The sequence below is a fragment of the Macaca thibetana genome, chromosome 10 (assembly GCF_024542745.1).
Source record: "Macaca thibetana thibetana isolate TM-01 chromosome 10, ASM2454274v1, whole genome shotgun sequence".
Taxonomy (NCBI): Eukaryota; Metazoa; Chordata; class Mammalia; order Primates; family Cercopithecidae; genus Macaca; species Macaca thibetana.
This window is the reverse complement of record NC_065587.1, coordinates 89,960,783-90,104,961: the sequence shown is the minus strand read 5'-3', so window position 1 is coordinate 90,104,961 and position 144,179 is coordinate 89,960,783. Positions and strand designations below refer to the sequence as shown.

The 144,179-nt window shown below is 38.7% G+C and overlaps 2 protein-coding genes across 4 annotated transcripts; one reads left to right on the top strand and one right to left on the bottom strand.

Moving 5' to 3' along the window:
* The first annotated feature begins 36,659 nt into the window (after positions 1-36,659).
* NKX2-4 (NK2 homeobox 4) lies at positions 36,660-39,091 on the top strand. The gene is made up of 2 exons (XM_050745441.1): positions 36,660-37,233; positions 37,651-39,091. Exons 1-2 carry the CDS (start codon positions 36,786-36,788, stop codon positions 38,271-38,273), a joined length of 1,071 nt encoding a protein of 356 aa, XP_050601398.1. The 5' UTR covers positions 36,660-36,785; the 3' UTR covers positions 38,274-39,091.
* A 5,307-nt stretch (positions 39,092-44,398) lies between these two features.
* On the bottom strand, positions 44,399-131,744 carry XRN2 (5'-3' exoribonuclease 2). Of its 3 annotated transcripts, none has more exons than XM_050745431.1 (30): positions 131,000-131,494; positions 108,671-108,798; positions 108,476-108,587; positions 106,401-106,512; positions 104,210-104,268; positions 104,044-104,133; positions 103,045-103,117; positions 102,859-102,909; positions 102,237-102,394; positions 101,012-101,086; positions 100,794-100,927; positions 100,630-100,687; positions 100,439-100,546; positions 95,551-95,595; positions 93,793-93,924; positions 90,317-90,435; positions 88,009-88,144; positions 86,339-86,446; positions 86,161-86,250; positions 85,116-85,188; positions 80,107-80,190; positions 78,818-78,915; positions 78,145-78,224; positions 77,022-77,078; positions 69,267-69,335; positions 69,052-69,183; positions 66,321-66,448; positions 52,158-52,221; positions 47,215-47,353; positions 44,399-44,956 (listed from the first exon to the last, which is right to left on the bottom strand). In XM_050745431.1, exons 1-30 carry the CDS (start codon positions 131,072-131,074, stop codon positions 44,891-44,893), a joined length of 2,853 nt encoding a protein of 950 aa, XP_050601388.1. In that variant the 5' UTR covers positions 131,075-131,494; the 3' UTR covers positions 44,399-44,890. The 3 variants fall into 3 exon arrangements, with proteins under 3 accessions (XP_050601388.1, XP_050601390.1, XP_050601389.1); XM_050745433.1 differs by having other exon boundaries at positions 130,316-131,169; XM_050745432.1 differs by lacking the exons at positions 106,401-106,512; positions 108,476-108,587; positions 108,671-108,798 and having other exon boundaries at positions 131,000-131,744.
* Positions 131,745-144,179: the final 12,435 nt, after the last annotated feature.

Sequence of the window (144,179 nt, the reverse complement as noted above, 5' to 3'; positions counted from 1 at the left end):
GTGGGAGGCTTAGAATACATTCACTTAGCACCACTCAGCTAGTTATTCCTGGCTGTAATGCCCCCAAGAAAAGGGAGATAAGAGGGTCTGTTGTAACACTGGGGTAGAGTGGGGAGGAGGGAGTGTTGCAAAGTGCTGAGGAACTCTGTAAACCCCCAAGCCTGGCATAATGTGCTCTGACATTGGCAAAGAGGTGATAAGGAGGACTACTCGCTTTATCAGGGAGAGAGGTAAATGACATCAAGAAAAGAGCAATAACTTGCCTTTTGTGAGTCATACAAGAGTGCTGGGACAGAGTACCTTCAGGGTCACACTCCACAAGCAGTCCATTGGAAGACAGGCCCAGGGCTTTAGCAAACAGGAAACACCACAATGTAGTGAAGGCAACCTGGTGCCACCCTCAGCAGTTGCAGGAATGTTCCTATCTGTAAGCCCAGCTCCAACTTTTTGGAATCTGGTACTGAACCATGTGCATGGTACAGAGTGGGAGGGAGCTTCAGTCTGTGAAGAGTGCCAGGGCAGAGATGAAAGTTTTCAAAGCCAAAGAAAGTTGCCGAATGGTACTTTGAGAATAAGAGCCACTGATGAATAGAACAGATGAGATCAGGGTTCCCAGGATGGATCAAGGTGAAAAACTTCCCCTCTCATTCCTTTCCCCCAACAGCCATGGCTATGCCCAGGAGTGACTAATTCAGAATTCCAGATCCTGGAGGTAAAGGGAGGAGCACAGTTTTTAGTGGTCGGTGCTCTATCTCTACTCCCGACACCACCACTGCCAATAGAGACAAAATCTACCTACAACTAAGTATAGGCTTGGAGAGAAAGAGTATCTTAGAAATAAATTATCTGGTGGACTACAGCTCTTGTCAAAGGAACCAAGGAAGTCTTGCTTTGGATGTAGGCAAGGAAAAAGTCAGGGTACCCCCAATCTTGATGCACAATTCAAACTCAGGGCAGGCAAGATGAAGTTAGACAAAAACAAAGACACTTTTACTAGGAGGTCAGAGAAAGAATCATCTCTACTTTCTCAGTAATGTTTTATTCTTGAATATTTTAAATATTCAAATGGATTTTCTGGAAGCCAGAAAGTAATTATGGGACCAGAGACAATTCGTGACAAGGATGGCATAAATGGTTTCATTGCGACATCTGAAATATTTTCACATGACAGGTTTAAACATGTTAACATTTTCATTTCATTACACTGGCAACATAATTAGTTTCAGGATATAAGTACTGAAGGTGTTGATCCAAATGTAATCTCTGTATTTTAGCTCTGAGATATAAATGTCAATGAATTACAGTTGTTTGAGGCATTTTAAAAAGTCAAAAATATAGAGAGAAATAGCTTTGCTTTGTACTTTTTTGGCATGTCACAGCTCTGGTAAGTAGTGAAATAGTGATGACTGTAAGTGTTAGGTCTTAACCAGACTAATCAATTTAAAACTTGTGAGGTTTATAGATATACCTATCAATGAAATAAAAGAGAGAGCTCAGAAATTTTTGGTGTACACGTATGTAGTCAATTGATTTTCAGCAAAGACAAAAAGGCAGTTCAACAAATGGTGCCCAAATAGTTGGACGTTCATTTGCAAACGAAGGAAGAAGAGAAAGAAAAGAAACTAGGTCAACACTTCCTCACACTTTACGCAAAAATTGTTTCAAAATGGGTCACAGACCTAAGAATAAAATCTAAAACTTTAAAACATCTAGAAAAAGAGTGAATTTGAGGAGTTAATGAAAATATTCTTTATTTTGACTATGGTGGTTGGTACATGACCCTACGCAGTTCAAAATTTATTGAACTGAATATTTTTAAAAGGTGAATTTTAATGTATATAAATTATGCATTAATTTAAAAATTTTCAATGGCCAGGCACAGTGGCTTGCGCCTGTAATCCCAACACTTTGGGAGGCCAAGGTGGGTGGATCACTTAACATTAGGAGCTCGAGACTAGCCTGGCCAACATGGTGAAACTCCATCTCTACTAAAAATACAAAAATTAGATGGGTGTGGTGGCACATGCCTGTTATCCCAGCTACTCGGGAGGCAGGAGATTTGCTTAAACCTAGGAGGCAGAAGTTGCAGCAAGCCGAGATCATGCCACTGCACTACAGCCTAGGCAACACAGTGAGACTCCATCTCAAAAATAAATAAAATAAAATAAAATAAAATATTTCAAAATTGTAACTGTTAAAAAACAGGGGATCAATTTAAATAAAGCCAATCAACTCTGCCACTAGCCATCAAATGTGACCTGGGCAAAACTTAAGTTTCGGGGCTCAGTTCTTTAGTATACTGAAGTCAATATAAGTAGCATCTGGAACATAGAAATATATTCACAAATATATCTTGGATTGATTAGAATAAGGAAAACACTGAATTATATATAATTTAGAAAATACGAATTACATAAAATTCAGAAATATTATTACCTCAAAATGCTATTTCTTAGCCCTTGAAAACAACTTTTAAAAGAGTCGGTGGCCGGGTGCGGTGGTTCACGCCTGTAATCCCAGCACTTTGGGAGGCCGAGGCGGGAGGCTCACTTGAGGTCAGGAGTTCAAGACCAGCCTGGCCAACATGGTGAAACCCATCTCTACTAAAAATACAAAAATTAGCCAGTGTGGTGACGGGCACCTGTAATCCCAGCTACTCAGGAGGCTGAGGCAGGAGAATCGCTTGAACCCGGGAGGCGGAGGTGGCAGTGAGACGAGATCGTGCCACTGCACTCCAGCCTGGCCAATAAGAGCAAGACTCCATCTCAAAAAAAAAAAAAAAAAAAAAAAAAGAGTTGGTGGTTTTTTTTTTTAACCTTTGGGAACATAAATATTTCTTCAAAATAAAACAGTAAGATGTAAAACAACCAATCAAGGCTTTTCCCTCTTTCATCATTAACAATAAAGCTTCTAGTGCAAAAAACAATACAAAGTTGCCATACATGCCCAAGCTCTGTATTTTCAAAAAGCTAGCTACACACAGCAGTTTCCCAGCAATGCCGATAAATTCCAGGACACCTTAGGCCTATCTCTTCCCTGAACGAAAGCTCCTGAAGGAGAAAGTTGGCTTATTGGGAGGCTGTGTACAGGCATATTCTCTCTCCTTGCCTGATAGGCACAGCTGTGAGCAATGTCCCTCTAGTCCTGCTATGCAGAAATGCATGCTTGGTGGCTGAGGTCTCTGAGGTCTTGTTGGGAGCATAGCTATGGGCTGGGCTGGTCGCATGTGTATAATCTGCTGTGAAGCTCTAAGCCCAACCTCACCTGCAAACCTGAAATGCAGCTCAGGACACCACATCAGCTTCCTCAAAGGCCATCACCATTATAAATGGGTAAGTGGATTTAAACTCTATTTAGACCAAAATTTGGTTGAGAAGTAGCCTTTTTCTCCTTTGGGAAATTTAAAAGACACCTTGCAATCTGGAGAGACAGGTGAATCCAGAGAGTTACAACCATCAACTGCTGATGTGGAACAGAAGTGCTAGAGTCTTAATCTGAAAGGAACACTTAATTGGTGAGTGATGAACTGCTGGAGGTTAAGGGTGTACTAGTTTGACAGTGAGAAACTCTTGGAGAATGCAGCCTTGCCGAGGGAGTGTGGCGCGGGGGTGACATACTTTCATGGGTTTTACCTCCAGGAACCCCACCAGGTTCTTGCAGTAAAAAGTCAGGAAAGAGTCCCTCTAAGGCTCTGTCAGGGGAATGGAAAAGTGACCACTGTGAAATACACCCAGAGCATTCCCCTAAAATACCCACTCTCAAGGGAGAAACACCTTACCAGAGACTTGCCCCATCTCGGGGGAAGAACAATTTTCCAACTCCAACCCCAGCTAGACTTCCCGACTCGCCAAAAGGTGCGGGAGGCAAGAAACACTTGTGAAGATCACAGCCAGGAACACAGATCCATGAAAAGACTGAGATTTCATCAATAGAATGAGAGTTCCATATTCATAAACATGACTTATAAGCAAGATCATTTAATTCTATAATCATAAAATCAAAAAATTAGAGAACTTTTAATCTTAACCATAAATTTAAGATTTCTATATTGTCATAAGATTATAGAACTCCCCCACATGTTAACACTAGACCAACAGGGCACCAGTATGACGGCAGTGGATTATAACTGAAAGAGCTGTAAGATTCAGACCTCGTTTAAGAAAGAAGCCCCAAAACAACAGGCAAGCACACTACAGAAATCTGAAACCTCTGGCAACTACAGCTATAGACATGAAACACAACCCAACTCCTAGCTAGATTAACATAAAAACCTCCCTTTAAGGCCTATTTACCTCAGTTCCTATTACTTGATATATATTCGTCTTTCAACAAGAAAATTACAAAGCACGTTAAAGGCAAGAAAAGGCTAGGCGTGGTGGCTCACACTTATAATCTCAGCACTTTGGGAGGCCAAGGCGGGTGGATCACCTAAGGTCAGGAGTTCGAGACCAGCCTGTCCAATATGGTGAAACCCCGTCTCTACTAAAAAATAAAAAAAATTAGCCGGGCGTGGTGGTGGGTGTCTGTAATCCCAGCGACTCAGGAGGCTGAGGCAGGAGAATCACTTGAACCTGGGAGGTGGAGGTTGCAGTGAGCCAAAATTGTGCCATTGCACTCCAGCCTGGGCAACAAGAGTGAAACTCCATCTCAAAAAAAGAAAACAAAGAAAAAAAAAAGGCAAGAAAAAGTCCAGTCTGAAGAGGCAAAGCAAATATAAGAACAAGACTTAGATATGGCACAGATATGGGGATTATCAGATAAGAAATTTTAAATAATTATGATTACATTAAGGGCTTTAATGGGAAACAACAGACAACATGCAAAACACACAGGTAATGAAAGCAGAAAGATGGAAACTAAGAAAGAATCAAAAGAAAATGCTATAAATCAAAACCACTCAGTGGGTTTGAAGAGATATTAATAGAAACTTCCCAAACTGAAATACAAGGAGAAAAAATAATGAAAAAACAAACAAACAACAACAACAAAAAAACACAGAGCATCCAAGAACTGTGGGACAAATTCAAAAGGCATAATATACACAAAGGGAACATTACAGGGAGAGAACCAAGCAGAAGGTAATAATGGCCATTTCAAAATTAATGAAAGGCCAGGCGCAGTGGCTCACGCCTGTAATCCCAGCACTATGGGAGGCTGAAGCAGGCAGATCACCTGAGGTCAGGAGTTCGAGACCAGCCTGGACAACATGGTGAAACCCTGTCTCTAGTAAAAATACAACAATTAGCCTGGCATGGTGGCAGGCACCTGTAATCCCAGCTACTCAGGAGGCTGAGGCAGGAGAATCACTTTAACCCAGGAGGCAGAGGTTGCAGTGAACTGAGATGATGCCACTACACTCCAGCCTAGGCAACAGAATGAGACTCTGTCTCAAAAAAAAAAAAATTAATTAATTAATGATAGACACCAAACTAAAGACCCACTAAGCTCAGAGAACACCAGCAGGATAAATATTTAAAAATGACACCTAGGCATATCATATTCAAACTGCGGAAAACCAAAGACAGAGAAAATCTTAAAAGAAACAGTGGGGAGGGGAGACACCTCACTATAGAGGAACAAGTACAAAAATTATAGTGAACTGTTTATCAGAAACCATGAAAACAAGAAGAGATTAGAGTCAAATAGTTAAATGATCAACATTGTGGTAAGTGCTATGAGTAAGAGATAACATTATCTATAGCCAAAGAGTTAAATAACTGGGAAAAGGAGGTTAACATGTAAAAAATAGATAATCTTAACAATCACTGCCACATTTAAAAAGTGAAAATGCCTCCCTTTAATCCCATCTATTCCTATTCCTTAGGGGTATCTCCTTGTAACTGTTTGGTGTAATTCCTTCCAAATATTTTTCTAAGAGGATAAAACTATAAGCATATATTTAAGATATACAATGGTTTCTTCCCTCCTCTTCCTCCAAAATGGGATCACATTGCATAATTTTACAACTTACCTTTTTTTCTCAACAAAGTATCAGAGATATTTTCATGGCTGTGAATGCAGCTGAATCCAGCTTGCCCTCACTGTTTTCAGTGACTATATAACTTTTTTCTATTGATGAAAATTTAGATAATTGATAATATTACAAATTACCTACTACTACAAATTAACTACTAGTTGGATAGTTTTTATGTATATCTTTGTCCAGGTATTTTTTCAGGATACTTTCCTAGAAATGGATTTGATAGATCAAACGGAAGTATATTTAATATTTTCAGACCAAAAAACTATATCACTTTAGGCTCTTATCAACCTGTGACCTTGTGATCCTATATTCTCCAACTCTGAATATAATGTACATCTTCATGGCTATTTTATGTGCCAGTACCTAATTCCACTGGGGAACAAGCATCTTTTCAGGTGGTTATTAGCCATTTGTGTTATTATTATTTTTTGTAAATTGTCCATTCTCTATTGGCTTGTTTGAAGACTCTTTTTTTAAAATGTTAAGAGATGGAGGTCTCACTATGTTGCCTAGGCTGGTCTTGAACTCTGTGGCTAAAGCAATCCCCTCACCTCAGCCTCCCGACTAGCTGGGACTACAGGCATGTGCCATTACATCCAGTTCTTGAAGTCACTTTTATAGTAGAAATATTAATCCTTCGTATATATGTTGCACACATTTCCCCATATATCTTTTAATCTTGCTTACGACATATTTGACTTCACAGAAATTTTGAATTTCTATAAAATCAAATCTGTAATGTTTTCCAGTAACAAGCCCATACCCTTCATTCTACATGTGTGGAAACTGTCAAGTCTCATGCCCAATTATGTATTCCAAACTAGTACTAGAGCTGGCGTCAGGATCCAGGTCTTTCCACATAATGTCTTCCAACAATGATAAAACAACAACAAAAAAGATAAATGAAATCATTTAATAGGAACTCTTAAGTTGGAGTCAGACATCAGTGGAGAGGGAGAGCAGAAGGGCTGGCCTAACTGGGAGAGTCTTTATGGAAGAGAGAAAAATTTAAACTGAACCTTGATATATGGATAGTGTGTGGATTGTTGGGAAGAGGACATGAAAAACACAGAGAGGCAGAGTGTGCTTGGCATATCTATGGGGTAAAAAATAGAACAGCCTGACTAGATCACAAGATGTAACCTGGAAGTAGGATGACTAGGAAATAGGCACCCACAGAGAGAGATTACTGGAACCATAAGAACACTGAATTTTCTGCATATAAAGCAGGAGAATGAAATCCCTCTGTAAAATATTGGCTATTCACTTCCCTTAACTCATGAGACTGCTACGATGGTAAAGTCTCCAGGATGCTGAAGAGAAGTGGCAAAGCCAACCGCACCCATCCTCTCCCTGCTGGCTATTCAGAAAAAGTAGAGAGAGGGAAGGATAGTAGCAGCAACCAGTCTGAAATTTACCAATCAAAAGCTTGAGATCTATTGCTGATCAGGATATGAAGGGCTCAGTTTTGAAATCAGTCATTATAAGGGGCAAAAATAGGAAGCGGAGTCAATCATAGGAATCATAGAATGAGCATGAAGCAGGCCCAGATGCTAAGGAAGTTTTCCAGAAAGCAAAGATGATCCTCAAAGGAATAAATCTTTCTACAGGTCCAGATCCACTGATACACTAATGTTACTTCTCAGCTATCTCCTTTGACATATTGGTAGCCAACCCTGGAGCCCACTGCTACCAGCACTGGTGACCCAACCCATCCTGGCAGTGACGCTGCCTCATGCCTGTGTGCAATCCACAGGGGCCCAAGAACTGGCCCACCTCGGGCCTGACACCTGGGACCAGCCTACCTGGGACCCACTGACTCCACATCAACAAATCTGCCCCCTCTAGCAGAAGGGATGCTGACCACCCACATGTGCCACTCAGGAGCCCAAAGCCCAGCCTATTCAATGTCCTCGTCCTCAGCAAACAAACAATCGCAGCTTCCACAAACAATCACAGCCTAAGCCACTGAGAAACTTGTGGATATTGCTGACATTGATTATAGCTGAAGAAATTATATGGAGACTACATTACTGCACTCAACCAGAAACAAAGCCAGAGTATCATACCCAACCAACACTATAGATATATCGACAGAAAAAGGTCTTTCCCTATGAAAGCTACTCCATAAAACTGGAAGAAGTGACTGCACATACATCAATATAGGGACAAAAGAAACATGATAAAGCAAGAAAACATGATATCACCAAAGGAACACAATACTTTCCCAAAATAGACCCCAAAGAAAAGGAAATATATGAAATACCTTTTAAAAATTCAAAATAATGCCTGGCCAAGATGGGGAAACACTGTCTGTACTAAAAATGCAAAAATTAGCTGGGTGTAGTGGCAGTCTCCTGTAATCCCAGCTTGGGAGGCTGAGGCAGGAGAATCACTTGAACCCAGCCAGCAGAGGTTACAGTGAGCCGAGATCATGCCACTACACTCCAGCTTGGGCAATAGAGTAAGACTCTATCTCAAAAAAAAAAAAGTTCAAAGTAATAATCTTAAGGAAACTCAGGAAGATAGAAGAGAACACAGAGAATACAAGGAAAGCAGGAAGATGATTCATGATCTAAGTGAGAAATTCAACAGAGATAGAAATCATTAAACAAAAAAAACAGAAATCTTAGAACTGAAAAATTCAATGAATGAAATAAAAATACAGTTGAGAGCTTCAACAACAGACTAGATCAAATAGAAGAAAGAAAAACAACAAAAAACAAAACAGAAAAGAATGAGGAGGACGTGAGGGTGATCTGGCAGTGACATCTGTCACCCCACTAATCACCAGGGCTGATTTGGTTAATCTGTCTGGCTAAGCAGGTGTCCTCTTCCTCCCTCAAGACTCCATGTGTGTCCCTCCCTTCATGCTTAGTTGAAGAGGATGAACTTCCCCAATAGAGGAGGACCATTCTTTAGCCAAGGGTATAAAAGCAGTTGTACTCCCCTACTAGAACCTCCAAACAAGCTCTCAAGGATGAAGAAAGCCTATGTAACACATGGGACACCATTAAGTGAACAAATAATCCAGGAAGAGAATATATAGGAAAGAGCATAGAAAACCTATTTAATGAAAGAGGCCAGGTGCAGTGGCTAACACCTGTAATCTCAGCAATTTGGGAGGCTGAGGCAGGAGGATCACATGAGCCCAGGAGTTCAAGACAAGCCTGAGCAACATTGGGAGACCCCATGATATGGTTTGGCTCTGTGTCCCCACCCAAATCTCATGTTGAATTGTGATCCCAAGTGCTGGAGAAGGTGTCTGGTGGGATGTGACTGGATCATGGGGGATGGATTCCCCCTTTCTGTTCTTATGATAGTGAGGTCTCAAAAGATCTGGTTGCTTAAAAGTGTGTAGCACTTCCACCTTCACTCTCTCTCTCTTCTGCTCCACCATGTGAAGATTATGCCTGCTTCCACTTCACCTTCCAACATGATTGTAAGTTTCCTGAGGCCTGCCCAGCCATGTCTCCTCTACAGCCTGTGGAACTGTGAGTTAATTAAACCTCTTTTCTCCATAAATTACCCAGCCTCAGGTATGTCTTTATAGCAGTGTGAGAATGAATTTATACAGAAAATTGATATCAGAGAAGTGGGGCATTGCTATAAAGATACTTGAAAATGTGGAAGCGACTTTGGAACTGGATTATGAGCAGAGATTGGAATCGTTTGGAGGGATCAGAAGAAGACAGGAAGATGGGGGAAGGTCTGGAACTTCCTAGAGACTTGTCAAATGGCTGTGACCAATATGCTGATAGTGATATGGACAGTGAAGTCCAGGCTGAGATGGTCTCAGATGGAGATGAGGAACTTATTGGGAAGTGGAGTAAAGGTCACTCTTGCTATGCTTTAGCAAACAGACTGGTGGCATTGTGCCCCTGCTCTAGAGATCTGTGGAACTTTAAACTTCAGAGAGATTTATATAGGGTATCTGGCAGAAGAAATTTCTAAGCAACAAAGCATTCAAGATGTGGCCTGGCTGCTTCTAAAAGCCTGCATTCATTTGCATAAACAAAGAAATAACCTGAAACTAGAACTTATATTTAAAAGGGAAGCACAGAATAAAAGTTTGAAAAATTGCAATCTGACCATGCAGTAGAAAAGAAAAAACCATTTTCTGGGGAGGAATTCAAGGCTGCAGAAATTTGCCTAAATAAAGAGGAGCCAAGGCAATGGGGAAAATGCCTCCAGGGCATTTCAAAGACCTTCACAGCAGCCCTTCCCATCACAGGCCTGGAGGTCTAGAAGGGAAAAATAGTTTTGTGGGCCAGGCCCAGGGCCCTGCTTCTCTGTATAGCCTTGAGACATGGCACTCTGTGTCCCAGCCACTCTAGCTCCAGTCATGGCTAAAAGGGGCCACCGTACAGCTCAGGCCATGCCTTCAGAATGTGCACGCCCCAAGACTTGGTGGCTTCCACGTGGTGTTGGGCCTGCAGCTGGGCAGAAGACAAGAGTTGAGGTTTGGGAGACTCTGACCAGATTTCAGAGGATGTATGGAAATGCCTGGATGTCCAGGCAGAAGTCAGCTGCAGACCTCTATTAGAGCAATGCCGAGGGGAGAACCTCTATTAGAGCAATGCAGAGGGGAAATGTGGGGTTGGAGCCTCCACACACAGTCCCCACTGGGACACTCCCTAGTGGAGCTGTGAAAAGAGGTTCACCGTCTTCTAAAGCCCAGAATGGCAGATCCACTGACAGCTTGCACCATGTGCATGGAGAAGCCACACACACTCAGCCCCAGCCTGTAAAAGCAGCCGTGGGGGCTGTACCCTGCAAATCAATAGGGAGAGCTGCCTGAGGCCTTGGGATCCTACCCCTTGCATCAGTGTGCTCTAGATGTGAGACATGGAGTCAAAGGAGATTATTTTGGAGCTTCTGGATTTAATGACTACTCTGCTGGGTTTCAGACTTGGATGGGGCCTGTAACCCTTTTGTTTTGGCCAATTTCTTCCTTTTGGAATGGAAGAATTTACCCAACACCTGTACCCCCACTGTATCTTGGAAGTAACTAATTTGTTTTTTATTTTATAGGCTTATAGGCAGACGGGACTTGCTTTGTCTCAGGTAAGACTTTGGACTTGGACTTTTGAGTTAATGCTGGAATTAGCTGAGACTTTGGGGGACTGTTGGAAAGGCACAATTGTGTTTTGAAATGTCAGAAGGACATTTGAGGTTTGGGAGGAGCCAGGAGGAAATGCAAGGTTTGGGAGAGGCCAGGGACAGAATGATAGGGTTTGGCTCTGTGTCCCTACCCAAATATCATGTTGAATTGCTTTGGAAGTGGGGTCAAGCATTGGAGGTGGGGCCCGGTAGGAGGTGACTGGATCATGGGGATGAATTTCCCCGTTGCTGTTCTCACGATAGTGAGTTCTCACATATGTGGTTTATTTAAAAATGTGTAGCACTTCCCCCTTCACTCTCTCTCTCTCTCCTGCTCCACCATGTAAAGATTGTGCCTGCCTCCCCTTCACCTTCTGCCATGATTGTAAGTTTCCTGAGGCCTCCTCAACCATGCCATCTGTACAACCTGTGGAACTGTGAGTCAATTAAACCTCTTTTCTTCATAAATTATCCAGTCTCAGGTATGTTTTTATACCAGTGTGAGAACGGACTAATACACCCCTACTCTATTAAAAATATTTTAAAAATTAGCCAGGCATGGTGGCATACATCTGTAGTCCCAGCTACTCAGGAGGCTGAAGCAGGAGGATCATTTGAGCCTGGGAGTTCAAGGCTTTAGAGTTGTAAACACACACTGTACTTCAGCAACAGAGAGTGAGAGAGAGAAGAAAAGAGAAAGGGAAGGGAAAAGAAAGGAAAAGGAGAGGAGGAGAAGGTAAGGAAGGGGAGAGAAGGGAAAGAAAGAGGAGGGTAAGGGGAGGAGAGGGGAAGGGGAGGGATGGGAAGGGCAGGGGAGGGGAGGGATGAAGAGGGGAGAGAGGGGGAGGGGGAAGGGGAAAGGAATGGGGAAGGGGAGAGGGAGGAAAGAAATGGAAAGAGTAAAGAAAACCTATTTAATGAAATAATACCTAAAAACTTCCCAAATCTTAGAAGTGATATAGACATCCAGATACAAAGAACTAAAATATCTCCAAATAAGAGTCAGCCTCCAAAAATCCTCTTTGAAGCACATTATAATTAAAACTGTCAAAAGTCTAAGTTGGGGTACAGGTGTAGTGACTCATATCTGTGATCCCAGTGCTTTTGGAGACTGAGGCAGGAGGATCACTTGAGGCCAGGAGTTCAAGGATAGCCTAGACAACATAGTGACATCCTGTCTCTACAAAAAATAAAAGTAAAAATTAGGCCAGGTGTGGTGGCTCACGCCTATAATCCCAGCACTTGGGGAGGCCAAGGCAGGCAGATTACTTGAGGCCAGGTTTGAAACCAGCCTGCCAAACATAGTGAAACCCTGTCTCTACTAAAAAAAATACAAAAAAGTAGCTGGGAGTGGTGGTGATGCCTGTAATCCCAGCTACTTGGGAGGTTGAGGAACAAGAATTGCTTGAACTCAGAAGGCAGAGGTTGCAGTGCACTGACATCATGCCACTGCACTCCAGTCTGAGCAACAGAGTGAGAGACTTTGTTGAGAAAGGAAGGAAAGGAAGGAGGGAAGGGAGGGAAGGGAGGGAAGGGAGGGAAGGAGGGAGGGAGGGAGGGAGGGAGGGAGGGAAGGAAATTAACCAGGGTGTGGTGGCATGTGCCTATAGTCCTCACTACTCAAGAGGCTAAGGTGGGAAGGTCCCTTGAGCCCAGGAGTTCAAAGCTGCAGTGAGCTATGATTATGCCACTGCACTCCAGCCTGAGCAACAGAGTGAGAGATTTTGTCGAGGAAGGAAAGAAAGGAAGGAGGGAAGGGAGGGAGGGAGGGAGGGAGGGAAGGAAATTAACCAGGGTGTGGTGGCATGTGCCTATAGTCCTCACTACTCAAGAGGCTGAGGTGGGAAGGTCCCTTGAGCCCAGGAGTTCAAAGCTGCAGTGAGCTATGATTATGCCATGCACTCCAGTCTGTGAGACAGACCTGTCCCTAAAAACTAAAAAATAAAAGTCAAGACAAAGAAAGAAAATTCTAAAAACAGTAAGAGAAAAGCACCAAGTCACATATAAGGGAATCTCCATCAGACCAAGAGCAGATTTCTCAGCAGAAACCTCACAGGCCAGGAGAGAATGAGATAAGCTATTCAATGTGCTGAAAGAAAAAAACCTGCTAGTCAAGAATATTACACCCAGCAAAGATATCCTTCATAAATGAAGGAAAATAAAGTATTTTCCAGACAAGCAAAAACTGAGGGAATTCATCATCACTATACTGGCCCTACAAGAAATAATTAAGGGGGTCCTACATCTAGAAGTGAAAGGAAGATATCTACCATCATGAAAACACACAAAAGTATAACAGTCGCTGGTAGTACAGATACACAAATGAGAAAGAGAAAGGAATCAAATGTTATCACTACAGAAAGCCACCAAACTGCAAAGATAAACTGCAAAGATAAACAATAAGATGTCTCATGCCTGTAAACCTAGCACTTTGGGAGGCCAGTGCAGAAGAATCACTTGAGTCCAGGAGTTGGAGATGAGCCTGGGTAACATAGTGAAACCTCATTTCCACACATATACACACACACACACACACACTAGCTGGGTGTGGTGGTATGTGTCTATGGTCCTAGCTACTCAGAAGGCTGTGGTGGGAGGATTTCTTGAGCCCAGGAGGTTGAGGCTGCAATGAGCCATGACTGTGTCACTGCACTCCAGCCTGGGCAATAGAGCAAGGCCCCATCTCCAAAACAGTAATAATAATAAACAGTAATCAGAGAAGAAGAAAGGAAAAAAGGATATTCAAAATGACAAGAAAAAGTCCTCATCTATTAATAACAACCATTTAAATCCCTCAATTAAAAGATATAGACTGAAAGAATAAAAAATAAGACCCAACTATATGCTGCCTACAAGTAACTCGCTTCACCTCTAAAATCACAAAAAGACAAAGTGAAAGAAATGAAAAAGACATTCCATGCAAATAGAAACCAAAAGCATGCAGGGATAGCTTTCTTTATATAAGACAAAATAGATTCTAAGTCAAACGTAAAAAGAGACAAGATAATTATATAGTGATAGAGATCAATTCAGCAAGAGGATATAACAATTTTAATATGTATGCACCCAATACCAGAGCACCCAGATATATAAAGCAAATATTATTGAGTTAAAGTGAGAGAGAGGCCCAAAAACAATGAAGTTAGGGGACTTCAGCACCCCACTTTAAGCACTGGACAAATAATCTAGACAGAAAATCAACAAAGAAACACCAGACTTAAATTACCCTATGGACTCAATGGACCTAACAGGCATTTACCAAAAATTTCATCTAGTAGCTGCAGAATACACATTAGTTTTTTTTAATTTTTTTATTATACTTTAAGTTCTGGGATACATGTGCAGAATATGCAGGTTACATAAGTATACATGTGCCATGGTGGTTTTCTGCACCCATCAACCTGTCATCTACATTAGGTATTTCTCCTAATGATATCCCTTCTCTTACCGCCACCCCCCAACAGGCCCCAGTGTGTGATGTTCCCCTCCCTGTGTCCATGTGTTCTCATTGTTCAACTCCCACTTATGAATGAGAATATCTGGTGTTTTGTTTTCTGTTCCTGTGTTAGTTTGCTGAGAATGATGGTTTCCAGCTTCATTCATGTCCCTGCAAAGGACATAAACTCGTCCCTTTTTATGGTTGCATAGTATTCCATGGTGTATATGTGCCACATTTTCTTTTCTTTTTCCCATCCAATTTTTTTTATTGTGGTAAAATATACATAACATAAAATTGACAATCATTTTAAGTATACAGTTCTGTGGCATTAACTGCATTCACATTGCTGTGTAAGCATCACCACCATCCATCTCCAGAACTTTTTTTCATCTTTTTATTTTATTTCATTTTTTATTATTATATTTTAAGTTCTAGGGTACATGTGCACAATGTGCAGGTTTGTTACATATGTATACATGTGCCATGTTGGTTTGCTGCACCCATTAACTCGTCATTTACATTAGGTATTTCTCCTAATGCTATCCCTCCTCCACCCCCCAACCCCATGACAGGCCCCAGTGTGTGATGTTCCCTTTCCTGTGTCAAAGTGTTCTCACTGTTCAATTCCCACCTATGAGTCAGAACATGCAGTGTTTTGTTTTCTGTCCTTGTGATAGTTTGCTCAGAATGATGGTTTCCAGCTTCATCCATGTGCCTACAAAGGACATGAACTCATCCTTTTTTATGGCTGCGTAGTATTCCATGGTGTATATGTGCCACATTTTCTTAATCCAGTCTATCATTGATGGACATTTGGGTTGGTTCCAAGTCTTTGCTATTATGAATACTGCCGCAATAAACATACATGTGTATGTGTCTTTATAGTAGCATGATTTATAATCCTTTGGGTATATACTCAGCAATGTGATTGCTGGGTGTTCCACATTTTCTTTATCCAGTCTATCACTGATGAGCATTTGGGTTGGTTCAAAGTCTTTGCTATTATGAATAGTGCTGCAATAAACATACATGTGCATGTGTCTTTATAGTAGAATGATTTCTAATCCTTTGGGTATATACCCTGTAATGGTATTGCTGGATAAAATGGTATTTCTGGTTCTAGGTCCTTGAGGAATGGCCACACTATCTTCCACAATGATTGAACTAATTTACACTCCCACCAACAGTGTAAAAGCATTCCTATTTTTCCACATCCTCTCCAATATCTGTTGTTTCCTGACTTTCTAATGATCGCCATTTTAACTAGCATGAGATGGTACCTCATTGTAGTTTTGATTTGCATTTCTCTAATGATCTGTGATGATGAGCTATTTTTCATGTTTGTTGGCTGCATAAATGTCTTCTTTTGAGAAGTGTCTGTTCATATCCTTCACCCACTTTTTGATGGAATTGTTTTTTTCTTGTAAATTTGTTTAAGTTTTTTGTAAATTCTGGATATTAGCCCTTTGTCAGATGGATAGATTGAAAAAACTTTCTCCCATTCTGTAGGTTGACTGTTCACTGATGATAGTCTCTTTTGCTGTGCAGAAGCTCTTTAATTAGATCCCATTTGTCAATTTTGGCTTTTGTTGCCACTGCTTTGGTGTTTTAGTCATGAAGTCTTTGTCCATGCCTATGTCCTGAATGGTATTGCCTAGGTTTTTTTAATAGGGTTTTTATGGATTTAGGTCTTAAGTCTTTATTCCATCTTGAGTTAATTTTTGTATAAGGTGTAAGGAAGGGGTCCAGTTTCAGTTTTCTGCATATGGCTAGCCAGTTTTCACATCACCATTTACTAAATAGGGAATCCTTTCCCCATTGCTAGTTTTTGTCAGGTTTGTCAAAGATCAGATGGTTATAGATGTCTGGTGTTATTTCTAAGGCCTCTGTTCTGTTCCATTGGTCTATATATCTGTTTTGGTACCAGAACTATGCTGTTTTCATTACTGTATCCTTGTAGTAGAGTTTGAAGTCAGGTAGGGTGATGCCTCCAGCTTTGTTTTTTGCTTAGAATTGTCTTGGCTATATGGATTCTTTTTTGGTTCCATATGAAATTTACAGTAGTTTTTTCTAATTCTGCGAAGAAAGCCAATTGTAGCTTGATGGGAATAGCATTAAATCTAAAAATTACTTTGGGTAGTATGGTTATTTTCACGACATAGATTCTTCCTATCCATGAGCATGGAATGTTTTTCCATTTGTTTGTGTCCTCTCTTATTTCCTTGAGCAGTGGTTTGAAGTTCTCCTTGAAGAGGTCCTTCACATCCCTTGTAAGTTGCATTCCTAGGTATTTTATTCTTTGTAGCAACTGTGAATGGGAGTTCACTCATGCTTTGGCTCTCTATTACTGGTGTATAAGAATGCTTGTGATTTTTGCACATTGATTTTGTATCCTGAGACTTTGCTGAAGTTGCTTATCAGCTTAAGGAGTTTTGGGGCTGAGATGATGTGGTTTTTCTAAATATACAATCATATCATCTGCAAATAGAGACAATTTGACTTCCTCTTTTCCTATCTGAATACCCTTTATTTCTTTCTCTTGCCTGACTGCCTTGGCCGGAACTTCCAATACTATGTTGAATAGGAGTGGTGAGAAAGGGCATCCTTGTCTTATGTGGGTTTTCAAAGGGAATGTATCCAGTTTTTTCCCATTCAGTACAATATTGGCTGTGGGTTTGTCATAAATAGTTCTTATTATTTCGAGATACGCCATCAATATCTACTTTATTATTTTTAGCAGGAATCGGTGTTGAATTTTATCAAAGGGATTTTCTGCATCTATTGAGATCATCATGTGATTTTTGTCATTGCTTCTGTTTATGTGATGGATTATGTTTATTGATTTGCATATGTTGAACCAGCCTTGCATCCCAGGGATGAAGCTGACTTGATCGCCATGGATAAGCTTTTTGATGTGATGCTGGATTTGGTTTGCCAGTATTTTATTGAGGATTTTTGCATCAATGTTCAGCAGGAAGATATTGGCCTGAAATTTTCTTTTATTGTTGTGTCTCTGCCAGGTTTTGGTATCAGGATAATGCTGGCCTCATAAAATGAGTTAGGGAGGAGTCCTTTTTTTCCTATTGTTTGCAATAGTTTCAGAAGGAATGGTACCAGCTTCTTGTACCTCTGGTAGAATTCGGCTGTGAATCTGTCTGGTCCTGGGCTTTTTTTGGTTGGTAGGCTATTAATTACTGCCTCAATTTCAGAACTTGTTATTGGTCTTTTCAGGGATTTGACTTTTTCCTGGTTTAGTCTTGGGAGGGTGTATATATCCAGAAACTTATTTCTTCTAGATTTCCTAATTTATTTGTGTAGAGATGCTTATAGTATTCTCTGATGGTGGCTTGTATTTCTGTGGGATCAGTGGTGATACCCCTTTATCATTTTTTATTGTATCTATTTGATTCTTCTGTTTTTCTTCTTTATTAGTCTGGCTAGCAGTCTATTTTGTGGATCTTTTCAAAAAAACAGCTCCTAGATTGATTTTTTAAACGGTTTTTTGTGTCTTTATCTCCTTCAGTTCTGTTCTGATCTTAGTTATTTCTTGTCTTCTGCTAGCTTTTTAATTTGTTTGCTCTTGCTTCTCTAGTTCTTTTAATTGTGATGTTAGGGTGTCAATTTTAGATCTTTCCCACTTTCTCCTGTGGGCATTTAGTGCTATAAATTTCCCCCTAAACACTCCTTTGGCTGTGTCCCAGATATTCTGGTACATTGTGTATTTGTTCTCATTGGTTTCAAATAACTTATTTATTTCTCCCTTAGTTTTGTCATTTACCCAGTAGTTACTCAGGAGCAGGTTGTTCAGTTTCCATGTAGCTGTGTGATATTGAGTGAGTTTCTTAATCCTGAGTTCTAATTTGATCGCAGTGTGGTCTGAGAGACTGTTTGTTATTATTTCTGTTCTTTTGCATATGCTGAGGAGTGTTTTTACTTCAATTTCAGAATAAGTGCTGTGTGGTGCTGAGAAGAATGTATAGTCCGTTGATTCGGAGTAGACAGTTCTGTAGATGTTGATTAGGTCCACTTGGTTCAGAGCTGCGTTTGAGTCCTGGATATTCTTGTTAATTTTCTGTCTCATTGATCTAATATTGACAGTTGGGTGTAAAGTCTCCCACTGTTAGAAGGAAAACTAACAAACAGAAAGCAGTAACATCAACAACAACAAAAAGGATGCCTATGAAAAAAATCCCATCTGAAGGTCACCAACATCAAAGATCAAAGGTAGATAAATCCATGAAGATGAGGAAAAATCAGTGCAAAAATGCTGAAAATTCCAAAAACTAGAATGCCTCTTCTCCTCCAAAGGTTCACAACTCCTTGCCAGTAAGGGAACAAAACTGGACAGAGAGTAAGTTTGACAAATTGACAGAAGTAGGTGTCAGAAGATGGGTAATAAACTCCTCTGAACTAAAGGAGCATGTTCTAACCCAATGCAAGGAAGCTAACAACCTTGATAAAAGGTTACAGGAACTGCTAAGTATAATAGCCAGTTTAGAGAAGAACATAAATGACCTGATGGAGCTGAAAAACACAGCACGAGAACTTCGTGAAGTATGCACAAGCTGTTCGTTAGTTTTCCTTCTAACAGGCCCCTCTTCTGCAGGTCTGCTGGAGTTTGCTGGAGGTCCACTCCAGACCCTGTTTGCCTGGGTATCACCAGCAAAGTCTGCAGAACAGCAAAGATTGCTGCCAGCTCCTTCCTCTGGAAGCTTCATCCCAGAAGGGTACCCACCAGATGCCAGTCAAAGCTCTCCTGTATGAGGTGTCTGTCGACCCCTGCTGGGCAGTGTCTCCTAGTCAGGAGGCATGGGGGTCAGGGACCCACTTAAGGAGGCAGTCTGTCCCTTAGCAGAGTTTGAGTGCTGTGCTGGGAGATCTGCTGCTCTCTTCAGAGCTGGCAGGCAGGGATGTTTAAGTCTGCTGAAGCTGCACCCATAGCCACCCCTTCCCACAGGTGCTCTGTCCCAGGGAGATGGGGGTTTTTATCTATAAGCCCCTGACTGGGGTTGCTGCCTTTCTTTCAGAGACGCCCTGCCCAGAGAGGAGGAATCTAGAGAAGCAGTCTGGCTACAGTGGCTTTGCTGGGCTGTGGTGGGTTCCACCCAGTTCAAACTTCCTGGTGACTTTGTTTACACTGTGAGGGGAAGAACCACCTACTCAAGCCTCCGTAGTGGCAGACACCCTTCCCCCCAACAACCTCGAGTGTCGCAGGTCAACTTCAGACTGCTGTGCTGGCAGCGAGAATTTCAAGCCAGTGGATCGTAGCTTGCTGGGCTCCATGTGGGTGGGATCCGCTAAGCAAGACCACTTGGCTCCCTGGCTTCAGCCCCCTTTTCCAGGGGAGTAAACGGTTCTGTCTCACTGGCATTCCAGGTGCCACTGTGATATGAAAAAAAAAAAAAAAAAAAAAAAAAAAAACAACTCCTGTAGCTAGCTTGGTGTCTGCCCAAATGGTGCCCAGTTTTGTGCTTGAAACCCAGGGCCCTGGTGGTGTAGGAACCTGAGGGAATCTCCTGGTCTGCGGGTTGTGACGACACCGGGGAAAAGTGTAGTATCTGGGCCGGATAGCACTGCCCCTCACAGCACAGTCCCTCATGGCTTCCCTTGGCTAGGGGAGGGAGTTCCCCGATCCCTTGTGCTTCCTAGGTGAGGTGACACCCTACCCTGCTTCTGCTCACCCTCTGGGGCTGTCTTAACCAGTCCCAATGAGATGAGCGGGTACCTCCATTGGAAATGCAGAAATCACCTGCCTTCTGCATTGGTCTTGCTGGGGCTGCAGACTGAAGCTTTTCCTATTTGGCCATCTTGCCAGCTGCAGAATACACGTTCTTCTTATCAGCACAGGGAACGTTCGCCAGGATAGACCACATATTAGGCCACAAAAAAACAAGTCTCAACAAATTTTCAAAAACTGAAATCATATTGAATATCTTCTCAGATCACAATGGAATAAAACAAGAAATCAATAGCAAGGAGAACTTTAGAAACTTTACAACTACATAGAAATTAATATGTTCTTGAATGACCAATGAGTCTGTGAAGAAACTAAGAAGGAAATCAAAAAATTTCTTGAAACAAATGAAAATAGAAACACAACATACCAAAACCTATGGAAAAACCTTAGCAAAAGCAGTGCTAAGAAAAAAGTTTATAGCAATAAACATCTACATCCAAAAATTAGAAATATTTCAAATAAACAACCTAATGATGTACCTTAAGAAAGCAGAAAAGCAGGCCAGGTGCAGTGGCTCAAGCCTGTAATCCCGGCACTTTGGGAGGCCAAGGTGGGCGGATCACGAGGTCAGGAGATCGAGACCATCCTGGCCAACATGGTGAAACTCCGTCTCTACCAAAAGTACAAAAAATTAGCCAGGCGTTGTGGCAGGCGCCTGTAGTCCCAGCTACTCCGGAGGCTGAAGCAGGAGAATGGTGTGAACCCAGGAGGCAGAGCTTGCAGTGAGCAGAGATCACACCATTGCACTCCAGCCTGGGCAACAGAGTGAGACTCCGTCTCAAAAAACATATATAAAATAAAATAAAAATAAAAAAGAAAGTAGAAAAGCAAGGGAAAACCAAAGCCAAAATTAATAAAAATAAAAACATAATAAAGATCAAGCAGCAGCCTGGGCAACATAGTGAGAATTCATCTCTACAAAATATCAAAATAAAAATAAATTAACCAGGCATAGTGGTATATATCTGTGGTCCAATGATCCCAAGCTACTCAGGAGGCTAAGGTGGGAGGATCACTTGAATCTAGGAGGTCAAGTCTACAATGAGTCATGATTGTGCCTCTGCACTGCAGCCCAGGTGACAGAACAAGACCCTGTCTAAAACAAAGGAGGGAGGACAAAAAAGATCAATGAAACAAAAAGATAAACAAAATCTATAAACCATTAGCTAGACTATGAAAAAAAGAGACACAACCCAAATAAAGAAAATCAGAAACAAAAAAAGATATATTACAACTGATACCACAGAAATAGAAAGATCAATAAAGACTACTAATAAGCAACTATACTCCAAAAACTGTAAAACCTAGAGGAAACAGATAAATTCATGTATACATATAACCTACCAAGAAGAAATAGAAAGCCTAAACAGACCAACAAAGACAAACCCACTGCCAGATGGCTTTACTGTTGAATTCTACCAAATGTACAAAGAACAACTACAACCAATTCTTCTGAAACTATTCCAAAAAACGAAGAGCAGGGAATTCTTCCTAATTCCTTCTATAATGCCAGCATTACCCTGATACTAAAGTGAGACAAGGGTACAACCAAAAAAGAAAACTACAGGCCAATATCCCTAATGAACATAGATGTAAAAGTCCTCAACAAAATACTAGCAAACCAAATCCAAAAGCACATCAAAAAGATAATACACTACAGTCAAGTAGGATTTATCTCAGGGATGCAAGGATGGCTCAATATATGCAAATCAATAAATGTGATACCCGTCACCAATAGAGTGGAGGACAAAACCTTATGATCAATAGATGCACAAAAAATATTTGATAAATTTTAACATTCTTTCATGATAAAACAAAACTCTCAACAAATTATGTATAGAAGGAACATACCTACACAATAAAAATCATATATGACAAACCCACAGCTAACATCAGACTGAACATGGAAAAGCTGAAAACTCTTCCTGTAAGAACTGGAACAAGACAAGGATGCCCACTTTCATCGCTCTTATTCAACACAGTACTGAACGTCCTAGACAAAGCAATTAGGCAAGAGAAAGATATAAAGGGCATCCAAATTGGAAAAGAGGAAGTCAAATTGGCCCTTTGCAGAGAACATGACCTTATAGATAGAAAAACCTAAAGACTCCACCAAAAAACTCTCAGAACTAGTAAATGAATTCAGTAAAGTTGCAAGATACAAAATCAACATATAAAAATCAGTAGAGTTTCTACACACCAATAATGAATTATCTGGGAAAAAAAATCAAGAAAGCAATCCCATTTACAATTGCTACCAAAAGGCCAGGCGTGGTGGCTCAAGCCTGTAATCCCAGCACTTTGGGAGGCCAAGACAGGCGGATCATGAGGTCAGGAGATTGAGACCATCCTGGCTAACATGGTGAAACACTGTCTCTACTAAAAAATACAAAAAACTAGCTGGGCGAGGTGGCAGGTGCCTGTAGTCCCAGCTACTCAGGAGGCTGAGGCAGGAGAATGGCATAAACCCGGGAGGCAGAGCTTGCAGTGAGCTGAGATCCAGCCACTGCACTCCAGCCTGGGCGACAGAGCGAGACTCCGTCTCAAAAAAAAAAAAAAAAAAAAAAAAAAAAAAAAAAAAAAATTGCTACCAAAAAATACTTGGGAAGAAATTTAATCAAGGAGGTGAAAGATCTCCACAATGAAAACTACAAAATACTAATGAAAGAATTTAAAGAGGACACAAAACATGGAAAGACCTCCCATGCCCACAGACTGGAAAAAATAATATTGTTAAAATGATCATACTATCCCAAGCAATCTACAGATTCAATGCAATCTCTATCAAAATATCAATGACATTCTTCACATAAATTTTTTAATCCTAAAATATGTGTGAAACCACAAAAGACAAGTAGCCAAATCACTTCTGAGCAAAAAGTACAAAGCTAGAGGCATTACATTACCTAACTTTAAAATATACTACAAAGCTGTAGTAACCAAAACAGCATGGTATTGGTATAAAAACAGACATATAGACCAATGGGACATAAAAGAGAAACCAGAAATAAACAATCATATTTACAGCCAACCGATTTTCAACAAAGGCATCAAGAATATAAATTGAGGAAAGGACACTCTCTTCACTAAATGGTGCTGGGAAAACTGGATATCCATATGCAGAGGAATAAAACTGGACTTTCATCTCTTACCATATACAAAAATCAACCCAAAATGAATTAAAAACTTAAATGTAAGACCCAAAAGTATAAAACTACTAGAAGAAAACACAGGGAAAATCCTCAGGATACTGGTCTAGGCAAAGATTTTATGGGTAAGGCTGTTATGGGGAAGCACAGGCAACAAAAAACAGAAATAGGCAAATGGTACCACCTCAAACTAAAAAGCTTCTGCACAGCAAAGGAAACAACAAAGTGAAGAGACAATCTGTAGAATGGGAGAAAACATTTGCAAACTATACATATGAAACAGGACTAATATATAAGGAACTCAATAGCAGAAAACCTAATAATCCAAATAAAAAGTTGGAAAAACAGAAAGGTAAATACCACATGTCCTCACTCATATAGGAGCTAAAAAGTTCTGCTCATAGAAGTAGAGAGAATTGTTGTTATTAGAGACTGAGAAAGGAAGGAGTAGGAAGATAATGGTTAACAGATACAAAATTACAGCTAGATAGGAGGAATAAGTCCTAGTGCTCTGCAGCAATGTAGGATGAATACGATCAACAATAATTTATAGTATATTTTCAAAAAGCTAGAAGATTTTGAATGTTCTCAACACAAAGAAATGATAATGTTTGAAGTGACAAATATGTTAATTATCCTGATTTGGTCATTGTACATTGTATTTGATCATTGCACATGTATTGAAATATCACTGTCTCATAAACAGGTCCAATTATGAGGTGTTACCTAAAAAGAAAAAGAAAAAAATATATACTTTTGGGACATAGAAAAAAGGAGAAAGGAATAAAAGAAATAATAAAGCAAATATTTTCTAAAATTGCTATGATAGGTGATTTTATCTATTACTTAAACCTATTTAATCTAACCTCACATTTTTACAGATGAGAAAACTTAGATTCAAAAGGGTTAAAATCTGCCACCAAATTTTACAGTTTGGTAGAATGTGATTCAACTGAAGTTCATCTACTTCTTTTTTTTTTTTTTTTTTTTTTTTTTTTTTTGGAGATAGAATCTCACTCTGTCACCCAGGCTGGAGTGCAACCTCCATCTCCCAGATTCAACCAATTCTCCTGCCTCAGCCTCCCAAGTAGCTGGGACTATAGGCAAGTGCCATCACACCCTCGCTAATTTTTGTATTTTTAGTGGAGATGGGGTTTCACCATGTTGGCCAGGCTGGTCTCGAACTCCTGACCTTATGTGATCTGCCCACCTCAGCCTCCCCAAGTGCTGGGATCAAAAGCATGAGCCACCACGCCCAGCCTGAAGTCCATCTAATTCTAAAGCATAATTGCTTTTTACTAAACCATGATCCTGTCAAGGAAAAGTAACAAGGTCGAAAACAGAAATATGTTAGAGTATAGGCTAAAATTTTCAGCTTGAATACTTCTATAATAGTGGTATTTCCGGATGTTATTTTCAGGGGACTTTCCCCTTACCGTTTATATATTTCTTGGTTAATTTTCTTTTTGGTTGTTTAAATGAGCAATAGTATTTTTTAAGTAGAAGAGTATTAAAGAAATATTAAAGTACTTAGTAAAACTGAATTTAGACTGGTAAAAACCTTTTAAATTATTATCAAGTGTCGGTGAGAGATGTAGGGAGAAAAATCATAACACTGCTAACTTGTAAACTAATGTGTAAACTAATAGTCTTTTTGGAGGGCACTTTGGCAACCTCTGCTGTGTAATAAATTTATCCTCTGACTGGCTGAACCAAGTGGCTCACACCTGTAATCCCAGCACTTTGGGAAGCTGAGGTGGGAGGACGGCTTGAGATCAGGAGCTCAAGACCAGCCTGGTCAACACAGCAAGATCCCCATCTCTACAAAAACTAAAAATATTAGCAGAGCATGGTGGCATGCACCTGCAGTATTGGCTACTCTGGAGGCTGAGTGAGGAGGATTCCTGTATCCCAAGGGTTCAAGGTTACAGTGAGCTATGATTGAGCCACTGCCCTCCAGCCTGGGCAACGGAGCAAGATCCTGTCTCTAAATACACAAACTAAAAACTTATCTTCTGATCCAATTTTAGTTCTAGAAATCTATCCTGCAGACATTTCTGTATCAGTACACAAAGATCTGTATGTTCACTGCAACACTGCTTATAATAGAAAGGAAGAAAAGAACTAAAGAACAAAAGAATGAAGAGAGAAAGACAAAGAAAGAACAAACCTCAACTCCTTAATGGGGAACTGGTTAAATAATTTACCATTAAACCCTATTATGGAATATAAATAATCATTAGAAAGAATGATGAAGATCAGCTGGGCACAGTGGCTTACACTTGTAATCCCAGCACTTTGGGAGGCTAAGGTGGGAGGATCACTTGAGTCTAGGAGTTCGAGACTAGCCTGGGCAACATAGGGAGACACTGTCTCTACAACAAAAAAAAATTTCTGTATTAGCCAGGTATGGTGGTGCACACCTGTAGTCCCAGCTACTTGGGAAGCTAAGGTGGGAGGATCACTTGAACCCAGGAGGTTGAGGCTGCAGTGAGTTGAGATCACACTAACGCACTCAGAGTGAGTAGACCTGGACAACAGAACAAGAGACACTATCTCACAAAAAAAACAAAAACTGTGAAGATGTGCACTGCTGTGAAAACATGTATTGGTACTGACAAATATATGTATAGGTACTGATGTGGAAACTGAAACAAAATACAGTTAAAGAAAGGAAATCACAGAATATATATATAACATTATATTAAAAAGGGTAAATATGTTATAGATATATAAATAAAACTAGCCATAGGATATATGTGGATGTGTATACAGATACACAGACATAAATAGAAAGAAAGATCTAGAAAAACAAAAAAATACCCTAATAGTGACTGCTTCTAGAAACAGGTGTGGGACTGGGTATATACCTAAGTAACTTTCTCTTTTACTCTTGCAGAGGTTGACGCACATTTTCTGTAAAGGGCCAGTAATTAAATATTTTAGGCTTGTGGGCTATACAGTCTCTTGCAATTACTCAGCTATGCTGCTGTGTAGCCAGAAAGCAGTCATAGACAAAGGAGTGCAAGTGTGTTCAATAAAACTTTATGAACACTGAATTTGAATTTCATAGGATTTTCACACATCATGAAATATTATTAGTCATCTAATTTTTTTCAACCATTAAAAAATGTAAAGACCACTCTTAACTCCTGGGCCATACAAAAACAGGTGCTGGGCCAGATTTGGCCTACAGGTCACAGTTTCCTGATCCCTACTCTAGAACAATGCTGCTCAATACAGAAGCCATGAGCAGCACACCGCTACTGAGCACTTGAATTGTGACTAGTTCAAACTGAGATGTGCAGTAAGTGTAAAATCACAAAGGCTTAGTACAAAAAAAAAAACCTCCTTAATGATTTTATGTTGAGTATGTAGTATGTGAAAATAATATTTTGGAAATACTGGCTTAAATAAAATTTTTATTTTTATTTTTAAAGTAGAGATGGGGGGTCTCACTATGTTGACCAGGCTGTTCTTAAACTGCTAGCCTCAAACAATCCTCCCATATCAGCCTCCCAAAGAGCTGGGGTTACAGGCATGAGCCACTGTGCCCAGCCTAAACATATTTCTATTTAATACCACCTATTTCTTTTTATTATGTTTAACACAGCTACTAGAAAATTTTAAACTATATTTGTGGCTCACATTGTATTTCTACTGGATAGCATTGCTCTATATATTTCCACATTATCTGATTTGTTTTACAACAAGCTTTTATTTATCACCTCAATAATTTTAATTAGGTTAATAATAATCAATGCCAGTGTTCTACAAATATTTGTCACTATACCCGAGAAACTATATTATTCAATTTTCTAAGAAAATTATTTCAAGCCAGGCATGGTGGCTTATGCCTATAATCCCAACACTTTGGGAGGCCAAGGTGATGAATTGCTTGAGCTCAGGAGTATGACCAGCCTGGGCAACATGGCAAAACCCTGTCTCTACAAAATATACAAAAATTAGCAGGGTGTGGTGGTGCCTGCCAGTAGTTCCAGCTACTCAAAGGCTGAGGTGGGAAGACTGCTTGAGCCTGGGAGGCACAGGTTCAGTAAGCCATGATCATGCCGCTGTATTCCAGCCTGGATGACACAGCAAGACCCTGTCTCAAAGAAAAGAAAAAAGCAAAAATGAAAATTACTTCATTCCTATAGTACCTAGAGGAAAGAAACATCTTCTATTACTGCTCCATTAACTCTACTCTAACTACTTGAAACATCCAAACCTTCAGCTGCCCTTATAAAGAAAATGTATACAAAACAAACACCCAATTAAAATAGTTATCAAAATCATCTGGCAATGTAAGAATAGTCTCATTAACAACAGCGACTCAAAAATACCACAAATCAGGCCAGGCACTGTGGCTTATGCCTGTAATCCCAGCACTCTGGGAGGCTGAGGTGGGTGGATCACTTCAGGTCAGGAGTTTAGACTGGCCTGGCCAACATGGTGAAACCCCATCTCTATTAAACATAAAAAAATTAGCAGGACGTGGTGGTGCCTGTAATCCCAGCTACCTGGGAGGCTGAGGCAGGAGAATCGCTTGAACCCAGGAGGTGGGGGTTGCAAGTGAGCCAAGATCACACCACTGCACTCCAGTCTGGACAACACAGCGAGACTCCATCTAAAAAACAAAAATAGCATAAATCATCATCTATTAACCTTATAGAGATGCAGGAAAGCAGCCATAAATAACTTTAAGATTTCTTTTTCAACCCTATTTAGAAGATTTTTACATTTGAACTGTCAACGTTGATGACACTTAAGTTCTCTTCTATTGTACCTATTAAATGAGATAAACACATAAAGCTCATGAAAGTAACCAGTATGTTAGTAAAAGATTAATAAATGTTAGTAATGTTTACAATTTTTGACTTATCTCCACCTTACAAATGGGATGTGTTCTGAAAAGTTCATTAGTAAGTCAACTGTTTAGAATTTGAAATGCATTTTCTTTTAGACATATATATATTCACATGGATATAAACATATAATTTCAAATAGTACACAAAAGTACATAAAGTAATACATATTATGTATACACGTCTTAGTCCATTTGCTATATAGGAATGCCTTAGTCTGTTGCTATAAAGGAATAACTGAGGCTGGGTAATTTATAAAGAAAAGAGGTTTATTTAGCTCACAGTTCCGTAGACTGTACAAGAAGCATCTGCTTCTGGTGAGGGCTTCAGAGTGCTTCAATTTACGATAGAAGGGGAAGGAGGGCAGGCATCTTACAGCAAGAGGAAGCAAGAGAGAGAAGAGGGTGGTGCCAGATTCTTTTAAACAATCAGATCTTGCAAGAACTAAAGGAAGCACTACCAGGAGGGCACCACACCCTTCACGAACAATGCTTCCCCATGATCCAAATATCTCCCACCAGGCCCCACCTCCAACACTGGGGATCAAATTTCTACATGAAATTTGGAGGGGTCAAGCATCCAAACTACATCAATATATAATTTTAAAATACTGCTCAACGTCAGGATATGAATGCCAGGAATAAGTTTATTCTCTCTAATATCAGAGGGGCTACTTCCCCAATTTTCTAAAGCACTAAGACAATCTTAAGCATATAATAATCACTAAATTCTTAGTTAATATAATTGTATGTGTTCATTCTAGATCTTTTTGCACTGGAGGATTTTTTTAGTATGAAAAGGAGAAAACATAGGTAGAATAATATAATAGTCTCTTATATTTAGAGCGCTTTATGGAAAGGAACTAAAGTTATAGTTTGGCATCAAAGAACTGATCTAGGACTGTTACCTGCAAATTATGGCACATATTTAGCTTCAGTATCAGAACTTTCTAATAACTAGGATATCAAATGATGTTATCATTTCTATGAAGTCATTTTTTAAAAGTATGAAGCATTCCTGAATCAGAAGGCTACAAACCTGAACCTTATTTTGTTCCTAAACCTTAGAGCCCTTAATTGAGATGATTTGATGTTGAAGTCTGAAGACTTTTTAGGAATGGCCACTACAACAAGTCAATATTTAAAAATAATTCCATCTGCTATAGAACTATTAACATGTTTATATTCAGTGCTCCCTCCATGAAGCCCCCATGACAATTTTTTTTTTTAGAGCTGAGTGTTAGGAAATGCCTCTTTCCTTGAGAAATGTTGAGTGTATGTGTGTGTGTATTGGGAGGTTGTTCTTCCTAAATGCAAGGAAAATATAACTGACTTTTTCAGCTGACCACGAGGAAGCTTACAGCCAAATGTGAGGCTCAACTGTAGGAATTCAGTAGGCTTTATAGCCCATTTAGTTGATGTTTTTTCAACTTATATCTTAACTTCCTACTCTTTTATAAGATCCTTATTTATGAGGTCTTGAGTCTTACTAAATGTTTAAAGCACACAAATATATTTATTTATAAACTGCCTCAGATTTTTTATGAATCAAAGCAGAGGAAGAATAAATGTTTACGTTTTTCTTTTTTTGCCGTACATATATCCTCTTGAGTCTCTAAGTCAAAATATCTATGTGAGAGAGATACATCTTGCTTGAACATGTGGAAATGGGACAATCCATATACAGGAAGATAAGGACAATTCGTGATTAGACTTTCTTGGGCATGAAACATGTTTGATCTTCATAAGTGTGTTTACCTATATCATTTATTACTTATAAAGTTAAATACAGTCACATGTGCATATTAAATATACAGAACATCCTCCAGTTTTCCTTTAACATTGGTACAGAAGCCCTGATTCGTTCATACACTATCCATGACCAAATAATCTCTTTCTGCCACATAAATTTTTTTTTCATGAGCAGAGCACTTAAACAATAATTGTACCTACTAAACCTGGGTTTTATGTAAAGATTATTTCAGAGGGCACTGGAAACCCCAGGTTTCTCTTCGATCCTCCAGTTCTTTAGAAAGCAATTTCTAACCCACCAGTTCTACCACCCTTTTAATCTCCATAAATTGTTGGTAAGAGCTGCATCAAGGCATTCTGCCATCAATTATTTTACAACGGTAGCTCAATCATATATGCACTATCACTGATTATCCTAAAGAAATACTGCACTTAAGAGAACCAACTCTAAATCATCATACATCTCATTCCAGCAGGTGTAGCTAAGAAATAAAAATAAAAACTAACTATATATACCTCAATATTTATAGAAAAATAAAATTTCATATAACTTTCCATTCAGATCTTTCAGAGTATTTTGTTTATATGTTTGTAATGGTGAACATATAAAGAATGTATTGAAACAATGGCCTTGTAAATTATTCTATTATCCAAATCCTAGAACAATAACTTATGCAAAACATTTAACCTTAATATACCCTTTACAGTTCAAGATTTAGTTCTTCATTAAAAAGTGAACTTTAACATATATAAATTTGATTTAAAATTTTTTTAATGTTATTAAAAAAACTTTCACTCATTGAAGTTTGCCATTTTTTATGGTTGAGTTAGTTTTTTTAAAAATTTATATTGGATACATAGCATATGCTTTTTGTTTTTGAAGACGTAATCTACTCCAAATGTTCTATTTTCCTTCTGTTAGATAATTATACATTTTTAAAGACATACTACATGCCAATGATAAGCTGGTTTCATTTAAGCTGGTTCCAATTTTCTCAAGCAATTCTTATTTCTCTGGCTTGGTATTTTGGGCCAAATTCCAATGACTGTGGTTTGTGACATTTTTGTGTAATTTCCATGATTTCTAAAAGTAAAAACACCATTTTTGAATCACCTTTTCAGTATTACCCCTACATAATTCCCTATACAGTGACAAGATCAAATTGCCTTTTACATTTAGTACTTCACTTTTAAAAACTTTATAATAAACCCTAGATTTACTAGAGTCAGATCCCACAATTTATTTCACAAACTGGATATTCTGGGGCAATAATCAGTAATTTTCAAGTCCATCTGACACATCTCTTGTGGTTTAAGACTCTCATTTTATTAGATTTTTTTGGGTTTTGGTTTTCTTGAGGAAATCTTATAAGGCAACTTTATTAAAAGTCAGGTTTTCCTTGTGGCACTCACTATCTGAATAAAGTAGCTTAATGAATTGTTTCACATTAAGCTTTTTAATGCAAATTATTAAGCAATAATTAAATTGCTTAAAATCTACCAAAATTTGCATTGATTTATGAGGTAAACATTTGCCTATTGCTTCCTTTTAAGAACAATTCTCAACCTACAATTCAGACAGATACACATAAATACAAGTATCTGTCAACTACTCCCTCAACATTAATAGTACACAGAAGAACAAAAGGGGACAAAATTAGGCAAAATTATTCTCTAATTACTATATTGTCATAGCTGTTCCTTCTAAAATGTACACAGGAAAACTTTTTATTAACAAATCCAACAACCTAATAATCAATTTACCAAAACATCAAATACTGGAGTTCTCCTTCAAGTAACTGATGGGGGCAACAAATAACCCAATTACTTAGCCCAGATGTTAAAAACTGACACCTTCCTTGATAATTACAAAGTAATTTGTAAATGTAAGATGACACACCTTTAATGAGACTTGTAGGAGAAAAAGAGTTTACATTAGTCACTAAATCTCAGATTTGAAAAATGTGACAGTATGTGAGAAGTTATAAAATAAAGTATTTTTAAAAGCTTTGTGTATTTACTCTAATTAGGTTGTGTTGGAAACATGGTAGAACACTTAGAAAAACTAACCCCTCACACGAAATAACCAACAGAAATGTAATTTTGCTTAAAATTCAAAGGACTCTTTTTTCCTATAAAAGAGTCATTTAATGACATTCCAAAACATCTAAAAAATGTTGTTCAATGGAAATACCACTATGTTCTAAAATATTTTAAACTTTCTATATGCACAAAATACACAATAAACTTGTAATTCAGAAATAAAAAATTGTATCTCAATATTGCCATTGTTTTTCCCATACATGTACTATTACTCTAAAAAATAATTTTTAACATAGAAAAATTTGAATTTGTGGCTCAAGCTCCTAAGTCTAGGGTGAGATAATTGGGACATACTGGATAATTTCCCTATTTTTACTCCCCTGTTATAGCCCAATGTTATTCTCTACTCTGACTGTAAAAACTGGTGTTACAGCTTGACCCTAGAAGGGGAGGTTTCTTGTTTTGTTTTGTTTTTTTCGTTAGGGGGATGGGAGGAGGAATCATTTCATTGGACCATATTACAATAATTTTGACAACAAAATGTCTTCATCACCTACTATTCATTCTCATACTGTACTAATGATTGTGTTAGCTTAAAATATGTTCATTGGTACCAATTATCATTGGTCAGAAAACAATTTTCAGTCTAAAATATCTGAATCTCAGGAAAAGGATCACAAGATTTTTTTGAGTAAACTTCCAGGAGTTTCTACTTTGTGAAGAAAATATGAAAGGATTACTGTGTTACATAGAAATAACAAAGCTTTATAAACACAAGTGTAAAATTACCATAAGACATTTAAAATAATTGAAATGAACACTATTGGAAAAAGGCTTATAGAGGGACTAAAAAGAAATGAGAACCAGATCTCAGAAACTGATGAATTTAGCAAAAAAAAATGTAAAATAATTCAAATAAACTTTGTGCTTCATCTCTACAGTAGTTTTATTTTCCTCTTTATAACCTCAAATTTTGCTGCAAAATACTAGTTTCCTTAAGATGTTTCTTTATTACCTTCCCAACTGCAAAGACAGTATTTTAAGGCTACTTCTACAACATAAAACTTTTATTAATCAAATTATTTCACAACTAGTTTAACTGCAAATGTAGCAAGTGTCTCAGTTCTAAAAGGCACTTACGTTTTTGGGTATCAAGCAGAAAGTTATATTTTCAGTTAGTCTTGATGAGGAAATACAAGACCCACTGGAAACCTATTCACCACCTAGAAAAACAGTATTTCCCTCTAAGTACTGGCTGGACCCCCACTTCAAAGTGGGTATGTCAGAAGTTTCTCAACTCCTCCCAAGTCCCTTTTGCTGAGCTTCTGTCTGCCAACAGCAAATCCAAACCGCAGAAGACTCTTTCTTCAGAATTTTTTTGCTAAACATTTTTGGCACTAAGGCTATCCAACACATCAGAGATTTTCAATAAATTCCACATTTTTGCTAGAAAGCCAGGGGAGTGTTTTATCTAGAAAAATCTTGTCTTTTTGTCTAGAAAAAATTTCTGTATCTGCCACAGCCTATCTTAGTCTGCTTTCAATGTTGTAATGTGTGAAACTATGAAAACCTAATCTATGAAAAAGGCAGGTACCAAATCACATAGAGCATGCTATCCTTTGTGTGTAAAATGGTAGTATGCTTCTAGATGGACAGGCTATTCCAAAAGAAACAGGTAACACCAAATACTCTGAGGAGAAGAACTGGGAGGCTTGAAGGATAGGAGAGTGAGAACCATTTCTTTTCACTGTATTCCCTTAGGTAGTATTTGCATTTTATTTTATTTTTTAATTGTATTATTTTGCTGGGTGCCAGCATTGCTTTTTAAGGAAAACAATGAGAAAACACTCCTGAGAAATAAATTTCCTGTGAAATGCAATTTAGTCAATAATATTTGAGAATATACTAAGTATAAATTTCCACACGTAATTTAGGTACACGATAATCTGATGAAATGAATACAAAGCTTCAATGGAATATCAATTGGGTTATATTGTATCTATATATAAATGTACATACACATCCTTCAGACTATATCAATTTTAAGAATCATCCACACACATCCAAATAGTGTTTCCGGCATGAAGATACGTAATTTCTAGAATGAGATACAAACAATTGACAGGGAGAAATGTCAAAAATTGTAGATTTTTCTTCCCCAGAACTGTTTACCTATAGTGATGGAATACTATTTGGCTTATCAAATTCCTAAGCAGTCAGAAAGTGACTTACTGCAGAGAACCTTCAGATGTGATAAAGTGCTTTTAATTTAAAGATGGAAGCATTCCAGATGTATATGCACTCATAACAGGACCCAATGCAGTTGAAAAACAAAGTAAGCAAAAATTGTAATACAACCACTTAATGTTAACTGGGATGTCAAAGTTCTACAAAGAAAATTACATGAGATGAAATGTATAGCCTGAAAACAGAGTAACTAACAATCATCTGGAAAAAATTAGAATTGTAAACACCTTTCAATTTGGACAACTAATCAATATGGAGATTATGATAATGAATTTTATTTTTGAAATACATTTGAACTTGAAAAATAAAATATAATGGTCTACAAATAACTTTTATATTCACAGATGTCATAACACAATTATTTTTTACTTACCCTGTTGTCTCTGAGAAACGTTTGAAATGACTTTCTATTTTATTTAAGCTAATACATACAAGTAAACAATACAATTTAAACTAAACTGGAAACGTAAAATCCAAACTGTAGTTTTCAGAAGGATCCCAGCAAGTGTTTAAATACATGCATAAATGCTTCTTTGTGTATCATTAGTTTGTTTGTTTTTTTAAGTAGGTAATTCCAGTGCAGGTGAGGATGAAGACATAGCCCAAGTGTTTCAAGTTCATAAAAGGCCTGTAAAAGTAGCATCATGTTAAAACTGTAGCAATATGAATCTTGCTAAGTCAATATTGATGTCTGTAAACAATTCTTGTAACCTTGCATTTTATTTTTACAGTATATTAAAACATTACTCTTAACATTCGTCTGTCACTTCGTTCCCATAGGTGACCTATGACTTTTTCCCCCCTAGAAAGGGCAGATTCTTTGCAAAACTATACTGAGATTAACAAAACAATAATTTAAATCATAAGAACAAAACCATGGAACACATTGCCACCAAAGGGCTAAAACCAAACAGAAAAAGGAATATGTAATACTGTTCTTGCCTTCAAAACATGTACTGTCAGGTTAAACTTAAATCGTTTCCACACACCCTTTTCTGGAAAAAAAAAAAAAAAAAAAAAAAACCGCGTAAAATATTGCTTAAGAAAGTACTCTCCGTGTTTTTCTTTCTCCTGCTCCAGTTTCCAGGAAAACTTACAAATTTTATCTTCATTTCCCCGTTATCATTATTATTGCTGCAAGATTGTTTTCAAAATTTAATCAATATGCTTTGCACTTCTTTTGTCTTATGCTTTGTCTTGTTCAGTATTTAGTAGAGAGTTCGTAATGTCTAAGTATTCAGATAAAACTGCAAGTCAAAGGATGACAAAGTTTTAAAAATCTGTTTATCTATGGTTTTGTATTTTTCCAAAGAAACTACAATTTTTACCTGATTTCTGCATCCATTTTCATACCGCTTGAACAGGTTATATTTTTCCAACAACAAAAAGGCCCATTGCGAACAACTAGAAATATTTGGAAGTTTTGATGTTTTGTCTTTTCTTTTTGATCATGATAGTGATGGGAGAATAAACTTAAGTCAGAGATATTTATTGAGAGAAAGAGAGAAAGAATACACACAAAGGGAAAGAAAGCAGTAAAAACAACTTTTCAAGTGTAAACTCAGTATGAAATATTTTAGGAAATAAAAATGTTCCCCCTCTTTCCCTTGTTCAATCTCCATCCCCACAGAGGAAAAACAGAATACTTACAAGTTAGTATCTGCGTATTTATCAGTGTATGTGTTTTCTCTCTTCTTTGGGCTTGGATACTTTGAGCTAATTTGGAAGTGCCCGTTTGGTTGCCCACAAAATGATGCTTAAGGGTCTAAAGACGCATAAATTACGGAGCCCTACAATGGCAAAGGACGGTCATTGTACCTCCTCTCTTTATGCGCTCTTACGGTGGGACCCAAGAGTCTTTTTTTTTTTTTTTTTTTTTTTTAACACTTTAGGTGATGGAGCGAATGAGGGACTGGTAACTGGAGAGGACGAAGCGAGCTCCCGCAACACCCTCCCCCCAAACTTAGCAGTATGTTCCCCACTCCGCAATTATACCAGACTTTGCATCGAAGTCGCTTTAGAAAACTGGGGTCTGGACGGGACCAGGCGAGGAGTCCTTCCTGTCTAGCCTCGACGCCAACCTCCGAGTTTCTATTTCTGGAGCTCGAGGGCTGGGGTAACGGCCGCAGATGGAGAGGCGAAGGATGGGAAGGTGATCTTTCCAAGAAACACCCAACTGCCGCTTTTACCTTTTTTGCCTCCATTATGGGGCGGGGGCTGGGGGGAGCGAGAGAAAAAGATGTCAATGACCATTGTTTGCTCGTTTGGGATGTTGCTCCGCCCCCCGAGTCTGTCGTAAACCTGGCGCCGGACTAAAATAAACCCCAGATCCCGCAGCCCGGGGGGCTCGCCGAGCCGCCGACTCCTCGTCACAGGCTCAGCTGCCGCAGCCGAGGTGGCGGCGACGAGCGGCCGCCGCGTCCTGCCGGCGCGCGCCCCGGGCCCCCTACCTGGTCGCCCGCCGAGCCATGTCGTTGAGCCCAAAGCACACGACGCCCTTCTCCGTGTCCGACATCCTGAGCCCCATCGAGGAGACCTACAAGAAGTTCGGCGGCGCCATGGACGGCGCGCCACCCGGCCTGGGGGCGCCCCTGGGGGCCGCGGCCGCCGCCGCCTACCGCGCGCCGCCACCCGGGCCCTCCTCGCAGGCGGCAACCGTGGCAGGCATGCAGCCCCCTCACGCCATGGCGGGTCACAACGCGGCGGCCGCGGCGGCGGCGGCAGCAGCGGCGGCGGCGGCGGCCGCCACCTACCACATGCCGCCTGGCGTCTCGCAGTTCCCGCACGGCGCCATGGGCGGCTACTGCAACGGCGGCCTGGGCAACATGGGCGAGCTGCCCGCCTACACGGACGGCATGCGGGGCGGCGCGGCCACCGGCTGGTACGGCGCCAACCCGGACCCACGCTACTCGTCAAGTGAGAGGGGCCAGGAGCGCGGGACTGCGGGCGGCTCAGGCGTTTCCCGCCACAGCCGGGGGGCGCGGGACGGGGTGCGCGCGGCTTAGGCGGTCCTGGGACCTAGCGGGCGCGCTGGGCGTTCTGGGACGCGGCCCGGGACGCGGGGGGTTTCCGCGGACTCTGGGCGCGCGGGGGGTCCTGGGACCCGACTGGTTACGCGCGCGGGGTCCTGGGACCTGTTGCGCGCGGTGCCCTGGGACCGGCCGAGGGAGCGCGGGGCGTGCTGGGGCCCGGGGCCGCGGCGCTCAGGGGGTCCTGGGATTCAGCGAGGGCCCGGCAGCGTCGCGGCCGCCGCGGCGAGAAGAGAGCGGCGGCTGGAGCGGCTCCCGGCGGGCCTGGAGCTCACCCGCCTTCCCCCTTGGGCCTCTTCCCCAGTCTCCAGGTTCATGGGGCCGTCGGCGGGCGTGAATGTGGCCGGCATGGGGTCGCTGACGGGCATCGCGGACGCCGCCAAGTCGCTGGCCCCGCTGCACGCGGCGGCGGCGGCGGCCGCTCCGCGAAGGAAGCGCCGCGTGCTCTTCTCGCAGGCGCAGGTCTACGAGCTGGAGCGGCGCTTCAAGCAGCAGAAGTACCTGTCGGCGCCCGAGCGCGAGCACCTGGCCAGCATGATCCACCTGACGCCCACGCAGGTCAAGATCTGGTTCCAGAACCACCGCTACAAAATGAAACGGCAGGCCAAGGACAAGGCGGCGCAGCAGCTGCAGCAGGAGGGTGGCCTGGGCCCGCCGCCGCCTCCGCCGCCGTCCCCGCGCCGCGTGGCTGTGCCCGTGCTGGTCAAGGACGGCAAGCCGTGCCAGAACGGTGCCAGCACGCCCACCCCTGGCCAGGCCGGTCCGCAGCCGCCGGCCCCGACGCCCGCGCCTGAGCTGGAGGAGCTGTCGCCCAGCCCACCCGCGCTGCACGGCCCAGGGGGCGGCCTGGCGGCCCTGGACCCGGCCGCCGGGGAGTACGGCGGTGGTGTCCTGGGCGCCAACCTGCTCTATGGCAGGACGTGGTGACAGCGAGGGCGCCCCGGGGCTAGGACCTGGTGCAGCCGAAGGGTCTGCAAGAAACTGCTAGAACGGATGGGGGAGGCATGCGAAAACTGACTCGCGCGTGTAAACGGCGATTCAAAACGAACCGATCTCAGAGAGGGGCAGGCTGTGAACCTCTTTGCTGGGGGCGGGGGACAGCGACAGCCCGGAAACCGAGTAGTGTAACATTATGCCACGAGGCTTTGAGGTGATTTTCTCGTCCTAGAAGTTCTTAAATGACGCGAAAAGATGGAGAAATTCACACGGCGTTCTTAACCACAGCTCTCAAAGTTGGAAACTTTGTTGGCGTTTGTAACTCTAAAAATCAACCCAGCTTTAACAATGAGTCCTTTCTGAAGTGGAATTTATCTTGGGAGATTAATTTTCGAAGGGCCCCATAAGTGCAATTTCATTAATGTTTGATTGAAAGTAAATTGAATTGTAGCTCAAGGTGGATCATACACATAGCAACATTATTGCAGAGGAATTATTGCCATTTAGGTAATAGAGCAATGGAATCAAAATAGAATACTGATTATATGGATTGATGGAGCTTTTTACATTTAATGCTGATTTCAAAATGTTTTGATGGTTATTTGGCAAATGAGTGTTTGTATGTTACCCTAAAAGAGGATTTTCCCCCCTAAGATGCAGCTCACCATAAGAAAGGAAGGTTGTATACTATTTGTATATGCAATCTGGTCTCCCAAAATCAACTGAGAAAATAAATAACCCTATCCTTCTGTAAACATGGTATTTACTCTTTTTGAGGTATTTTCTTGTCTGAATTTGAATACCTTGATAAAGTACTAGAACAAACAATTAAAATTTCTAGAATTTACATCAATTAATCTATATTCAAAGCATGACAAGAAGAAGAAAGGTGATGTATTGAATTGTAATCAAGATATAAGGAATGAGTAACTAAAATATTTATAATTTTCCCACCATATTTAGAACTTAGGAGTTGCACTGGTTTTGTTGGTGTTTTATTGTACAAATAATGTATTTACTCTTTAATATGTCGATTTATATTTCCTATGTTTCAAATGGATATTTAAATATAACTTAAAAGAAACTTAAGTTCTTTTTTCTAAAAGTCAAGTGGTCATTTCTTTTTCATTAAGTTTATACAGGACTTGATGCGTTTTTAAAATACTAGTTGTCATGATGTGACAACACAGCTCAGTTAACTCATAAATGACTGGTATTGGAGTAAAAATACTAAAAGCTGAAGAATGTGTGTTTATAAAATTAATGAAAATTAAAGAAATAACGTGGATAAAGCATGATTTGCAAATGATCAAAACAAATAGTTACCGGAGACCCCAAACCTCTTCTACATTTGAGATTTTAGAATTACAGCTTGGGGCTGAAACATTGTGTTTCACTTCATTGTTAGAACGTTTTTCTGAATGTGCAACATGAATTCATAAGAAGGTTTTTAGAAGTTAAACTTGCACTTTTTCTAGACTCTTTTGCATAGTAATTTTTTAAAACTCTAGTTTCTTTCACAGAGGGAGAAAACCACTAAAGAAGCAAGGAAATCACCCTTTATCAAGGGGTTGTAAAAGAATTTTTAGAAAATGAGATCTAATTTTTGAGACATTTTATGTAAGAACAAATAATTTGAGCAGACAGATTTGTATGAAAATGTTACAATACACCCACAGAAAATTCTCTCAACTTAGGGGTTTTTTGGCATATTAATGGAAATGACTTTAGAAATGTTAACTAAGCTAGCAAGACTATTATTGATGTGCCAGATTTCAGAATGTTTGTTTATATTAGTTTGATTTCCTCACAATAGTACCATAATTCTGAAATTTTACTTGTAGAAAACGTTCTAAAAGTCCACATGGTTGGCAGTGTTTTTTGTTACAGTCCAATACCTACAAAAACAGTAATAGCTTATAGTCCAAGGGCTCCGGGTAACATATTTAAAGAAAATAAGTCTTCATGGACAGTTTATTTCTGGAACAAAAAAATCCTTTAGACTGAAGGCATGCACTTTCTTTTAAAAATATGTCACATTAAGAAGAAACAACTTTTATATACAGTATTTTCTGAAAGTGTATTTTGTGTGGGCGTATCTTTTTCCTTTCAGCATTCCTTTAAGCAGTAAAAAACCCCAAGCCAGAAATAATTGCTGCAAAGGGCTTAACATTCTATACCCAGAGACTTACTGAGTGTATGTGTGCATATCCTGAAATTAGGGAAAGGTTTGATTCTTGCAGCTTAAAATAGAAATGTTTTTACCATAGAATCCCACCTTCTGATTAATGCAAAACAAGAGCTGTTTTCTTCTTTCTGCAATTAGTGCTTTGCAGATCTTTTATAAAAATACAAACGGCCGGACTAGGTGAAACTCATTAACTGAAGAGGAGGATAAGTGTCTCCACAACTAAGAGGGAGGACTGGCGCAGGGTCTGAGTGAAACAAAGGCCCCTCAAAGTTTGGCAGAGGCCACAGCAAACCTGTTTCAAAAATGCTTACTCAGCAGATGTGACCTTTTCCTAAATGTTTTTGGGTTTTACAAGAATCTGACTTACCTTTTCCAATTGAGGCACGGAAACCAAAAGCCAGAATCAAAGTTGCAGACAGGAACATAGGGATTGCAGGTACTTTTCTGTAATATGTGTTGGGATGTATATTGAAGTGCTGTGTGTGCGAGAGTGTGTGCAGTTTAGAAGGACACAAGAAGGGTGTTTTGTATATGGAAGGATGGGGGTGTAACCCAGTTGTCTTCTATTTAAGTCTTTGCCTAGAGCTAAAACTTAATGGTCAGAACAAGTAGTCAGTCAGACTTCTATCAACACAGATGTTGTGTTCAAACTCCATTCGGCTAGCGACTGTTTACTTTCAATTTAAAGCAAATCAGAGACTCAGTCCTGTTCACTAAATGCAAGCATCTTCCATAGACTTGCTTTGTTAACTGCATTGAATACTGATTATTTTAAAAGACTTTTTAGAATAAATTTGTGAGCCATAATTATATAAAGACCTATCAATTGGATTTTTAGATGTGAATTTGTGCCGAAGAGAACATAATGCATTATGTGGTGGCAACACAAATTTCAGACAGAGTTCAAAGCATGGATAATACTCCCTCACTGCTTACCATAACCCTAATGTGTGGATGAAACCCTGTATGTTAATTATTTGAGTACAGTTTTTTGAAACACTATTACTTGTTATCCTGCAACCCAGTGAGAGAAAAATGATACATTTTTAAACATATAAATACCCTTTCACTACTAGTGAGATTTGGTGAACATCTGGGGAAGTTTCAAAGAAGATACCTAGACTGGGGAACTGCATTCGCATCCCATCAGGAATTTGCGCTCTCCAGTAAGTATTGAGATAACTTTGTGATTTCAATATCACTTTTGTTTTTATTATTTTTAACTTTAGAGGTAATGGAAGTTTCTGGGAGAGGTGGGTTTGGTTTTGTTTTTGCTTTAGAATGTTTACCTGCAATTGAATGAAATGCCTTTCGTTTTTTGAAATTCCATGTAACCTTCAGTAATTGTTTTAGGTGACTTCTAAAAAAAAAGTTCACTAGGAACATTGCCTAAATTTAAGTTGTGCAAACTGTTTTGCAGTAGTGAACAGCTGTATTCCTATTTCATACACATCAATTAAAGCCTGTTCTCTTTTGGCCCTCATTCCATAAATAAGGCATGGAGAAACAAGCCACAGGAGGATTCTGCTTTACTGGGTGGAGGAGAAATCCATCGAGAATGGGCCGTTTGCTAGTTCATTCGTTCATTCCTGATGGGAAATAGCAGAGCAGTGGATCACCAGGAATAGAGTCTGGCGAGATCGCAGCTCCAGGACCCTTTCGGGGTGGGCAGAAGGCGTCAGTCAGTGGGACGGAGCCAGATCGAGGAATTGGGAGCTCTAACTTGACTCTTCAGGGAATGTCCGGATTTTAGATTTCAAAGCATAGCTAAATTCGGTTACTTTCACACTTGGAACTTAAAACAGCAGCCTCGGAAGGAAGACCATTTCTGGTATTCTACAGCTCTGCTGCTTGCATCTGTACAGGGAGTTGAGATGCAGCGGCAGGTTGAGAAGCTGCGGCGCCGCGTGAGGGGACGCGGACGAGGAAGGAGGGTGCGCCCGAGGGTGGAGGAAGGAGCTTTCCGCGCCCATCCTGTGCGTGCGGCCGGCTCGCGGGGCTCCCGGGAAGGCCAGTCGCGGCGTCTGCGGGGTGGGCCGGGCGGCTAATGAGCCGCTGGGGAGACCCAGGCGCCGGGCGCGTGCCCCACGTGCATTGAGGGCCGGCACTTCCCAACCCCGCTGGGAGAAAGTTGAGCCAAGCACCTAGGACCTGAGCCCTGAGTAGCCCGCGGGTCCCGGGAACCGCCACCATCCCGCCCCCGGCTGCGAGGTCGCCGCGCCCGGGCCCTTCATTTCGGTCCAGGCGCTCCCAGCAAGGAAGTGCTGGGACCCCGGCCTCACCCGGCCTGTTCCTGGCATCCCACGTCATCGTACGAAAATTAACCTATCGCTCATTACACCCAATTTGCCTTTGTAACGCTAAATGGCAATTTAATACCAGTTTGTAGACGGCTTTGTACATTAACATACATTACCCCATTTGATCTTTAAAGGGAAGACAACTGCTCATTACGGGCCCTTAGCCCCAGAGTAGTCAAGCTGTTTCCAGGTTCTAAGATTTTTTTTTGTTTGTTTAATAGAAGACCCTGAAAAAATGTGCCGTTTAAAGAGAATATAATTGCGTACAAATAACTACTTAAAATTGGCCCAACGAATTTATTTTTACATCAGAATTTGGAGGAGATATTTACAGCTTTAAACATTAAAGCTCTAAAAAGCATTGTGCTTATTGAAATGGGCAGGGCATTTTCCTGGAAGATTCAAACGCGGAGACAAGTTGGAAAGAGATGAAGACTAAGGATGGAGAGGCAGCAGCAGGGGTGAGGTCAGGAGCAGGGCCTGAAGCTGGCTCAGGGAGGGAACACCTGCCAATTCTGCAGAGGAAATCTGATGTCATCAGTTTCTCCATCAGGCCTTTTGCTCAGATGTCTTCCAAACAGTGCTTTAAACATTCAGTCAAAAACTGAATTCTCAAGACAGCTTAAAATAAAACTAAGTCAAAACTAAAGGTATGAGAATATAAAGAGTGGAATTGTGGGTTTTGACTGTGAACTATGAACAGTAAAACATTTACTCCTTTGGAAAATGCAATGCTTTACTGAGATAGCTATCTATATTTTTAATACTTGGGAGATAAACTTATAGAGAAATTTAATAGAAGACATTATCACTTGAATGTTGAGCGAAGGCAATTATGTAAGGGTTGGATTGGTAATTCCTGATGGAGAGACTCTGTCTCAACAATAAAGGATCCTGCTCTGGTCACCCATCATTAGCAATGAACTCAATAACTACAAAATACCTTCCTATTCAAGGTTGAGGTGAGATTTTTTTTCACCCCCCCAGACTAAGTTTAGCAAGTACGCTTCAGTTGAATATTAAAGCAAAAATGCCCTAAGTCAGGAGGTCAAAGAGAAACTTTACCTCACAATCTTGGGCTAGGAGGGAAAAACTGAAACAAAGCAATAGTCTTTGTATGTATGTCTAAATATGTTTTGGTAATCAAATGAAAATGCATACGTAAGTGCCGTATGTGAACTCCAAACACACATTTAAGCAATTTATAGTGTGCTTAGTGTAGCAAGGAAAAACATGAGTACAAATTGCAATCTAATGAAATACAAAAAATATGCTAAGGAGCATAGACTATTTGGCCATTAATTGTCAACTTGAAGATTTAAAACAAGTCCTTAAAACTGGAGCACAAGTCTACATTAAATTTGTAAAAATGTTATTTATCTCACAAAGATTTTTGAGTTAGCCAGATCAGTCACTGACATACTAATACAACAAAGTTAAAGCTTTTGTTATGTCTTGCTGACCCTATCTTTTAAAATCTACTTCTTCAAATTGACTTCTTTGTCCTTTGGTTTGACATCTGATTATAGAAATAAAGAGTTTTCTGCAAAAGTTAGTTTTAAAAAACCATGCTTGGTCAAGATTTTCAAAGTAGAAATACTGCAAAATAACAAGAACACAAAACAGAGTTTCAAAAGTTTAACTTTATTTTTTTTTTACTAAAGTCCAGAAATTTCTGTAAGACAAGTACATTAATGAAATGTTTCCAAAGAAATACTGAACAATATATACTCTAGTTTGCTGAGGGTTCCAGCTCAAGAGTTCAAACCTAATTCTTGTGCAATAAAAATCAGCATGGATCTTAGATGATCTAGAATACACTGTGTTTTGAAATCCACAGCTGGTTTCATTTTTAACCATAATGAAAAACCAGTACTCCTATTCCATCAAATTGTGTTTTATAAGCAATAATAAATTCAGATCCACTGTATTATGCAACATACATCTTTGGAAAGCAACATAAACAGTGAGATCAGATCAGTAGAAATATACACAGTTAAAAGAAATACACAAAGTACTGTAGTTTTATTAAAAACTACTACTTGAGAAAGAAATCTTTCCACAAATAGCATAAAACTGTAGAATGATGAAAGGATTTGGGAAAGCTTTACAAAAGCTTAATTCCAATTGTATCTTCCTGAGGGTGGTGGCAAAGGGTATTTCCTTCCTTCTCTGGGATATCCCTGAAAATAAACAAAAGAAAAGAGTTTATTTTCTGGACTGATACTCCTGCAAGTCAGTTAATTTTACACTTCTATGGAAAAATACATCATAAAGAAACTGAGTATGTGTTAAAGGTACAGCACATGGAAAGGTCCCATAAACAGGTGCTTTGATCCAGAGCTTTAACACAAACTTGTTGCAAAGTTGGAGGCTAGCACAAATGCTATTACTGAAAAATAAAAAAAAAAAAAAAACCTTAACAATCACAAATGCACACAAATGCACTAGAGTTAAGTGTTTTGTGTAAACAACATGTACAGACAGTGGTTCTCAATTTTCCCACCGTCCTAGCAGTAGTAATTCAAGTCACTTTGTTGTAAGATACCCACATCAATTTAGACTTATTACACAAGGAAAGTAACTTTGCTTTAAACAAGGCAAGAGCTTGCTAAGTCAGTTAGGCCAAATTGATTTTAGGGATTTTTTTATTTAGCAACAAAAAGTAGGACATTAAATGATATATTAAGGTTATTACACAATCCATTAGCAATGACCTTTATAACAAACATATCCTAGAATGCTTGCAAATAACATTTCTGTATAACAAAAGATAAATCTGACACCTCTTCACTGTAAGTCCTTTTCTAGGCCTCTAGGGTTTTGAAATGGAACCCCCTCCCACCTCATTTTGCCACCCAGAGAGCACTTCAGTACTTTAAATATGAACATGTGCAGACTCAAAGCCAGAATGTAGGCTAAGGCCTTGTTTGGTCATATAAAACTTCACTAAACATACAATGAAGTAATGATTTTATGTTTTTAACAACAGACTTCTGCAATTTAATAGTGCTTCAAACATTGTGGTTTAATAAAAAGTATCTCCGTGGAAAAGAGACTGAGAAAGAAGAAATGTTATTTTCAAAAAGTCCTAAAAGAATAATAAATTTACCAATTAGTTTATATATTTTAAGTAAATAAGAATTTTACCTCCTACAATAGCAGAGAGTTCCTTTAAAAGGAAGATCTCCAAAGGAGGAAGGAAAATGGATGAACTGGGGTCAGCAGTCTAGGCAGCCAGCCCCCAGCTCTCCCGCCCAACTGTGTGGGGTTTTTAGGGTTTCAGTTCCTGACTTGGAAAATGAGGTGACTAGACTATACATTCTCCAAGTTTCTTTCAGTTACAAATATGTCCTCACTTCAAAAATGCTCATCACTGAAACTGCCTAGTGCCATCTAACCACAGTAACATAAAGAGCCTTAATTCACTGATGTGATTTTGAGGGGTCCTGGTTTGAAATAATTCAAAGCAAAATTCTATAAACTGATTTAAATAAACTGTAAAAAAATCCTCTCAGAAGACATTAACTATTTGCAGTTAAGGTGATTATCTTCTTGTAAGGTGGAGATACTTGTAAGAATACATCAAAAAAGTATACAAAATATGTTCCTTAGCTGTGAGAAGAGAGGTCTTACTAATTAATATGTGAAGCACTGCAGAAGGCCTGGAGGCAACACCAGGTAAGCAATTTAAAAACCACTTCACATCACTGCAGGTGCCAAACTCCATAAACACTACACTCTGAATCATAGCATTCCAATCTTGTTCTCTAGTAAGGATTCCATTAAGAGCATGTAAATACTGGCCAGGCTGTCAAATTGCTGGAGGAAATTATGTCAAACAGACCTCAGTCTTAAATGCTGCTAAAACTGGATGCTGTAAAGAGAAAGAACTGAAGCTTACATATACTAAATTTGTCTAGGAATTATGACATTCAGTGATACAGCTGCTTACATTGAGAAGAAAAATATGTGGAAGATTATCAAGCAGAGATTTGAGGAGGGATATCAGATGAATCAAGACAGGAGACTTCTAAAATGACATTTTAAAATGACTTCTAAAAGACAACAGCTGAAAAAGTAGACTTACTTTCCAGCTTCCAGAAAATCACCCATTATGAGGGATCTAGGTTCTACTAAAGAACAATATCCTTAAAGAAAAAACAATGTTTTGGTGACTGACTACATTTGGACTAATTATCACTGACTGCTATGATTTAAAGGGCTTTTGGGTTAGAAATTCTTTGGCATCTTCAAGGTATATAACCTATTTAGTGAGGCAGGTACTCAACCCATATACATTTTTAATGACAGACCAAAGTTCAGCCAAGATACTCTATCAGTGTCTTCTCCAGAAATGTTGGTAAGAAAATATGGAGTCCTGTGAGCCTTGCTGAAATATAAAGTGAGCAGTATGCTTTTCATCCCACAACCCATTTACCTGTCTCCCTCCACGATCATCTCGTCTGGGTGGATACCCACCAGGCCCAGCTAGCATCTGGTACTGGTTTGGCTGGAAGGCTGCATTCTGGGTTTGCAGCATCCGGTTCCATGGGAGCAGAGGTTCAGCCCCAACGCCTCTGTAGAAAAGTACCAGGTTTACATCAGAAGCCATGCCTACTATACAGCACAAAGCCTAAAAGTGGCAGGTATCATCTCCAAATTTTAGTACAATCCAATTTACCTGGATTTATCATATGGGATACAGAGTATCAGAATGGCCTTTGTGTCCCTTATATCCAATATAATCTAACATGTTTCATGAAGCATGAGCATTTATTACAATGGATGTTGAAACTCAACTGAGAAGTTCTGACTTTTAAAAATTATTTTGTTCATTTTCAATTGGGAAATTTCCTTTTTAGTCACTTAAAGATGTAGACCCAAGATCACCAAGTTGGCTACATTTAAGATGCTATCCAAATAGTAAACATGTACACGACAGGAGAATGAGGCTTTATTTTCAAAAATGTCCAGACTCGTTCTTGGATCCATTCTTTCTACTTAATTGCAGGTTGCAAATGAATTCTTACTGCTGAGTATTTTGAATCCAGGGTAGGAGACTTGGCTGTTTTTTCCCATCCATTATTCTGTTCAATATGTCAGAAGGTCTGATTGGGAGGAAACCTTTTCAAGTTCTATTGATGCAGCTTTCAATTGACCACGGTGACCTAGCAACATGAGCACTAATTGGCATGGGCTGACTGGCATTTGGTGTACAGTTTACATGGGAACACAGATTCAACGGCTATTATAACCCAGTTTGCTGTCCCAGATTACTAGTCGAAAGAAATGTTTTAATTGTCTTCAAGTGCCTATTTTAACTTTGCAGATGCAAAGCAAAAGGTATAATGTACTAAATCATAACTTAATTAAAAACTGTCACATAAACAATGTAGCAAGGATATATACCTTCTAAAGGCAATCACCATTTAAGACTTTCCCCTTAAGGCACTTTCCATAACTTCCATTTTATGGAGGGCACTATAAAGAATAAACAGAGGCAAATGCGCCAGTATATTTGAACATTAAAAGCTTTGGGGCCACTGACCATGTTAGGAGGAATTCAATAAAACTTTAAATTCACTGAAGTGCTGACTAGCTGGTAATCAGTTATAACCATAGCAGCATAAGAATTTCAATTCCGAGGTCTTAGGGGAAAAAAGCCCGGTGCTGGGCTCACTGGGTAAAGCATTCTTCTCACATCTATTCAAGCCTGAATCCATCCTCTCTACCCCCACTCTCCTCCCTTCACTTGGAGCTTGCCTTCTTTTTATTAAAACAACACCAGAGATAATTATTTTTGTGTGATGGCTCGAAGAGATGAACTGCTCTCTGAAGAACTCTAGAAAGACTAAAGCTTTTCTTTACAGTTGGTAGCTGAAACCAGAGCTCTAATAACAATATGTTATAAGTAATTCAGAATACAATTAAAAATAAGTTTTTATCTCAGAAAGAAAATGCATATGGCTAGGGCTTTTAATTATTTTTCAGGATAATTACTAGCACAAATATATTTTAGCAAGAATGCCTCCATTTATTTTAGCAAAAACAGCTCCATGTGCAGAGATAGGAATGGTCTCTTCCAGTCTCTGCAGGAGTGAAGAGCTAAACTAAGGTTTGTGCTGTAACCAAAGTCTCCTCAAAACTGGGCCAATTAATGCAAAACCTATAGGCTAAAAATACAATTCATATCTTAACTATGATCAGTTTTTCTTTTGAGTCTTACAATAATAAAATTCAACTGAGTTTTAGGAAGATCTGCTGGCATAAATAATATACATTATAAATGCAATTCAAAACTATTTTATGTTCCAAAAACAGATTAAGAACAAAGCCACAGTTTAAAAACACAAGTTCTTTTTGTTTGATTACTTATAATGTTTTTTGACAAAGATAATTTTTATGGAAAAAATCATCAATAATTAAAATTAAACAGAAGAAAAAAGCAAGGATGTCATGTACTACCCTCTTCTGACTTTTATGACAGAAAGGCCTTTATTTTCAACAAGTTTATCTATATGTCTAGACTAATTATATAATTTGCAAATACTTACAAAACTAAAAATTTGCCTAGGAAATTATGTTTAAAAATCTGGGATGGAAGCACAGAGACTGACATATCCTAACTTCTAAAAATTAGCAATGAGGCCAGGCACAGTAGCTCAGCCTGTCATCCAGCACTCCAGGAGGCCGAGGCAGGCAGATCACTTCAGCAGGAGTTTGAGACCAGCCTGGGCAACATGGCAAAACCCCGTCTCTAATAAAAATACAAAAATCAGCCAGGCATGGTAGTGTAGGGGCTTGCAGTCCCAGCTACTTGGGAGGCTGAGGCATAAGAATCACTTGAATCTGGATGGCAGAAGCTGCAGTGAGCCAAGATCATGACATTACACTCTAGCCTAGGTGATGGAGTGAGACCTTGTCTCAGTAAATAAATAAATAAATAAATAAATAAATAAAGTTAATAAATAAGGCAACTTATTTGAGCCATTTGGCATCGTAGATGACAACAATATTCTTAAGTTTCCAGATTGTTTTGGAAAGTTACTGGCAATGTGAACTACTATGAATTTGGATATTTTAAATGTATACATATGGTAAAACCGGAGTTTTAAAAGATATTTCATGATTGAGCTTAACACCCATAGGAAAAAAATTAAATGGCTGCCTTGCAAATGACTGAAAAAGAGGCCTCCATCGACAAGAAGAATCCAAACAATGTGGCAGAACTCAAGTGACAAAGATAACGCTGGGTATCTATTAACTCTAGGCTGTGTCTGTGTTGGGAGGATCTTCCTGTTGTATTTTTAAATCTACTGGATATATGGATTATACATACCATCTTGAAGTAGAAAATATTCAAGAAATGCAATGTAATTAAAAAAAAAAGACACTCAAGTCTCTTAATAGGATTCTCAACAAACACTCAGAATAGTGCCATGGAAACATACTGAACTAAGGACTGGTAAAAATCTGGTTCTGGACAAAATGGTGTATTTCTTAAATATGTGTAGGACTTTTATGATAGAACTCTATTATGCTCACATTTACCTTTTGCTTTCAGGTATAATTTTAAGTATTTGACTAAAACTAAACCAAAAAACATCCCCACAAAACTTGTCACTAACCTGCTGGGTTCACAAAGTCAGAATAATACTAGTACTTGGCTAGGGTAGAATAAGAAAAAAACCTGATGGACAGCAGGGCAAGGGAAGGGACAATGATGACGATCTTAGGAAAACTTTTAATGTGAACAGAGGGGAGGAAAGCTGTTGGGGCCTTAGAAGTGGAAACAGATCCTTTACTTCCTTTGAAGTCCCTACGTCTTTATATTATGCTCAGAGTAAATATTCTGGTAAGTTTTGTTCCAGTGAAAAGTTTCTTGGTAAAGAATGGCACAAAAGAGTGACCTTAGGTAAGCTGCTGAACTTCTCCGTGCCTCACTTTCTTCATTTGCAAAAATGTAAAAATAATAGCATCTATTTCAATGCATTGCTGGGAGGAATAAATGAAATCATTCTTATTAAAGGATGTGAACAGTGTTAACATTTCGTAAGCAGACAAACATTTGCCATTATTATCAGTATGGAAAGTGAGCAATAAGATAGGGAAACCAAGTATATAATTTAGGAAAAATTTACCCCTTACTCATTTAATTTCTGCTTAAAATTGGTGGTACCGAGGAAAATGAAACAGCACATACTGTGTGCTTTCAGAAAATATACTAAAATCAAAACATTAATACACACATTGCTAGTCGTACTACATTTAATGAGACTTGCACTAAGTTGATACTATCAGTAAACATCGAATAACATGATTCCTTTTATCCTCTTGAAGATAACAGTGAAATGAAGTTTTGGAGTCTCTAAAGAGTTATAAAGTTTTCTTAAAAGGGGAGCTGCATTTAGAACCCCATTTATAAAAACACTTTATTCATTTCAGATGTGAACAGATTGAGATTGTTAACATGGCAGAGGAGAAGATAATAGAACAGATTAAAACTGGGAAGGCAAAAAAGAAAGCCTTATTATGATGTGGCTTAATTTGTTTTTGCATTTACTGATGTTGGCAAAACCATCGTGAAATGATGCATTTTAAAGCTGGCCTTTAAAAATTATTCTACAGAAGTTAATTATTCATAACGTGCCTAGTTGTCTTGTCATACAGAGTCCATCTGACTTAGGAGCATACAACTTATCAATGAAGGAATACATGTTAAACATCCCTTGTTATTAAACCATGTCACATTCTTCCTAGTCCATGGTACTTATTAGACTGCAGATCCCATAATCCTCTTCTGAGTCCCTTCTGCGTTTAATTCAGTTCAGTCTTAAGTAGTTAAAGAAACTGTTTTCAGTGGCAACTAATAACTACTGACCTACAGTGACACTGCCCTACAATAGGCTTGTCAGCCCTGAAAAAGTTGTACCAAAGAAGCTGATTAGGACTTCAAGAGGTTTGCAGCAAGAATCAATGGTTGGTCTGTACTAACGCTGCATTGCCCGCACAGAAATGATAAAAGTGGAACACCATTAGTTATGCCTCATTAAGCTGCACAACCCTTCTAAAAAGAAATTTGTTTAGCCTGACCAAAACCTAATACCGTTTTAAGCTGTGTTGCATTTTTCAGGGCATCTCAAAAGCATCAATAAAATAAAGGCAAAGAACCAAGAAAAGTAAGAAAGTATATTAAACATGAGTCTTTTAATTCAAAGTATTAGCTATATACTTCCTTTTTAAAGGACAGGCACAAGGGAAACTGTTTTTGGTGGGAAAAAGTACATTTCAAACCACGGAGGTTTTAGCTTCCATAAAACCCGTAAGCCCCAAATGTTGGTGTCAGAAAGTATTTAAAAGTCATGTCTACTTTAATATTACCTGTCAAACCTTTGCTGCTGGAAAAGGGGAGGAGGACCTCGCCAGGAATCCTGGGGCCTCATATCTGAAAAAGAAACAGAAAGGATTAAGAAGATTTTTTAAAGTAACCAATATTCGACTACCCAATATTTTATAATTAAAAGTTCTTGAAAAGAATCTGAGAAAGACTGTAAACTAAATAAACTAGTATCATAATAACACACGCCACAAACGTATAAAGATAGGTAACTAACAGGGTCAGCAAATTTTTTGTTTTATTATTTTTCCTTTGATAACAAAATAGGTTTAGTAATCCCTGGCCACTAAACTCACATAATCGTGTGTGTGTGTGTGTGTGTGTGTGTGTGTGTGTGTGTAGTAAAGATATATATATTTTACACAGTTTTTACATTTATATTTTAAATGCTGTGCAAAAGGAAAGGTTTAGTTCTTTTCCATAAATAGAATTAATACAAACTGAATGAATAGTATCTACAACAGAAATCCTGAAATTTTCCTTCTGAAGGCATAAATTGCTATCACTAACATTAAACAAAGCACACACAATCTCTCCAACACAAACCAAGAAAACAGGTTAAGGAAGGGACCACCCATTTCTCCATCTTTTCTGATAGTTTTCTTGTAACACAAAGCTGAACTAGCAACATCATCTAACTAGAAGAAACAATTAAATGGCTCCAGCTCTTCTATGTAAACTGACGGATATGGGATGAAAGAAACATCTGGGCCTGTCTATATCAACGAACCACAGCTTGCAGTCACTTCACCTTCAGCGGGGTCTGCTGTGACCTAATTAAAACTGCTGGTTCCAGAAGTTGTCTAATGAGATCACCGTGCGAGGACAGTAACCTCCTCTAGACTCCCGAGACCAAGGACAACAAGGCTTACCATAATGTATTCAGGCTCACATTTTAATAGAAACACAAACTAAAAAATGCTTTTCAAAATTACTTGCTTAAAGAATAGAAGAGTTGACAGCTTATCTCTGGTTAGAAACCAAAAATATATATGGTTTTTTACTTGAGAGAGAGAGAGAGAGAAAGAAAAAAGTAGAATCACGCTTTAAAAGCCCCATACCAAAGAACATGGAATCAATAAAATATCTAGCTGCTCACAATGATTCTAGCTCACAACTGGCGGCCTCAGCCCTGGGCTTCCTTCCCATCTTGACATGCTGAGAAGGCCAGACTGAAGAAAGTTTTCTTTATGTGGACAAACTACCTGAAGGTGGGCAATCTGCAGCTGCCACAGCCACTCCCACCTCAGTCCATGGCCAGCTGGAAAAGTTTCTGCAGCCATACCCATGGGTGCCAAACATACCTCTCAGAAAGGTGCAGGAAGCCCTTCACCAGCTGTCACTTCCAGGCAGATTCCCATTGTGAATTAAAAGGTAGTATCTTTAGTCAATTGGAATTAAGTTCCTTTTTCATCTCTTAAAAACCAAACTTCTAGCAGTCAAACTGAGTAACAATGTGGAGGATGCTGATTACCACACACTCCACAGAAAACAGAGGAAGACAGTTCCCCACCCTAGGCCCAGAGTAAGTTCTGAGTCATTACTACAGACTATACACTATCAAAAAATCAATTTTCTGAAGAGGTAAAAGTAAAAAATTCTTACAATAATGGCAATCATTTGTATGGTTTATTTCTATGCAAAAACTTAAGATACATTTACATATGACTTTCAGTGAGTTACCATTTGTGAGAAAGTAATCTACTGAAAGTAAAATCAATGTTTGAGCCACTTTTTCAGCTCATGTACAAAATTAGTTTAGTGAGAATCAGTTAAAATGTTCCCAGAAGAATTTCATTTTAGTGCCCTTATATATACAAAATTTACAAATGTAAAAAACAGAAGTCAAAAGCAGTACAGCAAATATTCATCCGGACCCCTGTCTACCTCTATACTTCACATCCCCTGGAATCACTGTGGTTACCCTGGAAACACACCCTTTTTTACCATTAGGACTTAATTCCATATTGCGGTTTCCTGGTGTCTCTTTACATATGGTATAATCGCAGGATACACATTCTCCATGGTACTTATGAAAGCTTCCACGGTGGCTCCCTAATAACGTTAAAATCGAATGAAGACAATACAAAGATACAGCTACATTAAGAGAAACCTTCAGAAACAATCTCATGTTTTAAGAAAAATAAAGACGGGAAAAAAACTTGTATATTTTCTCCTAGAAACTGTGCTAATGCAGATGAAGCCATCAACACCCGTAATATATATTCATTAGACTCAAACATGCTATTCTTAGATTAAGCACAGCAGTATTTCTAAGTAGAACTGGAATGTAAAGTTTACTAAGTATAAATGCTTTTTTTGGAGGAGGAAATAATTGTCTAACCTATACACCTAGAAATGTCTTAAAAAACAGCAAATGTTCCTAATATATCACTTCTAGTGTGCCAGTTGCCTCTCTATTTTCCATTTTCTATCTCTCACCGCCAGGACAATTTTTTTTTTCCATATAAATTCAGCACATACGAATATTAACAGTTTTTTGTTAAAACCTAAGCAAATTTTCCAAAACTTTCAATAAACTCTGATGCAATTATTAAAACACTCCTTGTTTTCAATCCAAAAAGAAAAATAAAAAGGCTCAAAGAAATATTTCAAGGTTATTTTTAACCAAATTTCTTTATATGGCTCTTAGTAACATATATAACCTGGAAGTATTCATAAAGTAGAAATATTTCCTGGCTGATCTGTAATGAAGTAGATGGTAAAACAAACTTATTATCATTCATTTGTATGGCTCTAACAGAAGATCCATTTGAGAGGAAGAAAAAAAATTCTGAGATAGTGAATTGCACTTCAGAAGGTACAGGCGAGAGTAGAAAAATGACAGTTAATTTTTTCCTTTGGTCTTTAAAAACTTACCCCTTTTCTAGAGCTCTAAGGCCATGTAAACCAAGCTTCGCCAATAGCTTCTCAAGTGACAATTTACCTAATCAGCGTGGCAATCACAGAAAAGATTCCATGTTTACTGTTGCACTAGGCAAAAATCACTTTTCAATGTGGCTAATTGACAAGTTTACAGACTAAAATGAAGAGAAGTCACATTTAAGGTTCTCTGGGCTACAAAAACCAAATGCTTTATTCAGACTGAGTACTCAGGGCTACACTCGACTCCAACAAGTTATCAGTACTCTGACAATTACTCATCAGTCAAAACTGACATATCAAAGACAAATCAAACACCAACAATAAGAAACACCTACAGCAGACGTTTGTCAGAGAGTTGTCAGTTTGACCAAATGGCCCTTCTTGAGTGCAATTTCATACTACACGAAAATGATTATACTAAAAATACTTTAGACTGAATAAATGCCTTAGAACTCAATCTTACTAAAACAAGCTATTTGACTAAATTTTAAAGTTCAAAATTCTATAAAAGATGATCTTTTATCACTTAATACTTTCACAGTACTTACTATATACAAGGTACTATTTTAAGTGCTTAGCTTCTTAAATTCATTTAGTCTGGTTATTTTGTCAGATAAATATTCTTATCCTCTGTACTAGTTTTGAAATGAGGAAACTGGGGCAATGACCAAACCTGTCAGAGGTCACACAACTATTAAGGGTCAGAGTGAGGCCAGGGGCTATGTTTTCGTAACCACTCTCTACTACACTGTGCAATCTCAAAGTTTCACATGCATTTATGCTGTCGGTTGAGATGGCACTTCATATTAATTTATTTCAGAAGAAGCAGAGGAGAATCACCCATGATTTTGTGCTGCTTAATCAGGAGGCTCAGAAACTTAGGGTTTCAACAAGGTTGGATGGGGGGTTTAACAACTACTCTCAACATCTTAAAGGTTTACAACTGACATTACTACTCATAGCCAATTAGGATAGGAAAGAAAAATAACACACATTTTAGTTGTAAACATTTAGGCAAATACAGGATTTATAGGGAGAAAATAAGAAAACATCTTGGCTAAAACACTGGAATCTCTGCTCTTTTTAAAAGGATAATACTGCCCCTCAAAATCTGGCACTTAAAATATAAAGAGAAGGGATCAGGTAAAAATCAGTATCAGAGGTTCCTGAAGCGCAAACCAAAACATCACTCCAAAGAGCTCAGCTGGTCTGTCGAGGGACAGAAAGAGCGGAGAGGCGCTCTCGAAGCTGTGACAGCCTGGGCGAAATGAATCAGGTCCCCTTCCTGGTCAAGCCTACCTCCCTAGGGACAAAAAGGTACCTCTCTGCCCTCATAGCCAGAGGAAGCAATGGAGAGATGTGGCGCTTAGATTCACTTTACAATCCCGTCCATCCAAGTCTGAATCATCTTAAAGATGCTTTTCCTTGCCCTCTATCTCCTCCCTTTTGTGTTTTTCTTCCTCTTATAGCTAGATATGGAAGAATGGATGAAAGATTGATACACAGGTGAGGACTGGTTCTATATAAATATTGAATCTAGAAGTAACGAGATCACAAAACAAATATGTCAGAAGTCTTAATGACAGTAAACTAAAAGAACCACAGGCCAGACGTGGTGGCTCACGCCTGTAATCCCAACACTTTGGGAGGCTGAGGCGGGTGGATCACTTGAGGCCAGGAGTTTGAGACCAGCCTGCACAACATGGCAAAACGCTGACTCTACTAAAAATACAAAAATTAGCTGGGCATGGTGGTGCATACTTGTAATCCCAGCTACTTGGGAGGCTAAGGCAGGAGAATTGCTTGAACCTGGAAGGCAAAGGTGCAGCGAGCTGAGATTGTGCCACTGCACTCCAGCCTGGGTGGCAGAGCAAGACTCTGACTAAAAAAAAAAAAAAACCAACAAATCATATGTTGGACTATGTGTAAAGAATATTAGGAAAACATCAGATTTCCTTTTTTCGTTGTCTGCAGCATTTGCCTGAGCTTATCATACTTTAATGACCATTCTAGATCAAGCTAATTATTTATCCAATACATTTCTTACAAAAGTATCAGGGAATGATTTGTGAAATGACATGGTTGCCTTCAAGGAAGTCCAAATTCTTAACCCAAGCTTTCCAAGGTTTTCTTATAACCAAGAGCAATCAAAATCTATTAATCTATTCAAATCTTTTTTGAGCTTTTACATTTCTAGTTTATATGCAGACAATCCCCAAATTTCTCTCTAACTATGTCCTCTCTCTCTTGAGCAAGAACTTGACTCCTATGACCACCTAGCACAGATGCCTCTAATGTCTTTCGGGCACGCCAACCCTCACAAATCACTCATCACATTCTTTCATATTCCTTCACCATCTTGGGTTTCCAAAGTCTGTGAAAGGCCTCAGGAAGCACCCAGGCATCCACAGTGGACACACAGGACTCTTCATTCCCTTCTTCCTCTCCTCCTCACTCTTCATATTCAATTATCCAGACTTTCAGCCTTCCCTTCCTCCCACCTTCCGGACTTTGGATCCACTCTGCCACAGTGTAGTTCAGACCCTCATCATCTCTCCTTAACCCACAGAGTTGTGGTTCTAGAATGGAAATGTTATCTGGTTCATTCTTCTGCTAAAGTTTTTAAAACCTTATAAACAAACAGACTAGTGCCCAAATTAAATCAGCAAGGGACAAGAACAGCCAACTTACGAAAGAAAAACTGGTCAGTAAAAATATGACCAAAGTAGCAATTGAAAAATCTTATCTTAAAACAAAGACACATTATTTCTTATCAAATTAGCAAGAACTTTATTTTATGTTAAAGAGACAGGGTCTTGCTGTTACCCAGGCTGGCGCTATCATAGCTCACTGCAGCCTCAAACTCCCCGACTCAACCAATCCTCCCACCACAGCCTCCTGAGTAGCTGAGACTAGAGGCACATACCACCACGCCTGGTTAAATTTGTGCTTGGATTACAGGTGTGAGCCACTGCACCCGCCCAAGAACTTTTAAAAAATAACACCTGGTATTGGTGGGAGTGGGATATTAGACATTCTCATATGCTATTGTAGGAAGTATAAATTGGTATACTCTCATTTAGAGGTTAATGTGGTGATATTGACCAAAAGTCTAGAAATTCACCATACCTTCTGACCCAGCAATACCATTTCTAGAAATTTAGCCTGCAGTTAAGAAATAAATATATTTTTAAAAGATTATTAGAAAAGCCCTAGATATTAAAAAAAATTAAGCAATATACTTCTAAATAATCCATGGGTACATAATGAAAAATAAAAATCGGAAAATACCATGAACTAAATGATAATAAATATGTGAGACAAAACTTTGTGGGATAAGTCTAAAGTGATTAGACAGAAATCTGTAACACTGAAGTATATATATTGGAAAAGACCAAAAACAAATTACCTAATTCTCCATCTCAAAAACTTGGAAAAGAATACCAATTTAATCCCCCCCAAAAGTAGAAGAGAATGATGAAGACAAAAGTAAAATCAATAGAAAACAAATGCACATGGAGGAGGCAAAAGGAAAAAAAAAAAATATGAAAGCCAAAGGTTAGTTCAGTGGGGGAAAAAAAAACAATAAAATTAAATAGGTTCTCAAAAAAAAAAAGTTTCTAGCAACGCTAATCATGAAGAGTGACTGTATATTATCAGTATCAGCACTTAATTTTGGAGTCTTACAGTCATTAAATATATACTTTATTTTATTTTTTATTATACTTTAAGTTCTAGGGTACATGTGCACAATGTGCAGGTTTGTTACATATGTATACATGTGCCATGTTGGTTTGTTGCACCCATTAACTCGTCATTTACATTAGGTATATCTCCTAATGCTATCCCTCCCCTTTCCCCCCTCCCCACAATAGGCCCCGGTGTGTGATGTTCCCCTTCCTGTGTCCAAGTGATCTCATTGTTCAATTCCCACCTATGAGTGAGAACATGCGGTGTTTGGTTTTCTGGTCTTGCAATAGTTGGCTGAGAATGATGGTTTCCAGCTGCATCCATGTCCCTACAAAGGACACGAACTCATCCTTTTTTATGGCTGCATAATATTCCATGGTGTATATGTGCCACATTTTCTTAATCCAGTCTGTCACTGATGGACATCTGGGTTGATTCCAAGTCTTTGTTATTGCAAATAGTGCTGCAATAAACACACCAAAAGCAACGGCAACAAAAGCCAAAACTAATAAATGGGATCTAATTAAACCAAAGAGCTTCTGCACAGCAAAAGAAACTACCATCAGTGAACAGGCAACCTATAGAATGGGAGAAAATTTTTGCAATCTACTCATCTGACAAAGGGCTAATATCCAGAATCTACAAAGAACTCAAACAAATTTACAAGAAAAAACACAAACCACCCCATCAAAAAGTGGGCAAAGGATATGAACAGACACTTCTCAAAAGAAGACATTCATATAGCCAACAGACACATGAAAAAATGCTCATCATCACTTGCCATTAGAGAAATGCAAATCAAAACCACAATGAGATACCATCTCATACCAGTTAGAATGGCAATCATTAAAAAATCAGGAAACAACAGGTGCTGGAGAGGATGTGGAGAAACAGGAACACTTTTACACTGTTGGTGGGACTGTAAACTAGTTCAACCATTGTGGAAAACAGTGTGGCGATTCCTCAAGGTTCTAGAACTAGAAACACCATTTGACCCAGCCATCCCATTACTGGGTATATACCCAAAGGATTATAAATCATGCTGCTATAAAAATATATTTCAAAATCTTACGAACAATTTCTGGCAATAAATTTGAAATTTTAGAATGGGCACACTCCCAACAACAACAACAAAAAACTTACCAAAACCAACATAAGAATTACTGAAAAATCTGAAAAGCCAGTACTAAAAAATCTATAATTGAAAACTTTTTCATAAAGGAATCTCTAAGCCCAACTGGCTTGACCACTGAATTCTTCTAAAAATTAAGAAATGACAACATTCTTATGATAACCCAGAGAACAAAAATGTAGAAAATATTTTCTAACTTGTTTTATAATGCCAAAAAAACTCTACCCCAGAACATCCAAAAAAGGGAAAGTAATACAACTAATCTCTCTCATAATACATAGATTTTAAAAATCCCACCATACAGTGACATACAGAATGTAGTGACATATAAAAAATGATGATATATATTCCAGAAATTAGGTTTACTCCAGAAATGCCATGTTGGTTTACCATTTGAAAATCAATCAGTGTAATTTACCATATTAACACAACAAAGAAACAACAACAAACAAAACCCCAGGTTTTAGAGAAAAAAAAAAGCATCTGATAAAATTCAATACCCACTAGAAACAAAGAATAGAACTTCCTCAATCTGATAAAGGTTATCTACAAAGAAAAAAACTGCAGCAAACATCATATTTAATGATGAAATAGTAAAAGTTTCCCCCTTAAAACTGATTGGGAATGAAATGAGTATATCTACCATCATCACTTCTATTAATTATGAGAGGTCCTAGCTCGTGCAATAAAGCAAAACAAAACAAACAAAAAAGGCATTAAGATTAGAAAATAAATAAATAAAATGGTCACTACTTGGAGATGACGTAATTGTGTACACAAAAAAATTCAAAAGAACATACAAACTATTAGAAGAAATGAATCTAGTAAAGATGTCAGAAACAAATATTGAAAACAAATTTTCAATGAAGTTGAAAAAATCAACTTTATCTCTATATACAAACAAGCAATTACAAAATGATATTTAAGATACTGTTACTTAAAACATCAAAACACATCAATTATATAGTATTGATTCTTTTTGTCCTGTTTTTTTTTTCTGAATTTTTTACTGTGATGATTTCAGCCTTAAAAGTTACAAGATGAGTATAAAGAATTCCCACATCCCCTTCACCCACATTCCCTAAATGCTGGCATAAACCTCTATTCATCATATGACACCAATAAAAAAGCGAAAAGGCAAATTGTCAAGTGGAAAAAGATATTTCCAATATAAAACTACTCTCATAACCAGAATATAAGAACGTCTACAAAACAAAAAGATAGATAACCCAATGTAAACCACACAAACCTTGAACACTACATCACACAAACAAAAATATCCAAATGGTTAATAAACATTTTTTAAACTGCTCTAATTAGTCACCAGGAAGATGCTAACTAAAAGTTCAGTGAGATACCCACTCCCTGCTTAGTCAAATGGCTAAAAGTGCAAAGACTGATAACATCAAGGGTTGGCAACAATATGAAGCAACCAGAACTCTCCTCCACTGCTGAAGGAGTGTAAATTCATACAAACTGAATGTCATTTGGGAAATGTGCCTGACACTTTCATTCACTAAAGCTGAACATACACACAATCCTACAATCTTGCAATTCCACTCCTATGGAGTACATTACCTATCATGAGTGTTTACATGTGTGCATCGAAGGACGCACAGGTTTCACAGCAGTCCAATCCAGCAACCTTAAACCAGAAACCAACCCAAATGTTATTCCTACTGGATAGGTAAATATATGGTGATATAGTCCTATGATTCAACACTATAAGCAACGAAAATGGATGAACTGCTGGGCACGGTGGCTCATGCCTGTAATCTCAACACTTTGTGAGGACAAGGCGTGCGGATCACGAGGTCAGGAGTTGGAGACCAGCTTGGCCAACGCGATGAAACCCCATCTCTACTAAAAATACAAAACTTAGCCGGGTGTGGTGGCATAAGCCTGTAATCCCAGCTACTCGGGAGGCTGAGGCAGAATTGCTTGAACCTAGAAGGTGGAGGCTGTAGTGAGCCAAGATCGCGCCACTGCACTCCAGCCTGGGCGACAGAGCAAGACTCCATTTCAGGGAGACAAAAAAAAAAAAAGAAAAAAGAAAAAGAAAATGGATGAACTACTGCTACAAGCAATATAAATCTCAGAGAAAAAGATTGAAAAAAAGGCAAGCTTTTAAAAGGGTAGTCATGTAGTAGCTTTTTAAACTATTAGGTAAAGTTAAAAAACAAAAAGGTAATGTATGATACTATGATACTGCAGTCAGGATAGCGGTTCCCTTTAATGGGGGTAGTGCCAGGAAAGGACACAATGGGGGGCTTCTGAGGACTGATGGGTTTCCACTGAATCTGAATGGTGGATACATGAATATATCCATTTCATAAAAACTAAACTGTACAGTTCAATTTGGCACTTTATATATGTTACATTTCAATAAAAAAGTATATGTAAAAATATACATACAATAATCTAATTTTCAAAACTTGGACACATGAAATAATAAAAAGAAACACTGCTTATTTCAGGACTATGGAATTACTGGTGTTTTCTATGTTTTATTGCTACATGCCACATTTTATTCAATTAACATGTACTGTAGTTAAAAATGCATTTTAAAAGTTTTTTAAATTAGTTTTCTTCCCCTCGTAATCTGTTCCAAGTATGCTCCCAGTCTAATTTTGTATCAGTTATGCTATGCTTAATACCACCCAACTACTTGCCATGTACTTCAAAGCTCATTGTTTTCTCTCAGCCTAGAGTAGCCCAAATTTCCCACTTTTGGGCTCAATTTAAATACCACATGACTGCCGATTTTTTGTCCATAAACTTTTTCACTCCTCCCATTCCTACGCCCTTTGAAAAGATGTTAAATGTCATTAGAGTCCCAGCACTAATCCTCAGTTGAGTCAATGTTTACAAGTCACCAGGCAGAGGGTACTTGTTTCTTGCTCTAAATCAATCCCTACTTTACAAAACATATCTCCCAATTTTTTCATGACATAACTGAAATAAAGATATTCTAACTGGAACAGATTCTAATTAAAGTCCGTTTGTAAGTATTTTGTACTTTGTAAGTACACATTAAATCTAGTAACAGCCACAACAATGGCAAATAAGGAGTTACTTAACCAAAGTAATATTAATAAAAGTAGAGAGGGGACTCCACTATTTGAAATAAAATGCACAGATGCAAACAAGAGTTGTCTGTTTCCAAAGAAGGCAGACCAAGAACTATAGAACTGTAGGCCCCTAAGGGCATGAAATTCTCTCCTTTGGTGTAAAGCTAATAAATAAAAGAACCTGGCTTCTTTCTTTCCCTATTATTGCAACAGGATCCTTCTGCTAGAAGCAGAAGGCCATGGTATCCATGTAAATGGTAAAGAGTAACAAGAAAAAAGAAATGGATAGGAATGTGTCAATAACAGCTGGCTTTAAAAATATGTTGGATATGCTTTCACCATTTATTGGTAAAATCTTACAGCAAAGATAGTTCATTCAAAATGATTAGACTCTCCTGTTGTACATGGTATGACTTGATACTGAATATATGGAAATACCTAGAAATGTTATTTGCTAAATCTTATGGGAAGCAGCTGTTAACCACTGCACCAAGCAGATTCCCACAGGACCACTGACTCTGTACCTCTGTACCCCTTCTGTGCTTCACTGAATAGAAGTCCATAGTTTTCATGATAGAGTCTCACAAAGCTCCACTCAATGTCATTAAGCCATATAGCAAAGCTATACCGCCAGAGAGAGGGACAGAGATAGAGAGTGAATACACTTTAAAAACAGAGGGCCCTGAAAAAGTAAGACCTATAGAACCAATTTCTTCTTGGGTACTACATCCAGAAAATCTGGACTTCTGGTGTGTAAATTAACTGGCATTACAACAGTGCTAGGTGCATAGTACAAATATTTCCCATCAATTATCCATTTTTAACCTGGCACATTCTTTAATAAGTACAGCTTCGGTTTAAAAACAGCTCTGAGGGGTGTCTATAACAAAGTATCACTCTGTGTTTTGGAAATCAAATTTTTATGAAATATTTCAAACAATCAGAAAAAAATGTTTTAATGATATGACACTCAGATTTAACAAACTTGAGCATCCTGCCACACTGTTTCTTCTCCCCTATGCTGCCCTTGTAGCAACCAGACAACGAGGAATGGAGAAACAAAGCCTTCATGAAGACATTTGTTTTGAGACACTGGCACACGACTTATACTTCTTTGATAAATGGGCATGACAATGGAGTTCAAAAATAACATTAAATGGGGATACAATTTAAAATTAATGTAAAATCTACGAAGTCTAACATTCAACTATCTTTTCCCTTTCCCACTGCAATCCAAATGCCATGTTAATAATTTTTGTGGTCAACATTTCTGACCTGTCCACAGAACAGATTATGAGGGGTTAAGGAAAGACTAAGGTCTTCCAGAACTATGGGGTTAAAGGTATAGTCCACCTAAAGCAGTGCCTGGCTATACTGTAGGTAATACTGAGATACAATTTGAATCAAGAAAGGGACACCTTTGTCTTTCAGGCAACTAAGTGATGACAATCCATATCTATCACATCTGATTTAATTATACTTGTATTAATGAAATAAATTGCAATCATTTCCACATACTTTTTTTGCCTATTAACTGAGAAACAGATTTGTAAGTGAAGATTAAGGAAGAAATCCAAATTATCTTATTCATTTAACTATATATAGTCAAGATGAAAAACAGACCAAGAATAATCAGTTATCATGAGCAAAAAGAAAAAAGCTGGAATAATCACATTACCTGACTTCAAATTACACTATAGAGCAATAGTAACCACAACAGTATGGTACTGGCATAAAAACAGATAACCCACACCAATGGAACACAATAGAGAACCCACAAATAAATCCATACATCTACAGTGAACGCATTTTCGACAAAGGAACCAAGCACATACACTGAGGAAACGACAGTCTCTTCAATAAATGGTGCTGGGAAAACTGGATATCCATATGCAGAAGAATAAAACTATAACTTTATCTCTCATCATACACAAAAATCAAATAAAAATAGTTTAAAGACTTAAATCTATGAAACTACTACAACGAAACTTTGGGGAAAATCTCTAGGATATTGGTTTGGGCAAACATTTCTTGAGCAATACCCAACAAGCACAGGCAACCAAAGCAAAAATGAACCAATGTGATCACATCAAGTTAAAAAGCTTCTGCACAGCAAAGGAAACAATCAGCAAAGTGAAGAGACAACCCATGGAATGGGAGAAAATATCTGCAAACTATCCATTTGACAAGAGTTTAATAACCAGAATATGTAAGGAGTCCAAACAACTCTATAGGAAAAAAACGTAACCTAATTTTAAAGTGGGCAAAAGATCTGAACAGACATTTCACAAAAGAAGACATACAAATGGCAAACAGGTACATAAAAAGTTGCTCAACATCATTGATCACCAGAGAAATGAAAATCAAAATTACAATGAGGTATCATCTTGCCCCAGTTAAAATGGCTTTTATCCAAAAGACAGGCAATAACAAATGCCAGTAAGGATGTGGAGAAAAGGGAACCCTCGTAGACCACTGGTGGGAATGTAAATTAGTATAGAGCTACCATATGATCCAGCAATCCCTAACGCTAGGTATATACCCCAAAAAAGGGAAATCAGTACATCAAGGAGACATCTGCACTCCCACATTTACTGCAGCACTATTCACAGTAGCCAAGATTTGGAAGCAACCTAAGTGTGCATCAACAGATGACTGGATAAAGAAAATGTGGCACATATACACAATGGAGTACCGTTCAGCCACAAAAAAGAATTGAGATCCTGTCACCTGTAACAACGTGGATGGAAATGGAGGTCGTTATGTTAAGTGAAACAAGTCAGGCACAGAAAGACAAACTTTGCATGTTCCCACTATTTGTGGGGGCTACAAATTAAAACAATTGAACTCACAGAGACAGAGAGTAGAAGGATGGTTACCAGAGGCTGGGAAGGGCAGTAGGGGAAGGGTTAGGGAGGGGAGGATGGTTAATGGCTATCAAAAAATAGTTAGAAATAATGAATAAGATCTAGTATTTGATAGCATAGCAGGATGACTATAGTCAATAATTGTACATTTCAAAATAACTAAGAGTATAATTGGACTGGTTCTAACACAAAGGATAAATGCTAGAGGTGATGGATACCCCATCTACTCTGACGTGATTATTACTCATTGTATGCCTGTGTCAAAATATCTCATATATCCTATAAATATATACAGCTACAATGTACCCACAAAAATAAAGATAAAAAATATATGAAAGATTTTGCATAAGGTATTCTCTTACAACTCTTCTAACTAACATGTTTTTAAAGTTCACTGTCTGTACTGATACAACAAATCTTTTTCAGCAACAAAGATTAGAAACCAACCTTTGCTGTGATATTTAATTCATAATGTAAAATAACCAATTTGTAAAAGCTTACTTGACATAAGTTTTGGAATCTGGGCTTGTCCTCTCAAAAGCGGCCTGTATAAGTTTCCCTGGTAAGTCGCAGGTGGTGGTGCAGCATTGCTGTAAATACCAGTTCCTGAGCCTCTTGGCATAACATGGCTATAAAAGGACCCAACACAACAAAAAAAAATTATATAGTGATATACCCATCATAACACAGCCGACACAAATAAAACAAATGCTCACAGCCATGTCTTCACTAACAGATCTGATCAAGATAATACAAACAAAAAGGTGGTTTATAATTAAAGCTCAAAACTACATAATGGTAATAGTGAGAGCAAATGTTCATCTGCCACACCAAGACTCTTAACTGATAACCACTTAAATATTTACAACTTACATCACACAAAAAATAATTTGAATGTTTTTCTTTTTTTGCATTATGTTTCAGTTTCGTCCTTAAGGATCCATGTTCTTGCTATCACTGTATACATGACTACTCTACATCTTGCTATTTTTAATTTACTATATCAAATACTTGCCTATGTCTTTTCTTCATCTTTGTAATTCTTTTTTTTTTTTTTTGAGACGGAGTCTCGCTCTGTCGCCCAGGCTGGAGTGCAGTGGCACGATTTCCGCTCACTGCAAGCTCCACCGCCTCCCGGGTTCACGCCGTTCTCCTGCCTCAGCCTCCTGAGAAGCTGGTACTATAGGCGCCTGCCACTATGCCCGGCTAATTTTTTTTTTGGTATTTTTTAGTAGAGACGGGGTTTCACCGTGTTTGCCAGGATGGTCTCGATCTCCCGACCTTGTGATCCGCCCGCCTTGGCCTCCCAAAGTGCTGGGATTATAGGCATGAGCCACCGCGCCCGGCCCATCTTTGTAATTCTAACACATAAACCTATAGAATACTTTACTATGTTGATATCTTACACTTTACTAAACCATTTCTCTCATTTTGTACTAGTAGTATAGATTACAATACAATAGAAATATTTGGGCATATAATTATGCTCATCTAAAATTACTTCCTCCTTAAAAATCCAAGAGGTAGGAATTTGGACCAAAGGTTAAGAGTATCTTCTGAACTCACCGCTCTATTTAGAGGAAATACTATGTTGCTTTCCAAAATAGCTGAAATAATGCAAAAAAGTTATCTTAGGACTATTTCAAATCTGCATTTCTTTTACTGCTACTAAGAATGAAGACTTTCCAAAACAATGACAATAACAGCTAACATTTACATAGTGTTTAGGAACTACCCTAAGCGCGTGACAGACATTGGGCTCACTTAATTCTTACAACTTCATAATTTTAAGAATATGTAGGTATAATTACTGTCTCCACTTCAGGCATAAAGAAATGGAGGCAGAGAGTAGTTCAGTAAAGTTCACAAATATATTAAGTGGTTTAAAAAAAAAGGTATCTGAATCCAGACATTTAAGATCTAAAGCCCATGCTCTTAATCACTCTGCCACACTATCCCTCTTAATATTTGTTGTATAAATTACATGCTGATGGTGACCTTCTGCCTAAACAGTTTTTTGAATCTTAAGGTTTCCCCACTAATTGGAAATATCTATTTATAAGTTATCATTAGTAGTGCATGAATCCTAACTCATTAATATTATGGCAAGCCTGTTGCTCTTTCTATACTAGCTTTACCTGCTATTCTTTACAAGTCCCCTCTCCCTATAGTATCTCTACAGCTAGGAAAAAGACAATTCAGTAACTAATAAGGGCAAAGGATAAAAATCAAAAATTCGTAGAAGAGGAAATACAAATGACTAATAAACATATTAAAAGATAATTTCAGTAGGCAGGGAAATGCCAATTCAAGCAACTATGAGATACCACTGTTCAAGCACTGGGCAAACAAAAATTTAAAAGACTGGAGGCTTCCATACCAATGTATTGGTCAATACTTGAAAAAGAGTCTCCATCATACATTAATTAATTCAACTAAAACTTTCTTGCGGGTAAAGAGGAGGTTTTATTCCCTTGAAGTAACAGTCAGAAAAATAGTAAAACATCTTAGAGAAAGCAATAGAATTCTCATGCAACACATATAGCAATACATAAATGGAGAAGTGAATTTTTAAAAATGAAGAAAAGCAGAGCAGTATCAAAGTTATTAAAATATCTACAAAACAGTTGTATTTTATGGTCTGTTAGATATTTGTGGCGTACAATAATGTGTCCAAAATGCCCGTTTAGGTTTTAAAGATGGAGCTCCACTCTTTGCTTGGTTTTAAGTATCTATGAGAGGACATAGTAGTAGTGGTGGTCAGCCGTGGTGGTGAGACAAAAATGTAAGTAAGAAACAAACTGAGTATTTCTTTTTTTTCTTTTTTTGCTGAGACGGAGTCTTGCTCTGTCGCCCAGGCTGGAGTGCAGTGGCGTGATCTCGGCTCACTGCAGGCTCCACCTCCTGGGTTCACGTCATTCCCTTGCCTCAGCCTCCCAAGTAGCTGGGACTACTGGTGCCCGCCACCATGCCCGGCTAATTTTTTGTATTTTGTTTAGTAGAGATGGGATTTCACCATATTAGCCAGGATGGTCTCGATCTCCTGACCTCATGATCTGCCTGCCTCGGCCCCCCAAAGTGCTGGGATTACAGGAGTGAGCCACCACACCTGGCCCAAACCCCGTATTTTCATAAAGTTTAAAAAAAAAAAATTATGGCATAAATACTGACTTGTCTTGAGAGATGATTCAGAAAAAGCAAAACATACAAGGGCTAGAAACTGACAACTCACCCCAAAGTCCTGAAGGCTGCCTGATCCAGGTGCACAGGCCTCCGGTCACGGTTAAAGCCAAGCTGAGGCTTCCACTGCCGTCCATTGCTGGATTTTTCCCAGTCACTAGGTTTCAGTACTGCTGCTGGTTTTCTGACCATTTAAAAAGACAAACCTTAGTAATAGGGATGAAAACCATTTGTACAAAATAAACCTAGGTAATTTACTGTTGTTACCTTGCTCCTGGAAGCATTACAGCTTTAAAAATGTAATCTTCAGCAAACTGTGGGTCTTTAAAATTAATACTGGAAAAGAACAAGAAACAATTCAATGATCTGATTATATTAGCCTGTCTTAATTATCATGTAGACTGAGGTATTTTTCATGTTTAAGTCCTCTCCAAAAATTATTTTAGTTAATAAATGGGTTTGCCAAATGGCTAAGTATCTTCCTCACCAAACTGTCTCTAATTCCTGGTACATATAACCTTCATGTAACTTTTTCTCTGTGGGAAAAGTCATGCTCTAGCTAACTATTGGTGATGACAGAGAAATAACAGACATTGCCCCAACTCAAATTTCAATATGATATTGTAGACAGGTCGAAGAGGTTTATAACAACAAAAAATAAAAATAAAATAACCTTTAATTTTGTTCAGTCCACGGCAAAAACCCCTAAGCATCTTGAGGCAGATTAGCCCCTATTTTAATAATTGATATACCAATAGAAATATTTGCAAAATCAAAAAATGCACACAAATTGCTAAGAAATCTATGGGGTGTGGGGGGGAATTACAAAAAAAAAAAATTGAACTTCACAGTTGGACCCTTGTATCCTTCTCTCCTAATGTGTGATTTTAATAATTTTCACCATTTGACAACTACACAAATATGCTTTTTTTTTTGAGACAGGTCTCTGTTGCCTAGGCTGGAGTGCAGTGGCAACTCACAGCTCACTGCAGTCTCAACCTCCCAGGCTCAGAGATCCTCTCACCTCAGTCTCCGTCACTGGTGAGACTATATGTATGCAACACCACGCCCAGCTAATTTTTAAAATTTTTGTAGAGACAGGGTTTCCCCACATTGCCCAGGCTGGTCTTGAACTCCTGGACTCATAAGACCCACCCACCTCAGCTTCCCAAAGCAATGGGATTACAGACATGAGCCACCGTGCCCGGCCAATATGCCAATTTTTAAAAGATATACACTCAGGCTTTGAGTATAAGCTGGGCTGAACTTCTTTTCTGGTGGTGATGGCGGTGGTAGCGGTATGTGTGTGTATGTACCTATCCCAAAGGTTGGTAAGTACCTAAGTCTGTCTTCTGACACAGCAATGCTTCTTCCAGGACTCTGTTTATACACCAGATTTATACTTAAGGATGCTTATAACACTATTATTCACAATGTTTCAAAGACTGTAAAACCCAAGTGTATGAATAATAGTGGACTGGTTAAAACACTGGAGTTCTTCCTTTTTAGGAAGAACTCAGATAACATTTTTAAAAATTTAATAACAGAAGGCCGGGCGTAGTGGCTCATAAGGTCAGGAGATCGAGACTATCCTGGCTAACACGGTGAAACCCCATCTCTACTAAAAATACAAAAAGTTGGCCAGGTGTGGTGGCGGGCACCTGTAGTCCCAGCTACTCGGGAGGCTGAGGCAGGTGAATGGCGTGAACCCGGGAGGTGGAGGCTGCCGTGAGTCAAGACCGTGCCACTGCACTCCAGCCTGGGTGACAGAGGGAGACTCCGTCTCAAAAACAAAAACAAAAAAAACCCAAAAATTCAGTAGCAGAATACTTAATGACCTTAATGACATGGGAAACATATATACAACAGACTAGACATATTCATCAATCGATTATCAGTGATTTTTCTCTGTAAGTTAGTAACTTGTTTCCTTTTATTTTTCAAAATTCCTCCAATGATTACACTTACACTTATAGTCAGTTAAAAAGGTTTTTTAAAAAAGTTTTATTAACCTGGTTGACATTTTTAGTTAGCTATTTTCTTTTTGAATACTGCCGCTTTAACTAGAGTCCACCTGCTTTACAGAAATTTTCGTTTTAAATTTAAGTACACAAAAATGGATTCACTTACAATAAATGTACCATGAGCTCAAAAACAGCTGAACAATACTTATTACTCAACTGGTTCTTCTTACAGCTCACTCTTCACTGGCAACTGTCTTTAGCTCAGATTTTTTTCTACTGGCAAGATGGCATGGGGCAGGGCAAGGTAGAACAGACAGCGATAAATTAAGAGGATGACAGAAAATGGTACTTAAGTATTTGGGCTCGTTAGGGCTTTGCAGATAAAAAGTCAAGTAACAAAGCAAGACTTGCAAATAGTGTTTTGAAGCAGGTATCTGTGTTTCAGCAGGGCTTTTTTAGCAGTTTGCCAAACTGTTAGAATATCTATTGCATGCATGGTTCATGGTGGGAGGGGGGTTATGCACACCGCCAGGCATCAGGCCTGCCTCCCCTTCTAATAAGAGAAATAAGGAAGAAAGTAGAAAAATGCAACAACAGGCACAGAAAAGATGCTGAGTCAAAGCATGTGTGTCTATACACCTTCCATACAAACATCTTTGTCAGCGTAGGCTAAAGGTATGTGTGTACTGGAGGGAGGGAAGGGGGAGGACGGGAATTATCTCACCCAAGGACCAAGGAAAACATCATCCAAGAGGCTGCGGTTTAAGATGAGACAGGATTGGTTACAGGGTGGCAAGGGAAACAAATGGAACAAAGATATGGAAAGGGGTCCCAGGACCAAGGAACAGTACAGTTTGACTGGAGCAGCCCTTCTCAATGGGGACGTGGGAGGGAATTAAGCCCTACAAAAAATGATGAGTGAGTACATTCTCAATTCTCCCAAGGAAAAAACATAGCTAGTATCATTCTAGAGATACAGGACACAAACTGCTACCTACAATCTGATACGTACAACAGATGCTTTAAGATCTCAAGGCAGAATTCTCCCATGGAACTCCAGTTGAGAAGGACTAGATTAGAGTAAAAATGCATTTGGGCAGAAGTGGGGCAGGAAGAAAGGTAACTGAAGCAGGTTATGGTTATGGAGGGTTTGTGTGAGTATAATGTGATGCCTTTGCAAGTAGTCAATAAGGACGTAAAAGTCATCAAAGATCATTTCAGAAAGAACAACCCAGCAGCAGTGTGCGAGAGCAGAGGGACACCCACAAAGAGGTCACCGACAGAGCCTAAGCAACAGTCTTCGACACACATCTGGGATGGGAATGTTGGGAAAGTAAATAAAATGGTAAGGCTGGAACTAGAATGGAGATGGAGCTCAGATGAAGATCTCCAAGTCATGCACAGAAAGACCTGAAACTAAGAAAATGAAGGAAATAGCCAAGGTAGTAAGCTCCCAGGGAGAAGGGAAAATCCCAGGGTCACAGAGATAATCACTTCTGCAGGAGAATGGTTATAACAAAAGATTTAATAAGATAGCTGAAACTAAAGTTTGAGAAAACAAATCCATCTATTTCCCAATTGTTCCTTAACAAAATTGTTTTTAAAATTCCATTATTCATGCTCCTGCTCTGAAAGGGAAAAACTTTCCAAGTCAATAGGACAGTCTCCAAGATCATCCCTACTTCCCCTCAGAACCACACTCAACAAAAAGATCTACACACTTAATACAATACAAACCATTACGAGATAGAAAAGGAGTATCTAAAAATGTTTGGAAGTTTCCATTCAAAGACAAGGACACTAATGACAACAAAGTATTAATACCATTTTTCCTTGGACCCCTGAAAACAATTTGAAGACACACTCTCTCCTAAAATGGATTAAGCTTCCAAGGGTTGAACAATTTTTAGTATTTTAATTTGTTCCCAAAAATGTATGCTAAGATCTATTATGTTTTTAGAAATGTATTTTTCCAATATGATAACAGCCATGACTCAGACTCAAACAAACTTCCTAAAAGTCAAACACACAGACTAAGCAGGAACCCATTAGGCAAAGACTCAAAAGGTAATTTTTTATATGGATCCAAACTTTTGAAGGTCTTTTATTTTTTTCATGTCTATGTCATTTAAATTCCATCATCAGACGCAAAAGGGTTTACTTGTGGAGAGCTTATCTAGGGAAGTAGTAAGTAACACTGAGGTAAAGAGAGAAGCACCCTCACACAAGCTCTGAAAAGCAGAGGAAGGGAATGAGTTAACACAGCCTATAGACTCAACAGTCTGCCCAGCTGAGGTAAGAGACTTGTGTTTAGATTTGTATTACTTCATCTAATTCTGTAAACTGAAGTATTTTTAAACAATAGTATTTTTATCCACTTTTTCCAAATGCAGGTGAAACACTGTTGATGCATCAAGCTTTTATGTACCAGACCAGCTTTCCCCCAAGGAGCATAACAGATCCTTTCCTTGACAGGTAACCTATTTTAATCGCTTGATTGTCTTCATAAACACACCAAGGAAAAAGTAAATAAAAATTTAAAACCTAAGCATGGTTGAAAATAAGAAAACTGAACAGTGCTTTTGTTTATATCACAAGTAGCACTTTCAGCACTGCTGTTAAGAAAATATTGTAGCAAAGTCTCAGCAGAAAAGGAATGGAATACAGAACGCCTTTTTCTGATTCGCTTTAAGAATTATCCTTAGAAATGCTATTTTAAGTATTACTGTTAGAGAGTGTTAGCACACTTCACAAAGAAAGCAGAAAACTCCAAATATCAAGTTTCATTTTTACACAACCTTTCCCTGATATATTCCATAATTAATGCTAAATTGGCATACAAAGGCAAACTGTTCTTGCAGGGAAATTTCATGATTCATATACTTGACATTTTAAAACACTTAAAGAGTTTATAGAATTGTGACATTCTATCAGAAGAGGTTAATCAATTCAGCGTCCTATAAAGTACTGCAGGCAGTGAAAGTGAAACTTTCCCAACTGTTTTCCACCATCAAATCCACTGCTGACTACATGTATTCCACTTCCTTCAGGCTTTGGATTTCGAGTTATCTGCTTGCCAAGCACAAGCCTTGCAAATGCTGTAGAAATAGTTACTTTAAAAATCCATCTTCATACACAACCACATTAAAACAAAAAATCTCCTTGAAGAGATAAAACATTCTATACCTTGTCTGATTCATCCAAAAATGAATACAAAAAGTCTGAGAAACACTCCTCTGAAGAAAAAAGTTCAGGCTCTTCAAAGACTTTGGAAAACACTGGTTGCAACATTATGAACAACTAAGCTTTTTTATGAACAACTGAGCTTTTTAAATATGAGTTTAGAACTATGCTGCTGGGTGCTATGAGGAAAAAAAAACCTAACGACACTACTGCTGGAAACAACATACATAAAAACTGTATAAATTACGCTTTAGAAGAAAAGAAAAGCAATAAACGGCAGGCTATGGGGCAGGTGGAAAAAAGAAAGGAAGAGTACTTCAAACAACAGGAGAGAGGGGCAGAGGTCAAAGGGTACTGAAGGGATCAGCCTGGGCAGGAAGGAAGCATCCTGAGGACCTGGGGGTTCAGGCACAGAGCCAGGGCCCTGCCAAGCTACGTCAGGCCTTGAAAAAGTAAAAGCACACATATGCACTTACCCTTCAGATTGGGAGGAAAACTCTTCTATGATTTTAAAGTCACATGCAGAAGCTAATATGTTGAGTAATTTATGGAGTTAGAAATGTGAAAAAAAATATGATCTCCTAGGTTAGAGTTGACCATATTCTCTAAGGGTCTGTCTACGAATTTAAGGAACTTCAACAGCCTGTATAACATACTTTCTGAGCACTACAGATAAGAATGAATACAATGGGAAGAACTTACCTAAACTCAACTTGAGGAAACGATTTCTCAAATATCAAATGGGATACTAGATGTATTTAAATAAGGAAGAGGAAAAAATGCCAGGAGTCAAAAGAGAAATAACTGGCAAATGACTGGTGAGTATATTTTGAGATTTTTTAAATCTGAAAATTATAAGTTAAAGTTATAAGGCAAATTTAACACTGGAATCTACAATGAGCCCTAAAACACACACGCAAAAATCTGCTGTAAAAACTGGATCTCAGCCTAATGTTGCCACCCTTCAAAGAAAGCACTGAAAATTACTTTTACTTAAAGGAAGTTAACTTCAGTCTCCCACAAATCCCCACAAATCTTCAGCAAATTAACCTAATTTAATTGATTTTATTATAAAGTTATTTTCAACATACACCTGAATATGCATTTAGATCTGGGATTTGTTTTATACATTTTTTTTTTTTTTTGAGATGGAGTCTTGCTCTGTTGCCCAAGTGGCATGATCTTGGCTCACAGAGGCCTTGGCCTTCCAGGTTCAAGCAATTCTCTCACCTCAGCCTCCCGAGTAGCTGGGACTACAGGTGTGTATCACCACCATGCCCAGCTAATTTTTTGTAGTTTTAGTAGAGATAGGGTTTCACCATGTTGGCCAGGCTAGTCTTGAACTCCTGATCTCAGATGATCCACCCATTCTGGCCTCCCAAAGTGCTGGGATTATAGGCGTGAGCCACCGTGCCTGGCCTGTTTTATAAATTTAATAATATTGTGAACACAGTGTATACTAAATACCAAAGGCCCCTTTAGGCTCAGAAACAACCAACCAACATCATCATCATACAAACAAAAATTCCAAAATGTGTCCATTAATTCTGTAACTCTCCTCTAGGCAAGCCTCTCTATCCTAATTAGAAAGTTAAGTAGAATTAACTATTTCTACAGGGTTAGGCAGGAAGGCCCTTGAATATATGCAGAAAAATTGAGAAGCACAAGCACACATGTGACAATCCAAAGAGAGAACCGTGGAATTAATTGGCCTGAAGCGCCAATGCTTTAATGCAAGCCAGAGACCCCAAGGGTTAATACAGTGTTCACAATGAATTTGTCAGAGCCAGATTGTTTGTGATGGGTTTAGGAGCGTGGCTTTCAATTCTGTACCCAACCCTTAACAAAAGAGCACAAAGACAAAGAGCCAGGACAAATTAGGTGTAAAGATAAACAAAAACTTATACGTAAAGATAAACGTAAGCAACTCATCCAGAAAGATTTTCCGAATTCACAATAGTTTTCTTTAAATAAAAGCCTTTCCAGAATGGCAATCATTTACTACCTGAATCCATTAAAGATAGGAAATAAACATGTTTATACTTCACAAAGGCAAATCTAAAAAAAAATCTAAAATATTTCCTGAGGGAGAGAGAAACAAAAATGGATGGAAAAGGAGGATTCAGGATTAGCAGGCTTTTATCAAATTCTTGAATACCTGAGATGTGTTTGCTTTAGTCTTACCTAAAGATTGGTGAAAATGACAACTAAATTCTGCCATCAAAATTTGTCATTATATAATACAAAAGAGTAGTCAATTTGTTGGATTTTAGTCCAAACGGTCATATTACATTTTATATTATTTTTACTCAATAGAATATGCTGTCAGCACCAAAGAACTGAGATATAAATTAGTTTTCCACAGAGAAGAAATTAGCCCTTTAAGTTTATAATTGCTAATAAAAATTTTCACAAATATATTCTGTTCTATGTCATCTTAACTAAAATATACTACAGAATATTTCTGCTTTCAAACTCTGCAGGGCCATGATTATAAACATAAGTAAAATAGTCTGTTGTAATGCAGGGAAGCTGTGTGAACCTCTGGGGTGTAGAGTTCTGTTTGTTCCTATATAACAAACTGCTAGATACTCCTACTCTTTACCTCCCACTTGCCTAATCCAGGAAGAATTACAGGTTGTCATGGGAAACCAGAAAACAGATAAGCAAGCATGTTAAATCAGTAACCTTAACAATATACATAATTTAGAGTCAAGAGGCTCTGCTCTAAGGTCTGCAACACAGGGACTCTCCAATCTCAAAGCACTGGTGGATTAACAGCTGCCATTTCCTTGTGAATCAGAGGTCTTTTAAAATGGATTTGCAAGTTCAGAGCTGTGTTCTCAGTGAATGCCATGAATTTTGGAAAACTTACCTGACTACAGTGTTCTGTGTCAGATCCCTTAACATAGGAACAGGAGAACATACTATTCTAGAAGGAAACAAGAGAAGAAACATCTATCTGTATAAACTAACCTTTTAGGTAAGTGGAAATAAGACGTTGCTACGTTTGTTAGTCTTCAGAAAAGATAAATCATTAGAATGCACTAACACAAACAATAAAACCATTTATATCTTTAAAAAAACAGTAAGTACCACATAAATGAAATGGCTAACTATTAACATAAGGCATTCAATCTCATTAACACTCAGAGAACTGCAACTATAAACCACAAGATGTCAATAAGCATCCACCAGACTGACAGAAATTAAAGTTGTGACAAGGGTTTGCCAAAATGTAGAGAAACAAGATCTCTCACAAACTGCCACTGGGATTACAACACAGTGTAACCACTTTGAAAAACCATCTAGAAATATTATCTAGAAAAAAAATGAAGATACACATACTCTATGGCCAGAAGTTCCATTCCTGGAAATGTACCCTTGAGACGTGGTTCACAAACTCTGGTCTCAGAACCCTTTTACCTTCTTAAATCTCAAAGGGCTTTTGTTTATAGTGGTTATATTTATGAACATTTACCCATTAAAAATTATGACTATGAAATTTTAAAATAATTAAAGATAACCCTACATGTTAACATAAATAACATTCTTATGAAAAGCTATTTTTTACAAAGCAAAACAATGTCATTGTTGTACACTTTCAAAAATCTTATTAATATCTGGTTAGTATCTGTTTAATAGCTACTTTCCTCTGCTTCTATCTCTTGAGAGGCCTCTGAAAAACTCCACTGTGCACTCAAGAGAGAAAGTATAAGAAAAGCAAGTAACACCATAACATCTTAGTATCATTATGAAAAGAGCTTTGACCTTCGGGATATCCTGCAAGGGACTCCCAGATCTCCCTGCACAAGGTGACACAGCTCCTATAAAGAGCTGGGCTTTGGACCCAAGCCTTTTTCAGTCAGCAAGGTTTTGTCTTATTTTAAACACAATTTTCTCACTATTATTAGAAAATAAACATTTAGACAACAAGGAAAAAAATCCTAACTAAACTTCCTTCCAGTCACCTCAATTATATACAAAATGAAACTTACTGATCTGGAAGAATGGCTTCTTCATCCAAAGAAAACTTTCCTTGAATCCCATGACATAGTTCAGGGGGTACATCCACTGGCTGTGGAAAAATGCATTCCTGATCTCATATGCAAAGAATGGAAAACTGGGACTCAAGCAGATTCTTGAGTGTTCATAGCAGCATCATTCATAAGAGCCGAAAGGCAGAAACAAACCCAATATTTACCAATAGATAAGTGGATTAAAAAGTACGCATACAAATAGAGTATTATTCAGCCATAAAAAGGTATGAAATTCTGATACATGCTACAATATCAATGAACCTTGAAAACATTATGCTAACTGAAATAAGCCAGACACAAAGCCAATACAAAATACTGTATCATTTCACTTATATGAAGTATCGAGAACACAGGTATCAAATTCATAGAGGTAGAAAGTAGAAGTTACTAGAGAATGAGAAGGGCAGAATGAGGAGATATTATTTAATATTATTTAAAAGGTACAGAAATTATATTCGGGAAGATGAAAAAGTTCTGAAAAAGTGTTGATGGTTATACAACACTGTAAATATACTTAACGCCACAGAATTATAACCACTTAAAAATGGTTACAATGGTAAATTTTATGTTATGCATATTTTACCACAATTTTAAAAAGTGCATTTCTAATTAACCAAATTGCGTAACATACCTCTGTGGAACCTGTCTGGTACAGCTCTAAAATGAAGTCATGGAGTGGGTGATGTTTCCCCACAAATAAGACATCACCTCCAAGGCTGTTTCTTCTGGCTAGGGGGAAAGAAAAGAATAAGACCTACACATAAAAAACTGCAAGACCAATTTTTATGAGCATAAAACAAGGAAAAGCACCTAAATGTTAAGAATTTAATTATAAAATTTTTGAAAAATAATTTTAAAGTGGTAAGTTAGACAAGAGTAAGTTATAGTATTTGATAGTACTGTGAGGAACTTAGTAATTTATTACATATTTCAAAATAGAAGAAAAAAACTATAATGTTCCCAACACAAAGAAAAGATAAATGTGAGGTTATGGATATCCCAATTACCCTATTTTGATCAGCACATATTGTATATGGGTATCAAAATACCACACGGACCCCAAAAATATGTAACTATTACGTATCAATTAAAAACAAATTTTTTAATTATAGTGATAATCTAAATGTGTGATGTGCCTCTATGGGAAAAAAAAATATTTTAACAAAAAAGTTTCAAAAAGATCATTTAAAAAAAAACCCACTGAAATATATATAAACATACTGCAAGATAAAGGACAATGTTTTCTTATTTATAATAAACTCAATTTCTTAGTATAATACATAATCATTCCCTGGGGAAACACAGACAGTGTCATCTGATGACAAGATCGTTCTAAAAGACAATCTTTTTGATATAGAAATTGTTTCTAGAGGCTTATTATAATGGTATTAAATTTTTCAATAGAGCCCAGCTTTGCAATTTCTGAATATGAATACTTTTTATTGTCAGTATTAATTACAAAATACCTCCTTTTATGTCATATTTCAAGTTAGCACTCTAAGAGCATATGTTTTTGTTTCACCCTAACCTTTTAAACAAAGTAGTTATTATTGGGGGGGAAGGAGGAGTAGGGGAGAAGGCAGATGGAGAAAATGAATAATATCTTCCCAACAGGCAAAAGATACTTTCGTGCGTGCATATCATATAAGAATCAAAATGTCAAAGGATATTGTTGAAGTATTGCTTTTTTAAAAATTTAACAAATACTTGTAAGTTAAAACATTTTATTTAACTACTACTCAACTTACAGATAATGAATTAAGAAGCAAAGTCAACGTCTGTAATAAGAAAATAAAATCAATGATTTATGCCCCCCTTTATGGGAAATTTGACAAATGGGGGAAGGAAGGTCTAATTTTATACAGAAATATAAAGTGTATATTACACAGATCAATGTTAACTAAGAAGTATAATTCTTACTCTCTTCTGGAGTGAGGTCTGGGTATACCTCTTCTAGGGCAGCTCGTAGCCTTCGCTCATCCACGAATGGCAAGAGAGCAACACCTGGGAAAACAAGTGCAAATGAACCACCCCTGCTACCAGGATCACCCAAATTCCAATTTATCATTGGTCGAAATCAACCTTTCTAGTCGAGTTTCCTTGCTGATACAAAAACATTTTGGAACTGAACTCTTATTGTCTCATTAAGCCAAAATTCAGATACTAATATTTTCCATGTAGTGGCAGAAGAAAAAATTCTACATATTTTCTATTCTTTAATGGCTTATATGGAAAATCATGTTTTCTGAATCTTAACTCCATGGTGATAAGTATTTTAAATAAATGAACAAATGGCTACCTGGATACCAGTATATGTTCTCACTTTAGTTACTAAGATGCCCCCAAGCAAGCCAGTTACTCTCCCTAGGGCTTAAGCATGTCCTTTCATCTTTCTAGTACTTGGTTTCATCTTTTGTAAAATGAGAGCATTTCAACCAAAATACTCAATTCTGTTCAACCAGAATTCAAGGATCTCCTCCTGCTCTAAAATTTCATAGTATTCTTTTTACATTTTAAAGCCTACTAATTATATACAAAAAATTTTTAAAGACTTGCTTAAATAACTTGGGGGCAGGGGATAGAACAGAGGCTATTCATTTGGGGCTTCAAATGATCCTCTGGAGTATGCTGAAATTAAGGGCACTTATTTGGACCCAGATGCATAATTTTTGAAGAAGCACATCACTAATACAATGCTATAAGAAAAATATACAAAGTTATTGAAGCATATATATTTTCTGCTATACACAGTATAGGTAGTATTTTGGCTAAATAAAAATTTTAAGATACATAGCAAAGACAAATGCTAAATAGTGTTAAATAATTCTGAAACTACTGCTACTCAAAACCACTGTTATTTGTGACTATTCCCTTTAAAATTATGAGAAATGAAAAGGTTTCCAAGTCTTAATTATTTAGCTACTGCATTTTCAAAGTTAGGAAACATGTTCAATTTTACTACCTAGTAAGATATATTTTTTTAATTTTTAAGATAAGGTCACCCAGGCTGGAGTGCAGAGGCATGATCATTTCTCATTGCAGTCTCAAACTCGCAGCCTCAGTCTCAGACTCGCAGCCTCAAGCAATCCTCCCACTTCAGCCTCCTGAGTAGCTGGGACTACAGGCACAGGCCACCACCACACCCAGCTAATTTTTAAAATTTTTGTAGAGATGAGGTCTCCTTGTGTTACCCAGGCTGGTCTCAAATTCCTCGTTTCAAGCAATCCTTCCAACTTGGCCTCCCAAAGTCCTAAGATTACAGGCATGAGCCACTGCACCTGATTTTTTTTTTTTTAAAGTTAAAAAGAAACTAAGTTCTAGTATGAATTTTGAATGGCTTAAAAGAGTGATTTCAAGGATCTTAATATCTAACATGTGAGTCAAGTTATTTCAATTACTGGTAAACACATGAAGAAAACCTAGGAAATTGCTAAAATATTATTTAGTCATACACTTAAGAGAAATATATCAAGGGGAAACTACAGCATCATGTAGCTTGTTTTCTACCCACTACATTTAAGATATATATATATGTCCTACCCAGTACTTATATATATATATATAACCATGCTACATATTTATATATATATAATATATATATAATAAGACTTTTCTACAGTATCAATTCCAGAAGCTAAATCCAATCAGTTAACAATGTGAAGTGTTACTCAACAGCAAGAAAGTTACTAAGCAATAAATTAGCCCTACTGGCCAGCATAGAAAGGAATGCCTTACATCCAGATATGACAGAGCTAGAGTGAGCTGATAGTAAGCATGAGAATAGCAGCTACTGTTTTCTGAACACTTCTTATGTTATATGCATTATCTCACTGAATTCTTTCAATACCCAGAGGGAGCCCAAGTAGTGGTAATAACTTAGGTATTACACAGTCACTTCGAACATGAGCTCAGTATCAGACTTTCTGAGTTCAGGTCTTAACTCTGCCACTATGTGACTTGATGGAATTACTTAAATTTTCTATTCATATATAAAATATACAGCAATCAAAACTACTATGCTATATATCTATATAGTACTAGGCAAATGGACCAAAACGATATTGCCTTTAAATAACGTATGTTGGGCCCGGTGTGGTGGCTCACACCTATAATCCCAACACTTTGGGAGGCCGGGGCAGGTGGATCACCTGAGGTCAGGAGTTCAGGATCAGCCTGGTCAGCATGGCAAAACCCCACCTCTACAAAAAATACAAAAAAATTAGCCGGGTGTGATGGCACACACCTGTAATCCCAGCTACTCAGGAGGCTGAGGCAGGAGAATTGCTTGGACCTGCGAGACAGAAGTTAACAGTGAACCAAGATCACGTCACTGCACTCCAGTATGGGTGACAGAGTGAGACTCTGTCTTTAAAAAAAAAAATTACATATAATGTTGATAACCACAAGTTTAAAAATGTTGAAGTATCCAGATATATTTTATCTTCTATTAAGACGTACTCATCCAGGTAAGAGTTTAAGTATTATCATAACTTTCACTAAGTAAGTTTTAAAAACATGTATGAGGAAGAAACTATATTTCCCAACAGTACTAAATTTTACCTCAAGAAAAGTGTGTTCTCGCTACTGAGCTAAGTAAAAATATTTATATAAAACATTGTATAAAATACAAAAATATCTGAGGTCAAAATTTAAACCCATCCTAAAATTCATGTGAAATCTCAAGGGACCTTGAATAAGAATAAAGTTGGAAAACACAATTTCTGACTTCAAAACTCACTACGAAGCTACAGTAATTATAACAGTATAGCATTGGCATAAGAATACATAGCTCAATGGACTAGAACAGAAAGCCCAGAAACAAACCTTTACATATATGGTCAACTGATTTTCAACAAGAGTACCAACTTATTCAATGGGGGAAAGAATGGTCTTTTCAACAAGTGGTGCCAGGAAAACTGGATATGCACACGCAAAAGAATGAAGCTGGACCATTACCTTACACCATATACAAAAATTAACTCAAAATGGATCACAGACTTAAATGTAAGAGCTAAAACTGTGTAACTTTTAGAAGTAAACATAGGAAGAAAGATTCATGATGTCGGATTTGGTAAAGATTTCTTGGATATGACACCAAAAGCACAAGAAGCAACAAAAAAGATAAATTTGATTTCATCAAAATTTAAAACTTGTGTGCATCAGAGGACATCATCACACGGTGAAAAGATAATCCACAGAATGAGAGAAAATTTATGCAAATCATATATTCAATAAAAGCTTAATGTCTAGAATATATTAAAAAAACTTCTATAATGCAAAAAACAAAATCAATCCCAACTCAAAATTGGGCAAAGGACCTGAAAAGACATTTCTCCAAAGATTTAGAAATGGCCAAAAAGCAAACGAAATGATGTTCAGTATCACTCATCATTAGGGAATGCATATCGCCACCACAGTGAAATACCATTCACGCCCATTAGCATGGTTATTACTAATGAAAACAAAATAACAAATGTTGGAGAGGATATGAAGAAATCTAAACTCTTGTACATTATCTCACTTTTCCCCTAGAGTTAAGTTATATTGAAAATATCCCGTCAGTGAAAGAAATAATACATACCACAATGACAGAGTTGACAAGTCACCTGCATGTTTATATACTTATCTACTTAATAAACCCAATGATTTAATAATTTACTTATTTAACAAACACAAACATATATTTGCTTCTTAATTTACTTTTACATCTCTCACTGTCCTATGCATCTTCTCTCTCTGCTTTAATCAAGACATCCTCCACAAAGCATCTTGAAAAACCCGAATCTCCAATCCATTTAACATGGAATAATACATGATCATGAAGCACACAACACTTATACAACCCCAATGGGTGCATTTCCATGATCATTCCACTGAAGTGATATGATACTTCCGCTACTACATAAATCAAGCCAACTCCAAAGCCTCATGATTTTTCAATTTGTAAATTATATTATTTACTCCCCTTTGTCTCAAGACTCTCTGTAAGCCATTTCATTGGACATTCCAACCACAGGGAACAGTAAGAAAAAAACGAAAATATGATTTTACCAAATGTGTTTATTACCCTAGGAAAATGTTTGGTGGAAGAAAGGGTTAAATAATTTGCTGCAGGATGGCTTTAGTGTGAAACAATAGCTGGTTTACAGTGTAAGAGATATTTCTTTATTGTATTTTACATTCAATCATCATCACATATTGGTTGAGTGGTAAACAGCACCTTAAAGTTAGTACTAATTTTATATAGCCATTCCTACAAAATCTGTTAATGGAACGAAAAAGTAGCAGGAAAAGTAATGATCAACATCAAGTATTTAAACTAAATAAAAGTTTCTGGCATATTTTTCAAAAGTTTCCATGGAGTATACGTAAATCTCCACATGGACACTCCTGTGTTTCTGTATTTCTCAGCAACCTCAAAAGGTGTTAATGAGCTACTGACCACTGAATGTAACAAGCCCCATTAATTAATCACAAAGGAAATAAAAGATGTAATTATCAACCTATTTCAACCCAATTTACTGCTTCTAAGAATGTTATAATTAAATTTACTATTAATCATTGCTAATCCCAAGTTGGATGGAGAAATATCAACATTTCACATATAATTCTGAAAATATTTACCTTTTAAAGTATTTATTTATTTATGAGACAGGGCCTCACTCTGTCCCCCAGGCTGGAATGCGGTGGCGCAATCATGGCTCCCTGTAACCCAGACCTCCCAGACTCAAGCAATCCTCCCACCTCAGCCTCCCAAGTAGATGGGACTACAGGTGCAAGCCACCACGCCAGGCTAATTTTTGTATTTTTTGTAGAGATGAGATTTCACCACGTTGCCCAGGCTAAAATATTTATCTTTTACAGAATTCTTTCATTTCAAAAATTATGTTTGCTCATAGTTTTACCAGAAAAGAACATCTAAATTTTACCTTGCCATGCATATTTCTTCCCATTCAAATCAATAGCAAAATCTTCAGGATAGAAGTCAATTATACTAGAATCCTGTATCAGGGAGAAAAGTAAAGAATCAAAACAGAAGTCACACATCTCTGTTATAAAGAATTTGATATGACTTTCATTCAAGTAATAAGGTCTGATGAGAAAATAAAGTACATTCCTTTTAAAAAAATGTTGAGATATTAGGTCATTAATCCCAAGTATAGTAAAACAAAATGAACAATGTTATTTTAAAAGATGAAAAGAAAAAGCATTATTGTAGAAGAATTTTAGAATTGACAACTATGGGCCTCAGGCAGGCAGAAAGTAAAGGGTTTACGTACTCTAACACTTCCTACTTCCTGGCTGGGTCTCACTCTTTCTAGCTAGCATACAAAACAAGTGCACAGGTGATTTTGGGTAAGGCAGTCTCCTCATCTCTGGTGGCTACCATATATGGCTGGAACAAATAAAATTAAAGACTTACAGGTAGCTAGAGAACAAAATGACTGTTATAAAAATTTCTCCCCAGCCAGGCGCAGTGGCTCACGCCTGTAATTCCAGGACTTTGGGAGGCCGAGGTGGGCAGATCAAGAAGTCAGGAGATCGAGACCATCCTGGCTAACACAGTGAAATCCCATCTCTACTAAAAATACAAAAAATTAGTCAGACGTGGCAGCAGGCGCCTGTAGTCCCAGCTACTCAGGAGGCTGAGGCAGGAAAATGGTGTGAATCCGGGAGACAGAGCTTGCAGTGAACCAAGATAGTGCCACTGCACTCCAGCCTGGGCGACAGAGCGAGACTCCATCTGGAAAAACAAAACAAAACAAAACAAACAAAAAATTTCTCCCCAAAACAAACCGATCTACTGTGTAGGGCCAAAGAAAACAGGAAATATATGTGTGTTTGGAGTAAAAAACATACTTTCTTTCTGTACTTCACTGTTTAACTATCAGCTGCAAAAGCAATTGTAACTAATAGTAATAAAATGTATGACAAAAATCCTGTCACCCACACATTCAAAACACTGAGACTCACAGGATCACTCATGAGCTTCCGCCATGATGGAGGTAGAAAATTACCACTTGCAGCTGGAAAAACTCCCATAAGTTGTTCCAGTGGTTTAAACTGCAAAAAAAAAAAAGTTAAAAGACCCAAGATTATTACCTAATCCAAAATTCTATAAATTTTATGACTTTTAAGTAATTAAGCTTACCGGTTTTGTACCCTTCTCAAAATCAGATGGCATGTCTGCAATGCCTTCAAAGTCTGAAGCAAATGGTGCATAATGAAATGGATAATACCACTTCCAGGAAGCACAGCCCTAGAATCATTAAAAAGTAACAACAAAATCAAAAGCCTACGTTAATGATGAACACAATTAAAAAAACAAAAATTAGACTGTTAACCTATAATACTCTATTCATAAAACACATGACTTTTGGTATATATTCCAAATACCGATCTTTTCCATGACTCCTAAAAATTGTTTAAGTTGAAGTTTCTAATTCATATCAATGGCTCTTTGACTTTAAAAATATTACAAACCATCTTTGAAAAATCAGTAGTTCCTGCCAAACTTCATATTCACAAACACAATTTGGTGAAAATTTCTATCCTTAAAATACATTTGGTGACATTTCTTTCCATCTCTAGAGCTGTCATCATCAAGTAAAACCAAAAGCAATCACAGCTGACATTTACTGAGCATGTAAGATGGTAGGAGACATTATTGGAACAGCGGTTTAGAGTAAAACAGCCATGAGTTTCATTTTAAAATTCACCATTATATTTCCACCTGACAAGTTTCTTTTGACTATAAAAACATGTGAGTAAACACACCAACAAGAAAACAAAAGCAAGTTATACTCATAGGAAAGATATCTAACATGTGTTTTGACAGTGTCTAGTGAACTTAAATCTTGACAGTAGGAGTAAAACATGCAAACAGAGTACTTAATAGTCAATACTCAGTGCACTGCGTTACTGTCTACTTGTCAACAAACTTCATCTATTCCCAGGTCACACCAAAGTTAACTTGGTTTGCTCTCTAAGCACGAAACCAGATATTAACTATCAGTGTTACAATCCTCAATATGTCTACCTAATCTCTCACCAATTATCAAAAGGTAGGATACAGGTTATTCCAATTAGAATGTGCTTCATGTATCATCACTATATTATGAAAAGGATAGCATTCAAATTCCTTTAGAATTCTTACTGGTATTTTCCAGGTTTTGTCCTCTGTTCAGTCATTTAGTGACTGTCAATTCATTACTCAGTTATTTTTGTACTCCAATTTTAAAAGCACTAACCTTTCATCATCTTAAAGACAAAGTGCAGTCAATCACATTCTTGATGCTGAAAATACTTTTAACAAAAATTAGCTTTGGTTCTATATTAATACCTAAGAAGCTTCCAAGTCTTCACAAATAAATATTTACAATTATGGACTTCTGAATAGGGAGCTTTAAAAAATGAGCCTGGGTTTGTTTTCAGGATCCAGCTCAATAATACTATTAGTACAGAAATTACCTGGCTGGGCGCAGTGGCATGACCCCAGTACTTTAGAAGGCCGAGGCAGGCGGATCACGAGGTCAGGAGTTTGAGACCAGCCTGACCAACATAGTGAAACCCCATCTCTACTATATATACAAAAATTAGCCGGGCGTGGTGGTGCACTCTGTAATCCCAGCTACTCATGAGGCTGAGGCAGGAGAATCGCTTGAACCCAGGAGGCGGAGGTTGCAGTGAGCCGAGATCGTGCCATTGCACTCCAGCCTGGGCGACAGAGCAAGACTCCGTCTCAAAAAAAAAAAAAAAAAGAAATTACTATTTTTCTTAAATGATTAACTACAAAGTCAGAGGAAAATATTCTTTTTGTACCTGGTAATAATATCTAAGAACCCAGCAAAGTCCTTCAACGTACGACTGCACAACTTTCCGACGGAATTTCTCATCAGCTGCATCCACATCAAATTTGTTCTTGTAGTACCTCTGCTTCCAGCCAGCTTCCCATAACCTAAAACCAGGCACAGCTCATGTATGCTGAATTAACACACCTTCAGTAACAGGCTGTCTACCAATTTATACCCCAAATCAATTTATATTTAATATCCAGGGGAAATGTGAAAGAGTTAAACAGTCATGCTAACACAGATTCATTTAATTATTTCTAAAAAGTCTAATTTCATAGGATTTATTATCAACTTAAAGACAGTTAAACACACCCCAGTCACTGATTCTGGTAAGACCATTATAAAACCACATTTTAAAAATGTTATTGAAAAAGATATACAACACATGTTTGCTCAAATTTTACTACTACTTTACATGTTTCTTTGTACAATTCTAAAGCTACATTTTAAGCTTCAAATATTGAAGATATTTTATATAGTTCAAGTTCCTTAGTTTGTTAAAATATATTTAAACCATACAAAGAAAGTCAACTAAATTACTTAAGACTCACACAGGTAACTTTTTTAAATGTAAAAAATAAATTTATAAAAGAATAATCTAGACATTAGGCAGAAATTATGTGTATACCTACTCTCTCTATCCTTGCTTGGGCCTTATCCCTCTTTCAGCTAAGAGCTGTTGATGGCTTAAGGAAAGGAGATAGAGATATATATAGAGAGACATACACATTCTATATCTCTATATATCTATGTATACATATACACACACAAACATGTATGTTATGGTAAAATCTAGAAGCAGGTCAATGAATCCACTAAATTATCATTCATCACTGAAAATACAATGTGACCAACCACATTTTCACCCAATGTATTATTTTTTTTTAAGAATCCATTTCTTATTCTCTAAGATTTAACATTTAAGGAACATGAAGAAGCCAAAGAACACTTTTAAAAACATCAGAACAGATCAAGAACATCAAGATGATTCTCCATTTAGGCCTCTTTTCCACGTGCCAGATTTCACATATTAATTGCAGTCATGTTTCAGAATATACCATATCAGTTTTAATCTACCCCTCCCACAACACAAAAGATTCATAGAATAACAATTAGAAATATCCCCTATCCATAAGGTGGATTATCACTATTTTACAGAAAATATTAATGAAAAAATGCTAAAAGCCCCAAGCATTTCTTGGTAGAGGCACTTCCACCCTTAATTATCCTCTAGGATTAAACAAAAAAATACTAAACAAATCAAGTTACCTATTAAACTAGTATTGATCATGATGGCTACATAGTAAACAAAATCAAAGACATGCTGTAAGAGGAAAATCCAAAGTACAGAAAGTAGAGGATAGAAACTAAAGATATACAGAGTAAGCAAATGTTCAATCACAAGTAGACATGGATCTGAAATCAAAGGATGTTAGAAAAATGCAGAACCACACATGACCCTTGCAAAGTTTCTAATCATAAACACAAATCACACACTTTCCATGTCCTGCAAAAGCAGCATGAGCTGTAGGTGACTACTGTCTTGTTTACCTTTGAAATAGATTGTTTTCCTAAATTCTTAATGAGCTACAATTATTGAGATTGTTGGCCTTTTGCACTTGGAGCCCACGGTTCAAATCTGGATTTAATTACATGAGAGGTTGTTAATCTTATTATATAATGATCTCAAACTTCAGGATGAATTAAAGAATCAGCTTCCTATTTTAAATTTGAAGTATACAGTTAAAGGGAAACTCCTCTCATGAAATATAATTGTGCATATGCAAGTTTGTGGTTTTTAAAAAACATACATATTGATCTCTTAACAGAATGATTTCTGCATATTTCATTTTGAGGAAGAACTCTTTCAATTGAGAAGATTAAGGCAAACTATATTAAGTGTCTAAGTATAACTGAACTTTCTAGGTTAAGCAGCTTGAAAATTTAATCAGTCTCCAAACAGCAACATTCAGATCACATAGTCAGAGCTAAACACCTCATGTCTAGCCGATCTTGTGCCTGGTCTCAGAGGAAACAGTGGATTGGAGGACGAAAGCCTGCACGCATACTAATCTAGACACTTAGGTTTAACAGCTATAGCTTACACATCTCACTGGAATTTACTGACTATTCTAACCCTCCACATTAATTACTGATGGATAAAAAGATCACAGGCAAGCATCTGAAGGCACTGCTGCTCTAAGCTAAATAGCATTAATTAGACTGCATCTATTTCAGCAATTTGCTATCAAAGTGCTACCAAAAAATGGCTTCACCTGACGTTATCCTCTGGCTCAGGTTCACTGTCACTGTCTTCTGCTTTTCGCTTAATTCCTCCTATTGGAGACGGGGAGCCATCAGATGTGAAACTCGTATTAGGAGATATTGAAGGACTCTGCAGATAATGATGACATTACAGAGGAAGGATTTCATTATTCATTTTACATAAGAAGGTACATCCAACCATCACTACTTACCGTGTTTCAAGTAACATTTTTAAAGCTACTATGTAGAGATGGTAAACATATTTAGAAGGTACAGAGACTGATCTTGCTCCATTTCACTTCCCCTCAAAAGAAGTAATGTAATACCCAAACTTCCCATGCTTAAACTGAAAAGAATTAACACTATTAGGGCAAAAAAAAAAAAAAATGTTTCTGAAGCAAAAAAAAAGTTTTAATTTTATAGATTTTTAAAAATTATAGTACTTGAATTTTATTTTCCCTTGGTGGTTCAAGTTCATTTGTGACAATCAATTGTAACAATTCCTGTTAGGAATTCACAATCATTTGCCACCTACCAAATGGCAAAGCTATGAGGGGAAAAAACATACATATATTTTATATATATGTATAGTTCTATGTTATATATAAAATGTATTACATATATAGCATATATATAATAATAGATGTAATAATATATAAAATAGCTAATGCTGGTGAGAATGCAATTAAATGTTTAATTAAGTCTTCAACCTAGTACAACCACTCTGAAAAGCAAATTTAATGAGACTGTGTTAGAAAACTTAAATTACTTTATATGTTGTTTTAAAAGTCAATCTATAAATAAAAATCTATTAGTCATCTTAGAAAAATGCAGATTTTATTAGTATTTCAGAGACTTAGCTGTCACTTTAAATTCAGTATTATCTTCCCATTGTACCTAACTCAATTAACATAATAGTTTAATTTTAAGTAACATATTTTAATATAACCCTAACATATTTTAATATTTAATCTAAAAATTAAAAGAAAATCTTCTGCAACTTTAGTTACTCAGGCTAAAGGACCACATCACCAAAAACATAAGGGGCAGAAACATTTCCACAGTCAAATTTTTCTTCTGTTACTCACAGTGTATTAGCTATTTCAAGTAAATTGAATTTTTTTTAAACTGAGAGCACAGAAGGCCATTTAAATGATATAACAATTACAGTATCCACAGCATAAACACAGTTCATACCACGGGTCAAGAAAAGTTAAAAAAAATACGAAATCATATTTCACATAGAACTTAGAGCACTTCTCTTTTAAAAACGTATGTCAATGTTATTAATGAAAAGGTACAGACAATACTGTCAAAAAAAAACCCAATAAAAATAAATACAGGAAGGCACTGTTGTACTTGGAAAACAAGGCAGGTATTACTGTATTTTAGTTATACAGATCTGAGTCTGAAATACCAAATTCAACCTTTACTGGCTGTGTGGCCTTGAACAATTTATTACTTAACCTCTATGAGCCTCATCTTAAAATGGGGATGATAATGTTCTGTTTCCTTACAAGTTATTGCAAGGATTAAACGCATCAATACATGTGAAAGATAACTGCCACGCTGCCTACCTGGTACATGGTGGTTAACCATTCAGTAAGTAATCACTATTGTCTTTTCAACACTACACTAATCCATTTCGATTAAATTATGAGAGCGACATTCCCATTAATTGTCTACAGAGAAGTTGTGTAAAAAGCAAACTTTAACAAAATTAATAATACTAACAAGATATAAACTCTATCTTTAGAAAACAAAAATACTAATATACTTTCTAGAAAAAAATGCTGTTCACCATTTAATGCTAAATCTCCACTGCTCTGCCTCTACCAACAAAAATATTCCTTTCTCAACATAACCAGATTCATATAAATTCAAATTTCTTCTTAAGCTGTTTTTTAATCAAATTAGATATAATGAAACCACACTGAAGAATGCTAAATATAAAACCACATATACAAGGAAATGGAAGCTATTTAATAAAACACTAAGAATGTTAATCATCAGTAGACAAGTACTAGAGACTACAACCCAACAGCTCAGAAAAATAAAACAACAGAAATCTGTAACTTAAATGGCTCCCTTTAAATAAACTGGTAATTTGGCTTCAAAATTTCCTTAAATTTAGAACATTCTAGGTGTAAATCTCACTCTACGAAGATTCGAATTCTATACCTCCTCTATATAGAAATAATTGTGGCTAGGTGAAAATCCCACTCTGCAAAGATTCAAATTCCATACCTCCTCTATATAGGAATAATTGTGGCAAGGGGAGTTAATTAAGACAGAATCAAAGAAGCAACCTCATCACCAATCTCCCCATTACTACTCCTGCGGCAGATGTTATCGATCTACAGTCTGGTCCTGCAGCGTAATCCTACCGAGCCTGAAAATAACACTGGAATCCTTCTTGAAGCAACCACAGCTGGCAAATTTTAAACCTGCCTGCCTCCCAAGATCAAAAAAAAAAAAGTACTCTACCACCAACAGGGCATATGACAACACCAGTCACTCTCAGTTCTGCTCTGCAGGTATGGTAGTCACTAAAATCTTGAATGATGGGCATCAGCTATTTCCGTTCCATATGAGCATCAATAGGATAACTAACAGAATAACAAAAATTAAATATCCAAGCTTATTCGATTTGCTTGGATATATCATAGCAAAAGTGTATGTTCCTTCCTCTACTGTTAGATCAGGGTCTGTTCCCTCAGCCCTGCTGCTGTCCCACTGAGTATTCTGAGAACTCATGGTTTATTTCCACTACAATAGGAAGGCGGTGGACAAAGTACAGCCTTGCAGGATAGGTTGACCTGCTTCTGGAGTTTGGATTACCAAGTTCAAATATGGAAGAATACAAGGCAAATAAATGCATGCAGTTGCTGAGTTCACAAACAGGGAGCAACCAGAGTTTGAATAGTAAGGGCTACCTTAAGATATTTATTCAGATCTATTTCATGATGAATTGGAGAGCCAGAGTTTACCTAAGGAATACTATTTTGCAAAATGCTCACAACTGCCCACTGAAGGAAAGGGGAAGTAAGGGAATAAAACCCATCCTCCTCCTCTTGCCCCAGCTTTCAGACATATGGATGTCCCTTGACAAGCTTCTAGCACCATTCACCACCCTATTCTTTGGAGAAGGGGGAAGTAGTGTGTGGTCCATCTGCATTACAAAAACACTGCAGCCACCTGGCTTATTTTTGAGACAGGGTCTCACTCTGTCACCCAAACTGGAATTAGCTATCTCTTTATATTCGCATGTTATCACCAATCCTACATGCTTTTCTTTCACATGATTTGGATATTTTCATATTGATAAAGATGGACTTAACAGAACTAAAAATATCTCAAGGCAAAGCAATTAAGAAAAATTATAAAACAAAACTCCAGGCTGTGATAAATTTCACACACACATCCCCCTGCAAGAGGTATGTGATATTCACCACTCTTAAATACCACAGAAAAGTAAGCCACTTACAGAGTTATTCTGCATCCTCATTTCATAGGCTGCTTGTCTCGGATTACTGGCTACTTGAGAACCTGGTGAATTTCTTGAACCCAAGGCATGAGGAGTTAATATTCCACTAGGTGTGAAAGCTGGTTGATCTCTCTAACATAAATGGAAATTAATGTAGAAATTAAAATTAAATCACAACATAGATGACACAAAGAAGGCAATGGAATAAAGTCCAAACTGTAAGCACTTTACAAAACCCACTAAAAGACCAAATGATCTTCATTAATATTACAAGGTCATCTACACTTTGATTTGATGTTAACTTATACCTTCCAAACAATAGTGTATAATACTTAATAACTCTGCCCTAAAGTACATATAACACATTGTCCTGAAATATAGAGAAAATCTTTCAAGTCTCATTATGCTAATCCACTGCTTCTTACAATTACAGAAAACATTCAAGACACAATTTCGGGCAAATAAAAACAATATAATTTAGGTTAAAAAAAAAGTTGAGTTTGAGTTATACTTAGGAAATACAACTTTTTAAATTAATTTATTTATTTTTGAGGCGGAGTCTCACTCTGTTTCGCAGCCAGGAGTGCAGTGATGCGATCTCAGCTCACTGTAACCTCTGCCTCCCAAATTCAAGCGATCCTCTCACCTCAGCCTCTCGAGTAGCTGGGATTACAGGTGCACATCACCACACCCAGCTAATTTTTGTGGAAATACAACTTTCATTTACCCTTCACCTTGCTAGAATTTAACTCTTTATTTACAATTAATTAGATATAATTACAGCTAACATAGGTGATAATCTTGGCTGACTGATAAAAGATACTGACTAAAATAATAATATATAAGTAGAAACCAAACATGCCCCTCCCAATCTAAATGATTTTGAACCCACTGCAATAATAAATAATTCTACTTTTCTCCCTTCTTGTTTCCTGAAATTGCTTAATTCTAACAAAACGTAGTAAAAGTCAGTCCCTAAACTCCACAAGCTTGAAAATCTACTAGGGAAGATAAGAAAACAAGAACTAAAGAAGTTAAATGTCTATAAAGCATTATGCAATTAGGTAAGAAAACATGTATCAGAGGTAGGAAGCACCAGAGTTAAAAGAAAGGATTGCTCAATCTGTACTATGAGCATAACCAAGAAGGGAGGCCTTGTAGAAAAGGTAAGATATGTCAGTGAGCTGCAAAGTCAGAAATCCATTCAGATGTCACAAATGAACACAACACTCTTAGCAGGGACATGGTGTATTTAGAAGACAACAGGGGATATGCTGGACAGCTGGAATTCAACAAGATGACAGTGTGCTCTGAACACCAAACTAAGATAGAATTGGATTCTGAGGGGATTAAGGAGTCAGTGGTGCATTTAGAGCAGAGAAACAAGTTTAGAGTGTTATGTTCTAGAAAGATTAATCTGACAAAGATGTAGAAACAAGAGTATAGTAACTTTCAAGGGGATACAAAAGATTGACCATTTTTACTTAAAAAACAATACTTGATTGCTGTAAACCATTCAAATAGCTAAGTGCCACCCACCTCTCACCTCCCAAGTGTATCCCTTCAGACACCAGAGCCTAGAGGACCTTCTTTAAAATCGACACCAGTGTTCTTTCTACAGGTAAAAAGGCAATTGGGTGGACACTTACGTCCCTGACCAAGTCCTACTGGACAAGGAATAAAGCTACTGTAATGAACATCTTTCTCAAATTGTAAAATTACGCTATTGCCAATCTCATGAAATCAATTAAAACTCACCTTCATTCTCTTTCTTTTTTCTTTCTGTCGTCTTCTAAAACTGTCCTAAAAGTATAAAATCCACATATTCTGTCAAATAATTACACAAAAATGTCAGAGTTAAGCATTACCAGGAATGATATGGGAGACAACTTAAGTTTTAAAGGACGACACCAGAAATTTAGGTACATGATTAAACCAGGCAACAAGACTATATGTTCAAAACGCTGCTTATCAGAACTTAACAATAGAAGGCTGAATTTAGATACAATTTAATTGTTCTTAGTAATTCTGTTCAGAAAGCTTTTGAATCATTTCAGGAAAATGCAAAGCCATTACAAAGATCCTTGGTTTTATCCTGGAGCAAACAGGCTGTCAATATGGAGAAGACACAAGTAAGTTTAAAAAAAAAAAAAAAAACTCAACAATTCTTAAGGTTTAGTTGAATGTAGTTAATAACTAAGGTATCCATTTTTTAAAAAATCAGCAAGACAATTTAATTAGACTCTGTTACCCAAAAAGGGCTCTTACTCTGTAGCATGCACGGCACAATAGAGAAAAGAGAGAAGTGGGACTCTATGCAAACATTATCCCTCACCCCGGCCAGATTCCATCAATCCAATGAAGAAAAGGAAGGAAATTCAGATGTATGCACAGCTTACTACTCTGGGCCAATTTAATTCACAGGCAAGGGTCCAGCCCACGTTGATTCTTTCCCCCCACTCATTTCCAAATTGCAGCCATGGTTTCAACTGGACAGAATTTTGTGTTCATCTTGTTCCCTACTAACCCTGGGTCATTCATGGGTCTCCCATGCCCATGCCCAAGTTTCCCTGAGTATCAAGGAACTGAAATGACACCTAGGGTGGCCACAGCTGCTGTTGTAGCCTAAAACAGGGGTCAGTGGATCCTATACTGACGGTCATCCTAGTAGGTACACTTCCAAGTCAGTCCTACCAACTGCAATATAAGGCCTTAAGGAAATTGGAAATTGGTGCTTTCTGCCAGGCAAAAAGCTGAATGCTGGATACTTAAGTCTCCTGCTCTGAAGTGGAGCCCAGGAGATCAACTACCCTAAAACCTCCTCTGATGTAGAAACCACTGATTTATTTAATCAAGCTTCTGTCCCATCTTCAATGAAACTTCTCTTGTGTAGGTCACCAATGACCTGCAGACTATGAAATCCATTAGTCAAACTTCAGTCCTTATCTGACCAGGATTCTTTCCTCCTTGGATCACAGTCTTCACTTGGCTTCCAGGAAGCTACACTCACCTAATCTCCTTCCCTCTTGCTATGTCCTACCTCCTCAACTCCCCAACCTCTTAACCCATTTATGCCGGAGGCTGCAAGTTTTTTGTGTGAAAAATCAGACCTTGGGGATGACCTTGAGCAGTAGGATATAAATAACTCCCACAGGCTTATCATTCCAATAATGTAACACTGGGCACAAATGGGTTAATGTTGGTGCTCCCCTGGGCCAAGTACTTGGACTTCTCCACTTCTCTCCTACCATGGGAGTCATCACCTGGTCTCATGGCTTTAAACACCATCTACATGCTGATGGCTCCCCAACCAGGGCCTCTCCATACTTAGCATCTCCATTTGGCTCTCTCAAACTTCACATGTCTGAAATAGAATCCCCACCCCACCTTTGCACCTCCCAGTCTTTCCATGAGGGTTGCTCAAAACATCTTTCAGTCTTTTGTCACCTTTCCTTCTCTTACACTCTATATTGAATGCATTTGCCAATCCCACTGGTTCTACCTTCAAAATATGTTCAGAATCCAACTGCCTCTGATCATCTCCACTGCTACCATCCAGGCTCCCTTAGATTACTGTAAAAAAGGCTCCTCACTGGGCTGGGCTCACTGCTTTGACCTTTCCCTCCACACAGTACTTCCAACATGGCAGCTAGAGTGATCCTTTTATAGTATGTGTCAAATCTTGTCACTTTTCTACTCAAAACCTTACACTGATGCAAAATGAAGTTAAAAGTCCTATGATGACCTGTGGAGTCCTACCAGACTGGGCCCTCCATCTCCTTTCTGACTTCATCTCCTACTGCTCTTCCTTTGCCTCCTCTGCTCCTTCCACAGTGGCTGCTTGGTGTTCTGTGAAATCCTGAGTATGCTCCCGCCCCAGGGCCTTGGCACTGGTGATTCCCTCTGTCTGTAAAGTGCTTCCTGCAAACATCTGCACGGTGTGCTCCCTCACATCCTTTACATCTTTAATCAAGGTCAGCTGTCAGTGAGGCCTTCTCTCGTCACCTTTTCTAGAACTGTAATGCCCAACCTCTCCCTTCCCAGATGCTTCCTCACCTGCTTTAGTTTTCTTTGTGGCACTTATTCTCTAACATTCAATGAGGTTTACTTAGTTACTGTGTTTATCTTCCAGCTCACCCAAGAGAATGTAAACTCCATGAGGGCAGGGATTTCTGTCTGCTCTTTTGTTTTTTGCTGTATCACTAGCACTCAGAACACTGTCTGGCACATGGTAAATACTTAAGTATTTGCTTAATAAATGAACAACATTTCCAAGATAAAAGGCAAACATCAAAGCTCATAAAATAAAAAGCAACACATTTCTTGCCTAAATGCTCAACTTTAATAAGCAATTTTTTTTCCTTTGGAGACAAAAGCATCGCTCTGTCGCCCTGGCTGGAGTGCAGTGGCATGATCCCGGCTCACTGCCGCCTCCATCTCCTGGGTTCAAGCAATTCTCCTGCCTCAGCCTCCCAAGCAGCTGGGATTACAGGCGCCTACCACCACGTCCATTTTAAATTTTTGTATTTTTAATAGAGATAGGGTTTCAACAAGTTGGCCAAGCTGGTCTCAAACACCTAACTCCAGGTGATCTGCCCTCCTCGGCCTCCAAAAGTGCTAGGATTAGAGGCACGAGCCACCATGCTTAGCCAATAACTAATATTAATTTAGTCCTTTTCTACCATTTGTTCTGCTGGTCTGTTAAATGCCTATCTCTAAGGGTGGTAGTCACACACAAACAGAAGACCACCTGCATGGACCTCATGGATCTCTCCCTTTTTTGTGCTATGAACGCCTTTGGAAATCTGTCAAATGCCAGGGACACACTTCCCGGAAAAATAGATACACCCGGAAACTTTCCTATTGCATTTCTGAGGGTTTCCCCTGGTGTCCAACCATGCTGAAGGATATTTCATGACTTCAGGGACACCAACAAAGATCCAAAGCTTTAAAATGCCCTCTCCTGCCAGGTCAGCTGAAAAATAGTATTAATTAAATCTGTAACACTATGGTATCTACCAAATCCCATACTTCCTCCTCTAATGCTAACTTACAGCGCAGAGTCTGCTAATGAGAAAGTAGAAGGCTAATGTAACTTGAGGTTTTTAAACCAAGTGGTACAAAGTATGTAGCAGCAGATCAAGGGATGCCACTGTAATTGTTGAAAAAGTAGTTAAAAATGTCTGTTCCAGTTGTCATCTGATCATCCCGACAAAGCTAGTTCTGTAATTTGAATTCTATATGCAAAAAAACTCTTGACATCACATAAAAACATTACCAAGTACTAAAGGATTTTGGAAAGAATGCTTACAGTCAACTCACTATGTTACATAAAATGATGCCCAAAGTTTAAAAATAAGAGATCACTAGCTACAGTATACAAAGTTGATGAAAACAGAAAATAAGATTCAATGACACATTTTAATGTGTTGGGAGATCGTGAAGCAATGTAGCAGTAATATATGTTGTTATCTGCTTAAAATAGCCATGTGACTTTTATAAAACCAGTTTCTGAAAGGATTTCCTTACTGTTTCTAAGAAGCTATTATCTGCTTATTTTGACCCCTGCTGGTCTCCCTTGCTACACCCTGCAATCACCCTTCAACCACTTTGCCTCCAGGTTGCTGCCCCTCTAATCCCATCAGCTCACCAGGGGCTCCCAAACCCTGTCCACAGACGAAGTGCCTGTCCATCTCACTGTGACCCCTTGAGCATGACTTCTCATCTCTTCAGGAATTTCCTTCTAACTCTCTAGAACTGGCTCCTCTTTCTCCTTAAATGTCCATGGTTCCCTAGACTTCTGTTAAGCGTACTTTTACTCCACACAAGCTCCCAGGGTCACACTCATAGTTTCAAGTACCTTCCATTAGTTAATGGTTCTCAAATCTCTTTTCAAAAGACTTCTGCCCTGAGCTTTACACACATCTAACAACTGCTTAATGGACTTTTCTCCTCTCAGGTGTCCTATAGCCCCTCACATTAAACATCTCCAAAATGAAACTCAATTTCTACTTTGTTCCCACCCCAACCCATTCCACCCCTAGTGCTTGCTATCTTAGTAAATGGCACCAGCAAACTCCTAACTGCCCAAGCCAGAACCTGGACTTTTCATGTAAGCACTCATCCATAATAAGCAATCAATTTTCAAATGCTTTGTTATTTTATTTCCTTCTTGTGTTTCAATTTCTTACTTAAGAGATGCAGCTCTCCACAGATCCTACATTCTCCTAACCCTCTGCCCTGGCTGATATAATCCAACCCATACTCCCTACACTATCGATTCTTCTTGACCTGTCTTCCTGCCTTCAAAACATGACAGTCACTAGTTCGATCCCAGTAGTCTTTCAGCCTTAGTACCGGCATTTCAAATCCTATTGATTAGAAATGTGTTTGGATTTATATTCAGATTATGAAGACAGAAAAAAACATTACAATGCAACTCAAACAGGGTACAATACACAGTTTCACAGAGGAAGCAGCACAACCTTTATAAAATAATCAAAGCACTGACCGCTGATGATTACATTAGTCTTGACACACCATAATGATATAAAAACACACTCAAAGAGATTAAAAGTAATCACAAGATCATCATAGCCTATTAGAGACAGGAGCAATTTTAGCTACTGCAATAGAAACACTTTACCTCATCATCCTTTCTCTTTTTAAAAATGCTATCCTCAACTTCACCAACTGCTAACATGATCATCTGTACTCTTTGCAGATTGACATAACCACTTTCTGTAAGGTAACCCTGTAAGTGATAAAATATATGTAAAATGATCTTCTTATAAAAGCAAATACTTCTGTTTTGAAATCATTCAAGAATGAACTTACCCCAGTTTTGTGTACCACATTTTTGTATATGTTAACCAAACGGTCAATTGCATTTTCCCTGTCAGCAAGAGACAAACATTATACATTAGGACCATTATGCTTTAGGCACAGTAAAGTCAAGAAGCCTAAAACAGTAGTTTGAAAAGCTACACAAATGCACATACCTAATCTCTAACGACGGCAAATGAGGGAGGAAGTCATTTCCCACAAAGAAGCACATGAAAACCCAGTCATCAATGCTCCTCTCAACATCAAATGTGAATGGTAGGCTGGCCATGGTGAGTTCTCTTTCCAAATACTGCAACCAAAAAGGAATGCTGCCATTACAGCTATCAAAGGCACCCTGCTTTGAGTGCTGATTTCAATGATTATTGCTACATACCTCACGAAGAACATTAAGCCGAAGGAAGATAAACTCTCCTTCTGCACAAGGAAGACTATCGGCAAGTTCATCATGCTGCAAGAACAGGAATGAAGATGAAACAAGTCTACTCTACGTCCAGTAATTTTTTCCAACCAAGCAAATTTTAAGGCTTTTTCTAACACAAGATCCATTTTAATATCACAAGTATTAAATTTTTAAAAGCTCACCAATCCATTTTAAAATAAAAATTACCCAAAAAATCAACCACATCTAGACCAGGGGTCAGCAAACATTTTTTGCAAAGGGCCAGACAGTAAATTATTTTGGCTATTGGGAGACATATATGATCTCTGTTGAATAGTCTTTCATGTTTTATTTTGTTTTTAACAAGACTTTAAAAATGTAAAAAACATAGCTCACAGGCCAAACCTGGAGGACTGAAGTTTGCTAACTGATGACCTATACCCAACCAACCATTACCCCTTCCTTGTGAACAGATGTGCATAGATAACATCTATACTGTCTTTATTGTATTACGTATCTGAAATATGTACACAGACACAGGTATACTGTCTTTATTGCATTACATATCTGAAATAATACACTATATTACATTTATCTCTTTTTTTACTTAACGATGTCTTTGAAAGAGGCACCATTGTCTTTTCCCCCCCATAAAGTATATGACTCAAGAGGCACCATATTATTGAAACACAAGCCCCTTTAAAGGGGACTGGACATAACCAAGTGAACCTAAAATACATAAAAAGTGGGAGTAACTTAAAAGTCTCAAGAAGTTGTAGTTCCTTTTAAGAGTATTTCAAACAAATAACTTCCACAAATAAATTACAAGCTATGGGCATTATTATCTATGAGAACTAAGCCTCGTGTAGATATAGGTGATGTCAGAAAAAGTGCTAAGTAGAAAGGATGAGTGTGTGCAAGTTTTTGAATGCAGGTTTATGTTAAAGTACTTTAAAAGATACATCTCTATCGAGACTCCCTCTCAAAAGGAAAAAAAAGAAAAGAAAAAAGATACATCTCTGTGAAGGGTAACAGAACAAGCACATAAAAAACTAATCAACCACAATCTTCTCTTCATTTTAAAAACAAGGTAACTCAAATATTTAATGCTATTTAACTGTATATTTTAAAATGGTTGAAATATTTTATGTCATGTACATTTTACCACAATAGATTTTTTTTTTTTTTAATGAGGCAACTACCATCTCAAAGTTCTTACCTTTCCCTTCTTTTCTCTTGGCAAACCTTCACAATCTTTGACCTCATGTCCAAACTGATTACAAAGACCACACGGTTTGGGCTTGTTTGGTTTGAATTCTTCTCTAATAATGGTAAAGTTGGGTTCGTGTGTGGCAAGGCCAAGCATAATGAGATCAGCTATCAATCGACAATGAGAAAAACACTGAACAGTGAGTATTCTGAGAGGATTCTTACCATAAACTACTATGAAATGCCAACACAAAGAAAAGCCCAAATAAGCACCCAAATGAGCAGCCAAGCCCCAAAGCCTGACACTTCCTGGCAGTTCCCAGTTAATAGGAAGTCCTCCAGATATGTGGACCTACAACATAGACTGCCACTAAGGATTAAACACTTGGGAAATTTTCCATTTTAAAGGTACGGGGAGTTAAAAGGTTGAAAAACGTAAAAAAGAAGAAAAGAAATTAAAGATCATTGATTACAGATTAAACAGCAACTCAATACTAGTTCCTTGTCAAACATAAAATAACCAAGGCATTTTGGAACTTCCAGGTAACCATGAATAATCCATTACTGCACACCAACCCATAGACTTGCTATGGTTTAATCCAAGAGAAGCAAATCCCAAAGAAGAAACCTACCATCTGCTCCACATAAACAATGATGAGTATTTGGGTCATGGTTAGGCTGGGCTAAACAAGAGAGAAACAAATATTTATATTAATATATTATATTCCACAAGAATATTACTTCATACCAAATATTTTCTATTCAATGGCTTTTTAAAAATAGAACATACAATCAAATACTGGTTAAGTAAGCTTTACCTCTTTGCCTTCTAATGTAATCCATGATTTTATGTTCTCCTTCACCAGGAGCACTAGCATCAGATAAAATAACCTATAAAAAAATTAACACTTTCAGCTTATCCCCAATTTTCTATAGGCACAAATATCAAATGAATTATATGTCTCAAGAAAAACTGAGAAAAGTATTACAGGAAAATTTTCTGAATAAGGTGGGTGGGCGGGTGGGGGTGTGTGTGAAACACCAAAACTACTTCATTGAAAATTTTCTGAAGGGGGGTGTGTGTGTGTGTGTGTGTGTGTGTGTGTGTGTAACGCCAAAACTACTTCACTGAAAATTTTCTGAGTAAAGTGGGGTGTGTGTGTGTGTGTGTGTGTGTGTGTGTGTGACACCAAAACTATTTCACTGATTAACTTACTACATGGAATGGAAAGTAATGAAACGTCTGGGTCAGACCTAGCCATCAGAAAAACTGATCATTCACAAGTTCCTATTTTCACTGCCATGCAAGGATATAGTACTGGACCATATATGCCCCAAGAATAATCAATAACAGATATCTATTAAATATAATTTACCATTTCTCATTATTAGGGAAGCCAGCTTATGAACCTAAAATTACAAACAAGTTCATTTAAATATTTTTTAAATATTTGGGAACATAGCGATTTAAGGCAGACCCACAACTTACTAATCTTGCTATATTTTGATATGTAAGAATGGAAATTTCCATTTAAAAATTACTTTCCTATATATATTTTTTAAATCATGAATCCCATTTTATGGCTTCATAGTGATGGCAAGATGACAAAATTGGCTTTAAGAGAAAATTCAGCTATCTAAAACCTAACCATGTAAGGATACCCCATCTCCAATAACCCTGGAAGCTTTTCTTTCCTCCGACAGTCAACTAGCATTTTATGGGGCAGGGCAGAAGGATAAATAATGTCAGTCATATCAAAGTACAGCCTTGAATGATCGCCCTTAATCTTTCTGAAGTATCAAAATGTGAAACTTACTGTCAAATTTTTCCACCCAGGGTCATTATTTAAACGATCAGCTATGTAATAGCGAAGGCATTTAGCAAGATTGTCCATAAATTCAGTTCCCTAAAACGATAGAAAGAAACAAATTAACCTATCATTTAAGAGTTAGCAATAGCTAGCAAAGTATGAGACTACTTACTGGTGTAATACAGTTGCTGTCGAATCTTTCTTTTATTTCTTCTGGAGGAAGAAAGCCACCTAGAGAAAAGAGGCAACATTTTGTTCTCCCCATAAAAAGTGAGATACATTACTCAATATTAAGCCAGAACAACAAAAACAAAAAGTTCAAATACAAAAGGAAGTGAAGTCTTGTCATCCGAAGAACAATGTTTCCTCACTGGGAAGAAAATAAGATTCCATCTCTCAAATTTAAATTATTATTATTATTACTATTATTATTATTATTATTTGAGACAGAGTATCGTTCTGTCACCCAGGCTGGAGTGCAATGGTGCAATCTCGGCTCACTCCAACCTCCGCATTCCAGGGTTCAAGCTATTCTCCTGTCTCAGCCTCCTGAGAAGCTGGGATTACAGGCACCTGCCACCACGCCTGGCTAATTTTTGTATTTTTAGTAGAGACGGGCTTTCATTGTGTTGGCCAGGCTGGTCTCGAACTCCTGACCTCCAGTCATCCGCCCTCCTCGGCCTCCCAAAATGCCGGGATTACAGGGGTGAGCCATCATGCTCAGCCTTTTAAATTATGTTTTAACAAGAATGTAAAACAATATATGGTACACAAAATATACTGTTACATAAAAATTATGAAGTTATTCACTCTGCAAGAGACTATACACACACACACACACACACACATACACCAGTTAGGGGCCATATTTTTGTTAACAGTTCCTAAAATAAAGGTGCCTAAGAGAAATGAAATTTTAAAGGCCGAGTTCATCACAGCTTTACAGGATAAGAAATACAATTATCAGACAGAGGAATATAAAAATCCAATTTTTTCCTCTATATCACTATTAGCTGCTTCTCAAGAAACAAATATATTTCATCACATCTTCAAAAAAAAAGACATTCTTAAAATCAGAAACACTGTTATAAATACAAACTGGTTTTAGAGTCTTAATTACAAGTTGCAGCTAAAGGAACTATATACTTGTACACTTCCAGCAAAATTAAAGTAATATAAAATGTATTGTAATTAGAGGCCTGAGGTGACTATACTATGGCATCCTTTTTCAACTGTAGAGCGCAATTATCTGGAGCCAAGACATTGTGGCTTTTCTGTTCTATTATAACCCTGTAAGTAGCAGAACACCAAACAAACTACTCTGCTACAACCATACCCTACCTCACACACAGGTATGGTAGGAGAGAACCGTCCCAACTGGCATCAACACTCCTTGATCCTCCTTTTCTCTGAGGCTTAGTCAGTTCCTACCCATGCAGCCACCAGGAATTTTTTTTTTTTTTTTTTTTTTTTTTTTGAGATGGGGTCTCGCTCTGTCACCCAGGCTGGAGTGCAGTGGCGCGATCTCGGCTCACTGCAACCTCTGCCTCCTGGGTTCAAGCAATTCTTCTGCCTCAGCCTCCCAAGTAGCTGGGACTACAGGCATGTGCCACCATGCCCGGCTAATTTTTTGTGCTTTTTTTTAGTAGAGACGGGGTTTCACCATGTTAGCCAGGATGGTCTCGATCTCCTGACCTCGTGATCCACCCGCCTTGGTCTCCCAAAGTGCTGGGATTACAGGCGTGAGCCACCGCGCCCAACCACCACCAGGAATTTTAAGGCTTTGGGGAACTGCAAAAATGAAGACATCCCACCCCACCCCTCCAAACTTAAAGGAACCATAAGTGCTGTGCCTGCTCCATCAACTTATATTGAAAGTATGCAAATGACTTGGCAACAACCTGTAAATGTGGATCGAATCACCTCTGGCTTCCTCAGATAGACCTGAGTTTCAAAAAGCAAGGAAACCAAAGCTGATTTGAAGAAAATGTTTACAGAACTATAGCTTTCTGACAGCTGCCACAGAGAAAAGTAGTAAAAAGTACTTACTGTATTTCTATTTTACAGAGACATAAAAGTTTGTTAAAGAGTTGCACTGGCCCTGAGAGGGGTTGACAATCTGCACTCTCCACCAGAATTCCCTATTCCCAAGGCTCCCTTTTACAGGAGAGTTTGAAAATAAACAAGCCTATTAAGCCTATTGGTAGGATTTCATGAACTACTTTTCCTCAACAGTGAACACTGGATATTCTGGGATCCTTATTAAATTAAAAGCTTGCCTATTTGTAAGAAAAAGTTGCCACCATCCCCTCATTCTGCATACATCTTATAAAAAATCCAACTTCAAGATACATATTCTTTACCTTTTGCCAATATTTCTTCCCTGACTCGCTGCTTCTCGACTGCTGCTTCCATTCCTTCTTTTGATGCTCTGAACCTCCTTGAACGCTGCTGGTTCATTTTGGCACGTGGTGCCTGAAAATTTCATATTCCATAATACTAATCAAAATATTCACAAATAAATCTGTACATTATTTTGAAGCAGGTGTTCTTTTAAAAGTAGTATACTAAAATGGAAGAAAGGTAAGTAGTGTGTCGAATAATCCTTTCATGGCAGATACCAGATCCTGAGAACTTAAATTTGGACCAAGAACCTAAAAGCTGAGCTCAATCAGGTGAATGAGTGCATGTCAAATGGACAAACATCCTATGAAGCCAGAGCACTTATACTGCAAGTCCTCCCAGTCTAACACCAGTTCCCCTCAGTTAGGGTGCTTGATTCAAGGCACCCAAGAAAGCAAGCTCACTTTACTCAAAAGACCCAGCCAGCATTTGATGAGTAGTTACTACTGAACTAAGATCAGGAAGACCTTCTCTATGTGCACACCTAAAAGGAAGAATGGTCTCCAGATGGGATTCACAATGTCTCATAAAAAAGCAACAGAAAACTATTTCTTTATCTGCAGAATCTCGGTACACTTCTATTTCCCACAATAAGGTTTATAATTATTAGTCTGTCTTTTCAATACAGCATAGCAGTCAGAAAAGAAATAATGTTTTAACCAAAAGTACTTTTAAATCACTCTAACCAAATGCAATTTCACTGGAAAAGCCCAAATAAAGTGAACCAGATTGTAAGATTTTGGAAGTTACTGAACTGAGTTCTGGGGTGGGAAGAAACTGTGAAACATCCTGTTTACATCTAAATATAAGTTATTTAATATTCTCTTTAAACAATTTCCTTTTCTGTAGAACAAGACCACAAGACCATCTAATGTAGCCCTCTTAAGTACAAAGTTCTTTATCTACATTTATATATTAACAAAAAAAGTGTGTATAAACATGTACACACACATATGCATACAAACGTGTACATACTTTATACTTGATGCAGCAGAAAGAACACACTGGAGTAAAGCTAAAGATTTATTCAAAAAAAATTAGCTGAATATAAACTGAAATGTGCTCTAAACAAGACATATTCCTTTTCTTTTTGCTCTTTACTCAATTCTAACTGCAACTTAGCAAGTTATCAGGAGCTAAGATTTTTCACTGAGTAAGACGAATCTCACAGAAAAGTTAATCTTCTTGGATTCAAAGTTCTCTGGATTTCTAAAATCATTCCATTAGCCACTAGGATGCACTAAAATTAAAAGAAAGAATCTACTTGCACATAGCTAAATAAATTTAGAGTTATATCTTACCTTACACCCCGATACAGTTTGCTGGTCATTTATAAAATGAGCTACTTGGTATTATTATCATAGGTCAGTAACTTACTCCTCTCAAATCATTTTCATGACTACTCATTGCCTAGAGGATACAATCCAAACTCCAGATGGTAAGGCTTTCTCAAGCTTTTGCTATACTTTGCGTCTCAATTCAAACCACCGGTAGTTGCCAAAACATGTCAGTGTGGTCAAAGGCATGGAAACTGTGTTTACCTGCCACATTTGAGAAATCTGGAAGGTCCTCCCTCCCCAAATCCTGTCCCATCCATCTCCCACCATTACCCACCAATCTCCCAATTATTCTTCATTGTTAAAGAAATGGAACAAAAGTCACCTCTTCTCTATATCCTAACTTCCTTAGCAGCACTGACTTCCTCTTCCCTCAACACCCTGCATGTATTGTGCTTATAATGGCTATAAATAACTAAGCTCACTCATTTATCTATGCCTCCTTCCCTTTGACGGTAAGCCAAAAGTTCAAAAGCAAGGGCAGTCACCAACATCCCCAGTATTTCACGGTACTAAGCACAAAATAAGCACAAAACACACACAAAAAAAATCTGAACGAACGACTGAAGGATGAGGCTTTCTTTCTCAAGTTCATCACTGTCAACATTTTTCATTATTTAGCTGACTTTCATTCTAGACACTGGTAACACAGCAAAAACCAAAATGGAGGCTTCTAAGTTAATTATTTTAGCACTTACCACTCCATCTATTGCCATGTAGAGAAGTCGTCTTGGTCTTACAATACTGAAAAGTCTGTCAATGTACTCAAAAATTGCAACCATCATTTCATCTTCATTTTTTGGTGCTGGTCTATAATGACAACCAAACAATGTAATATAATATAGTGTTTCCTCTGTGATTTGCTATATCAGTGACAAAAACGGGTTACGTACTTGTCTTCAGGATGAGTACAGGGATGGATGATTCCATTCATATCCAAATACAGATTATCAAACTCCACATCATTTGGATTAGGTTTACTGGCATCAACTGGAATCTTTACACCATTGCATTCTTTTGGCTATGAGGAAGTGATAATTAATAGTAGTTTGATTGTTCAAGTCTAAAAATGACAGATCCTAGGCTCAGTATGAACTTGTGCTTCATTTCTGAACTGGAAATAAAACACTTCAAGTAACCTTTAAATTATAAGAAGTTATTTTATTCCTTAAAGCAAACTGAAGCAGGTATTTTATCTGTAGGAAGTGGATGGCTTCTAACACAGTTATTTTTGACAATGTAGGAGATGTATAGAAAATTCCCAAATCATTTAGGTTGTTCAAGTAAGAGATTATGGGAGTCATCTTAAAATTCATTTCCCTCACCACTCACATCAGTAAGTCCTGTCAAAGTAACGTAAAAAATGCTTACCTACTTCATCTCCTTTCATTCCCACCACCATGAACAACAAGAAGTTACCATCTCTAACCTAAAAGAGCACAACCTTCAGCTAGTCTGCCCAACCTCTAGACTCTCTGGTCTCCAGCTCACTCATTGTCAGAGTTCTCTTTCTAAAACATAAAAGTGTACGTCTTAATCTTACCTAGTTTTTCTAATGATTCTCACAGCAGGCATTTACCAATGAGCCTGGACCCTTCCTAGTCTCCTATCCTGCCATACTGTTGTTGAGGCCCACTCACTCTCTTGTAAGTTCCTAGAAAATGCCTTTTAATCTCTCAACGTGGTCACATGATGCTTCTTTCAGAATGCCTTCTTCCTCCCTTGCCAACACCCACTTCCTGAAATATTACTAATTTCCAGGGTCTAGACTCAAATCAAATGTCACTTACTTTATAACATCTTGTACGTATCTCCCAAGAAATTAATTGTTCCTTCTGCATTTCCTCATAATTTTGCTTATTCACTTGTGGCACTTGCACTGTTTTACAATTAGTCAATCTACCCCAGCTACAGAGTTCTTCGAAAGGCAAGGGCTTACTCACTGCCAGAGATACTCAATTATGTTTTTGTAAATGTTATTACCTTTGTTTTTCTCTCCCAGAGCCTCAGCGAAAGATTAAGACTATGAGATCTCATTTTTACTATTAACAATAAAAGTCACTTAAAATAACAGTTCCTCAAACACATATAAAGCATCACTTGTAACAGCAAAAACTATAAGCAATTTAAAAGCCCATCATGTACATACTACATCATGGATGAAGCTCAAAAACATTATGTTAAATGAAAGAAGCCAGTCATAAAGTACCAAGTACTATACAATCCCATTTATATGAAAAGTCTAAAACAGACATGTTTGCAAATATAAAATGTAGATTAATGGTTGCTTCATGTGAGGGTGGAGACAGGGGAGGGAGATGGGTAGCAACTGATAACTACTTTTGAGAATGAAGACCCTCTAAAATCAGATAATAGTGATAACTGCACAGCTCTGTAAATATACTAAAAACCACTAAATCATATACTTTCAGCAGATCAATTTCATGATATACAAATTATATTTCAATAAAGCTGTTAGAAAAAGAAATAGAAATTTAAAATCAGGTATGGTGGTATGTGCCTGTTGTCTCAGCTACTTCGGAGGCTGAGGTGGGAGGACTGCTTGAGGCCAGGAGTTCAAGGCTGCCGTGAGCTATGATCACACCACTCATATAACATCCATTGTGAGATGCAAGTGAGATTGGAAAAGCTAGAGCTAGATGGTCACAAATATACTGCCAAGACCAAAAAAAAAAAAAAAAGAACATACACAGTATACCATTTACAGAAAGTTATGAATTAAAACAGCATTCAATATTGCTCAGGGACGAATACATATGCAATAAAAGCATGTTGAAAAGCAAAGGAATGATAAACACCAACTTCAGGATATTGACTATCTCTGAGAAGGAATCATAGGAATGGAACTGGGCTTCAAGTTGCATTTAGAACTGAAGGGAAAGAATAACGAAAGGGATTTAAGGCAGAACAGAGAAGAAGCCATTAGACAATCTTCTGTACACACATGCTGTGAATCAAGAAAAAAAGGCTTGATCAGGAACAGTGAGTGGAATAAGTGGTAAGGAAAAAAGCAGGTCAATTTTTGGGGCGGGGGTGGAGTCTGTAGAAAAAGGTAATTTGATGACCCCAAAATTAAAACAAACTCTATGATGGCAAGAGGCTCTCTATCCTCTATACTGCAAAGTCCAATCTACCTTCATCCTGTCCAAGGGCCCACCACACTCAGGAAAATCAAAACTCATTCTTTGTGTCCCCCAAGAGAGCAATCGGTAAATATTTCAGACCTGCTGGCCATACGATCTCAACTGCAACAACGAATATCTGCCTTTGAAGAGTGAAAGCAGCCATAAACAACACAACATGAACGGGCATGGCTGTATTCCAATAAAACCTGACTCACAAAAACAGGATGTCACTAGCTGGCTAATCCCTGCCCTAGTGCCTAGCACAAGAAAAGGCACAGCTCTTCATATGGAGTGGAGCTACATGAGAATTTCTACTTCTACTACCTAGGAAAAAAATAAAGTATGCAGTAGGTGGGTCCTAATTTTGAGAAAAGAGCTCCGAGTATTCCCAGTAAGAAAACTGAATATGTTTTCCCCTCAAGAGTACTGTAGATATGTCCAACACACTTACTATGTAACTTTAGAATTCCTTTCATCAAGAGAAGACTTTGATGCTCAACAAAGAACTGACTCCTCAAGAACCTTGTCCAATGCTATACCAACACATTTCCTGTTCAGTTAAAGAGAGATCCTTAATCAAAGGGCAGCTAAAAGGAGAGCCACTCTGAACCCTAAAACCAATGTATTTCAAGTAATGACTTTTAATTATTTTTTTGGATTCCCCAGATGACAGACTGAGCACACACTGCAGTCTTCCCTTTCTACCCCGAGAACACATGAAAGACCAAACAATCTACTGTATAACTACGGCAGAAAACCAGAATTTCTGTGGCTGAGAAATGATGAGGGATACCTAAAATATGGGGAACCAATAGCCCTAACTGAAGATGGAGCGCAGTACCTCCAATATGTGAGAAGAGATATGCTGCCAAAGGTGGGCTAACACAAGAGGGCTCCAGGCCCACAGAGGAGACTCAAGGAACAGCTTCTGGATGAGTCATCAGCGCCAGTCACAGGAACAGCCAGGTGGGTCAACTCCTGCCCTCTCCTCTCCCTTCACCCACCCAGGTCCCATGTGAGCCAGGCAACTTGAGAAAGGAGCTCCCAGAGAACATGATGGCTTAGGTTAGAAAGGCAGTGCAGTGCCCTGGCTGAGCAGCAATTCCCAGGAAGGAACAGAGAGCACCCATACCAGAAGGCTGGCAGTCAAGATAGCTCTGCCTAGTAGGAAGCCTGCTCCTTCATGACTTCATAGATAATAAAGTAGGGGATATATTTATTCCAAATAGGCAGCTGGGATATCATTCTATTGTGCATGAAAATGCCAAGAAATCAAGATAAAGAAGGTATTTAAAGAAGTAAATATACAAATAATGTTTGTATAAAATACATTACACAGGTTTTGAAGTCCTAAAATGAATTTCATGCCAACCTATAGTCCCAGTCAACCTTATGAAGATAAACCACCACCAATAGCTCAGTAGATGCATTATTTTTGTTTAAACCTACAAAGGATTTAAAAAGCAACATCAGAAAAACCACGAATCATGTCTGAGATTCCAGGGCCATAGGAGTATCCCACTGAGGGAAGTCACAGGCCAAACCATACAACTCAGTTTTAGATTTCCCTTAAAGAAGCTTGAACTATGAAAAGAAATTCAAAACATGGGTGATATTTTAGAGAGAAATGGCCAAAGAGCTAATGAAAAGTTTAAATTACAGCATTTTGGCTTAAAAATTCAACCTATAATAAGACATTTTGACACTTGTGCATGATTAGTATTTTTTCAAGTTGTACGTGTGTTAGATCTTCATTTTTATATGATATTAGTGAATGAGGACTAATAATTACCACTAGCATTTATGGAGCACTTAACATGTGATAAGCACTGTTACAAGGGCTTTTACTCATGGATTATTCCATTCTATACTCACAACAACCTTGTGAGGTCTGGAGTGTTCCACTTACAATTAAGAACACAAATGCTTAGAGAGGTTAAGTGGCTTTTCCAAAGTCACACTACTGCCAGGTTCAGGAACTAGGATTTAAAACCATGACTAAGAGATGGTACCTTAACCAGTATGTTAGACTAATTAATTGTAATTTCACTAGATTCAAAGTGATGTGGGCCGAGGTCTATGTTAAGTACTACACAGGATACAAAATAGGCAAGGTGTGTGACATTGATCATCATTCCCTACATAAAGTCTTATCAGAAGATTTTATTCCAACATGACAGCATGAAGAGCTTCAATGACCTGCTCCCCAGTGAAACTGGTTAAATATTACTTTTAAAACAAAAACATTCAAAGCCTTTGGAAATGATCCTGAGGGCAAACAGCAAGCAACTCAAGAAAACCTGTAAAAATTTTAGAACGAAATTCATTTGCAAAAGTGCACAGTAAAGTTTGAAAAAAAAAAAAACAAAAACACAGCTGTTCTCAAAAACAGTGAAAGTAGAGTGAGGCCGAGTGGCTCAGGTCGGTCATCAGCATTTTGGGAGGCTAAAGTGGGGGAATCACTTGCAACCAGGAGTTTAAGGCCAGCCTGGGGAACACAGAGACTCCCAGAGCCCCACCAAGAATCAGGCAGGGGGCCGGGTGCGGTGGCTCAAGCCTGTAATCCCAGCACTTTGGGAGGCCGAGACGGGCGGATCACGAGGTCAGGAGATCGAGACCATCCTGGCTAACACGGTGAAACCCCGTCTCTACTAAAAAAATACAAAAAAAAAAAACAAAAAAAACCTAGCCGGGCGTGGTGGCGGGCGCCTGTAGTCCCAACTACTCGGGAGGCTGAGGCAGGAGAATGGCGTGAACCCGGGAGGCGGAGCTTGCAGTGAGCTGAGATCCGGCCACTGCACTCCAGCCTGGGCGGCAGAGCGAGACTCCGTCTCAAAAAAAAAAAAAAAAAAAAAAAAAAAAGATTCAGGCAGGGGCAGTGGCATGTACCTGTAGTCCCAGGTACCCAGGAGATTAAGGCAGAGGGCTGCATGAGCCCAGGAGTTGGCAGATACAGTGAGCTGATTGTGCCACTACAGAACCATAGCCTAGGTGACAAAGTGAGACCCTACACACACACACACACACACACACACACAAACAAAGCCAGGCACAGTTGCTCACAACTATAATCGGAGCACTTCGGGAAACCAAGACAGAGCACTTGAGCCCAGGAGTTTGAGACCAGCCTAGGCAATATGGTGAAACCTCATCTCTACAAAAAATTAGCCAGGTGTGGTGGCACACCTGTAATCCCAGCTACTCAGGACGCTGAGCTGAGGTGGGAGAATCACCTGAGCCCAGGAAGTCGAAGACGCAGTGGGCCAAGATCACACCACTGCACCCCAGGCTGGGCAACAGAGTGAGACCCTGTCTCAAATACAAACAAACAAACCAAAACAGTGCAAGTTATGATGAAAAGCAATTGGGAGGAGACTAATGGATCTAATGAAGATACAGGCCTGGACTACAAGCTAGTTTGCAGAAGAAAACTAGGCATTAAGATGGCTGGGAGGAGCCCTCCTGGGTTTGGCACAAATACCAAACACTGACCTCAGAAACTAATCCCCGGAAAGATCTACAATTTAAGAGTTCGAGTTCAGCCTGGCCAACATGGTGAAACCCCATCTCTACTAAAAATATAAAAAATTAGCCGAGTGTGGTGGTGCATGCCTGTAGCCCCAGCTACTAGGGAGGCTGAGGCAGGAGAATCACTTGAACCCAGGAGATGGAGGTTGCAGTGAGCCAAGATCGTGCCACTGCACTCCAGTCTGGGTGACAGAGTGAGACTCCATCTCAAAATAAATAAATAAACAAACAAACAAACAAAGAAGGCCAATAGGTAGTGGGATAACATAAAAAGCAGTGAAGAAGTGGAAACAAACAAACAACAACAAAAGAACCCTGTCAACCAAGAATTCTCAGTCCAGGAAAGCTATGGTTCAAAACTGGGGTGACATGAAGACTCAGATGAACAAAAAGCTGACCGAATTGTTGCTAACAGACCACACTTTCAAAAACTACTAAACCAAGTTATTCCAGCTATAAAGTTACAAAAAGTTTACTAAAGTTACTAAGGCAAGTGACTCCAGATGGTAATGCAAGTCCATGCAAACAATAAGCACAAGTATATTTTCCCCTCCTTTATTAACTGAATTAAAAAGCAAATGTGTAAATATTATATAGTATAATGTTGAGCTTATAAGGTAGAATGTAATATACGTGTAACATATTTGCCCTAATAGCACAAAAGGGGTGGATGGAAACAAAGTTGCAGTGGGCTAAGGAAATGGCTGCAGATGGTAAAGTAACACTTAAAAAAAAGTATTGTTGGGTTATGTCAATATATGTAATATATATAACAATAATATACAAAGGGGGGATGGGAATTGAACTATATAGCAGTAAAGTTCAATAAATTTTAGCATATATTACTGAAATTAAGCTAGTATAAATCTGAATCTGATTCTGATAAGATACATAGGGTAATCTCTAGAACAATGACTTTGAAAAATATATATAGTGGAAAAAAATTACTAATGAAATTAGAATCCTTCTAGTAACTGGCCGCTGAATAAGAAAAGAAAAAAATTAGAATGCTATATTAGAAAATAGCCTCTCATTACAAAAGAAAGCACGAAGGAGAAAGAGAAAAATGACATGAGACATAAAAAAAACAAAAAGTAAAACGTAGCTCTATCAATAATTACATTAAAATGTGAATGGATCAAACAATCCAACAAAAAGGTAGCTTGTCAAAGCGGATTTTAAAACATGATCCAACTATGTGTTATATACAGGAGATATACTTGAGATTCAAACACCCAAAAGAGTAAAAGTAAATGGATGAGAAAAGATAATCATGCAGACAGCAACTACAAGAAAACTGGAGTGGCTATATTGATATCGGATAAAATAGACTAAAACAAATAAAAAAATGTTACTGGAGGTAGAAGGTCATTTTATAATGATAAAAAGTAAATCCATCAAGAAAAAGATGTAACAATTAAAAATACAGGTGCACCTAATAACAGCACCAAAATATACAAAACAAAACATATGGCAATTCAACACTGATAGCTGGAGACTTCAATATTCCACTTTCAATAACAGAACAAAACAGAAGATCAACATAAAAACAGATAACTTTAACAACACTATCAACAGAGACCTAACAGATGTTTATAGCACATTACACCTAACAACAGAATATACATTCTCAGGTGTACATGAAATATGCTCTCGAAAAAATTAAAAGCATAGAAATAATACAAAGTATATCCTCTGACCACAATGAAATTAGAAATCACTAAGAGAAAAAAAATTAGCAAATTCACAAATATGTGGAAATTAAACAACACTGTCAAATAACCAAGGGGTCTAGGAAGAAATCAAACAGGAAATCAGAAAATACTTTGGGATCAATACAAATGAAGACACAATATACAAAATGTTACGGAATACATATAAAGCAGTGTTCAGATGGAAATTTATAGTTGTAAATGCTTAGATTAAGAAATATCTCTTCAGAAGTATTTGGCTCTGAAAAAGTTAATTTAAAAAAAATCTCAAATCAATTACCTAACTTTCCACCTAAGATACCAAAAGAGAGTAAACTAAACCTAAAGCAAGCAGAAAGAATAAAAGATTAGAGCAGAAATTAATGAAAAGAAAATTCAAAAACAGAGAAAAAGCGAAACCAACAAAGCTAGTTTTTTAAAAAGATCAACCAAAAAATGACAAACCTTCTGCTAGTTTGATTAAGGAAAAAGGAAGGAAGATTCAAATTACTAGAATCAGAGACGAGAGCGGACATTACAGTTAACCTCATAAAAACAAAAAAAGGATGATAAAGAAACACTATAAATAGTCATACACCAACAAATTAGATAACTTAGATGAAATGGACAAATTACTAGAAAGACACAAACTACCAAAAATGATTCAAGAAAGAGATAATCCGAATAAACCTGTAACAAGTTAAAGAGATTAAATCAGTAATCCACAAATTATTCACAAAGAAAAGTCCAAGCCTAAATGGCTTCACGGCTGAATTACATCAGACATTCAAAAGAAGAATTAGTACAAATTCTTCATGAATTCTTCCCAACAATTCTGAACACATTTTATTGGGCCAATATGACCAATACCAAGACCACACAAAAACATAAAAGAAAAAACTGCAGACCAGCGTTTCTTATGAGCATGGATGCAAAAATCCTCAACAGAATACAGTCAGCTCTCCACATCTGTTGATTCTACTCTGTAGAATAGGCCAATCACGGATCGAAAATATTCAGGAAAAAAAATGGACAGTTGTGTTGGTACTAAACATGTGCAGACCTTTTCTTGTCATTATTCCCTAAACGATACAGTGTAACAACTACAGCATTTACATTGTACCAGGTATTTAAGTAACCTAGGGATTATTTAGAATATACGAGAAGATGTGCATAGATTATATGCAAATACTAAACCATTATATATCAGAAATTTGAGCCTCTATTGATTTTGGCATCCACAGGAGGTCCTGGAACCAATCCCTCACAGATACTGCAAGACGACTGGACTAGCAAACAGAAGTCAGCAATATATTAAACTATTATACACCACCACCAAGTAGGATTTATCCTAGAAATGCAAAGTTGGTTGAACATCCAAAAACCAATCAATGAAACACATCATATAAACAGATTGCAAAGCAAAATCACATGATCATCTTTATACAGAAAAAGCATTAGAAAAATCTAACACTTTCATGATTAAAAAAATACTCAACTAGAAATAGAATGGAAATTCTCAACATAAAGGGCATCTGCAAAACAAAACAAAACAAAAAATCCAACAGTTAACATCACACTTGGCGGTCAAAGCCTAAATGCTTTCCCTCTAAAATCAGGAACAAGACAAAGATGCCTGCTCTTGCCACTTCTATTCTGGAGGTTCCAGCCAGGGCAATTAGGCAGGAAAAAGAAAACGTATTGGTATTAGAAAAAAAGAAATTAAACTGTATTTGCACATGACATGATTTTCTATATAGAAAATCCTAAGGAATCTACTAGAAAATTATTAGGATATATGACTTCAGCAAGGTTATAGGATACAAAATCAATATATAAAAATAAATTACATTTCTATACACCTGCAATGAGTATTCCAAAAATAAAATTAAAACATTCTCACAATAGTATCAAAAAACTAGGGCTAAATCTAACAAAGAAATGCAAAATTTATATTTTGAAAACTACAAAACATTGTTGACAGAAATCAAAATAGTTCTAAATAAATAGAAAACATCCCATATTTATGGAACAGACGACTCAACATTAAGATGACAATACTCCTCAAACTGATTGACAAATTCAATGTGATCTATACCAGAATCCCAGCTGATTTATTTGTAGAACCTGACAAGCTGCTTATAAAATTTCATATAAAATTGCAAGGCAGCCGTAATAGCCAAAATAATCCTGGAAAAGAATAAAGTAGGAATCATACTCTATTTCCTGATTTCAAAGCTTACTACAAAGCAACAGTAATCAAGACAGTGTGGTCCTGGGACAAGGATAAACATTTAGATCAACGGAATGGAACTGAGTCCAGAAATAAATGCACATAGCTATTATTAGCTGATTTTTACATGGTGTCAAGATCATTTAACGGAGAAAAGAACAGTCTTCAACAAATGGCATAGGACAACTGGAGAGCCAATGCAAGAAAGTGAAGCTGGACTATTACTTCACACCTTAACTCAACTCAAACAACTCAAAATGGATCATGAACCTACATTTAAGAGCTAAAACTATAAAACTCTTCCAAAAAACAGGTGTAAATCTTTGTGACCTTGAATTTGGCAGTGGAATTCTTAGATATGCCACCAAAAGCACAAACGATAAAAAGAAAAAAGCAGATGAACTGTACTTCATCATCAAAATGTTAAACTTTTTTTTGTTTTTTGAGACTGAGTTGTGCTCTTGTTGCCCAGGTTGGAGTGCAATGGCGCGATCTTGGCTCACTGCAACCTCTGCCTCCTGGGTTCAAGCCATTCTCCTGCCTCAGCCTCCCGAGTAACTGGAATTATGGGTGCCCGCCACCAGGCCCGGCTAATTTTCTGTATTTTCAGTAGAGACACGGTTTCACCATGTTGGCCAAGCTGGTCTCAAACTCCTGTCCTCAAGTGATCGGCCCACCTCAGCATCCCAAAGTGCTGGGATTACAAGCCTGAGTCACCACGCCCGGACAAAATTTTAAACTTTTATTCTTCAAAGGACACCATCAAGAAAGTGGAAAGACAATCCACAGAATGTGGGAAAATATTTGCAAATCATTTATCTCATAAGGGGCTTATATTTGGAATATATTCTTTAAAACTCTTACAATTCAATAACAGGCCAACCCAATTTTTAAAAGGCAAAGAGGCCGGGTATGGTGGCTCACGCCTGTAATCCCAACACTTTGGGAGGCTGACGCAGGTGGATCATCTGAGCTCAGGAGTTCGAGACCAGCCTGGGCAATGTGGCAAAACTCTGTCTCAATCCAAAATACAAAAAGTTAGTCGGGTATGGTAGTGCCTGTCTGTAGTCCCAGCTACTCAGGAGGCTCAGGTGGGAGGATGAACTTGACCCTAGGAGATGGAGGTTGCAGTGAGCTGAGATTGTGCCACTATCCTCCAGCCTGGGTAACAAGAGTGAGACCCTGTCTCAAAGAAAAAGGGGGAAGAGGAGACAAAGAACCTAAATAGACATTTCTCCAAAAGATACACAGATGGCCAGTAAGCACATGAAAAGATGCTCAACACCACTAGTCATCAGGAAAATGCAAATCAAAACCACAGGAAATACCACGTCACACACCCACTAGAACGGCTAAAGCCAAGTCAGGTAACAAGTGTTGGCAAGTGTGGGATGGTTCTTTGGCTGGCCTTGGACCAACTCAGTTCCTTTTCTTGCTCATAGTTCTCAAAAGTGACTGTAGAATGTGATGGGAATGCAATATCCTGAAATAGGGAAGAACTGCCTAAAAATGTCCAGCCTTGCTCCTGTCCCTCCCAGGAATGTAACATCTTGAGTGATGGCACCACTGCCTGGGACAAGGTGGGCTCTGTACCTTTCACCCCCGGAAGCAGAACGTTTTTCAAAGCATTAGCTCAGTGTGTCACATGAACCCTGAGGTGTATAACCCAGAGTGGGCTGCCTTTTGGGGTTCCTCTGCCACCATGCAAGTGTGGCCCCTGCAGTCAAGACTCTATCTGCCCTGGGCACATTTCCTGAGCCATGGGGGACCCATTCAGAATGAATCCTAGGCTTCTGTTGTCCTTTACTGTCTATTTGTAAATAATAAACCCTCTTCATGTAACACTGTACGTGGATGTCCTTATCTTATCAGACTCAGACAAGTTGGTAAGCAGCACACAGTAAACATGCTTCACATCAAAAATGTGGAAAAACTGGGAACCCTCATACATTACTGGTGGGAATATAAAATAGTGCAATCACTTGAGGCTAGGAGTTCAAGACCAGTCAACACAGGGAAATTCCATCTCTTTAAAAAAAAAAAGTTAGCCAAGCATAGTGACACATGCCTCTAGTCCAAGATATTTGGGAGACTGAGGCAGGAGAATCGCTTGAGCCCAGGAGTTCAAGGCTGCAGAGAGCTATGATCATGCCATTGTACTCCAGCCTGGGCAACAGAGCGAGAACCTGGGAAAGCGGCTGGCAGTTCTTCAAATGATTAAACCATGTAATCCAGCAACTCTACCCCTAGGTATACACCCAAGAAAAATGAAAACATATCCACATAGAAATGTAACATGAATATTTAAAACAGCATTATTCATAATAGCCAAAAGATAGAAGCTGTTCAAATGTTTATCAACAGATAAATGGATGAACAAAATGTGGTATATCCATACAATGGCACAGTATTTGGCCATAAGCAAATAATAAAGTACTGAAACGTGCTACAACATGGGTGAACTTTGAAAACGTAATGTTAAGTGAAAGAAGCCAGCCAGAAATGACCATATTCTATAGATTCCTCTCACGTGAAAGTCCGGACTAGGAAAAATCTACACAGACATAAAGTAGATCAGTGGTTGCTTAAGGTTGGGAGAAGAGGTGACAGCAGATAGAGGGACAATAGCTAAAGAGTACAAGTTTCTTTTCAAGGTGATTAAAATGTTCTAAAATTGACTGTGGCGATGGATGCACACACTTGTGAAAATATTAAAAATCATTGAGCTGTACACTTTAAATGGGTGAATTTTATTGTATACAAATCATATCTCAACAAAGCTGTTTAAAGAATGTGGTAACCAGCTCCAAAAAAACAATCATATTGGAGAAAATAGAATGTAGGATAAGGATAAATGTCCGCCTTATTATTTTTCTCCCTTCCCTCAGAGTGATATCAGCCTATCACAAAAGTAGTACTCAATGAAATGGAAGAGAGAAAAGAGGCAGTGGAGGAAACCTGGATTTCATTACATGAAAACAGTAAGACCACACTGTACACTACAACGCAGCATCACCAAGAGTTAGACTCAAAAACATCTCTGCCTTTACTTGGACACATAAAGTACTAAAAATTAATTCACCAAATAAAATTCTGAAATCAGATTTCCCAAATAGTTGCCATTTAGCAAATGCTTCTGTACTAGGAATGTATAACTGGTATTAATACATCTAATCCACACAACCACCCTCTGTGATACACAGATAGCCAACTTTCACTATTCATGAATCCTGTGTTTGCAAATGTGTCTACTCACTGAAATCTATTTTTAACCCCAAAATTAATAATCATGGTACTTTCGCAGTCATTTGTGGACATGCACAGGGCAGTGAAAAATTGAGTCACCCAACACACACATTCCCAGCTGATAACAAATGAGGACACACAGCCTACTGGTTTCAGCCCTTGCACAGAGATCACCAGAGGGGAAAACTGTAGGGAGCAGCAGTGTAGCGTAGTGTGATAACTTACATCAAATTTTGCCTGAGAATGGCTCCTTCCTGATTCTTCACTTGAAGAACTGCAATATTACTTATACAAAGTCCATTAAGGAAAAGCCTAACTTAGGAGCACACTTTTGTAACAGAAAGCAGAGTCTCGGCCAATCACAGCAGTTGAGCTTCAGTCAATCACAGGTTGCCAACTTACCTGGCCATATTCAAATAAGCCAAAGATCAAACTGTTTTTATATCTCACTTCCGTTTTCGAGAGCTCCCCAAACCTCTTCTGGTTCTGAGGGCCACTCAATTGGCAAACTGTTCACTGCTCAATTAAACTGTGTTATTTGATTTATCTAGGGCCCAGGCATGGTGGCTCATGCCTGTAATCCCAGCACTTTGGGAGGCTGAGGCAGGCAGATCGCCTGAGGTCAGGAGTTCAAGATCAGCTTAGCCAACGTGGTGAAACCTCTACTAAAAACACAAAAATTAGCCAGGCGTCATGGCGCACATTGGTAGTCCCAGCTACTTGGGAGGCTGAGGAAGGAGAATAGCTTGAACCCAGGAGGTAGAGGTTGCAGTGAGCAGAGATCGCCCCACTGCACTCCAGCCTGGGCGACAGAGCAAGACTCCATCTTCAAAAAAAAAAAAATTTATCTTGGGGTTTGGTTTTAACAAGAAGCTCCAGCTCTCCAGAGTTTAGGCATTTAAGTCATTTTCCGATGGTCAGAAAGCTGATAAATGGAAGACTGTATGAGCCAAGCAGTTAAAGTACATGAAGTGAAGAAGCTGATGATTGAATCAGTAAAGAGTACTTAGTAAGTAAGCAAAGAGAATAAAATGAAATCATAAAAACACAACCTAAGGCCGGGCGCGGTGACTCACACCTGTAATCCCAGGAAGTCAGGAGATCAAGACTATCCTGGCTAACGTGGTGAAACCCCGTCTCTACTTAAAAAAAAAAAAAATAAAACACAAAAAATTAGCTGGGTGCGGTGGCGGGCACCTGTAGTCCCAGCTACTGAGGCAGGAGAATGGCGTGAACCCAGGAGGCGGAGTCTCGCTCTGTCGCCCAGGCTGGAGTACAGTGGCATGATCTCAGCTCACTACAACCTCAGTCTCCCGGGTTCAAGTGATTCTTGTGCCTCGGCCTCCTGAGTAGCTGGGTTTACAGGTGTCGTACCACTACGTTCGGCTAATTTTTTTTTTGTCACTTTTTTAGAGATAGGGTTTCACTATGTTGTCCAGGCTGCTCTCAAACTCCTGGCCTCAAATGATCCATTTTCCTCAGCTTCTCAAAGTGCTGGGATTGCAGGTGTGAGCCAACGTGCCTGGCCATCAATAATCATTTTAAATATAAATGTTCTAAATGGCCCAATTACAAAGCAGACTAGAAAAACAATTTGGTGGTTCCTCAAAATGCTAAACACAGAATTACATGATCCAATGATTCCACTCATAGGTACACACTCAAAAGAATTGAAAGCAGGGACTAAAAAAGATACTTGTACACCAATGTGCACAGCAGTGTTATTCATAATAGCCTAAAGGTAGAACCAGTCAAAAGTGTCCAGAGTGTGACATATACTCCCATATACTCCCACATACAATGGGAGTATCATTCAGCTTTAAAAAGGAATAAAATTCTGAGACATGCAACAACATGGACAAACCTTGAAAACACTATGCTAAGAGATATAAGCCAGACACAAAAGGAAAAATATTATGATTTCATTTACATAAGGTAGCTAGAATAGGCAAATTTATAAAGACAGAAAGTCGGGAGGGGGACAAGGAGTTACTGTTTAACGGGTAGAGTTTCTGTTTGGGATGATAAAATTGTTCTGGAAATAGACATTGGTAACAGTTGCACAACAACGTGAACATACTTGGTTCCATTGAATTGTACACTTAAAAACAGTCAAAAAGGTAATTTTATGTTATGTATGTTTTACCCCAATAAAAAGAGGGGGCAGAGATTCTCAAACTGTGTTAAAAAGCCAGACCCAACTGTTATGTTACCTACAAAAATGTCCACTGTAAACATAAAGATGCAAACAGACTAAAATAAAAGGATAGAAAAAAATACACCATGCTAACACTAATCAGAATAACTGGCTGTATCAATGACGAATAAAATAGATTTCTGAGCAAATATTAACCAAAAATAGTGAAGGTCATTTCATGATAAGCATATTATTCATCAAAAAACTAGAACAATGTTAAGCATTTATGTACCTAATAAAAGAGCTTCAAAATACACGGAGCAAAAACCAACAGAACTGAAAGGAGAAACAGGAAAATCCAAAGGTTATAGTCAAAATTTCACAGCAGCAAAAAATGTATCCTTTTCAAATGCACATAAACCATTCATAGAGACCATATTCTGAACCAGTCTGATAAACTTTAACAGAACTCAAATTAAGTATGATCTCTGATAAGTGAATTAAATTAAAAATCACTAACGGGAAAAAATACCTGGAAAATCTCCCGTGTGTGAAAATTAAGTAACACTCTTAAATAACCAATGGGCCAAAGGGAGTTCTAGACTATATTTCTAAATGGATGAAAATGAAAATACAACATGTCAATATTTGTGGCACACTGTTTAAACAATATCTAGAAGGCAACTTATGGCACTCAAGATCTGTATCAAGGCCGGGCACGGTGGCTCAAGCCTGTAATCCCAGCACTTTGGGAGGCCGAGACGGGCGGATCACGAGGTCAGGAGATCGAGACCATCCTGGCTAACACGGTGAAACCCCGTCTCTACTAAAAAATACAAAAAACTAGCCGGGCGAGGTGGCGGGCGCCTGTAGTCCCAGCTACTCGGGAGGCTGAGGCAGGAGAATGGCGGAAACCCGGGAGGCGGAGCTTGCAGTGAGCTGAGATCGTGCCACTGCACTCCAGCCTGGGCGACAGAGCGAGACTCCGTCTCAAAAAAAAAAAAAGAAAGATCTGTATCAAAGAAGAAATGTCTCAAAACAATGACCTCAGCTTCTACCTTAATAAACAAGGAGAAGAAAAAACAAGTTAAACCCAAAGTAAGCATAACAAGGAAATAAATATAAGAGCAGAATCAAAGAAATAGAAAACAGAAAAACGATAAAGAAAAACAATGAAACCAAAAGCTAGTTATCTGAGAACAGTATAGCCAGACTGATAATGGGGCAAAACAAAGAAAGCAGAATTACAAGTATCAGGAATGAGAGACAGAACATCACTACAGATTCTAACAATATTAAAAGGATAATAATAAGTTAATAGGAAGAAAAAACAAAAGAGAAGTAAAAACAGAAGGAGTGAAAACATTTTTAACAAAAAAAAGGATAGTAAGAAAATACTGTGAACAACTTTATGTCAGCCAATTCAACTACTTAGATCAGGGGTGTCCAATCTTTTGGCTTCCCTGAGCCACTTTGGAAGAAGAACTGTCTTGGGCCGCTAATACTAACGATAGCTGATGAGCTGAAAAAAAAGAAAAAGTCTGTGCATAAATCTCATGATGTTTTAAGAAAGTTTACGAATTTGTGCTGGGCAGGATTCAAAGCATCCTGGGCCACATGCAGCTCGCAGGCCACAGGTTGGACAAGCTTGACTTAGATGAAATGGGCAAAACCTGTGAAAGATACAAACTAAAAAAGCTCATCCAAAAATAAATAAATAGGTAACCTCAATAGTTCTAGATCTACTAAAGAAACTTAATTTGCAGCTTAAAGCCTTCCTACAAAACTCCAAGTCCAGATGGCTTCACTGGTAAATTATATCAAATATTTTAGGAAGAAACAACACTAACTCTATACAAACTCTTCCAAAAAACTGAAGGAACTCAATTTGAGGTCAACATTATTCTGACATCTGAACTAGACATTAAGAGTGCTACAAATATCTTTTGTGAACAGAGACATAAAAATTCTCAAGACAACTTTAGCAAACTGATTTCAACAGTATATAAAAATAATACAACATGATCAAGTGGGGTTTAATCCAAGGAATGCAAGGTGGCTTTAGGATTTAAAGACCGATAATTCACCACATAATTAGACCAAAAAATGGAAACCACAGAATGAACTAAAACTATAAAACTTCTCTAAGAAAACACAAGAGACTTTGGCTTTGACAAACGATTTCTTAAATACAAAAAGCAGAAATATAAAGGGAAAAAATTAATCAGACTTCACTATAATTTTTAAATGTTTGCTCCCAAGACATTGTTAAGAAGTAAAAAGACAAGCCACAGATTAAAAGAAAACATTTGCAAAAGATATATCAAACTAAAGATTTCCACCTAGAATATGTAACAAACTCTACATTTAAGTAAGACAACCGAAGGTAAAAATGGGCAAAAGATCTGAACAGATGCCTCACCTCGCCCGTGATAATATACAGAAAGCAAACAAGCATCTGAGGGAAATGCAACTTAAAACCACAATAAGGTAACAGTACACTGGAATACCTAAAACTAAAAGGGCTAACCATATCAAGTGCTGGTGAGGAAGTTGAGCAACTGGAACCCTGATATGCTGCTGCTGCCAACGTAAAATGGCACAACCAGTATGAAAAACAAAAAGTCTGGCAGGTTTTTCTATTTAAGTAACCACACACCTACTATACAATCCAACCATTTCACTCCTAATCTTTTTTCCCCCAAATAAATGAAAGTGTATTTCCCTACAAAGACTTGTACACAGATGTTCATAGGTTTCTTTTTCTGAAAGCCAAAAACTGGAAACAATCCCAATGTTCATCAATCATCTGAATAAATAAATAAAATGTGGTGTATCTACACACAGAATACTATCCAAAAATTAAAAGATGAGGCAGGCAGACCACTTGAGGTTAGGAGTTCAAGACCAGCCTGGCCAACATGGTGAAACTCCGTCCCAACTAAAAATACAAAAATTAGCCAGGTGTGGTGGCATGCGCCTGTAATCCCAGATGCTCGGAAGGCTGAGGCAGGAGAATTGCTTGAACCCGGAAGGTGGAGGTTGCAGTGAGCCCAGATTGCACCACTGCAGTCCAGCCTGGACAAAAGAGCAAGACTCCATCTCAAAAACAAGGGAAAAAAAAAAGAAACTACTTACACATACAATAATGGATGAATTTCAAAATAAATATGATGAATGAAAGTAACTGAGGCAAAAAATGAGTATATACTAAATAATCTCATTTATAAAAAATTATAGAAAATGAAAACTTATCGATAGGGTCAGAAAGCAAATCAGTCAGTGGTTGACAAGACAGGTGGCAGGGAGGGATGGTAGAAAGGAACTACAAAAGGGCAGAAGGAATGTTTTGGAGGTCACGTTCACTGTCTTGGTTGTGCTGGTTTCACAGATGTATGCACTGTATTAAATTATACACTTTAAGCCCAGGAGTTTGAGGCTGCAGTGAGCCGTGATTGCACACTACATTCCAGCCTGGTGACAGAGCAAGACCTCATCTTTAAAGAAAGTTAAAAAAAAAAAAAAAAAATTGTACACTTTAATTACCTGCAGTTGATTCTATGTCAAGTATATCTCAACAAAGCTGCAAAAAGGCCAAAGGCTGGTGGAGGTTTCAAGGAAAGCCAGAGAATGAGAGAGAAAATAAAAATAAGAATACATGAGTCTAGGAGAACCAGTATCCTGAGTCTGGAAAGGGAAGAGAAAAACGTCAAGAAATCATCAAACAGCATTCCCTAAAATGCTGTTTGAAGAACATAAGACTCCAGACTCAGAGTGAGCCACGTACTGATCAAAATGAATCTGAATTTAAAATAACATCTATACCTAGGTACCTAATAATGAAAGTTTACACTATCAAGAAAAAGATCTTTTTAAAATCTAGAAAGGAAAACTGATCACAAAAGAATGAAAGCATACGAGCACAGAAATGAAGTCCTTCTGGTTTCCACACTAGCTCTGACATTTATCAGCTGAGGGACCTTGGTATCTATGATACTCTACCCTGCTGTGTTTCCATTTTCTCATCTGTAATAATAATAAACAAAAATAATCATTATTTTTCTGAGACGGAATTTCGCTATATCACCAGGCTGGAGTGCGGTGGCCCGATCTCAGCTCACTGCAACCTCCGCCTCCCGGGTTCAAGGGATTCTCCTACCTCAGCCTCCCAAGTAGCTGGGACTACTGGCACGCCACCACACGCAGCTAATTTTTGTATTTTTAGTAGAGACGGGTTTCACCATGTTAGCCAGGATGGTCACCCACCTCAGCCTCCCAAAGTGCTGGGATTACAGGTGTGAGCCACCATAACATAATAACAATATTGGTTGTCTCTAAATATCATGCTTCTATTATTTGTACGTAATAAAAATAATTACAACAGTAGGAGTCATGTGGTTGTAAGGATCAAACAAGTTAATAAAGTTCTTAAGACAACGGTAAATGCTATATAACTGCTGGTTGAATAAATATATCACATTAACACCGAACTTGTCATCAACAACACTAGATGAGAGAGTACAAAAGAACAATTTCTTTCAAAGTTTTCAGGGAACCTAATACTAAAACTCGAATTCCTGGCCAGGTGCGATGGCTCATGCCTGTAATCCCAGCACTTTGGGAGGCAGAGGCTGGTGGATCACCTGAGGTCAGGAGTTCAAGATCAGCCTGCCCAACATGGTGAAATCCCATCTCTACTAAAAATACAAAAATTAGCTAGGCATTGTGGCGCACCTGTAGTCCCAGCTACTTGGGAGGCTGAGGCAGGAGAACAGCTTGAACCCGGGAGGTGGAGGTTGCAGTGAGCCAAGATCACACCACTGCACTCCAGCCTGGGTGACAGAGCTAGATGCTGTCTCAAAGAAAAAAAAAAAAACCTCGAAATCCATGCCTAGCTAATGATCACTCACGTGTATAAGGGTAGAATGGAGCTATTTTGGGGCCTACAATGACTCGGAAATCTCACATCCCACACAGCATTTCTTAAGAATTAAGAATAAAAACTAAGAAAAGATTTAAAGGAAGAAAGACGGGCCAGGTGCCATAGCTCACGCCTGTAATCCCAGCACAAGGGGGGCCCAGGCAGGCGGATCATGTGACGTCACGACAGAAAACAGCATAGCCAACATGGCAAACCCCGTCTCTACTAAAAATACAGAAAAAAAAAAAAAAAAAAAGCCAGGTGTGTTGGCTCATGCCTGTAATCTCAGCAATGTGGGAGGCTGAGGCAGGCGGATCACCTGAGATCAGGAGTTCAAGACAAGCATGACCAACATGGCAAAACCCTGTCTCTACTAAAAAAAAAAAAAAAAAAAATTAGCTGGGCGTGGTGGCGCACACCTGTAGTCCTAGCTGCTCCGGAGGCTGAGGCATGAGAATGGCTTGAACCCAGGAGGCCGGAGGTTGCAGTGAGCCACTATCACGCCACTGTACTCCAGCCTAAGAGACAGAAGAAGACTCCGTTTCTAAAACAAATGAAGAAAGATGCTGATCCAGAAAACAGTACCTCCCACTGAAGAAAGATACGACAGCAATAATAATAATAAAATCCCAGATGCAGCTTTCCAGCAAGCCTACAGAATAGCCAGGTATGACAGCAACAAAAATAAAGAAGACCCCAAGGAGGACTCTTCAAGAAGAAAGACTCTTGATAGACTACCTGGTAAAATAGAGTTTGGGTGCAGAAAGATGTAAAGTGGAAAAAAAAAGGCATCCCCAGGGAAAAAGACAAAAGCAGCACAAAAAACAAAATCGCAGTACATAACTTGAATCCACACAGTGTCAACGCTCAACTATCCGATTTGATTTTTCAGCTTTTTAAATCTGTATAGTCAAAGCCCTGATCATTTAATTTTGGATGCTCACAACGCAAAGTACAGCTGACAAACTTGAGGTGAAAGGGAAGAAAAGCTAAGATCGACCTTAGAAAGCATTAAGTCAAGGGATACTTTACACAGGTGATGGAATGAAAAAGGCAAATTACTTAGTTATAAAGCTTACCAATGAAATATAGTGATTTACTCCATTAACAGTATAGAGGGAGGCTGAATAAGTGACTAAATCCTCTCCTATCCAGCTAGAATTCAACAGATCTAAAAGCGATAAAGTATAAGTATACTTAGAGACAGAACCAAAACAGTTAAAAGTGGAGAAATGGGATGAGAAGGGGTAGAGCAAGAACTGTTGCTTTTTGTTTAAGTTACCACGTAAAAGTTCAATAAAGTTCGATTAAAATTTTACAAAGGAAGCAAGCATTCAATTTAGCAGTTGCTTTTTGAAAAAAAAAAAAAAACAAGAAATAGTGGGAATGTCACTAAAACAAGGCTTTTGGTTCCTCCTTGGATAGAAGCCAAGAAAGTTTAAAAAAAAAAAAAAAGCAGAAATAAGTTCACACTGACAGGCAAGCACTGCCTTCAAAAACCAAGGAGTGAGGTACGCATGATGTGCCTCCGAACATTTCCAATCCAGAAATTCTAATTAAGTGTACAAAATCGAACTCGCACGGAATGATGAAAACAATAAAAACAAAACTCAATAATGGCCAAAAATCTACTTACATATTAACAACAAAAATTGTACTGCTCGAGTATATCCAGCAATCTTGAAATTTTCAACAAGCACCCACCCTGTCCAGTAGTCGGGGCACACAGAGAAGGGTAACTTCTCAGAATTCTATAGCGTTCGTCCTGGACCTGACATACTGTTTTCAGCGCCCAATCTAACCAGAACAACAAATGGTCCTGAACACTAGGAGAAAACCTTTCAGGCACGACTGATAAACAACGAAAAGCTCGCCGCCAGGGATTCCTTTAAAAGGTTGTCAAAAAGCAGGCCTCCGAATCCGTGCATCCGTAACCCGCTAGCTCAGCCGACCTGGCATGCATTGCTCAACAGCCTCTGAACCTCTTCCGAGACCCAAAATGCGCGGTCTCGAGAGGAAACAAAGCAGTGGGCGGGGCCTTCCGGTGCCGGGAAAAAGCGGGTAGGGGAGGAGCGGCCCTCCGAGTTCAGAACCAGATAGGCCCTTGCCCAGCCGAGGGTCCCGAATCCCTAGCCCCCGGGGTCCTGAATCCCACAGCCCGCGTCCCACCGCGTGTGGGGCTGCGACTGCTCGCGAGGCTGGCAGCAGGGCGCGAGCTCCGGCAAGGCTCCCCGGGGGCAGGCGGCGGAGCCCGAGGGCCGCGGCCTAGACATGCCAGGACCCCCGGCTCGAGTGTGGCGGCCGCCTGGAGCCTCCTCACCTTCTCTTCCACGCAGTTGACTATGATGGACGGGTACTTGCGGCTGAGCCAGCGGAAGAACGCCGGGACTCCCATAGCTGCACACGGCTGGAGGCGGTGGCTGCCCGGCTGACGAGCGTAACCAAAGAGACGGGAGCGGCGGCTGAGGGCACCAGCACTTCCTCCCACGTGCGCCCCTGAGACCGGAAGTGACGTCACGGCGCCGCCGCCGGGGAAACTGGGAAGGAGGCTCGGCTGGGTGACGGAGCTCCGGAAAAGGGCCTGGCCGGGCTGCTTGTCGGAAGCGGGGTCCGGCGGCGGACTGGGTAGCGAAGGCTGCAGCTCGCCCTCGGTGGTCCCAGCCACGGAGCGCGAAGCCGAGCGCGTCTGAGTCGCGGGGACTCATGGGCGACTACTCTGCCGCGGCTCCGCCGGGGTCTCCCAGCCCCAAGCCCTCCGGCTCCCTGAGCGCAGAATCTCTGCGCTCTGCATGCCCGGGGGGAGGTCTCCCTTTCCCGTTTGGTTACCTCTTGTTTGGAAGAACATGTCTTCTTTTGCCTCCATTCTCACCTATCTCTATCTAGGATAGAATCGAAGCATCAAAACTCACTCGTTATTTCCATTTCCTGGTTTCTCCTGGTTTTGTGCCACAGTACGTAACTGGACTATCGAAAGGAGCATTTTAAAGTATTTTACAGTAATAATGGCTGGTTTGCACCAACAATTTGCTTCTTATTTATGCAAATAAATAATTATAATAGTTACCGAATGGAATCTAGCCGGGGTTTAGCATCCAATACAACCTTCTAGCTACAATTATGGGTATAAACTAATTGCTAATGTGATTTTCCAGCATTTTCTGAGCGTTTACAGTGTACCAAGACATTGACTAAGGGATTGCCCTGTGTAATCATCACTTGAGCCTTGTGAGGGTACTGTTAGCACCCTCGTGTAAATGACAAGAAAGCCAGGTTATAGAGGGGTTAAGTCACTTACGCACATAGCTTGTTTCAATTCAAGCAAAGATCATTTTTAATCCGTCCTTGTTCTAACACGATACTTTTATCCTTTGTTTTCTGGTGGTCTCAAACGAATTTTTTTCATATGTAAGGAGAGGTCTGGAAGAGGAGGTTTATTTGTCCGTTTGCTCAAGCCTGGAAGTCTCCCTGAATCCCCTCTTGGTTTGACACACATCACACAGTGCTAAATGCTCACCTCAAGAGGCCTCTGTGAAAGTGTTTCTCCGAGTTACCTCGCAGGCAGTATTTATTGCCCCTCCTCTGTGGTCTGATGACTACTTTGTTTAAACTACTAGTGTGGAAATTAGAGAAATTGTCATCCCGTGTTTTACTTAAGGATAGTCAAAACTATTCCAAAGTATTATGTCTGTGGTGAAATTCCTCCTTTTACGTGGAAACAGCCCCTCTGGTTTCCCTGGGAGGTGCGTTATAGGAACATGCACACCATAGGCAGTTCAGGGATAGCTGGCCAAGTTGAGCCATTTAGAATCCTCAACCAGCATTTTGGCGTGTGTGTGTGTGTGTGTGTGTGTGTGTGTGTGTGTGTGTGCGGGGGGGGTGGTTATTGTTTTCTTTTTGTTTTTTCAGACGGAGTCTCCTTCTGTCACCCAGGCTGGAGTGCAGTGGCAAGATCTTGGCTCACTGCAACCTCCACCCACCGGGTTCAAGCGATTCTCCTGCCTCAGCTTCCCGAGTAGCTGGGATTACAGGCGCCTGCCGTGACACCCCGATGGTTTTTGTGTTTTTAGTAGGGATGGGGATTCACCATGTTGGCCAGGCTGGTCTCGAACTCCTAACCTCAGGTGATCCGCCCACCTCGGCCTTCCAAAGTGCTGGGATTACAGGTGTGAGTCACTGCGCCCAGCCTTACCAGCACTTTTGAGCTTTGAACCATAAGAAATTTAAGACTGCATCTTTCCAGTGCGTGAACGCTAAAAGATAAGAATTGGGACTTGTTGCCAGTAGACAATGAGAGAAGCAGGGTTAATTCCCTGGTTCCAGTTAAATCCCTCTCTTCCTGCAGTTTGATTAAGTCTGTCCTTTGATTCTGTGAGCCAAAAAAGTTTCTTTTCTTTTCTTTTCTTTTCTTTTTTTAGGACAGAGTCTCTCTCTGTTGCCAGGCTGGAGTGCAGTGGCGCCATCTTGGTTCTCTGCAACCTCCACCTATCGGGTTCAAGCAATTCTCACACCTTTCGAGTAGCGCCTCAGCCTCCGGAGTAGCTTGGACTACCAATGTGTGCCACCACGCCTGGCTAATTTTTGTGTTTTTAGTAGAGACGGGATTTTACCATGTTGGCCTGTATGGTCTCAATCTCTTGACCTCGTGATGCGCACACCTTGGCCTCTCAAAGTGCTGGGATTCGAGGTTTGAGCCACCGCTCCCGGCCAAAAGTTTCCTTTTGCCCTAAGCTGGCTTAGACTAAATTCTTATCCCTTGCAAAGGAAAGAGTCCAGTAACAAAATTTAGAGAGTGCAAGCTAATTCACCTGGGCGGTGAAATTGGTTTGCATAGAAGTACAAAAATTGGAGTTTTGGCACTCAGAGAAGGGGCGGGTAAAAGAGAGAAGAAACTTGAAAGGTGGCAGGAGGATATGGACTAAGTATTGTGACACTTTCCCTGGCCCAATGTGTCCGGTAAAGCCTGTCAGACTCAGGCTTGGTATGGGTTTTTCTTGTAGAAATCAAATTAAAAGTCTCCAGTTGGGGTCACTGTGGTCTGGAACCACCACGGGTTGGGCAACACAGAGCTCTAAGAGCAGAAGAGATGAGAATTTATTAGTGTTAGAAATTAGCAGGGAGGCCAGGTGTGGTGGTTCACATCTATAATCCTAACAAATTGGGAGACTAAGACAGGAGGATCACTTGAGCCCAAGAGTTTAAGGCTGCAGTGAGCTATGATTGCACCACTGCACTCCAGCCTGGGTGACAGAGTGAGATGCTATCATAAAAAAAAAAAAAAAAAAAAAAAAGGCCGGGCATAGTGGCTCACGCCTGTAATCCCAGCACTTTGGGAGGCCGAGGCGGGCGAATCACAAGGTCAGGAGATCGAGATCATGGTGAAACCACATCTCTACTAAAAATACAAAAAATTAGGCGGGCGCTATGGCAGGTGCCTGTAGGCCCAGCTACTCAGGAGGCTGAGGCGGGAGAATGGCATGAACCCGGGAGGCAGAGCTTGCAGTGAGCCGAGATTGCCCGCCACTGTACTCCAGCCTGGGCGACAGAGCGAGACTCCGTCTCAAAAAAAAAAAAAAAAAAAAGAGGCTGGGCGCGGTGGCTCAAGCCTGTAATCCCAGCACTTTGGGAGGCCGAGACGGGCGGATCACGAGGTCAGGAGATCGAGACCATCCTGGCTGACGCGGTGAAACCCCGTCTCTACTAAAAAATACAAAAAAAAACTAGCCGGGCGAGGTGGCGGGCGCCTGTAGTCCCAGCTACTTGGGAGGCTGAGGCAGCAGAATGGCATAAACCCGGGAGGCGGAGCTTGCAGTGAGCTGAGATCCGGCCACTGCACCCCAGCCTGGGCGACAGAGCGAGACTCCGTCTCAAAAAAAAAGAAAAAAAAAAGTAAAAAAGAAAAGAAATTAGCAGAAATACTGAACCAGACTTTGGGCTTATGCAGGCAGAGAACCCAGAGGCTTTGAAACATTTTTGCCTAGATCTCCAAGGGAGAGAGGAAGGCCCCAGCTAGTATCTGGATTACATTAATGTGAAAAGCAATATGACAAATATATAATACATAGAAACTAGGATTTTTAAAATATTCATCAATTTTTAAGCCCCATTAACATTGTAATTATTGTAGAAAAAAACATCTCAGTTTTTTTTGCTTACTGTTGGTCCCTCTATCCAGTGCTTCCTTTCCCTCTTTATCCTTGCAAAATTCATTGTGAATAACCTGATGTATTTAAAACAGTAATTGTGGCCGTTTTGGGTTGAGATAAACATTTTTAATCTACAGAGTAAAGCAGATTGCCCTCCATAATGTGGGTGGACCTCATTTCATCAGTTGAAGGCCTGAATAGAACAAAAAGTCTGGCTCCCAAGCAAGAGGGAATTCTCTAGCCAACTGCCTTGAGATGTAATCTGCCTCCTGAGTCCTGAATCTGCTGGCCTACACTGCAGATTTGGATTTGCCAGTCTGTATAGTTATGTGAGCCAAATCCCTTATAATAAATGTCTTTGTATATGCCCACCTGTTGATTCCATGTCTCTAGAGAATGCTGACAGCTACAGATTCTGGTACTAGAAGTGGCTGAAATGAAACAGAATCTTAGGAATGCATTTTCACAATTGGTTCTGAGGTTTCTGGAAGTGGTACTCTAGTCTGATTAGATTAAAAACAGGAATAACTTTCTAGTAGTAAATAAAACACTGATAGTCTATGGCATGATGAAGTAATAGAATTACACAAAATATTACCAAAACTAAAAAGCAGGATCTGGGTGACCATGCGTATGATACTTTATAACATATTTGCCAAAATAACAAGTATAATGAGATTAGTTGCCCCTAATGTTGCTGGACAAAGTGGGAAAAGAAAAGGATGAGCTCAGGGATTCAAATTCCCACTCAAGTATAACGTAAATGACCTGAAACTTTCTATTTCTGCCCTGAAAGAGACCCTTATCTCCGGTAACTGCAGAGCCAAGATTGTTAAAAATCAACTCCAAATCACATCCTGTAAGTGGCTGAATTAAAATGCAGATTGAATTCTCGACTTTGCAGGTTGTCTACTTCTAAATTGAGGGCATTGATTGGGAACTAATAGGATCCTGAAAGTTGGAATGGGGGCATATGGAAAGACCTTGATGGCACTGGGGACATTGAGTTCCTAAATTCCAATGAGTCATCTTTGCCCGTAAAAGCATTTTCTCCATCCCAGTAGATATATCCTCTCCACCCCCACCTGAGGGAACTAACCTTTCATTGCTTAAGGAATCTATCATGACCTCCCCTGATGCAGTTGTCTCACAAGACAATGCTGATTCTCCTCAGGACACACCCCCATTACCCCGCTTGGCTTCTAGAACTATGGCTAGGCTCAAGTCCTAGCAGTCCCAAAAAGTGAGGCACAAAATGTGATCCATGAGGCATACTACACTCCAAAAGAACTACTTGAGTTTTCTAATTTAGTCAGAAATTCAGGGAATATGTATGAGAATGGAAATTAAAGGTGTGGGATAAAGATGGAAGAAACATAAAATTGAATCAGGCTGAATTTATTGATAGGGGCCAATTGAGCAGGATTTCTGCATTTAATGTTGCAACTCAGGGAGTTAGTGCTATAACTGATGGGTTGGTTGACTGAAACATGGACAAAAGGTGGACCACAGTAAGTAAGTGAGAAATGCCAGGCCTACTTGGGTTTAACGTAGAGAAGAGAAAGCTCAGGGCTGGTTTACAGGTGGTTCTGCGTGATGTGCAGGCACCACCTGAAAGTGGACACTGCAGCATTACAGCCCCTGAGACTGACCTTCCCTGAGCAAGAATGGATTCTGTCAGCAGCACCTCTTCCCTGGGTCTCCAGCCTGCTGGCCTACCCCATCAGATTTTGGATTCATCAAGCCCCCACAAGCGTGTGAGCCAATTTCTTCAAATAAAACTTTCTCGCCGGGCGCGGTGGCTCAAGCCTGTAATCCCAGCACTTTGGGAGGCCGAGACGGGCGGATCACGAGGTCAGGAGATCGAGACCATCCTGGCTAACACGGTGAAACCCCGTCTCTACTAAAAAGTACAAAAAACTAGCCGGGCAAGGTGGCGAGCACCTGTAGTCCCAGCTACTCGGGAGGCTGAGCCAGGAGAATGGCGTAAACCCGGGAGGCAGAGCTTGCAGTGAGCAGAGATCCGGCCACCGCACCCCAGCCTGGGTGACAGAGCGAGACTCCGTCTCAAAAAAAAAAAAAAAAAAAAAAAAAACTTTCTCACATCCTGTTGGTACTGCTTTTCAGGAGAATTCTGATTAATGCATTTTCAAGATGCTTCACCTCTCTAAACTTCAGTTTCTTCATCTGTAAAATGAGGATCATAGACCTCATAGGTTTTCTGTGGAAATTGAGTGATACCATGCCCAGTGCACAGCCCAAACTGGGCTGTGATCCAGAACCATGAAGTGATCGCCATTGTATGGCTATCTGTTGTGCTCCACACTGTTTGCTTTGAAGAAGCCTCACTATTTTATTAGCATGTTTCACTTATTTTGGACAATTTAATAATCTAACAGAGCCTCATTTTGCCACTCCCCAGCTAGTATTAACTTTCCTTCCTTCCTTCTCTCCTTCCTTCCTTCCTTCCTTCTTTCCTTCCTTCCTCTCTTCTTTTTCTCTCTCTCTGTATTTCCTTCTTTCTTTCTTTTTCTTTCTCTCATTCGTTCATTCTTTTTTCTTTTTCAGACAGGATGTTTCTCTGTAACCCAGGTGAAAGTGTAGTGGTGCAATGCAGCCTCCATCTCCCAGACTCAAACAATCCTCCCACCTCAGCCTCCCAAGTAGCTTGGACTACAGGCATGCCACCACACTGCTATGGTGTTAACTTTCTAATATTGACTCTGTCTTCATTTTCCCTCACTTATATTTCCTGCTCATTCCCACTTTGCTAAGTTTACACTCCTAGTCTTCCCACCACCTTTTTTACAGTTCAAATTCTACTCATTCAAATTATCTCTTCCCCTCTTCTCTAGAAAGTCTGTCCCAGCACATGAGCCCAAACTGGCTCTTGCCCACTCTCATCTTCCACATCACTCCTGACTCTTTTCATACATAGTGTTGTGTCTTACATTATTTCCTATTTCATTTATGAACATTCTTTTTCCACTAATATTCCAGGATAAGGTAGGCTTTGCTGTAGTAACAAGTAATGCCTGAGACCTCATTAACTTAGTTTATGTGATATCAGGCTACTCTTCAGAGCTGTCCTCCGTGTGGTGACTCGGGCATCCTGCTGCTTTCCTCCTGGGATTCTGCCACCTCAACATGGCCACCACAGTCACTACCAAAAGGGAAGACAGGGCAGGAGGGCCGCACTGGGTGTTTTTAAGGGCCAGGCTTCGTGGTGACTTATATTCTGCTGGCCCAAACCCAGTCACATGGCCCTAACCCAATTGCAGGAGAGACTGGGAAAGAGTCTGAGTGCTCAAAAACAGGAAAAGGAAATAGGATTGGTGAGCACATAGCTTTGTCTCTGCCACACTCAGTAGTTGCAAATGAAACTACTAAATACCGGTGTAAGATCCACAGGCTTCTCTACTTACCTTGAGCACCATAAGTAAAATAAGTTATTGCTCTGAAAGAGCCTACCATCAGTCGCAAGGACAAAATATAACCATGAACTATGAACTATTAATAAGCACAGTTTGAACAGTAATAAACAAGTCTCCCTCTGTGGTGTATGATTAAAATCCCAAATGAATTGCACAGATAATAATTGCTACAGACACTTAGGAAAAAAGTAGAGCTCTTGTCATCTAATGGGATAAAAAAATGACAAGGAGGAAGTATTATGGAATGACACTGAGTCTTGGAATATTAAGATTTGGTTGGAAATAAGGTATGGAAGGGGACACTGCAGTAGGTTCTCAATAAATATAATACTTTTATTGAATTGAATTATTAGAGCAGTAGTTTCAAAGTGTGATTCAGAGACCCCAAGGGCCTCAGAGACTCTCTCAGAAGGTCTGTGAGGTCGAAACTATTTTCATAATAATATTAGGATGTTATTTACCCTCTTTGTTCCCATTCTTAAGTGTAACAGTGAAATTTTTCAGAGACTCTGTGACATACAATATCAGCAAATTGAGTCAGAAGCAGATGTGACAATCCAGTTTTATTCTATCAAACCAGACATTGAAAAGATTTCCAAAAGTGTAGAACAATGCCGATACTCTCACTGATCTTTTTGCAAAAATATAGCTATTTTCACAAAAATGTTGCTTATGGTAAGATCTTATGGGTTTCTTATTTTTAAGGGAATAAATTTGTATTTTTAAATTTTCTCAGGTTTGATTTCTAACACAATAAAAGTTAATAGATATAATCCACTTAAACAAAAGCTTCTTGGGATTTTGAGAGTGTAAACAAGTCCTGAGACCAAAAATTTGAGAACCTCTGTCTTAGAATGTAAAACTGGAAGTGGAATCTACCAGTTTCTCCTCCTAGAACCCATCCAAAGCTAATTTTTCACATTTCCAGGATTTTGTTATATTTAGATCTTGTCTCAAATGTTCCTTGTTACCTAAAACAGTCTGCAGTCATTATCACTAAGTGTAATTCACAGGTACAAATGAACAAGACATTGGTGAGCAAACGTACAAAACACTTTTGTGTATATCCAGTTCTATCCTCATTGAACTTTAGAGTATAGCTCAGAAATGTCAGTACAGAAATGTAATACAGATACATAGACACAAAAATGTGCCTTTTTAGGGCCTCAATAAGTGTACATTGATAAATATAGAAAGATTATTTAATTCTGGCTTGGTACAGTGGCTCCTGCCTATAATCCCAGCATTTCAGGAGACTGAGGTGGGTGGATCACTTGAGCTCAGGAGTATGAGACCAGGCGAAATCCTATCTCTACAAAAAATGCAAAAATTGCCGGGCATGGTGGCACATGCCTGTAGTCCCAGCTACTCGGAAGGCTGAGGCGGGAGGATAGCTTGAGCCCAGAAGGTCAAGGTTGCAGTGAGCCGAGCTTGTACCACTGCACTCCAGCCTGAGCAACAGAGCAAGACCCTGCCTCAAATTTAAAAAAAAAAAGGAAAATTTATTTAATTCAATTCTAAATTTTCTCAATCTATGTTCATGCCTTAAGTCACCCAAAAACATTTTTGTGAGTAATGTATCCAAAAATATGTAAAAAGGAGGTTCTGTGGTCAGATAACTTTGAGAATTCTGGATTAAATCGAGCTAAACAGACTACATTTCTGCAACCATCTTAGAGCCTTTTTGATTGCACATTTCTAAATTTCTCTAACCATGACAATCCTTTTTTGCAAACCATACTTGTTATTACATGGATTTAGATGACAAATCCCATGCTCTAAGCCATAACCCCAAGCAACCAAAGCCTACTAGAACATGATTTGCTCGTAAAGCAGGTACAAGATCCTAGATCCATTACTATGAAAGGTGTCCTAGATCCATTACTATGTTTCATTCCCTAATACAACATTTGAGAAAATTCTGGCAGATTCCTATTTAAGGCCACAGGTTGTATTGTTCCTTAAAGGAAAAGACAGGGAGTTGACAGGAGCCGTATGTTTCAAAGAGCTGAACAGTAATAATTCCCTGGAAGAAGCTGGATGGAAAAGACCTTGTTTAAAGGATAATAAAGTGTAAAGCACTCTGAGAAGTGTTGAAGGTAAGACCTCAACCCTACAAGCTGATAAGCAGGCCCAGACTTTTATTTATAGTGACATGAGTGACATTTATCTGCCTTTCACTAGAACATGTAATCCACTTGTCAAGTTGTGTCTTAAACGGAGACCTGATTTCTGGTCAGAGTTGGCAGGCTTCGAATACAAATGTGACTGCCCTGGCTGAAATTCCTGATTGGAAAAACAAAACAAAAAATTGAGATATAAAATCATGGGATGGGGTAACTATATCAACTCAATTTCAGTTTGCCTCACAGAAGTCTTTGACTGAAGAGGGTCTTGGCTTTGTGATAGAAAGTATGGTCTGTCAGTTAAAGGAGGAGTGGAATGAATTACCAAGGGGTTCACAAACCACAATACCTCCCTACTTAGTCCCTAGGTACAATCATAATAGAATTGTAGGTTTCTCTTCCTTACCTCAAAATGTTAACCCAGTCCAGTTTTAGGAACTGAAAATCAATGAATCAAGAACATCTACAAAAACTGCCTAGCTGCTGTAGTTAAGTAACTGTGGGGAGATCCAGGGTACAGGACTCTCTTAAGGAACTTGTGTTCTATGTATGAAATAAGCCATAAGCACATTTGAAATTAACTAGCAGTAAGCAATTTGAATAGCAGTTCAAGAGAAAAGAGGCCATAGCTATTTACACATATATTAAACAAACAGAACTTACTATAACAGTACAAAAGAGGGAAAGATGAGAAGGTTGCTCTGGGTCGGGCCTCAAGCAAGAATTTGCGAAGAAGTGGGATTTGAACAGGCCTTGATGGACGAGTGAAGTAAATAAGACCTTCTCTAAAACGATGTATCATTCTTTAACTCCAGGCCATGGTGGATCTACTCCCCCACCTCTCTCTCTCTCTCTCTCTCTCTCTCTCTCTCTCTGTCTCTCTGTCTCTTTCTCTCTGCCTCCTTCTCTACTTCTTGTCAGTAGGCTTCTTTGGCCGCTTAATCCATTCTGCCACCCATTGCTCCTAAGTACAGGGCCTTGTGCCATGAATCTGCACCTCAGCTTCGTACTAAACCATGAACACCTTAGGAAAGTCTCTTCTGTTTCCTCCCCTTGGCCTTGTGTAAAGCTATGCCCAAATACAGGTCTCTTTGTTTATAACCGGTCAACTTCATTGTGGTGTAATTTTCACATATTAAAATGCATCCATTTGAAGTGTACAGTTCAATGAGGCTTGACAAAAGTATACACTTGGGCAACCACCACTACAATCATGATATATAACAATTTTGTAACCCCTAAAGGTCTCTTCTGCTTCTTTATGGTAGAAACTCCCTCCCTAGCCCTAGTCTCAGGCAACCATTGATCTGCTTTTTGTCCCTATACATTAGTTTCATTAGAGTTTCATATAAATGAAGTCATACTATTTATAGTCTTATATCTGGCTATATTAAGTGTAATGTTTTTGAGATTCACCCATGTTGTGTGAATCGGTAGTTTTTTGGTTTTGGTTTGTTTTTTTTGTTTGTTTGTTTTTGCTGTGTGGTATCTCATATAGATGTAACACAATTTGTTTACCCAGTTACCCATTGATGGATATTTGGGCTATTGGATTTCTTGGAATAAAGCTAGTATGAATATTCATGCACAAGTCTTTTTGTGGAAATACATTTTCCTTTCTTTGGAACAAATACCTAGAAATAAAGGTTGCTTAATAGTGTATATTTAACTTTGTAAAAAACTACCAAACTGTTTTCCAAAGTGCTTGTGCCATTTTTCCTAAATATCTGCTTGGTGATTATAGGAATGGCCTCCATGAGCATTACTGCCATTGTCAAAAACTCTGGAAGCCGCCGGGCATGGTGGCTCACGCCTGTAATCCCAGCACTTTGGGAGGCCGAGGCGGGCGGATTACGAGGTCAGGAGATGGAGACCATCCTGGCTAACACGGTGAAACCCCATCTCTACTAAAAATACAAACAATTAGCCGGGCGTGGTGGCGAGTGCCTGTAGTCCCAGCTACTCGGGAGGCTGAGGCAGGAGAATGGTGTGAACCCGGGAGGCGGAACTTGCAGGGAGCTGAGATCGTGCCACTGCACTCCAGCCTGGGCAACAGAGCGAGACTCCATCTCAAAAAAAAAAAAAAAAAAAAAAAACTGTAGAAGCCTCTCTGGTTATCTGTAGGGTGGAATTCACACTCCCAAGTCTAGCATCCTTGGCTTTCCACTGTCTGCCCTTATTTCACTTTCCAGACTTGGCCTTCCACTGACCTGGTAAATGCTTGCTTCACTTGCTCACTCACCATTGAACCACTTGCTTATCCACAACTGACCCATACATTACAGTACCTCCAGGGCTGCAAATGGACTTAGCCTGGCCCAGTGCTGCTTTTTGCCTGACTTTCCACGTGGCCAATGACACAGAATGACCAACCAAAAGGTCAGGGTTAAGATCAACAGGATCCTCAACAGGATCTAGGTTAGGCATCAGCATGGATATGTGACTCACTATATTCTTAAGACAAATTTCACAGACATTATCCATCTTGAAATTTTATTTGTCTCTAAGGAGAGCCATACCAAACATGTTTCTAGGATTTTAGAAATCCCCCTTTTCTTTTTCTTTTTTTTTTTTTTTTTTTTTTTTTTTTTTTTTTTTTGAGACAGAGTCTCGCTCTGTCGCCCAGGCTGGCATACAGTGGTGTGATCTCAGCTCACCACAACCTCCGCCTCCCAGGTTCAAGCGATTCTCCTGCCACCACACCTGGCTAATTTTTTTTTTTTTTGTATTTTTAGTAAAGATAGGGATTCACCATGTTGGCCAGGCTGGTCTTGAACTCCTGACCTCAGGTGATCCACCTGCCTTGGCCTCCCAAAGTGCTAGGATTACAGGTGTGAGCCACCTCGCCCATCCAGAAATCTTGTTTTTTGAAAGGAGGGGAGTACAGAGGGCATTCTCTCTTCAAAGATTCATTCAACAACCATTTGGTGAGCATCTACTATAAGCAAAACTTCATGGGAGATACAAACATGTGCTGTCTCTGCAGGATGGCTGAGAGTCACTGCCTTTGAAACCAGCAGAGGCTCATAAAGAGCCTGAAGAAACTAGGTGGACTGATGTGATTTTAACTGAAGCACAAACTGGAAAATTGGAATGTATGGTTCATGACAATTACAAAGAGGAAGAAAAAGAAAAATGCAACCCACCCTGTCTCATTATTCATTCATTGCTTAAGCAAACAACTTAAATCATCTATTTCGGTGATACTGAATTTGAATGAAGTCTGTGCCTGTTAGTACATCGTCATGGGCAAGATTTGGTTCCATAATGTCTCCTGGGTTCAGCTGTGGTTTCTTCAAGGTAATGCTAGTTGTGAAGATGAAAACAAGAGAGGAGGGGGGTGAGGGGAGAAGAATTATGCATTTTTTAAATCACCAATGGCCAATTTTGCTTAGTAGACAATGATATCAATTTGAAGGAGAAAATACATTAGGAATTTAGTGTACAACGTGTTTAACCACCATTTCTCATTTCTTCTCTTTTTTTTTGAACCTGATTTGCACTGGTCTGTGAATCCCCATACTCTTTTCTGAAATCAGTCTTCCACCTGGTATAGTGTATTTCTTTGTCCTAACACATGTTACTTAAATAGAATCAGTCAATAAACCTGAATAATAACTAAAACAGGGAATTGGACACTTGAATTATGCAAAAATGAGTCATTATCTGGCTGTGGTTGACAATGTAGGAGCTGCTTATACAGTAGAATTTAGTCCAGCATAATAGAAGAATGCCTTGAATTAGTGCTCTCAGAAATGTAACAAAGTTAAGGATCAAAAAGCTTTTCTTCCAGTGAA

Coding starts and splice junctions, on each gene's coding strand:
- NKX2-4 (XM_050745441.1), top strand. CDS start 36,786: ATGTCGTTGAGCCCAAAGCACACGACGCCCTTCTCCGTGTCCGACATC. Junction 37,234..37,650: donor GGACCCACGCTACTCGTCAA/GTGAGAGGGGCC, acceptor CCTCTTCCCCAG/TCTCCAGGTTCATGGGGCCG.
- XRN2 (XM_050745431.1), bottom strand. CDS start 131,074: ATGGGAGTCCCGGCGTTCTTCCGCTGGCTCAGCCGCAAGTACCCGTCC. Junction 86,447..88,008: donor TTCTTAGATATTATTACCAG/GTACAAAAAGAA, acceptor TAATGATTCTAG/GGCTGTGCTTCCTGGAAGTG. Junction 66,449..69,051: donor GCAGCCTTCAGGACTTTGGG/GTGAGTTGTCAG, acceptor GTCCTTTTATAG/CCATGTTATGCCAAGAGGCT.